This window comes from Camelus bactrianus, chromosome 16 (assembly GCF_048773025.1).
Source record: "Camelus bactrianus isolate YW-2024 breed Bactrian camel chromosome 16, ASM4877302v1, whole genome shotgun sequence".
Taxonomy (NCBI): domain Eukaryota; kingdom Metazoa; phylum Chordata; class Mammalia; order Artiodactyla; family Camelidae; genus Camelus; species Camelus bactrianus.
Genome location: NC_133554.1, coordinates 8,410,817 through 8,536,499, shown reverse-complemented (window position 1 = coordinate 8,536,499; position 125,683 = coordinate 8,410,817). Strand labels below are relative to the sequence as shown.

The window sequence follows — 125,683 nt, the reverse complement described above, 5'->3', positions numbered from 1 at the left end:
ACTTTACCTCCTAATGTTTCTCAAAGCCACTTCTCTCCATCCACGTGGCCACCATTCCTCGGCCAGCACGCCCGCTCCCCTCCACTGCTTCCCTGCAGCAGCCTCCCGGCTGCTTGCCCCACTTTCTCACTTCCCTCCCTCTCCCACCCGAGAGGGGTCTTTCAGAAATGCAAATTTGCTCATATCCTTCCCCTGCCTGAAACTCACCAGTAGCTCTTACCTCAGAACTCGCAGGAGGAAGTCCAGGACCCCTAACATGGCTTACAGGGTCCTTTGTGATCTGACCCTGGCCCACCTGTCCAGCCCCATCTCTTAACCCTCCAACTTTCACTCCAGATTATTCTTTCTTGTGCCGGGACTCTTCTTCTCACCCCTTATCCCCTTCTGCCTAACTCTTATCTGGAAAGTTCTTCTTTCCAGAAAGTTCTTCCTCCGGAAAGCTTTTTAGGACTTCCTAAGACCAGGTTAGGTGCCTCTTCCAGAAAATCAACCACCGTGTCTGTTGGTCCACAGCCCCTTCCAATGATGAAAACGTCCTGTCAACTGTCCCCCAAAAGAGGCACCATGCTGCCACGTGAGCCTGCCTCTGTCTGCTCACTGGCGAATGGACAAAGGGTGGGCACTTAAGCTAGATACAGTTAATCCATAGACTGGCCATATATAATTTGCAGACTGCAAAAAGTATTTGAAAACACGGAGAAAATGAGGCCCTCAGCAGCAAGAAGTGAGGCAAAGAGTTGCATAGAGAGAGGCCATGATGAGGAATAAGGCCCCTAAAGCTGATGGGTTTTTGTTTGTTTGTTTTTTCCTCTTTGGCATCAGTTAGGGATTTTAACTGTAAGCAACAGAAAATGTTCTCCCTAATTTAGACTGAAGAGGAATTTATTAAATATACACTGGCTACTTCACAGTGAGGTTTAGAGAACCAGACATGGGAGACTGTGTAGCTAGGAGCAGTGCCCAGAACCAGGCTGCAGAACCAGTCTGGTGAGCAAAACTCTGCTCCTGCTGCAAGACCAGGTCACTGAAGCTTGCACCGCTCTCACTGCTGAGCCAGGAACTCAGTGGCTCCACAACCTCCCGGCTGCAGAGAGAGAATCCTGCATTGTCCCCACCCCTTTGTGATACAAGCTCCTGATTTAAAGTCTGGGTGTGAATGTGACTGGCTTTGTGCCCGTGACCCAGCTGCAAGGGAGTCTAGGAAATCAAGTATCTGGCATTTGCAGCTTCTGTAGTAGGAGGAAGGTTCCGCTTCTCCAAAGATTTCCAAGTGAAGAATTTTGCAGACACAGTAAAGAGATTCATATGCTTTGGCACCTACTGAAACGGTCCTAAAAACATGAAGGTTTTACTTTCTTCACAAGTCAGTGTCCTGAATTGTTTCTAATTTGTTTCGAATCTTTGAATGCTTGGAATTAACCCTACTTGGCCACTATGCATTATTCTTTTAATACAATTCTAGGTTGGTTTGTTCACATTTTATTTAGAACTTTTACATCTAAATTAGAAAATAGGAGTAGCCCATAGACTTCTTTTGAAGATCTTTGTCTTTTTCTGTTTGTTTGTTTTGTTTTATTGTCAGAATTATGCTGGCCTTGTAAAATAAGTTGGAGATTTTTATGTTCTCTGGAAAAGGTAGATATTGTAGGGTTTTTCCGTGCAGTTTTGGTGGAACTCACCTATAAAACCATCTGGACCTGATGCCGTTTGGGGGATAGCTCCTCGAATACCTTTCCAATAACTATTTGTCTGTTCAAGTTTCTACATCTTGAGTCAATTTTGGTAACTGATGTTTTTCTGATAAAATATCTATTTCATGTGACTCTTGAAATTTATTAGTGCAAGTTTGAATATTTTATACTTTTATCATTTGTTAAAATCTCCATATCTGTAGTTATGGCCCCTAATGTTGTTTATATACATTTTCTCTCTTCTCTCCCTGTCCCCCTTTCTTTCTTCACCAGACTTGCCAAAGGTTGGTCTATTTTATTGGACTAGTCAAAGAACCAGATTTATTATTTTTACTAGTCAATTGCTTTTTTTTTTTTTTTACCTATTTGATGAGGAGCATCTATTTTTATCTTTAATACTTCCTCATACTTTGAGCTTATTTTCATGTTCTCTCGCTACCTTCTTGAGTTGAAATCTTTTCATTTATTTTCAGTCTTCTTGCTTTTCAGGTAAATTCATTTAATTTATACTTTTCATTTAAGGACTGCTTTGTGCCATCTATGTTTTATCTTGTAATACTTAAGATGAATATTTGTCTTTTTTAAATCCATCATCTATTCCTGTAAATAAGAGGACCCTCATTTCCTTTTGGGAGATTACAGCTCCCCAGATGAGTGCAAACTTTTTGGGAGTAGGTACCCTGCCCTCTTGCTTTGGGACCCCAATTGTCTTTGGAAGTTTATTCCACTACATCCTTCCTATCAGCACTTGAGTTCAGCTCATGGATGTGACCTAATCTTGGACAACCATACTCCCTCTCCCAGGATTTCAAATGGTGAATGAGGTGACGAAAGAAGAGAAAATGGAACTGGACTTCATTCATTTCAACAAAGTGCTCAGGAAAAGCTGTAGAACAGTTCCTGATACTGAGCAGAGCCACCTGATTCCTTAGCAGTCCTGCATTTCCAGCGTTCACTTGTATCCACTGAGCTTCTGCATCTTTCCAAGAAGTCTGTGTTGGATTGAGTTACACAGTTGATTTCTGTTGCATGCATCTGAAGAAATCCAATTCAGTGTTATAGCTGTGGTTCATTCTTAAAGTGTTTGCAGAAGACATTCGCTGGAGGTCTATTCAAGACCCATTCAACTTTTCCTCCTTGTTTTCCTTTTGAGAAAATACCCCATCCTTACAATTTCTGGTGGGAATGATTCTATCCCAGCTGCATGAGTGGACCTAAGCCAATCACTAGACTTCCCCCTCTTTGACACAGTTTAGGGTCCAAACAAGTACCCTGGTACAAATGTGGTCAGGGTATCCATGGTCAGAGTGATTGGTCCAAGGACAAAAACAGGAGGTAAGTTGGTCCTTTTATAATGAAGCCCAAGACTTCTGTTGGATTTTAAGGTGTACATACTTTCTCTGGATGTGGACAAGGACAAATGTAATTCCAGGTGAGCTGTTGGCATCCATCTTGTGATCACAAGGGGATCTGGACATAGGATGAAGCTAATGTCAGAGGTGGTATAATGGGGAAAAAATGGAAAAAAATCAGGTTCTTGGCATCATTGAGATGCATCAAACCAATTCTGAAGTTCGGTAGGTTCAAAAATCATATGTTTAAAAAAAATAATTGGTATTGGAATGTTACTTGCAATATAACCAGCTTAAAGCTTGTATTTTCTATTTTTTCTTTCTTTAAAGTGCAATTATTTACGAAGATTTTTTTTTAATCTCAGGTGGATTTTTAAAAAATTAAACATAATTTTGAGATAGTAGTAGATTCATATACAGTTGTAAGAAATAAGACAGGGATCCCATGTGCCCTTCACCCAGTTTTCCCCAGTGGCAATGTCTTGCAAAACTGTAGTACATACAATATCACAACCATGATACTGACATTGTTCTGTCAGGATCCAGAACATTTCCATCCCCTTGAGGATCCTCCATGTTGCCCTTTTATAACCTCACCCTCCTCCTTCCTATCCTCACCCCTCCTTACCCAAGACAGCCACTAACCTGTTCAGTATTTCTATAATCTTGTCATTTCAAGAATGTTATATAAATGGGATCAAACAGTATGCAACCTTTTGGAACTGGCTTTTTTTCCTCAGTGTAATTCTCTGGAGATTCATACAGGTTGTCATGTGCATCCAGAGTTCACTTCTTTTAATTGATGAGTAGGATTCCCTAATATGTATGTTTCACAGTTTATCAGTTTACCAACAGAGGGACATATGGGCTGATTTCAGCTGTTGCCTTATTAAAAATAGATCCCTATAAACATTAGTGTTTATAATCTTTACAATTTTTGTGTGAACACAAGTCTTCATTTTCCTGGGGGAAAAAAATTGCCCAGAATGCAATTTCTGGGTCATAGGGTAGTTGCATATTTATTTTGGGGGGTTATCTTTGGGTTATTCTTTGAGTCTCTCCTGTTTGGAGTTTGCTCAGCTGCTTCTTCCATGTGTACGTTTATGTCTCTTGCCAAATTTGGGTAGTTTTTAGCCATTATTTCTTAGAGGCCTGTTTCAGTCTCACCCTCTTTCTGATGACACAATGGTAGATCTTTTGTTATTGTCCCACAGATCCCACAGGAGACCATTTTTTTTTAAGACTTTTTCTCTCTGTTGTTCAGAATGGGTGATTTCTATTGTTCAATCTTCCAGTTCACCGATTCTTTTCTCTGTCGCCTCCATTCTGTTGTTGAGCTCATTCCGGGAGCTTTCATTTCAGTTATTACATTTTTCAGCTTTAAACTTTCCATTTGGTCCTTCTTAGATCTTCTGTTTCTTTGCTGACGCTATTTCTTTGCTTGTTTCGAGCACCTCCGTAATTTCTTGTTAAAGCGTTTTTTACAATCATGGCTGCTTTAAGATATTTTTCAGATAATCTTAACATCAGTGTCCTTTGGGTGTTGGCAGCTGCGGATGATCTTTTTTTCATTCAGTTAGAGATCATCCCCGTTCTTGATACGATGACTGATTTTAATGAAACATGGACATTTAAAAATTATTTTTTGAGACTCTAAATCTTATTTAAACCTTCTGTTTTAGCTGGCGTTTTCTGCCACTGCTCTGGCAGGGAAAGGGGGACGCATTCCCTCATTACTCTCAGGTGGAGGTACAGGTCCAAGTTCCCCATTCAGCCTCTGTTGCCATGTACTGGGTGAGGGTGGGAGTTCCAGTTCCCCACCCTGGTCTCCACTGCCCCTGCAGTGAGGCTGGCCTCACTCCTGCTGAAATAGTGAAAGCTCTGACTCTGCAGGAGGCCTCCTCTGACACCACCACGGGGGTGGGGTGGGGGTGGGGGGGAGAGGAGGGGAGGGGGAGGGGTGCCTCATTACTGCCAACCTGGATGAAAATCTAGGCTCCCACGTGGTCTCCACTGACCCTGAGTGTGGGAGGCCTCATTACCAGCTGGCCAGGGTGAAGGTCTCCACTCCCTCCTTGGCCTTTGTGGAAACCAGCCTGGCAAGGATGTCCGGGTGCCTCATTACACGCCTGGGGAGGGTGGAAATCTGTGCTCACCACTTGGCCTTTGCTGGTGTGGGTGTGGGTGGGGCCGCAGTTTTTCTGTAATATTTGGCTGGAATCAAGTGGTTATTTTCTAAGTTTTCTGTCTTATTAGGCTGCTCCTTTGTTGGTCTTTGGGCTCAAGAGAGCAGATTTTTGTTGGGGCAGTGCCTGGGGTGTTTCCAGATTACTGACTTCTTTACCTCCAAGACTGGGACATTCAGAGCAAAAAGAAAACCCTGGGAACTCAGCATCGACGTGCTGTTTATTGGGTCCCAAGATCCCCAGCCTTTCTGCCTTCTCTCCATCTTCATCTTCTTTTACTTGCTTTATATAAAATATCCAGGGCTTTAGCTGTACTTAGCAGGTAGAATAGGAAAACTTACATCTACTTCATCTTCCCAATAACAGAAATCTCTCAGGTGGGTTTGGTTAGCTTTTTATTGCAAACTTCTAAATTTGTTGCACTTGACAATAAACATCCCACGTATGGTGTGATGGTTAATTTTATGTATCAAGTTGGCGTGGACTCACCATTTGTCAACCTTTTGTCTCATTTACTTTCTCTCTCTCTCTCAAGCGTTTTTCCCTGAACCATTGGAATGTAAGTTGGAGACATCATGTTTACCGCTACTATTTCCATGCGTTTCCTAAAACAAGGACATTTTCTTGCATAATGGCAGTGTAGTTATTAGTTTCAGGAATTTAACACCGATACAATACTGTTACCCAACCCACAGTTCATATTCCCACTTGGCCAATTGTCTGAAAAAAATGTCCTTTATAGCTTTTTTCCCCAGTCCAGGATCTAATCCAGGACCATATCTCTGTAGTTTCCTGTAGTTCATTAACCTGTCTTTATTTTCCATGACTTTGACATTTTTGAAAACTGTAGTCCAGTAATTACATAGACTATCCCTGCATTATGTAGAATTTTTCTCAGTTTATCTGATGCTTCTCATGCTTGGATTCTGGTTGTTTTTCTGCCAGCAATACTACATGAATAATGTGTCTTTCTCAGTGCATCATATCAGGAGACATGTTCTATCAATTTGACACATTACTGGTGATGCTAAAATTTTGAGAGCTTGGTTAACGGGAATGCACCCAGTTTCTCCATGACCAAGATTCTATTTTTCCTTTTGTGACTAAGAGGCACGTTTGTGGAGGAGATGCTTTGATAGCATGTAAATATCCTGTTCCCAATCAAACCAGAGCCACAAGTACCAGCATCCATTGATGATCCTTGCACGAATCAGTTATTGACATGAAGGCTGAGAAACTATTTCTTTAGGTGATTTAAGCTTATTCCTTTTTCCTTGTAACCAAAAGAACCCGACTAAAACAAAAGTTAGAAACAGAAGTGGGGTTTCATGAAACTGATCCTATGTGTCAGGAGGGGGAATGGGATGTTTCTATCCAGTGTTCGCATGGCAAAGCCACTAATTGGGTGGCTCCTGGGGTCCCTCGGACTCTAAGAATGGGGGCTCCATCAGTGGGGCTGCGATGATTTGGTGCCTCTAGCTCTGCATCATTTCTAGATGGGAAATTGTTCTTTGATCTCTCCAGACTAGGTTAGTTACTGTATTATAAGTTCCTTACAACCTTCCCAAAGCTATTATGATACTTTATTTTAATGTCTATCTACCCTTCTTGAAGGCAAGCTTTGAGACAGCAGGCACTCAGAAACATAGCCCAACCTCTAAGGGGTAGAAACTGGCGCACCGATTGAGGAAGGAATGACCACATCAGATAAGACACTTCCTTGGCTTGTCTCTCTCTGTCTCATGCCTCACTTTTATATGCTTTCTCTAGTATCTTTTTTTTATTATAGTCTTCACAATGATCCTGCCAAAATACCTGTACGTTTGCTGAGAAGATGTCATTTTTGGAGAATGTTCTTGCCCTGCTCTGTTGCTCAGCAGTGCCAGTCCAGCTACATTTCTTCAGTATTCACACTCACTGTCGCCTATTTTGTTCACTATTATAGCTCCAGTGCCTGGCATAGTGTTTAATAAATATTGAGTAAGTGAATGAATGGAAGCAGAGTAGGCAGGTAGAAATGGGTAGGATCTCTGATGCTCTTTGTTGAGCGGAAGTTCTTTAATTTTAATGTATCCAAATCCATCAATGTTTCCTTTTATGGTTTATGGTTTTGGTATCTTGTTTAAGAAAATTCCACCCCAAGGTCACAAAAATACTCTCCTACGTTTTCTCCTGTTAGCTTTTACAGTTTTAACATGTTTTAAATTCTTCAATCCATCTGGAGTTTACTTATGTATGTGGTGTGAGGGAGGCATACAGCTGTATGTCTTTTTTCTCCATAGCATGAGCTGGCTACGTACCGTATCTGCTGATCTAACCTGGCCTCATTGATGTCCTCTTGCCTTTATCCTGTCACAAGCTGCAGATGCACATGGGCTGTTTCTACGCTCTCTATTCAGTTTCCTGCTTTTATTTGTCAGTTACTAAATTGTATCAGTTGTGTTTTGTGCACACCCATGTGTTTGTTGTTTGTTTGCTATAGCTTTTGTGCTGTGTTTTAGCATCTGGCAGGGTGATTCCCGCCTCTTTTCTCTTCTTTCTCAAAACTGATGTGGCTATTCATGTATCTCTCTCCTGTCATATAAATTCTGGAATAAGTTTGTCAAATTCCCCAAAACTTAACTTACATATTATTTTAGAGAAAACTGACATCTTTATAATATTGAGTTAACCCACCCAAACAAATAGTTCATCTTTCCACTTACACTGAACTTTTATGTCCTTTAACAGTTTCAAGTTTTTTTCCATGAAGCTTTTATATAAATGTAAAGAACATTCTTAGTTAACTTAAGTTCTGAATACCTTATAGATCTTATTAGTATTGTGAGTAATATTTTGTCTTCTAGAGTTCCTAGCTGATTAAAGTTGTAAAGGAGAGCTATTAGTATTAATTTTTTCTTGTATCCAGCAAAGTCCCTGACTCTCCTATTGGTTCTAATAGTTTGCTTATTATTTCTGATAGCTTTTTCTACATTGGTAATCATATTACAGGTAACAACAGGTTTATATTTTCCTTTTCTGTGTTCATACTGCTTATTTCATTTTCTTATCTTAGTACGTTGGTCATGACGCCCAGTATTGCAGTAGTGGCAATCCCGTCTTATACCCATGTTTACAGGGAGGGCATCATTAAATATGTTAATGGAAGGGTTTTAACTTATGTTTTTCAAGTGAAATAAGTTGTTTCTATTCCTAGTTTTCTGAAGTTTTAAAAGCTAAAATTAGGCATTGCACTCCAAGTTTTTTCTATTTCTGATCATACAATCATGTGATCTTTCTCCTTTAGTCCATTAATGCAATTAATAACAGTAGTAGATTTTCTGATGATAAACCATTTGAATTGGTGGAAATGGCCTCAGCTGCATGTAACAGAATAACAGCAATAGTATCTTAAAACCTAAAGGCAGTCCTTTTTTTTTTTTTTTGATTTTTCAGTTTTATCAGGTAGAATTGTTACAGTCTGACTGCACATATACAATATATTGCATGTAAATACATGTACACAATATACTGCACATTTAAAAATTTTTACATATATGTATTGTTCATTGTTTCTAAGAACATTTAGAGCTTTAGCCTTTTAAACTTACATAGTTATCAAAGGAATAAAGCCAACCACAAAATAAGAATTAATTCAAAAAGATAGATACACCCCGCTATTAACAACTACATTATTTCTACTTGCCAAGATATGGAAGCATCCTAAATTCATATCAATAGATGAATGGATAAAGAAGATGCAGCATATATAAGTAAGGGCAGTCCCTTCTTAACAAGCAGTCTGGAGATGGGCCACATCAGGTGGTCCAGACGCTTGATAGTGTCATCCAGTAGAAGGAGCCTGTCTTTCTAGTCTGCCATCCTTGGCCCACTGGCTTTTTGTCCTCATGCTGGTCACCTCATGGTTGCAACTTGGCTGCCGCATTCAAAGGAAAAAATCTGTTGACAAAGGAAGGGAGCAGGAACAGAAACACAAAACTGCTTTACCTTAAGTGACTCTCCTTTCACCAGCAAAGGATAAACTTTCCCAGACGCTTCCTCCCCCACCAGACTTGTCCTAGTGTCATTAGTCAGAAATGGATCAGGGTGCTTCTAGCTGCAAGGGAGGTTCACATTCTGAGTGTCTGGCAGAGGAGCAGGGCATGACTGTGACTAATTGTGACTCACTCTTTAGGGCTGGGGACACGCTGCTCCCGACAAGATGGGGTTCCGTCAGGAAGGAGGACTGTGGGGTAGCCCATCAACCTTGCATTTCTAGGACAAACTTGACTTAATCCAATTGGACAATTTCTTTTTCAATAAACTTTTGGGTTTGGTTGACTAATATTTTTTTAGGATTGTCACAGTTTTGTTCCTAAGTGAATGAGGCCTGTATTTTGATTTTCTTGTCTGTCCTTAGCTGGAGTAAAAACTTCATAATACTAGTTGGCTTGTTTTATTTTTCTGTGTTCTGGAACAAATTATATAAAATAAAGACCTACTCCCTGAAATTTTGGTGGAACTCATCCATGAAGGTACCTGGTCGTGGGTTTGCTGAGAGGAGAGAACCTTCATTACCATTTCACTATCAGCTATTCTTTATCACTTCTTCTTTCTGCTTCAGTTTACTGATATTTCCCCCTTTTTATGGTAAATACAGTCAGCTCTCCGTATCCACGGGTTCTGCATCCTCGTCTATGGAATGCCAAGTGTATTTTAAATGGCCTTTAAGAATTATAATACTGAGGTATATGCTCTATAAGTAGTCCCCTATTGTGCATTTAAACAATATGTCTTATTTTAATTTTTTAAATGAATAATTTTTTGAATTGAGTAATAATTTATATACAGAGAAATACACAGATCTTAGATGTACAGTTTCGTGAGTTTTGACAAATGTGTCCATGGGTGTAATCACCACCCCATCAAGACAGACAACATTGTCATCAACTCCTCTGTGCCCCTTCCCGTCAGTTCTCCCAACCAAGCAACTGCTGTTCTGGTTCCTGTGCAGATCTTTTGCAGGCATAAGCTTCTTTTCTCTTGGATAAATTCCTGGGAATGGAATTCCTGGGTTGGGGGGAAATGCCTGCTTTTAACTTTATAAGAAACTCCCAATTTTCCAAAGTGGTTGTCTGTTTTACACGCCTGCTTTGAGAAAGTTGAGTTCCACTTTTTTTTTTAATTGAAGTATAGTTGATTTATGATGTGTTAGTTTCAAGTGCACAGCAAAGTGATTTGGATATCTATATCAATATAATTTTTTCTTTTTTTAGATTATTCTCCATTATAGGTTATTACCAGATATTGACTATAATTCCCTGTGCTATACAGTAAATCCTTGGTGAGTTCCACTCCCTTTTTTTCTTAATTGAAGTATAGTCAGTTTACAATGTGCCAATTTCTGGTGCACAACATAATGTTTCAGTCATATGTATACATGTGTATATTTCTTTTCATATTCTTTTTCATCACAGGTTACTGCAAGATATTGAATCTAGTTCCTTGTGCTATACAGTAGAAACTTGTTGTCACTTACTTTTGCTATTAATAGTGTAAATACTAACGGTATTAAAAGTCAGTAAGAGTTTAGGAGTATGAACCTCTGGACCTAGTACATATCATTTTAAAAAATCATTCTAGTCTATATTTGTATTTAATTACTTTATTTTTTGTTTTCATTGAAGCATATTTGATTTACAGTATTGTGTTAGTTTCTAGTGTACAGCATATTCAGTTATACGTATATATGTATTATTTTTCAGATTCTTTTCCATTATAGGTTATTACAAGATACTGAATGTAATTCCCTGTGCTCTACAGTAGGTCCTTGTTGTTTATCTATTTTGTGTATAGTAGTGTGTATCTGTTAATCCCAAACTTCTAATTTATCCCTCCCCAGCCTTTCCCCTTTGGTAACCATGTTTATTTTCTAACACACGTATCATTTTATAATTGCTTCCTGTATCCCACCTCATCAGACTGTTCAGGAGCTGGGAGTTCCTAGCAGTTTTTCTCTGACTCGGAATCCCTTTTCTCCCAAACTTTCAAAATCAACAGAAACCCGCGGCGCATCTCCACATCTCCAGTCGCCCCGCAGTCTCCACCGGGTCCCACTCCCTGAAGCCAGGCCCACGAGGTCGTAGAAACTTCCCGCCAAGGTCCTCTCCCTTCGTGGCCGATACTGAGACTTCCTTCTCGATTCATTTGCTTGTCATCTGTCCTGAAGCGAAAAGTCAATTAGACATCTCCTTTGACAAGATGACTGGTAAGGACTTCCCTGTCCCGGTAAGTCCCAAGGACTTTTGTTTACTTCTTTACCCAAGTCGGTGCAGAGAGCGCTGCCTGGGGAGGGCCTTGGGGCGCCCTGGGTGCGCTCAGCACCCCGGATCCCCGAGGGGTCCCCCGAGGGGTCCGCTGAGCTGCTCCCCCGTCCCTCTTTCCCTCCGTCCCTCTCTTCACTGCCCCCACCCCATTTCTGCCCTCTCTTTTGGAAGTTAGTTATTATGACTCTTTACCATCTTCATCTCTTTCTAGGGAGCCAGTCCCTCCGCCCAGGGCACTCATTTCCCTCTGACACCAGGACCCACCACCTTCTCTTCCCAGGGGTTCCTCACAGTTTCACAGAAGAGCTTACATGTGAGGAGGGGAAAACCAGCAGCCCAGGTGAGTTCACCACCTTGTCAGCTTTTTAGGGCTTTTACGAACACTTTATTAATAAAGGAGATAAGCCGCTGGCTGCAGGTATTTTCTCAGCGTTTGTCATTTGCTTGCCTTTGATTTTGTTTTTGACCTTATAGACGTTTATCTGCGTTTTTTTCTCTCTTTTTATGGCCTCTGATTTTGGGCTCCAGGGAAGGGAAGAAAGGCCTCTTCCCTCTTGAGGTGAGATGATGAGTACACCCATCCTTGTTTTACTCTAGGATTTTCTTGGCTTCATTTCACATTCGAGTATCTGATCCACCTGGTAGAGAGATGAGTGTCTGATGTCCGTTCTGATGACTGGTTTTCCAGTTGTCCCACAGGCATTTATTAAGGAACCTAATTTTCAACAGTAATGTAAAATTTTATCTTCATTGTATTGCATATTCTCATATATTTGAACAAACTGTTTTTTTGTTTTTGTTTTTGTTTTTGTTTTTTGGCAGGCGGGAGGTAATTAGGTCTATGTATTTATTTTAGAGGAGGTACTGGGGATTGAACCCAGGACCTCATGCATGCTAAGCATGTGCTCTACCACTTGAGCTGTGCCCTCCCAGCTATATATTACATATATATTCCCAGCTACATACTTATATTCATACATACACATGCTGGACTTTGGGCTAGAAGAACTGAACTTACAAGAAGCTGTTAATTATTGAGGAGAGGGACTGGGTGGAAAGAAGAAAGCATTCAGTTTTCACTATGTCTTTCTGTACTCTTCAGCTTTTCTCGTGATGGCATGTATTGCTTTGAAAAAAATTTATTGAAGTATAGTCAACTGACAATGTGTTAGTTTCAAGTGTGCAGCAAAGTGATTCAATTATATATATCTATTATTTTTCAGATTCTTTTCCATTATAGGTTTTTTTTTAAATTGAAGTATAGTCAGTTACAATGGGTCAGTTTCTGGTGTACAGCATACTGTCCCAGTCATGCTTTCCATTATAGGTTATTACAAGATATTGAATATAGTTCCCCATGCTCTACCACAGGACCTTGCTGTTTATCTATTTAGTTAGTTATCTATTAGAGTTCCCTGTGCTGTATAGTAGGTCCTTGTGCTTTTTTATTGTCAGAAGGGTTTTCCTGGGTGTTGTGTCATGGGACATTTCTGTTTTCTTTCTATTTGTTTATTTTTCTTAAATCCTAATATTTTAAAACGAAGATAAGGGGGATTTACTGGAAGATGCTGAGGTACCTCAATCAAAGGAGGTGTCAGGCAACCAGCCTGCAGGAGGAGACAAGCGCTGCTGGGTCTCAGGAATTTCTGGAATCAGGGCTGGGATCCGGGAGGTCCTTTCTTGTCTCTGCTTGTCTTGGTGCATCAGCTGCCTTCTCTCCCACCCCGCATAAAATGCGAGGAATGAACATGGGTGCCTCGTGCATCGTAATTTCATCTCTTGCGGCTCCTACAGAAGAGAGAGACCGACTTCCTGAGTTCCTATTTAACAGAATTCTCAGGAGGGACTTTCTTTGGCTTGGCTTGGGTCAGGATCCCCCCTCTCTGGCCCCCTGCCCCATGGGCTCTGGCCGGCTTAGGGGTGTCTCTAAGTTGCTGGCAGATCCTCTGGGGTCGCAGAGTTGGAGAACAGTCTCAGTAGAAGGGAGGGTGCTGGGAAGATAACACATTCATTTATCGTTACTCATCCATCCAGTCAACTTCTGTCAGGCACCTGTTACGCCCTAGGCTCTGTGCTCTGTGCACACAGTCACCCAGCAAGGTCCCAGCCATCAGACAGCTGAGGTCCCAGTGAGGGAGGCAGGCTGGAAATCAGAGTCCTGGATCCGCCAGACCCACTGTCCCTGTTCACAAGAGGAGTCCCTTCTGTTGTCTGTCGAGGGGCCTCGGCGGGCTGGCTTGGGGCCTTAGCTCTGTGAGGTGGTGATGGCTGAGAACCGGAGCCAGCAGGCCTGGCCGCCGGGGCGGCTGCAGCTGTTCCGAGTTGCCAGCCAAGAGCCAGTAGGTGAAGGGAGTGGCTTCCTGTTGAGCTGAGATTTCTGGCTCTGGCTTGGAAGTCAAGACGTCCCCAGAAACAAGCTGTCAGGCAGCCCGTGAGGTTTGGTGGAATTTTCATTATAAAAAGGCAAAAGCCGGGGGAAGGGTATAGTTCAGTTGGTAGAGTGCTTGCTTTGCATGCATGAGGTCCTGGGTTCAATCCCCAGTACTTCCATTAAAATAATAAGTAAATAAATAAGAACCTAATTACCCCCCCTGAAAAAGAAAAATAAGACAAAAGCCAGGCCTGGATCAGGTGCTTGACTCCACCACTTCCTTGGCAGGAAGTCTCAGTCCCTCAGGCAATGGTCCTGCCCAGGAAACTTGGAAAAAGACAGAGGGAGTTTCAACTCTGGTCCCATTACTAGCGGGAAGGGACTGCGGAGGGGGTGTGTGGGGGGCAAGAGCCCCTCCTGAAGACACCTCAGGGGAAGGTTTTCTGACGTGCTGACTCTGCAAGAGTTGCCCGTGGGCTGCCCACGAGTTACAGCCCCTCTGGAGACTGCCACAAAGTGCTCTCCTGTAAATGTGACAGATGCCTGGAGCCAGCGACCCACGCAGCGATGCATGGGCTTGGGCCTCAGGGGATGAGGATTTCTACTCACTGTCCCTCACCCCAAACTGCTCTCCTCCATGCTGGCTGTTGGTCCAAGTGTGGATTTGCCCCAGCGTGTCTTATGTGATGCAGGGGACATGTGTGTGTGATGTATTGTTTATATGTGATAATAGAAACGGTGGTTAAATTGAGGATTTAGCCAATAGTTTGGGGACTGGACAGAGATCACACCTGGAGGAGTTGTTCGTAAACCTGAGGACCCTGGACTCTGAGGCTGAGAACTTTTCCGAAGGGCCCCTGCCACCATTACTTTCGAAAGCAAGACATCAGGTTTCTGTCCTGCTGGGAAGGATAATAGTGCGTCTTCCATTGTAGCAGTGAGAACAAGACCAAAACAGGGTATTTGGGGAACTAAATGTGTTGGGAGCTGGCCGGGTTGGTGAGGGGGTGGAAGGCGCTGGTCGCGTGGCCACACCCACCACCCTTGGTAAACAGCGCACCAACTGCTACCCTTCCGCGCCTGCACCTGCTGCCTCCTGGCGTTAAGGCGGCAAAGGCCCAATTGGCTGCGTCTGCAGAGGGAAGCCAAGAGGTCGCTTTGGGGCCAAGACCATGGGGCAAATGGTGAGGAAGCCCTGAGAAAGCAGAGACCACACAGGAGAAAGAGGAGAGAGACAAAGTAGAGAGGAAAGGAAGGCATGAGAGGAGCCCAGAGTGGACAGAGCAGAGGCGGGAGTGGCTGGTCCCCTGGGCTGCCTTGGCTTCTGACACCAGTCCGGCTTGTCCTAGTCCACGTGTAAACCTCCAGGAAACCTGGCTTGTGGATCTGACTTTGTGATGCACAGAAGCTAAGCAACACCTCCCTACAGCTCCCATGGCTTCTGCTTTTCACCTGGTGACAGTTCTGGCGTCACTGTCTGTTAATAGGTCTCTCCCTCTTTCTTGAGGACACGGCTTATTCATCTCTTCAAGCAGAGCATCTGGCCCTGTGCGGGGAACCTTGGGGGTGCCTATTAATGTTTGAATAAAGACCTGCATCTTGGCCCAGCCCTCACCCAGAGGCTGTCAAACAAGCAGCAACCCCGACTTTAGATTCAATACACGTTATCAGCCACGTGCAGGAGGTGAGCTGGGCCAAGGAGGTTCTTTCTGGGCCTCTGAAGTGGAAAACCAGCAGTGAAAAGGCAGTTAGCTGCGGGAGCAGAGGCTTCAAGGGCGTGTGGGATGTGGGCAAGTTGCGTGGGTACTCTGGTGCTTGCCGTGGAGGGCCAGTTATGAAGGACCTCACGGGTAGGAGACCCACAATGGTGGACATCCTGAGGTTTTGTGACATGTAAAACACAGGTGTCCGTGATCAATAAAGCTGATTATAAGTCTTATGCAGTTGCCAATCTACTTGTATCACTGTAATAGGGAGGAACCTTCATATTCCATTACAAGTTAATCGCCGAAGGGATGTTGCCTATAAGCTTAAATTATACGTAATGGCCCATCTCTGGGAACCTTGTCTTCCAGAAAATGAGCATTAAGCTAAAACACCTATGTTGAGCTCACAGGAAACACCCAGACCATGCCCACCTGTGAATGGCAAGGGGGTGAAATTAACCCATCCCTCCGGAGTCTGGCCGGAACCAGGGCTTGACCCCCTCCCCTTTTAGTTTAAAAGACGCTGGAATTCCAACTTGGTGAAGATGGCTCTTTGGGGGTCCTAGTCCACCAGCTTTTTGGTCTGCTGGTTTTCCGAATAAAGTTGCTATTCCTCGCCACAACAATTTGTCACTAGACTTGTTGGCCTGTCGTGCGGCGAGCAGTGGGAACTTGGTCTTGGTAACAAATTTTGGCCAGCCAAGGGTCTTGCTGCTGTGGCCAGCCAGTCCCGGCTGGGGAATTTTCTGGGAAGGCCCTAGCGGCTGCAGGACCAACTGTCCTGAGGATCTTTCCTTCAAATTTCCCAAAGTGGCACCGGCTGCCCCAGCGCTTGGCAGTTGGAGCCAGGAATCAACTTCTGGGAGCCAATGGGCTCCATGCAGTAGGGTAAGTGGCTTCAGGGTGTACAGTTTGAAACATTATTTCCTCTCTGTTTAAGGCTTTTTTGCTCCAGAATGAACCAGTTTGTTTTGTATTTGAGTAGGGTACCCTGAGGAAATAGTTGCTGGATTTTTACTCAGTTTGTGAAATGTTCTCGTTTTTTTTTTTTTTTTTTTTTTTTTTTCCCAATGGATGCTAGCATTTGTGTGCATCGTTTGTTTGGTTTGCCTTGTACTTGTCTTTAAAAAATGGGACAGTTTCAACTATTTCTAAAGAAAGTCCTCTGAGGTGAATTTTGGATGTCTGATTACAGCTAGGAAACCATGACAAAGAGGAAGAGTGTATGACCACGGTACCTGTTTGGATCTCCACCAGGGGTTTAGGCAGGGTCATCTTGGGACCCTGTGTACCATGTACTGCCACCTTTGTGTTAATTACATTGTTTGTGTCCCCTGTGTTGGTATATGTAGAATCCCGTGGCCAAACTTGAGAGTTAATTTAGGGTTTTCTGTTTGTTCTTTGGGTTTCTTGTTTCATTTTGTTTTGGTACTGTTTCTTCATTTACAGCCAAATCAGTTTGATCTTTAAAACTTTTGCTGGTGTCAAATGGAGGAAAGGAACAGGAAAAGGGGGGGAAAAAACCTGTCCTCGTCCAGAAGTGGGACGTTCCCAGGGAGAAGAGAAGGGTTCCCCTTGGTTCCTAAAACTTCCAAAAGCCCCCAAATCACCAAAACCCCCTAAATCCTCTGTGTGGTATTACATTAGGGTGGGAAAAAGTCAAGTTTTCACCTTAGGTTAAATAAACCCAAGGGAAAATCTGTTCATACAGGAAGAAAGAAAAGAAAAGGAATGAGGGTGTGGTGCCTATCTCTGGCTGAGCTGTTATGCCAATATATCCACCCTTCCACCCCCTCCCAACACTGGGGGTCAGGAGGTGGCCAGACTAGCATCCCCTCCTTACAAGAATCAATTAGAAAATCCTGTGCTGGTTCCTGGAGTGCAGGGACCTGGTCTGATATTGCCATCTAGGACCCAGCTGGGGCCAGGAGTCACCCCCAGGGCAGGGTAGATTCCCTTGTGCACTTAGGGAGCCTGCGTGTCAGTGGCCAGCAGGCTGCGTATCTATGGATGCATAGCCCTTTCTTCACCCCAGACTTGTTTAGTTAGAAAGATCGCAGCCCTCCTTACAGGGAGGCTCCTCTGGGTGGAAGGAGGATGGTCATCGACAAGGCCGGGGAAGAAGCTGACCAGCTCCGCCTCAGACCCAGATGGTCCACCTGAAGCCTGCTTGACATCACCCCCAGCTGAACCAAATCGGGACTCCAGTGAGGGAGGAACACCCTTACTGGAGCACTTCACTGTAAGCGCATCTTGGCAGAGCCTTGAAAAGGGGAACCAAAGCAAAAGAGCTTGAACAAAATTCAAGAAATTCAGTAAAAACCAAATGAAGATTTATAAGGCCAACAGAGCATACTGATGTAGATCCCCGAGGCCCCTGAAAATACAAAGCGCCCCAGTAGAAGAAAATGACAAAAGTTAGATGGTATGTTTGGAATGAACCCCTCTCAGTTGGTAGATGTTGCTTTTAAAGAGTTCAGCAGCAGGGGACAAGGACAGGAGATGCAAAAAAAAAAAAAAAAAAAAAAACCATATTTCTGGCGGTGGCATTGGATTCCTGGAAGGTGAGTCACCCAAAGAGAGGCAACCACCTTTGGGGAAGGAAGGATGCTCTTACTGTTAGAAAGAAGGGCACTGGGGAAAAAGATTGCCTTAGGCTAAATAGGAAGGAGGGGAATAAAAGATGGGAGTCGCTCAGCTGGTAGAAGGAAAGGAACACTGATGAATGAAGAGGCCCAGGGGCTCCCTTGGCCTTAAGGTGCCCAGTTCCAACTTCCCCACAGGAGCCCCGGGTAAAACTGACAGTGGGGAATGAGCTGATTAACTTTCTGATGCAGGTGCAACATACTGTGGTGAACACCAGTGTGGCACAGAACACACCTCAATCCATCCTGGTCATGAGAGTCCCTGGAGGAGTACAAAATCCTTCATTCTTATACCCTCCAGGATGCCAACTAGGGGACCTCACTCTCAAACAGTTTCTTCTATATGCCAGAGTGTCCAGTCCCTCTCCTTTGTAGGAAAGGACAAAGCGAGGGCCATAGAGTAGGGTTTCAGACCTCCCCAGATGGGGTCTCAACACGGAGGAACCTGCCCCGCCGAGAGCTAGCCAATAGACTTGACTCAAATGCCTTGAGCTGTAGGACATTTCCCATAGCTGCTGGTGTTTGTGGACACTTTTTCAGGATGGGGGGAAACCATATCCCACCCAGACAGAAACAGCTTCCAAAGTGGGTAAAGCCCTCCTTGAGGAAATTGTCCTCTGATTTGTATTAAAGCATTGCAAATTATTTGGAAAATACATTCATCTTGGAGACTACAATCAACAGGAAAAACATGAGAAAATGAATGATGCATTAAAAAGGAGCATTGCTGAGTATGTCAGGAGACTAATTTAACTTGGGATAAGATCTTGCCAGTTGCCCTGCTATGGATCAGAGTGGTTCCCAGAAGCAGGCTTAAATTAAACTCCTTTGAAATACTGCGTGGTAGGCCATTCCAGTGTCTGCCCAGGCGGGAGAATCTATAAATGCTCTGAGGGACCTAGCGGTTGCCAATTATGTTAAAACTTTGGGCACTGTTGGTCTCTGTTCATGAGTGTGCCTCCAGCAGATCCACCTATCCAAGTGGAGTAGCTTTACATCCTTTCTGACCCTGAGACCGAGTCCTCCTTAAAACCTGAAGAGAACAAGGGCCTGAACTTCAGCTGCCTCCCTGGTGGACAGGACTGCACGTGACACACACTCGCCTGTCAAGCAAGCTACGGTAAAGCTGTGGATTCATCCCACTTGGGTTAAAGCAGCACCACTGTCCTTTAAAAAATGACCCAACTTCTGAGAGGCCTGGGGACCCTTAGAACCCTTTAGGTTGTGAACTGTTAGAATACTTAAGGTTGCTCTTCATAATCTCAATACTTATTTTTTTTAATTTCATTGTAGGTGGAGACAGGTTAACCTATTTAATTTTTAAAAGCATTTTATTTTATTATTTTTTAATGGAGGTACTGGGGACTGAACCCAGGACCTCATGCATGCTAAGCCTGTTCTCTACCACTGAGCTATAACCACCACCCTAATCTATTTAATTTTGTCCAGATAAATAGCACAGGAATTTAGTGTAATCACGGTACAAAGTTAAAATTAATAGATAATGTGTTGGGAGATGGAACCAAAATCCCAAGTTCAATTACAAATTAAGATGACAAAGTGCTGAGGGGTTTCATCAAGTTCAGATAGTTGTAGGTTAAAAAAGCAAAGAGGATTGTACTGCTGACTAAAATTTAAGGAGTATTCCCTGTCCAAGGCTGATCCATTCATTCCATAATCACCTTTGCTTTGTCCTCATTATGCAGGAAGTAGCCCGGGTGGTCTTTGCCCCTTTTCCCACAGGACTGTGGAATGGGTCATTGACAGTGGGGAATTGTAAAAGGGAAGAACCTTCATGTTCTATTACAAGTTAATCACTAAAGGGATGTTGCCTATAAGCTTGAATTATACATAATGGTCCATTTCTGGGAACCCTGCCTCCCAGGTGATGAGCGTTAAGCTAAAACACCTTTGAGCTCCCAGGCAACATCCTGACCAAGCCCGCCTGTGAATGGCTGGCTGCAGGCGGGATGAAACTAACACATCCCCTCCAGAGCCTGGCCGGAACCAGTTTCTTTTAGTATAAAAGAAGCCTGAATTTTAACTTGGGGAAGGTGGTTCTTTGGGGGCACTAGTCCACCATATTCTTGGTCTGCTGGCTTTCTGAATAAAGTTGCTACTACCTCGCCCCAATGACTCATCACTGGATTTGTTGGCCTGTCATGCGGTGAGCAGTACAAGCTTGGTCTCTGACCTTGGACATGACCTAGTCGTCTTTCATACATACTGCTCTGTTGGATTAGTGTGAGGAAGCCACGTGTAAGACATGAAAAGTGCTTTGTCCACTACTTTCTACCCCCATGAGGAAACATATGGGTAGCTTCTTAAATAAAACAGATTCCTGGCTTCCCATCTCTATCATCTTCCTAAATTGAGATTCTTTGGGAATGGAGCCTAGAAATCTGAATTTTAAATAAGCATATCCTGTGATTGATTAGGTTGGTCCAAGGAGACTTAGAAAAGACTGAAAGAATCGATTAAGGTGCGTGTGTGTTTGGGGTGGGGAAAACAGTACTTTGATCTGTGGCCACAAGGTGGCAGCAGAGAGAGGTAAGGAGAAACTAGCGCCTCAGGCACCCAGAGGGGCTGGGGGTGGGCAGACACTGGGATGGGTTCTGGGAGGAGGCAGGCCCTGTATTGCTTCCAGGTCTCCTTTGCCAGGTGGAGTCTGTTACTGCAGACGAATCCCCCATAACCGCCTGTCTCATTACCAGATCTTTAGGGACACTCTGCTTTTGCCAAACTCTGCCGGCAGAAACTGCATTAGTGTGACCTTGGCCAGGCTGTGGGTGGTGGTAATGTGTGTTCCATGTGGGTGATTATGGGAGGCAAGGGATGTCACCTGCACAAGGGAGCTTACTTAAAGGACACCTGTGCATTGTTGAAAGCAGGGCCTTCCACCTCCCCGCCCACCCTTTGCTGCCAGGCTTGTGGTTCCAGGTGTTCTTAAAGGACCTATCCACCTGCGCCAGGCCTACTCCACTCATGAGATTGGGTCTGTGGCTGGGGAGCTGGCCAAAGACCAGGCAAAGGCTACTGGGATGGGGTGGGGGCAGGGAATACAGGATGGGGCAGCTGCCTCTGGGAGCAGCCAAGATGTCCCTGGCTGCAGTAGGGGTGGTAAAAGGATTAGGTGACAGTCCCCTAACCCAGCCCGGAACTAACACCCTCCTCCCCCTCACTCACGCACCCTGGCCTGCCACCCTCCAAGCCTGCCAAAGCTCAGAATAACCCCAGGGCCAGACAGCAGGATGGCGGGGGCTCTGCTCAGTGCCTTGCTCCTCTTGCAGCTCCTTGGTATGGTCAGGGTCGGGGGAAGTGGTCGGGCACACACACAGGATACTGATGTAAAGGGACAGGACAAAGACAAGGACCGAGACATGATTTTTGGTTTCCAGGCACACTCTCACTGGTTCAGGAGACAGACATGAAAAAATACACAGCCTCAGAGACAGACACACAGAGAAACAGTCTTGCAGACCCAGGGGCGGAGAGGAGGCTCCTTAGCCTCTCCATCTCCAGTGAGCCCACTGCTTGGCCCCTTCCCCAGGCAGAGGTGAGGGGAAGAATGAGGAATTGCGTCTTTACCACCACCTCTTGGACAACTATGACCCAGGAAGCCGGCCAGTGCAGAAGCCTGAGGACACTGTCACCATCACCCTCAAAGTCACCCTGACCAACCTCATCTCACTGGTAAGATTCCCCACCTCCACCCCAGTGCCATCTCTGAGCCCAAAATCCCAACTGCTGAGCTCAGGCCTAAAGCTTGCATCAATCACCCTAATCTTCCATTTGCAGAATGAGAAAGAGGAGACCCTCACTACCAGCGTCTGGATTGGAATCGTGAGTCCCGTCTGGGGTACAGTGAGGTCTTGCCCAGGGGCTCCCTTTCTCCCAAACCTCTGGCGGGCCCCAGGGCACACGTCCTTGCGTCCCCTCCCTCTTAGGACTGGCATGATTACCGACTCAACTACAGCAAGGACGACTTTGGGGGTGTAGAAATTCTGCGGGTCCCTTCAGAGCTCGTCTGGCTGCCTGAGATTGTGCTGGAAAACAAGTGAGGACCCGGCCACAATGGAGGGAAGCCGAAGCCTTGGGGATGGGCTGGCCCTGGCTGGGGCAGGAGTGTTGCTTGGACGGGGAGGGGGCCGCGGACCTGCGCAAACGCTCGGTTTCCCGGAGCCCACAGTATCGACGGCCAGTTCGGCGTGGCCTATGCCGCCAACGTGCTGATTTCCGACGGTGGCTACGTAAGCTGGTTGCCCCCGGCCATCTACCGCAGCACCTGCGCGGTTGAGGTCACCTACTTCCCCTTCGACTGGCAGAACTGCTCGCTCATTTTCCGGTAGGAATGTTACTCCAAGGCCCAGATGATTCAGGGATTATGGGGACAGGGGGCGGGGCACCTAATCTAGGGCGGGGCTTTGTGCTGGAGGCGGAGCCAGACATGTGGATGGAGTGGGGCGGCTCGAGCCGGTTAGAAGTAGGGGTGAAAACCGAGGCGTGGAGGCGGGGCCTGGGTAAAGGGGTGGGGCGTAAACCCCGGCCCCCATGCCAGATCCCGGCATCCACAGCCGGGCCTGAGAATGGGGCCCTGGTCTGAGCCTCAGATTGCGGGTCCGAGCCTTTCAGGTGGGGGCCTCGACCCTGGCTCCGCAGCTCTCAGACGTACAATGCTGAAGAGGTGGAGTTTGTCTTTGCCAAGGACAACGGTGGTGAGGCCATCAGCAAGATCGATATCGACACTGAGGCCTATACCGGTGAGGCCTCCTGCTCCAAAAATCCCGCTTCTAGACCGGTCCAGAGAGGGAACTCGCTGAGTGGGGTTGCCCTAGGCCATCGATGCTGGAATCGACTTTGGCAACCGCGCTTCAACCTGCCCCTTTTATGAAATCACTTTTGATTGTCAGACTGGTCCCGCTTTCTCGCTTGTGGCGGTTCCATCCCCTCCCGGGAATGCCCCTTTTGCTTCAGTTGTCTGAAGCCGGCGGCCCATGGCTCAGGCAGTCCAGACCACCTGCCCCACCCACCCTGGTCCAGACGGTTTGCATCCTCTCCTCACTCGGAGTTACGGGCTCCCGCGGTCAAGTGTGGGGCGGGAGAGCAGAGCAGGGCGCCCCACCCCCAGACAGCGGGCTGACCGCGCCTCCTGTCCTGCAGAGAATGGCGAGTGGGCCATCGACTTCTGCCCCGGCGTGATCCGCCACCACAACGCTGGCTCCGCTGATGGCCCGGGGGACACTGACGTCCTCTACTCGCTCATCATTCGCCGGAAGCCGCTATTCTACGTCATTAACATCATCGTGCCCTGCGTGCTCATCTCGGGCCTAGTGCTGCTCGCCTACTTCCTGCCGGCCCAGGGTAAGGAGTGGCCCCGACCCCAAACCTGGTCTTGCTCCTGGGGGGCGGGGCCTGCTCTCACCAGGCACTCCCTCCAGCCGGTGGCCAGAAATGCACTGTCTCCATCAACGTCCTGCTTGCCCAGACCGTCTTCTTGTTCCTAATTGCCCAGAAAATCCCAGAGACGTCTCTGAGCGTGCCGCTACTGGGGAGGTGAGGGCAGAGTGTGTTGCGTGGCTGGTGTAAAGGGCGGAGCCAGACGAGCATGGGGCGGGGTCGGGGGCGCGGCTGGGGAGGGCGGGGCCAAAACCACTCTGGGAAAAGTCTTGGCTGTCTCCTCCCCACCTGGGCTTTATTTGGATGTGGGGTGGAGCTAGGACCGTGTTGGGTTCTCTGGTCCTCTGTCCTCTGCACTGCTGCTGGACGCCACCTTGAGGTCTCCTGAGTATCTCTGTTGGGGCGGGCTGGCTCAGTGCCTACCCAGCTCCGTCACCTCTGGCATCCAACTCTCCCCTAACCCCAAACTCACCAGTTCCCCGGGGGTTTCGAGGCCCAGCTGGCACCGCCACTGTTGCAGGAATGAGGTGGACCCATGCAGACCTCGTCCACACAGGCATAGCCACACCCCCTGGAGCAGAAGCTGGGCGGTAGCGCCCGCAGCAGCGCTAGCTTGCTGAGCCCCCTCCTGTACGATATGGGCTACCCGGGCCAAGGCTCCACCCGGATCCCCAGAGCCTGGATCTGGGCCCTGGCTGCCATCGCCACCGTCTAGTCGTCGCACCTCCTGCTGAACCCACAGGGCTGAGATCTGCAGTGGGGGTACAGGAGTTGGTGGGAATGCAGGGGTCCCAGCTCCCGCTGCTCGATCCCCTTTCCTCGCCCCTCCTCAGCCCCCCAGTGCTCCACCTCAAACAAGGTGGCCCCGAAGTTCACAAGGCTGGCCGTGGCTTCTCTTAACAGCAGCCCCAGGGTGGGTTTTGGGGCGGGTGGCTTCTCTGGCTCCCCTGGCTCAAGGGACTTAAGCTCTCTGAACCTCTGCTCCAGATATTCATGGGCTGCGGCCACAGCAAGTTCCAAGGAAGGAAGAAGTGGGGGCTGGAGGGCCACCTAGAAAGGCAAAGGGGCAGTGGAGTCATGGGGCAGAGGTCATAGAGGAAAACGCTGGAGATCTCAGAGGGTATCGAGGTGCCAAACTTGGCGGGGGGGGGGGGGCTTGGCATAGCCTCACCTCCGTGGAGCTGTGGAAGTGGTAGACCCACAGCAGGGTTTCCAGGGAGCTGGGAGTCTCCTTCATGGTTGCCACTGGCCATAAGAGGGACAGAAAGGGCGGGGGACGCGTCTGGCCCCACAGAGGAGGAGCAGCTGGAGGGTGTAACTCCACCCCTTGATGAGAAGCGCGTTTGTGAGGTCAGAAGATGAGTAGCCCCCACTGTGGGTCAGGGTAAGTGGGGAGACTGTGACGGCAGCCAAGTCGGAAGATGCTGTGACCTCACTCACTCCGGGCTTGTCAGGTACCTCATTTTCGTCATGGTGGTTGCCACACTCATTGTCATGAACTGCGTCATCGTACTCAACGTGTCTTTGCGGACGCCCACCACTCACGCCATGTCCCCGCGGCTGCGCCACGTAAGTGCCAAAGTGCCTGGTGGGTGGCTCCGGGTGCGAGGTGGGGCTTCGCTCTAACCCCGCCCCCATCCCGCCCCGCCCCCGCCCCGCCCCGCCCCCAGGTCTTACTGGAGCTGCTGCCGCGTCTCCTGGGCTGGGGCCTGCCCCCTGAGGTTCCCCCGGCTGCCTCGCCCCCAAGGCGGGCATCGTCCCTGGGCCTACTGCTCCGCGCGGAGGAGCTGATACTGAAAAAGCCGCGGAGCGAGCTTGTGTTTGAAGGGCAGAGGCACCGTCACGGGACCTGGACCGGTGAGAAGAGTGGCCCGGGGTAGGGGGTGGGCAACCGGGGTGCCTGCAGCGGGGGCGGCTCCTAATCACCCACCCTCGGTGTCGCCCCTACCAGCTGTCCTCTGCCAGAGCCTCGGCGCCGCCGCCCCCGAGATCCGCTGCTGTGTGGATGCTGTGAACTTTGTGGCCGAGAGCACCCGAGACCAGGAGACCACTGGCGAGGTGGGGCGCTGCGGGGGCCTCCGCTATTCTTGCTATCCCTGGCTCTCGTGCAGCAGGCTCCTGCAGCCTTTAGGGACTCAGCTTGTGCCTGCTCCTTCCCCAGGAAGTGTCCGACTGGGTGCAGATGGGGAAGGTCCTTGACAACGTCTGCTTCTGGGCTGCTCTGGTGCTCTTCCTTCTCGGCTCCAGCCTCATCTTCCTCGGGGCCTACTTCAACCGAGTGCCCGAACTGCCCTACCCGCCGTGTATGTAGAGCTGAGCCCGCAGCCGCATTCCCACCATCTCCAGGAGGAAAGAGATCTTGAGGAATAAGTTGCTGCCACTGCTTTTGTGAGCCTTTCCCCCTGCTGATAAATCTGTCTTCTGTAAACTTCCCAAGGGGAGTCGTGTGTAAATGTGTGTAGATTCCTGGCCACTGTGCAGGAATCAAGAGTGGGCAGATGGCTCAGGCAGGCTCTTGGAGCCAATCCTCCAGAAAGCAAGGTCCACCCTCAGTTGAGTCTTGCTGACCTTCCAGTTTTTCTCGGGCCCCAGCCCCATGTGATCCTCTAGCCCTGTGAGCTTCTAAGAGATATCTGTCCCCAGATAAGAGGAGACCCCTTTGCAGGAGTTGTACAGAGGGAGGCTGGAGCCAGGAAGCCAGGTCCCTGTATGGCCTTGCCAGGCTCAAGTAGGCAGGTACCAAATGGCCTCAGGTTTAAGGCTGAAGATGTCCCAGCTCTCCCTCAGTCATTTCCTCTAGGTTTTCTTGGCCCAGCACTGCCCACCAAGAGTCACCGATTGCAGATTCCATCCCACCCTGCCCCATTCATCCCAGCTCTGCTGGTTTGCCCTGGCTAGTACCCAGGATTGTGAGAGAAAATAGAACAAAGGGGGGCCTGAAGTGGTGGGAGCTGGTTGAATTGTCTTTATTAACAAACGGGATATCCAAGGCCACTACATTGAAAAGGAGTGGGGGCAAGGAGAGGACGGGGCTACTTGCTGCTCACACTATATACAGATGCAAGCAAGGGGGTGTGGAGGGGAAGAGCTCCCTGCTCCCTCCCTCCACCAGGGCAGAGGCTAGAAGAGATAGGGGTTGGAAAGGGAAATGTTTTGGCTGGCGGGGGGTCCCCCCTCCATTCCCTGGGGTTTGGGGGGAGGGGAATCATTAAAGTGCTTTCAGAAAATGAGGAAATGGTCCCTGCCCCTGGAGTGGCTGGTGACCTCCCTAAATCCTAGGGCCCAGTGACTCCCCCCAGGGTCTGGTACATTCAAGGGGGGAGCCGGCTCCCCTGACGTGCAAATAAAGGGACCCAGGGCCCTGCCGAGTCAGCAGCAGTGGGGTACGGGGGTCCAAGCCCCAAGCACTCTCCTCTTAAGTGGAGAAAGGGGGGTAGGGCTAGGCCCACTCAATTCCTGGTTAGGGGGAGCTGTGCCTCTCCCCAGAAGCTGGGACAGGCACAGTTTTGGGGAGAGAACATGTTGGGGGAGAGGATGGTCACGTGATCACAAAAGCATCAGGGGTTAGAGGTCACGTTCCCAGCAGGCTCCAGTGAATCAAACCAGTAAAAGCAAAAGCCCAGGGAGGGAAGAGAAGGGCGGCCCAGGAGGTCTGGCTGTTGGGGGAGAGCTGGTCCGCGTGGGACAATCCAGCCCAGGGCCCCGTCACCAGTTCATGATGCAGTTACGGTTCAGGGTCATGAAGTAAACTTGGCTGCTGCCCCCAGAGCGGACTGAGGCAAAAAACACCTGGGTGGGGGAGGAGACACAGTCACCAAGGGATGGGGGGTGGGGGTGGGGGTGTCTCAATTAACTGGGAGAAGGAAAGAGGAAGAAAGAGAGAAGCTGTAGAAGTTAGTCCCTCAGAGTGCCCCCAGCCCCAGGGAAAGGCAGGGACACCTAGGGAAGAGGGGAGACTGGCAGACCTCTGGGATGAAGGAATCTGGAGAGTTCTCAGAAACTGAAGGCAAGGGAAGGGCAGGCTGTGACTGCATAGTGCGCTCCCCAAGCAGAGGGGCCCTTTGGAGAAGACCCATAACCACCCCTCCCCCAACTCTGCCCAGGGGCCCGGGGCGAGGGCTGCCCATTGCAGGGGAAGGGGCTCCCACCTTGTCGTTCCGCTCGCACAGGAACTTGAGTCTCTGGGCTCGCTTGTGCATGAAGACCCCGTCCAGGTGGCCCGTCTCCACAGAGCGGATCTCAATGGCTTTCTCACCCCAGCCCATGATCTGGTTGGAGCAGATGTAGGCTGGGGAGAAGGGAGCAGAGGGGCCATGAGAGGCTGCAGCTCCGCTTGGGTACACGGCTTTTGGGGGCGGGCACCACACTCACCCACAGAGGTGGGCATCTCTCCCCACTGCAGCACCACGTCCTTAATGATCCGCCCGTACGTGTTGACGTAGACGCCCTCATCCTCGTAGCACAGCAGCATCTCCATGCCGTCGGTGTTGGGGAGGAAGATTATGGCGTGGGGCGTGATCTGGCTCTGGATCTGGAGAGGAGAAGGCAGGCTGAAGGCACCGAGCCTGGGGCCGAGACTGGTGGCCCCACTCTGCGTGCGGCCCCGCCAGGCTTACGTGCACGGGGATATAGATGTCATAGCTGTTCCCCGAGTCGACGTCCACTGCGTGGAAGCCGGCACTGGAGCCATAGATGACCTTGAGCCGCTGTCCCTCCTCTACTGTAAGGTCGACCAGCAGAGGGCGGTGCGGGAGGTCAGCAAAGGACTGTGGAGGAGACAAGGGCTCAGGGGATATGGGTGGAGGAGCCAGGCCTTGGGACAGTGTTGGGGCCTGAGGCTGGGGTTACCTTGAAAGCCATGAATTTGTGGTAAGGTTTGGGGGCCCAAGCATACACCTCCACGGAGTTCTTCAGGGCGATGACCAGGAACTTGATACGTTCGTATTTCACTGGGGGCAGGAAAGAAGACAGATTCAGGGACTTCCCTTCTTGGGCTGCGGCCTTTCCCACAGGTCTCTCTATACCCCTAACCCCAGGCCTGGCTTCAAGGCTCTCTCAGCCCTTAAGCCCAGGCCCCCGTTTCTCTCTTCTCATAAAAATGTGTCGTGACCTCCTCACCAACACGGTAGTGCCCGCAGCCCTCCATGTCCCCCACAGTGGTCCATCCCTGCTTCTTCTCCACTTCCGGGTCATTGTGCAGAATCTTGTTCCGGAGCCAGGACAGGTAATACACCCGCAGTTTGTTCCTTTTCCCTGAGGGGCGGACACACACACACTCCCTCATCAGAGGTCCAGCTTCTGCCTCCCCGCCATCCTTTGTGTGCGTACCACGAAGGGTGAGAAAGTGTAGCCCCACCTTCCGGCTCCTGGACCAAGGCTGCCCTCCTCCCAGGCTGAAGATGGAGACAGAGCCAAGGAGCTGAGCCCCCTCCTCCCAGCCCCTCCCGCCCCCACCCTCCACACACACCTGAGATGGTGATGAGCAGATTGAGTCCCTCTAGCACATCCATCTGCTGGAAGCGTCGCCGCCCGATGAGCCCGTACACTTTGCCCTGCCCACTCCGGTCCAGCAGCATCAGCCCGTTCTCTGTGCCCACCAGCAGGTTGACCCCTGCAATAGGAGCCCTTGGGCAGATCAGAGGCAGAGACAGGCCCTCACCTGACCAGGAGCATGGGGGTACACCAGACCCCTCTTTCCCCTCCCGGCCCTGGCTTACCCCAGAGGGCTGCACAGAGGATCTCAGAGTTGAACCGCTTCTTGTACTTGCGGATCTCGGGGGTTTCGCTGTGGGCCCGGGTGTTGGTGGGGTTCACGTTGACCACAGAGCCTTTCCTCACGTCGTACTGTAGCTGATCAAGCCGGCTGCCCTCTCCGCCCACCAGGGCTGCCAGGAGGAGGAGCAGGGAGGGGAGTGGGCTGTGGCCCTCTGACCCTGTGTCTCTTTACCCCACACCCCACGTTTGGTCTTGGCTTGTCAGAATACTCAGAATGGAAGGGAAAGACTGGAGAATGGAGGAGGAGCCTGGAGGAACTGGAACAGAGCCAGGAGGCCTGGCAAAGTCCCTGTTCTGTCATGCAGGTCCCTGGGCCACCACTGAACATTTTTCCTCTTGGGTCAAGGGGGGCTCCAGAAGTCCTTGCTGCTGAGGTGCCAGGGTGGGTGCTCAGGCCACAGAGGAGGCCATGATCGCTTTGTGAAGCCGTGCCGAGGCCCCCCCGTGCCCCTCTCCAGGCCTCCTGTCCTCACCTGTGATGGGAATGGTGTCCCCACTGCCTCCGGGCTGGTAGATCCCCAGGTCCACAAACATCGTGAACGAGCTCTTGCCAGGGGCCTTTACCAATCCCCGAGACTGGTACTGCAGGGTGGGGGCAGCAGTCAGGCAAACATACCAGACCCCCACCCACACCCTCCTCCTGCTATTGTCCCCTGGCCAACCAGGACCCCTGGGTCTCCTGCCCACGCCAGTGATCTCTTCCTTCCCCATGGAGTTGCCTTCACCCACTTACGTCACTGCCTCCATCCTTCAAGGGCGGGCTTTGACCTTTGCTGCTCTCGGTGGGCGAGTGGCTGGGCTGGACCACATCTGGCAGGTTTGTGTAACCGTTGCTGTCGGAATGCAGCAGGCTTCGCTCCTCTTCGGGGGTCTAGAGGAACAGAGGGAGGGGTCAGTGCTGGGGCCAAGGCGGGTGCACGGCAGGCACGGGGACGAGGGCGGGCCCACTCACGCGCTGGACCACCATGGTGCCCCCCCCGTAGGGGGTCTGGGTCCCGGCTATCTCCTCCACATCGTGGACCACCATGGTGCTGACGCTGTCGGTGTCTCCATCACTGCTACGAGAGAGAGGAAGGTCAGGAGGTCCTCCAGGCCCTGCCTGCCACCCAGGTGCCACACAGGTGCCCCAGGAGCAGATGAGTGCAGGAGGACGGGCACCTGCAGCGTCCATTCAGAACACGCTGCCCTGGGCTCTCCCCTGTGGCCTCAGCACTGGCTGGCCGGGCCAGCATCTGGGGAAGGCTGGCCGAGAGGCACCCGGAGAGGCCCGCCCCCAGCCCTGTACCCCTTTCCCCAGAGAAGGGGAGGAAGGACTAGTCAGCAATGACAGCTGGGTCTCTCATGCCGGGAAAAGGGAACCACTTGCCCTCAGACTTGCCCCCGACGCTGCCCCCACCCCGCCCCCAGGACACCCCCATACCGGGCCCCAGGGGTGTCTCTGCTCCCCTCCGATGGGTCGCCGTTGCTCTCCTCCTCCTCGTCCTCGCTGCTCTCCACCTCCTCGCTGGACGACGAGTAGTCCATGGCCTTCTTGGGAGGCCGGGGGGCCTCGTCCAGGGCCCGTTCTTTCAGCAACACAAAATCCTACAGAGGAGAAGCTGCGTGAGGGGTGGGAGGAGGCCGTGGCGCAAAGGGGGCCAGAGAAGGGGCAGGGTAACAGGAGGGGCTCCCGTGAGCAGACCCCTTCTCACTAACCTCACCAATGGCTCGCTTATAGCTCTGGGAGGGGCCGCGGGGGAAGGGCAGCCGGGAAGAGGCAGGAGAGAGGTCGAGAAGTTAGTAACTGAGAAGTGCCACCCTGTTAGCCCGAAGATCCTCCTGTCACGCAGATTAACGAAGGCCCCGCCCCTGGCAACCGGCCCCCTGGGGCTCAAGAAGTCCCACATCCAGCCCCCCAGCCCCAAACCAGGAAGTGGCAGCGGGGCACAGCTGCCCCCCCGATGACTTACTGCGGGCCGGCCTGGCCGTGAGCGGTGGTCATCGGGCTTGGCTTTGTTCCCAGGGGAGAGCACGGGGGAGCTGTCCAGCTTGGAGGAGGCTACACATGGCAGGGTGGGCGAAGGGAGGTCACTGACACCTGCACAGGGTGGCCTCAAGCCCTCACCCCACCTCGGGCCTGAGTCGCTGAGCTCGGCGCCAGGTTCCATGCTCAGCCTGGTCCCCACCCTGCCCCGACTCAGTCCAAACCTGCCAAAGGCAGGGACAACCCTGATGGAGACATGAGTGAGGCCTGCCTCGCGTACCTCCCACACGGTTCCGCTCCAGCGAGCCGGCCTGCGGGAGGTGCCCGTGAGAGGCAGGGAGGACGCTGTCTGAGCGCTCCCAGCCAGGGTCGCTCCTCCTGAGGTCGGGGTTACTGTGGGAGGGGCAGAGGCAGGGTCAGGGAGGTGGGCTGTCCCCTCCCTGGGATGCTGAGCTGTACCGCAGAGGCCATCACCAGGGGAAGCAGGTGGCATAAGTGAGGACAGAGTGAGTCGTTGGGGGACAACTCCATTACCTACAGGCGTTGGGCGGGCCAGGGGGCTGAGCAGGGGGCCCTGGAGGCTTGGGGGTGCCCCGCTCTGCCCGCCTTTGCAGGTAGATTTGCCAGGCGGAGTTGCTGCGAGGTCTGTGGAGGGAGCACAGGGGTGCCGGGGGCGGGGCAGGGAGGGGGCTGAGGTGACTGGGTTGGGGCTTGCCCACCCCTAAGCGGGTAACCTGGCCAACTCCCCTCTGCCCCCACCCTACCCTGCTCCCTAGGCTGCCGCACGCCCCCACCCAGGTGTTACCTGGCACGGACAGCCTGGGCTGGCCGGGACCCTCCGGCCCCACTGGTGTTAAGGGCAGTGGCAATAGATGAGGTCCTCTGAGGCACCTGAGGAGAGAAGAAAGGACCCAGTGCCCTGTGCTGGGCGCCCCATGGTCGCTTCGTCCTCATCAGGACCCTGGAAGGTGCCCGCCATGCCTTTATGGAGAAGCAGACTGAGGTCAGGGAAGCTAACGAATCCGTCAAAGGTCACGAAGCTGGCAAGCAGCAGAGCTGGGATCTAACCCATTAAGCCTATCCCCTGGTGATCCCCAGACACCGTGGGCAGTCTCACACTCGGCACTGGAGTCACTAAGTTACGCTCACATGCAGCCCTGCCCACCAGACATTAGGGATGGGGCTGGGGCAGGCGCCTCAACCTTCCTTCCTTTTCCAACCCTGAACCCATGTCCACCTCGCCTGCTGCCCACTCACCCTCCTTCCCCTCCGTAAGACTTCTCTGCCCTTTTCTGACTCTGCAGGGCTGTCCTTACCTTGGGAGGGGCCTCATTATCAGGCCGGACCCAAGCTGGGGGGTTCGGGCTGGGGCCAGGCCCTTCGGAAGTGGGGTCGGAGTTCTGGCGGATGACGGCTCCTCGGGCACTAGGCGTGGCAGTGGGCGTGGGGACAGCGGGGTCGGGGTCGTGGGAGGCTGGGAAGGCAGCCAGGTTTCGTGTGGGCTGGTCCTGCAGGGACTGGGATCGGGGTACAGGCGCTGCATATGGCTTCAGTGGGACCCGGTGTGCCACCAGGCTCTGCGGGGAGAGACCAGGGAGGGTGGGCTGCCTGCTCTGTGGCACGCTCCAACCTGGGAGCTGGGGCCTGGGCTGGGAGGAAGGGGCAAGTAAAGCCTCTGGCTTCCAACTGTCCATCAAAAGGGGCTCCTAGAGCCCAAGAACCGGTAAGACGTAGAAACAGACGCGTGCAGCTGGGAGCAGGTGCCAAGCCTGCCCACGTGTCCAGAGGTCTGTGATCCCTGGCCAAGGGTGTGCATGTGTGTGGGGGCAGGGTGTGCACACGCACGCCGTGATGTACCTGTGCTGTGTGAGGCCCCCTGTGTCTGTGTGTTAAGGCAGGAACGGGGAGAGACTCACCTTGTGCGGTCCCTCCTGGGGCTCCACTGGCCTCTGCATAGGAGGAGTTTGGGAAAGGGGTCCTGGGGGCCCAGGGGAGGCCTGGGGGACGGGGGGCTCAGGCCCTGTGCTGCCTGGCTTGGTCTTGGCCAAGGGAGAGTTCTGCTGCTTGTTCATCCTTGTTCTCTCTTCTACCTGTGATGCGAGAGGACGCCAAGCAGCACAACTTGTGTCTGCTTCTCAAACTGAGGTCCCGACCTCTCCAGCCCTCCGGTCTGCGCCGTGTGCCCCTTTCCCCTTCCCAGGGCCCGCCCCTGCGGCATGATCCTGCTTGATGCTGTCAGGCCCCGGGCAGCGGGACCAGGAGGAAGGAGTCTCAGGCAGCAAAGATGGCAGTGGGTACCTCGCGGGCCCAGGCTGGTTTGTCGGCAGGGTTAATGCCTCGACCATAATGATACAGGGGCTTCCTGTCCCCGGGGAGGATCTGCTGCTGCTGCTTCTGGAGCTGCTGCTGCTGCTGCTGCTGCTGCTGCTGCTGCAGGGACTTGAGGTAGGCGTGCTCCTGCTGCAGCTGCCTCTGCAGGCGCTCCGACTGCCGCTGCTCCTCCAGCTGCTTCCGCTTGTATTCCTGGGCCCAAGGGTAGGGAGAGAGAGCTCAGCAGGGTGTGCCCCGGAAGTCAGAGCAGGCATGCCCTTTCTTTTCTCCAACTGCCTAGAGAGGAAGTGTCCTCCCTTGATGCTTGGGTGCATCCCTTCCCCTGAAGTGCTCCCATCCCATTCCAGCTGAGACGCTCTGAATACGCGTCTTCCCAGAGGAAGCTGGGGACCCCGTTACCAGCAGCAGGGCCTGTTCCTGGAGCAGCTGTTGCTGAAGGATCTCGAGCTGTCGCTGCTCCTCCTCTAGCCTGTGACGGATATATTCCTGGGGGGCGGGGGTGGGGGGCAAAGGCAGGGAGAGAAGGAGGGGCAGAGGAGGGGCGGCAGCAGCGGCGAAGGAGTTTGGAGGACGGATCAGATTGGCGGGGTGAGGATGAGGAGGAGAGCAGGAAGAGTAATAGAGCGGGATGAGCCCGCAGAAGGCGGGAGTGAGGACAAAGCCAGGCGGAGGCCCCATGAGGGAAGGTGCCGGGGAGAGGAGTAGGGGATGGGGTCAGGGGGTGCAGAGAGATGGGGAATGAAGGCACAGAGACAGGAGGAGGGCAGGGAGCCAGGGTTGGGGGTTGAAGGGTGGGAGAAAACAGAGAGAAAGAGTGAAGCTGGAAAAGATAGGGGGAATCTGGGGGGGAACGAGGGGGAAAGGGGGCTGGGGAGCAGGGGAGGCAGGCAGCAGGAGCAGGAGGTGGGGCCAGGGGAGGGGAGGGAGGGGTGTGGCTGGTGGGCGCTGGGGGCGCTGTACCTGCTCCCGCTCTGCCTGCCGCCTCTCCTCCTCCCGCCGCAGGGCCTGCATGTCCTCCAGACGCCGCTGCTGCTCCTTCTCTTGCAGCTTCCGCTGCTCCCGCTCCCGCCGCTGTTGCTGGGGGTGACGAGATGCGTTGCCTTAAGGACCGCGCCAGACCCTCAGACAGCACAGCCCTGGAACAGCGGGGCCGACCCCAGCCCACTGCTGGAAGGGGGATCCCTACTGGACGGTGCGGACTGGTCTGCGTCTCACTGGCGATGGTGGTGAGAGAATAGCTTCAACTTGTTTCTACGCAAGAGCTCACAGGAGCTTGGCTAGGAAGAAACCGCGGTCTAAGACGGCTGTGGGCTTGGGAAGAGTGCGAATGAGAGGCTGACAGCTGCCCTTGGAGTGGGCCAAAGTGGATAACACCTTCTCCTACCCTCTTCTCCACTACATGAACAAAACCAAAAATTAACAAACCCAACAAACACTCCTGGCCCCTCTAATGAACCTCGGCCTGTAGTGACAGCCTTTAGCCACAAGAGGGCATCAGGTGCCCGTGCACAGAAAAGCAACTTAGAAAAGGACCCTGCCCGCGACCTGGCAAACAAACATCAGTAAATCAGGTCGTGTTCACTCAGTAACGTTCACAATCTTTCTTCTAAAAAAAAAAAAGTAAAGAAAAGAGAAAGAGCACAAGCCTGCTCCAGGAGACACCTTGGCAGATACAATTTTTGGTTACTGCTACCTGAAAGCACTATTTATCAAGAGGAATCTGCACTAGGCGCTCTTGTAACAGGCTTTCTTACAAATTACTTTTTGTTCAGCAAAGACAGCGGCCCGCTTTGGGAGCAGTACACGGGCAGTGTGGAAGCTTCCGTCTATCTCCTGTTGCTTACTTTTTTTCTGTTAAGCTCAGCGCTCTATGAATTTTGGTTTCAGGTAATTGTTTCAACAAAACCCCCATCACGTAAGGCAATTTTTTAACCAACCTCTACACTTCTGTCCCCTGTGCAAAATAAGTACATTAAAATATATATATGCATTCAGATACAGAGTATTTTTCAATCTGGCGATTAAAAAAACTGCAGCTATTTAAAAATAAGATTCTCTATTAGTTAATATAAAATTCTCCCACCCACCTCCAGTTCGTGCAACTGGCAAGACTGTGCAAAGCAAATCCAAGTTCAAATAACTGAAAATAAAAGGAAGAATCTTCTTCATGTTCAGGTGGGATAGTCGCTGGAGAGTCGGATGCCCAGGACACTGAAAGGTTTGTACACAGAGCCCCCAGCTTCCCAGCACCGAAGGTAAACAGAGCAGACAACCCTGGAGTTGGGGGTCATATGCAGAAACAAGGGCGGGACAGGCTTGTCTGTGGGGAGCCAGTATGGCTTTTCAGAAACGTCCCTGCTCTGAAGGGATGATGGCACAACAGCCACACAGGGCTGGCGGGGGACAGACTGCCTGGGGACCGACCCCTGACAGAGGACAGAGCCCGTCCATACAAGATGGCTCCCTGTTCTCCCTGGTGTCCGAAGGGAACCAGAGGTGGGACCAGAGACCCCACCAGGCCCTTCCAGGACACCCCCCATGCCCCTCACCTCCTCCACGCGCCGCCGTTCCTCCTTCTGCTCCTCGATGCGACGCTGCCGCTGGTGCAGGAGGTGCTGGATGTGTGCCTCAGGGTCTCGCTGCTGCTGCTGCTGCAGCTGCTGCTGCTTTAAAGCCTCTGAGTTGCTCTTGTTCTCCTGCTGGAGCCGGAGGAATTCCCGGCGGAGGGTGGACTCCCCGGGCACATTCATGATGGAGCTGGGTCAGGAAGGCACATGGAGCACTGAGGTCAGAGGCCACCGTCACCCCTGGGAGCCGAGGGGGCGCATCACCTGGACCAAACAGCCTGCCTCTGGCCACCCCTGGGTGACTGGAGACCTGCCCTCCTTCTGTCCTGCCTGGGGCCCTGCCCCTTTTAACGTCCCAGCCTGCAGCCCTGAATCCTCCTTGCCCCTCCTTGCTCATTCATCTGTTGTTTCTTCTCAGCACGCAGGGATTCCATTTTATGGGGTCTCTACCTCTCTGTGCCCACTATCCCCAGACTGAGAGTCCCCAGGCTAAGGACCCCTGTTGTCCCCTCAGATGGTAAGTGACGGTCCCCAACCTCTGCCTGCCATGCCCACCTCGGCTCTCCTTCTTCTCCGTGGCTGTCGTCTTCCTCTTCGCTGCCACTGTATTCATACTCTGTCTCCTCTGCAGGAGGGAGATCGCTGCTGTTTCTTCTCCCACTGCCCCAGACCCCACCCTGGGCTAGGGAAACCTTAGACGGGGATAACCAGTAAGGTCCGTCTGGATGGCCACGCACCTGGGTCCCCGCCCGCCTCCTTGGAGCAATAGGGCGACGGTGGGTCTCAGGTTTGGGCCTGGACAGAGATGGGGATTAGCCCCCACGGTGGGTGGGAGGTGTACGTGCACTTACACATGCACATGCTCAGTGTGAGGCTCTTATAAAGGTGTAAGAGGGTGACCCTCACTGGCAAGGCTGACTTGGATCAGGAGGTGACAGAGGAAAAACTCCTCTGGGGTTGGAAGTTTGGGAAAGGAGATCTCCTTGGTTGGGGAGAGCTGGGCCTGGAAGGAGGGCCGGAAGGGGAGCCAGGGGGAGCCAGGGCTGGTGAAGAGGTGCAGGGCTGACGTGTGTCCCGAGACCCACCACCTCCCTCCTCGCCCACAGACCTTTCTCGCCGCGCTTCTTCCGGGACCGGTCGATGTGGTCCTTGAGCTGGATGCGGACCTGCCGCTCAGTGGGCTGGTCACGGATGAAGGGGAACTTCAGGAGCTGCTCCGTTGGTGGGCGGCTCAGGTAAGTCTTGATGAGACAGGTGTCAATGAAGTCGATGAACTTCTTAGACCTGGAAACGATGGTGGCTCATACCCGGAGGGCCCCCTCGGGAGTGGGGTGGTCCCAGGAGGGAGAGGGGGGATCATTCATCCAAAAGCCACCCTGCCTTCCCTCCTGTCTCCATGTATCCCAGCACTAGGTTCCTGGCTACAGTGCCACCCCCTCTGGACCCCTCTTTTCAGGTGCAGACCCAAGTGTGGGTGCAGGGGGTACGGCGGGGTGCCTTGTCTAGGGGCCTCCTTCCGAGATGCCAGACTCCCAGAGACCTACCATTTCTTGGACTTGAGCCTGGGTGGCGGGTTCCGGGGGATGAGGAAGAGGGCTCGCATGGGGTGCATGTCACACAGAGCTGGCGCAAAGAAGAGACATGGTCAGTCCCTCTTCTCATGCTGAGAGCCTAAAGGAGCCCTTCTCACCAGACGTCCCATAACCCACCTCCTCCCAACAGCTGCTTTCTGGGCCCTCCCCTCTCTCTCAGACTCCGCACTTACGGGGCGCTCCCTCTGCCATCTCGATGGCTGTGATTCCTAGAGACCAGATGTCACTCTGCAGAGACGAGAGGAGAGGGACAGGTGAATGTTCCTGACCACTCTCTTCACCCTCCACACCCAGCCTCTTAGAGACTGGTTCCCAAGGCTCCTCTGCTCCTACCCGCACTACCCTCGCCCTCCCCAAACTTCGACCTTCGCATACACCCTCTCCTTGCTGCAGAATGTTCCCCGTCCTCACTGCTAACATGCCTGTAGGCCTGCATTTTGTTCCCCGACCTGCTCAGACTGATATCTTGTCTACCCATCGCCCACCTCACTTCCTGCCCTTGGCTGCCTCCATGCGCCCAACTCCATACCCTGTAATCATAGGTGGCGTCGGGGTTCTCATCACAGGCAATGACCTCGGGGGCCATCCAGTAGGGGGTCCCAATGAAAGTGTTCCGCCTGCCCACGGTGCGGTCCAGCTGAGCGCTCACCCCGAAATCCACTGAGAGGACACAGAGGGAGGGGCCGTAGCAGAGCGCCACGTCTGCTCCCGGGTCTCAGACTCAGCCCGTGTGTGCATGCCCTGCGGGGACGCCCCCTGCCACCTCTGCCGTGCCATGGACATCCCAAAGACCCTGACCTAAGCTCCTGCATCACGTCTGGGGAAAAACTACGGTGAAAGTTCCAAGGGACAGCCTCCCAGGCAGAAGAGTCCAAACTATCCCATCTCCCCAGAGGGGCCTGCACAGCACCTGAGACACAACAGGCATCTCTGGGGAGGAGGAGCGAACCTCCCAGCCCACAGGTAGTTGGACCGGAGCCACCATAGGGAGTGAATACAGGGAACTCTTGATCCGTGCTGGACGTCAGAAGGGGTCGGCGTACCTAGCTTGACCTCAGCGTTCTCAGTCAGCAGCACGTTCTGCCCCTTGATGTCTCGGTGGATCACCTTGTGGGCGTGGAGATGGGCCAGACCCTGGGGCGGGAGGTGGGGGGAGTGGCCTTGGTGTTGAGCGGAGGGGAGGGGCAAGCATCAGTCCCGCCCCACGCCCCACCCAGAAGCACAAGTCCAGGCTGAGCTTTTGTGGGGACTTTCCTCTGAGGGTTCTCCAAGGTAGGGACTCCGCCTCCACCCCCACCCGCATCCGGCAATCTGCTCCTTCAAAAGGGCACAGTTCCATCTCCCTCCACATGCGGGAGGGTCCCTGTTCAGGGAGCCGCTGCAGCGGGGCGGGCCCAGGAGGCGGCGGGAGGGGCCTGGCGCTCACCCGGAGAATCTCCCTGCAGATGTAGGCGATACAGTCCTCCTTCAGGGCGTTCCCTTTCGTGTTCTTCACCAGGTCTGTCACGGAACCAGCACCGCAGAACTCCATCACCAGCTACGGTCCCAGGGAGGCACGGGAAGGAAAAGCATCTGTCAGCCAAGGCCCCTGCCAGTCAGCCCCCTGCAGGAGGGCCGGCGCCCCTGGTGCCAGGATTGGTACAAGCTGGAGAGCAGGGGCCGCAGACCTTGCTGAGAGTAGGAGGGAAGCTGGGAGAGGTTTACTGTTGGGAGAGACAGGGAAGGTGGGGTAAGGGAGGGGGTCTGGGTCCAGAGTAGGTGCCCAGCAAATCCCTGAAACTGTAGACAAACGACGTGGGCTTGTGCATTTCCCTGGGCTTTCCTCAGGCGCTCCCTAGGACCCGTGAAGCCCCGATGGTTAAAAGCCCCTGCTCTGGAGCAGGCACCGGCCGCCTATGGCCTGTGAGCTACGCATGCTTTTTATATTTTTAAATGGTTGGAAGAAAATCAAAGGAGGAATCATATGGAATTCAAATCTTGGTGTCCTAAACAGAGACCTTTGGGAATCCAGCGACATTCCCATTCATCTCCACATTGTCTGTGGCTGAGCTGAGTCGCTGCTGGAAACTTTATGACCCACAGAGCTGCAGATACTATCAGGCCAACCCCTGACAGAGAGGCAAGAAAGGGGCCAAGAATCAGCAATTCCCAGGTCCACTGGAGACAACGGGGGCTACCAGAGAGCTGCAGGAGGGAGCCTGTGATCAGGCAGGGCTGAGCAGGGAAGTGAGAAGAGATGGGCTGGCATCTCTAGGGACCCAGAGGCAGAGGCCAAATGAGACTGGGGGGTCAGTATGCCTGTCCAAATGTTTTCACTGTATGTTTTCTAAAAGCCACATCCAACCCCCGAAAAAGGCTGGCTGGGATGTGTATATTTGCATGTGCGATAGAGGTAATTTGCATACACCTCGCATCTGGGCCTCCCCCTCCCACAGCAGAGCCCAGTGGGAGGAGCACACGAGTGTCCCTCGGGGTCCAGAAGGGGGCGCCCAGTCACTAGCGCCTAACCTTTAGTCCTCAGTGATTGCCCACTTCACTGTTGGCAGGTAAACCTACCTGATGTGTTACTCAGTTGTGTGTGTGTGTGTGTGTCCCCAAAAGACGTGCAGACAGGGACCATGACTCAGGAGTATCTGTGCAGGGTACACAGAAGGTGCTCAATAAGCACTTGTCTGGCAACTGCCGGGAGGGGGGATGTGGCATGAGCTCCCCCCTACCCTGGCCCACCCTCCCAGCCATCACTGTGTTCCCTGCTGCTCGCCGCCCCTCTGGGGCTGGGCTGAGCACCAGAAAGGGCGAGGCTGGGGACGGCCGGCACCAGTGCCCAGGCTAGGGAGGGCGATGACTCTTAGGAATGTTCTGAGCCAGGAGGGAATCTGGGAGAGGCCCAAAAGAGCTACAGCGAGCTGCAGCTACTAACCATCCAGCAAGGCTTGCGCACTGCCCTGAGGGGGCCAAGTCTTGCCACCACCCATAGATATTCTGACCTGCTGCTTTCCCAGGAGCTGTGCACAAAGGCAGGAGAATGGATGGACTAACCGGGGAAGGGCAGGCGGACAGGCCAGAGGGGGCTTCTCACCCAGAGCTGGTCGTCGTTCCCAGGGGGGCTCTTCTTGATGAAGGCCCCGTAGTAGGTGGCGATGTTGCGGTGGTGAGAGTATTTTTTCAACATGTTGATCTCCTGTTTGATCTCTTCCTCCTCATCCTAGGTGAATGGGAGGAGGTGAGCCCTCAGAGGCTCCCCTGCCTTGCCCTCTTCTCAACACTTCGACCCTCCCTCTGCCCCGCGCCACTCCCTACCTCCGTGACATCCATGACCTTGATGGCAGCCAGCTGCCCAGTCTTGACATGCCGACCCTGCAGGACAGAGAGCCAGGCACGGAGGGACTGGGGTCTGCACTCAGGAAGGGCGTGGTTCTGGGAAGGGCCACACCTTTTGGCTGTTTTCTGTCTTAGAAAGTGACCCTCATGGAGGCTAGACACCTCAGTTTGGGTTGGTCATAGGGGTCATAGACAGAGGACTACAGAAAAACCACTGAGCCTGGATTCCACGTGCCAAGCTGGATGAGGATGAAGGGTCTCCTCCTCTAAAACACTTAAGAGGGATGAGCTAGAGATACTTAAGCTCTGCTCCAGCATCTCTGGCTTAGATGTCCTACAGTTTGAAAGAGCAGGGAGTGACAGATACCTCTCCATCCTCAGACAGAGCTGGAGGGAGCTAGGGGATAAGGCGGGGGAGGGAGGGCTTCGCCTCTTCGGCATCTTCTGTGCAAGACAAACAGCCTGGTGCTTTCCTGATTCACCGCTCCGGACAGGAGGCCTCTCCCAGAATCACCCCTGCCCCAAGGCTTTTTATTATTGTTGGCAGGAAAGAAAAAAGCGCTGAGATTTGAGGGAATTCAGAAACACAGCAGGGCAGACTGACGTGTGTATGCCTCATCGCTAGCGCTAATGGGAAGAAGCTCCTGGAGTGCGTCCCTGCCATTCCCCTTCCTCCCCCTTCACACTCCTGGAACTCCTAGCAGGAGCCGTCTCGGGCTCGGACAGGAAAGTCCAAGGCTTCCTGGGGAAGAGCAGGGAGGGGGCACTGCCAGCCTGTGGATTATTTTTATCCTCACCAGTCTTTCAAGACCCCAAGCCCAGAGAAGCAGCAGAACACAGAGCTACCATTTCCATGGCAACGGTTAGGCAAGAGATGGGGGGGGGGGGATGGAGGGACATCTGCTTCCCAAAGCTTACAGGGAAGAAGGGTAAGAGACAGGCAGGTGGTGCCAGTGATCCAGGAGACCTGGGCCCCTGCGATGCAGATGAGACTTGTGAAAAGGCCGAGCATCATGTCTGGTGACAAGAAGCCAGGTGTGTGCTCGGGGGCCGCCAGCTCCAGGGCAGCAGCCACCCTGAACACCTCTCTGCTGTAACCACTTCCCCCACCCAGAGTGACCTGTGGTCAGACCACGTGAGAGGCCTGGGCCGTCTAGGCTAAAAGCCACAATCAGTGGTCAAGGAAATGCCACCTCTGTGGGGGAGAGAGGCAGCCTCAAAGCAGAAGGCCTGAGTGCAGGTCAGTGTCTCGGGTCTCACTGTGGTCTCAGAAGCCAACCCTGCACCTCCGGCCTGGGCTCTGACACACACGTCCTCGTACTCTTCCTGCCACCCTCACGTGTCCTGGTCCCACACCCCACCCAGCTGCAGACTGCTCCTGCCACACCCAGGACCAGTTCTAAACCCAGAGGCAGAGGCCAGCAAAAACACCCCGCTTCGTGCTGCTTCCTTTCCTCACGACGTTTATTCTCTCTCCTCTCCCCACAAGGCTTCCCCCAACTTTCTCCCTGCCCCTGTAATCTCCCAGAGCTCCCCTCAAACCTCCGGACCTGGGGCCTACTCATGAGAGGCCTCTGGAAGAGGATGTTGCCGCTGCACACCAGAGCCTCACCTTGTATACCTGTCCATAGGTTCCGTTGCCGACCACTTCCACCAGCTCAAAGATTCCAGCAGGGTCCTGGGGAGGGCAGAGGAGGGAGAGAGAAAAAATAAGTTGTTAGGACTTCAGAACAGGATCCTGGAGCTAGAGGTCTTCACTTAGATAAGAGTGAATACTGGTATATTAGATGGGGCTTCAGGGACCCTGACGGCCAGCTGCCCTTTTCCTGGACTGGTTTAGAATTCGTGTTCTCTGGGAAAAGTCAGAAGGAGGAGAGAGAAAACAGAAGTCAGACAGAGCCCAGCTGGCTATTCAGACATGCTTCTGTTTTCAAATTCAGTGACAAAGCCTGAAAGTCTGTGGCCTCATCTGCACCACGGGGACACCTGAGTACCCACCTCTGGTGTTGGTGTCAACTTCAAATGAGGCAATGCCCATAAAAGGCTTAAGACGGTGCCTGGCACAAGCATGTGTGTAATAAAAGTTAATTATCATCATTTATTGTTTTATTCCTTAAAAGCAGGGATGAGGAAAGGTAGGAGGGGCCGGAACTCAAGAGCCACATTCCTTGTGTCCTCTCTCTCCCCAGTCGCCCCAGTCCTCCCGAGACCCAGAGCTTCCAGTATTGGGGGGCAGGAAGGACCTGGGGGATGGAGAACGGAGAGGGACAGTGATAAGGGAGAACTTGCAGTTCCCGCTTGATTTCCCGGGTCAAGCGGTACCAGGAGAGGAAGGGAGAGGGCCGAAAGGCTGGGACAAAGCCTCCAAGGAGGCGCATCGCCTGCTGGGCCAAGCAGCACAGCTGCCTGGGGGCCACCCACACCCTCCTGGCAGGACTTCTTTTTGAGTGAGTGAGTGAGGGAGAGAGGGAGAGAGGGCGAGGTTGGGAGGTGCAGGCCGGTGCTCCTTCATCTCCCACCTCCTGCAGGACAGGCCCAGTCACAGCACAGGCCCTTCTCCCACCTGCACGACTGAGTGAGGATGTCACTTAGCAAACAAACACTCCAGGCAACGCTTGGGCCTCTGTGCTGTCAACCCTAGAAGTATGTAATCTAAAACTCCCTTCTGATTCTGAAAACCAATACAGGATTTCTGAAAAAACACCCCCCTCCACCTCAAAACCAAATAAACCAAAGGAATGCTTCATCCACTGCGGGAAGCACGTGGAGCAGAGCTGGGTGTGCTGGAGACCCAGGAGATCCCAGCTTTTTCAGACAGTCTTCGTCCGTTTTCTCCGGGAGGGGAACAGGAGGACTGGAGACGTGGACTGGAGACGTAGCCTGCGCCCCCCATGTGGCCCCCATCAGAGCACGTGCCACCAGGGGCTGGAACTGTACATTGAGTCGTCTGTACACTCCCCAGAAGAAGGGGCTGAATCTTCCTTGCTCACAGCCTGTCTAGCACCAATCCCAGGGCCTGGCAGGCAGCAGCCTGAAAAAAACATCCCAGAACTGCCCCGGAGGGAAGAGTGACAGAAGTTGCAGAGGGGACCCCCCACCCTCGACCTGCTCTGAAGGGGCCTGGGCTGACCAAAGAAGTCCATGGTATAGAAGTTGAATTATTTAGGTCCAGCTGAAAAACCTCTTGAACAGGTGTGCAAAACCATCAGGCCCCACAGGAAAGGGAGGAAATGTCACTGCAGCATGGGGGGCCAAGGAGAGGTTAATGTGAACCTGAGAGCTGCAGGGAACCTGGAGGAAGTTATCCTGTCCACCTGCAAGCTCACAAGTAGAGGCTTGGAGTGAACAGAGTTCCCTAAAAACCTCCCCCAAGAAGGCCTCATCCATTCTGGGGCTGCTTTTCTTTTTTAAAATTGTTTTTCCAACTTTTTTATTTTTTTTAATTTTTCTTTATTATTTTTTCATCTTTTTCGAGGGGGAGGTAATTAGGTTATTCTTTCTTTCTTTTTTTAATGGATGGACTAGGGTTGAACCTAAGACCTCGGGCACGCTGGGCATGCATTCTACCACTGAGCTATACCCTCGCCCTCCATTCTGGAGCCTCTTATTAACTGCTGAGAAGTCCTTTATTGCATCTTAGTTCTTTCTGAGGTGAGTGGAGGCAGGAGAAAGGACCTGGTCTTGATTTTCTGGATGCTCCTAATCTGAGAGGGAAACGTGAACAGCCTGTTAATACGCTGCCGTCACCTCACATCAGCACAGACAGGTTGAATTTGGTAACCTCAGCGCCCAGGCTGGCTCCTTCCAGCAAGTTTGGGAGGCACTGAGGGATGAAAGGATAATCTCTGAGGTCAGACACTCAGATTCAGATACCGATTTAATGGTTTCAAGCCCATTTCCTGACCCACAGCCAGGACGACCACACCTCTGAGGGGGTTATTCTGAGGACTAAGCTGAGACCACGCGCAGAACACAGCAGCCGTGGTACCAAACTCCCTCCACAGAACGCGCTCCACAGAGGCCGGCCCGCCTCACTTCTGCACAGCAGCACGGTCTTCACAGCAAATCCCACCTCTGCATCGTCCTCTTCCATCCTTCCCACCCCCAGCCCCCTACCCCCGTTTCCTCATCCACATCACACTCATCCGGTCCTTTCTCCCTTCAAAGTGCCCATTTGGCTCCTCCTCCCCATCCCTGAAGCTGCCACCCCAGACCCACCCCTTCCCTCCTCCCTCCTGCAGCCCCCGCCTCGCCACCCATCTTGCCACCCATCCTGCCGCTGCTGCAGCTCAAAAACAGCCCTTTCCTGATTCAGCTCTTCTGCCCACAAGTGGCGTGGCTCCTCGCTGCTTACAGAAGGGAATCCAAACACCTTGGCTGGATACTTCAAGTTGCCCCACCATTAACCAATTGATAAATATTTTCTGAGTGCGTGTCAACATCCACCCTGCACTGGGCTGGGCCCTAATCGGGGGACATCTGTCAGGCGACTTTATCTTCTTTCACTTACTCATTAAATATTTATTGCGCACTGACTGTGTGACAGACAAGTCCTCAGTTAGGCACAACAGGGAACTCAGTGACAGATGAGAAGCATGGACGGCCCCTCAAGGACCTTATGATTTTACAGACAGGCCAAGTTCCCCGATACCAACATGCGGCAGTTTATGATCACAGCCGTGAGAGCAATGGAAAGCACTCGAGCCCTGGAGCAGTGGAGACAGCGCTGGAGAGTGACTTTCTAGAGAGGATGTAGCTTTGTGTCCATGAGCAAGTATTTAACTTTTTGGGGCCTCATCTTCTTCAAACTAACTAAGAGAAAGCTGGACTAGGTAAAAAGTCCGCTCTACAGTTTCAGAGGGCAGATTGCAATTCAGGGTGGGAATCTCAGGCAGGCTCCCCGGAGGAGGTGGGCTTTGGAGGGTGGGTTAAATTTTCAGTTAGTGACAAGAACTGAAGAGTAGGGGAGGGTATGGCTCAAGTGGTAGAGAGCATGCTTAGTATGCATGAGGTCCTGGGTTCAATCCCCAGCACCTCCTCTAAAAATAAATATATCTAATGACCTCCCACCCCCTCATGAGTGTGAGATGGTGTCCAGGGTGAGGGAGCCGCTGAGCACCTCAGTGGGAAGTACAGTTGCGAGAGCAGAGGGGGGACAGTGGGGACAGGAGTTGTCAGGGTGATGAGGAAGTGAAGGCTAAGGGTGCAGCACCCGCTCTGGAGAAGCCTGACTTTGGGAGGAAGGGGAAACAGGTGATGGCTAGCAGCAGCAGGGTCAGACAAAAAGGTTTTCAAAATAGGGAAGATCTCTCCTGCTTACAGAAGAGACGACAAAAAGAGGGGAGGCTGATGAGGCCTGATGAGCTGAATGTTTAAATGACACATATGTGCGTATGAGTATGTATCTGTGCATGTATGTGTGTGTATGTATGAGTATGTAAGCTGGAGCTGCCACTGGACTACAGTAATGACCAAGTACAACAGTGCCTACTTCTCCGATATACTTACCCCAGGATTCAGAACACCCAGAAACGCGCACCACAGTTCACAATTTTTTAATTGATCTGGCTACAAATGTGAGCCCTTCAAATATGTGCCTGTCTGTGTGCTCAGTCACCCTCTTTGATGCTGATCTAGAACCATCCCCAGAGGGAGGTGCTCTGCTCCTGGGAAGCCCCGTCAGTCCTGGCCTGCCCTTGCACCAGGGCACAGCTCTGGGGCGATGCTCTGCAGGCCTTCTCCGGCTCCTTCTCTGGTGATCAAACTGCTCTCAGCAGCCTGGTTCTTGTCCAACCAGCTGCTGGGAGATGGGAAGGGATGGGGACAATTAACGAGAGGAGGGAGAGAGGAGGACAGAAGAGACCCACGCTGAAGTAAAGAGGAAGGAAGGTAGGGGAGCTCCATGAAGACCCAATGGTCTATGATGTCGGAGGGAAGACTGTCTACTACGTAGAAGTGAATGAGGTGGGAAAGCTTGGGAAGAGATGCTACACAGTTCTCAGACTTCAGGACATGTAAGCATCCTAGGATCCCGCTCCAGATTTAGCACTGTAGGTCTGGGGTGAGGAGCAGGAATCTGTATATTTAACAGATCCTCTGGGTGAGTCCAATGCAGAGGGTCAATGGCACAGAGAAATGGTGCTTTAGGGGGTTTCTAACAGGTTAATGGAGGTGCAGGACTACCCGGGGAGCCGGAGCGGTCTGAGTGGAGTCACAGTGGCGCAGTGACTCCCTGCTGCTCTCTCCTACACCAGCTCTCCAACCTCACTGACTCAACTCATGCCCACTTCCCCCTGTGTTCTTGTGGCCAACTCTGCCTAAAATGACCTCTCTCGTCAGCCAAGCCATATTCCAAGTTCCCCCCGCCCCGACCCCAGGGAAGTCTTCCCTAGCCACTCTAGTCCACCATATGCTATCCAACCCAAGGATTTCAACCTCAATTTCACATATTAATCTCATCTATTAAACTGATCGAGTTCACCACGGTTGCAGGATACAAGATCGATATACAAAAACCAACTCTATTTCTACATATTACAATGAATGATCCAAATATGAAATTAAGAAAACAATTCCATTTATAATATTGTCAAAAAGAATATATTTAACCAAAGATGTGTTAGACATGTACACTGAAAGCTATAAAACATTGCTGAAAGAAATTAAAGGTCTAAATGGGAAGATATCCCGTATTTCTGGATCAGAAGACTTCATATTGCTAAGACCTATACATTCAGTACACTTCTATCAAAATTCTAGCTGGTTTTTTTTTTTGTTTTTTTTTTTTTGCAGAAATTGACAAGCTTGTCCTAAAAGATCATACAGAAATGCAAAGGATCCAAAAGAGACAAACAATCTTGAAAAGGAAGAACAAAGAGGACTTGCACGTCTCAACTAAAAAACTTACACTGCAAAGCTACACTAATCAAGACAGCATGATACTGCCATAATGACAGACATGCAGATCAATGCACTGGAACTGGGAATCCAAAAATAAACTTACATTCGGGGTCAACTGATTTCCAACAGGAGCGCCAAGGCCATTCAATAGTCTTTTCAACAAATGGTGCCAGGACAACTGAATATCCACATTCAAAAGAATGGAGTTGGACCCCTACACCTCATACTATACACAAAAAATTAGCTCAAAATGGTTCACAGACCCGAAAAGTTTAAGAGCTAACATGGTAACAATCTCAAAAGAAAATGTAAGGAGTAGATCTTCATGCCCTTGGATCAAGGAATGGTTTTAGATGACACCAAAGGCACAAGCGACAAAGAAAAAAAATAAATTGGACTTCATCAAAATTTAAAACTCACGTGCTTAAAGGACACCATCAAAAAAGTGAAAGGACAACCCATAGAACAGGAGAAAACATTTGCAAATTATGTATCTGATCAGGGACTTGTATCTAGATAAAGACTTGTATCTGATAAAGGACTTGTATCCAGAATAGTAAAAAGAACTCCTTAAGGATAAAATAACTCAACAATAAAAAGACAAATAACCCAATTAAAAATTGGACAAAGGATCTGAATAGACATTTTTCTCAAAGAAGATATATGGTGGCCAATAAGCACATGAAAAGATGTTCAACGTGAGTCACTAGGGAAATGGAAACCACAACCACAGGACACCATTTCACACTAAGACAGCCATAATCAAAAGGATGGACAGTAATGAGCACGTGGAGAATCTGGAACCCTCATACACTGCTGGTGGGAACGTAAAATGGTGCAGTCACTTTGGAAAACAATTTAGCAGTTCCTCAGGGTGTAAAACAGTTATCACATGATCCAGGAATTCTGCTCCTAGGTAGATACCCAAGATAACTGAAAACACACGTACACACAAAAATCTGCAGATGAAATGTTCACAGCAGCATTTCTGATAAAAGAGCCCCAAAACAGAAACAACCTAATGTCCATCTACCAACGAATAGATGTGTTATAACCATTTATGGATAGTCCAATAATATGATACTCCAATAATGGAATATTATTTGGCAATAAAAAGATATGAAGTAATGATACATGCTACAACTTGGATGAACCTTGAAAACATTACACTAAATGAAAGAAGACAGTAAAAAAAAAAAAAACACATATTGTAGGGCTCCATTTATGTGTAATGTCTGTAACAGGCAAATCCGTAGAGACAGAAAATAGAGTAGTGGTTTCCAGGGGCTGGGAGGAGAGAGGAATGGTAGTGACTGCTGTTGGGTATTCGGTTTTGCTTGGGGCTGATGAAAATGTTCTGAAATTGGACAGTGGTGACAGTAAGTCTGTGAATACACTTAAAACCACTCTAAAATACTTTAAAAGGCTGAACTTTGTGCTATGTGAGTTATATATCAATAGAGCTATTATTAAAAATAGTAATCCTAAGAGCATCTCCCATAAGGCTCAATACATTATTGTTGATTAGGGACAGCTTCCACTCTAAGAAAGCTACCCCACTAACACGGAAGGAGCCCTCGAAGTGCTTCCAGTCTAGTAACACCTATGAAAAAAGTCCTGAGAAAATGATAAAATACAACCATTTATATGACACAGAGTTAGGCAACCTGGTTTCTATTCTGGTTCTGCTGCTTTAACAGGCTATGTGTTTGAGGGAAAGTCACTTAACCTCTCTGGGTTCCCTTTCGACAAGAAAACTTGCACTTCTAACTCTCTGATTCTAAATGTGCAAGTGCACGCTTCCACGAAGCTGCCAACCTGATGACTAGGTATTGCTTCCTCCCCGCGTGCCAGGAGTTGTGTCAGACTCTGGAATACAGTAGTGAGTAAAACGGGGCAGTCCCTGCCGAAAGCCACCTGGCCCAGAATGAAACGTGTTTACGTTTTGATGGGAGAGGCAGACCCTAAACAACGCTACAGTTCTTTCTCTGTAACTGTGGTACCTCTTATGTGCTATGGAGAACCACAGGGTGCTAAGAGACAAACTTGACCAAGTGTGGGGAATTGGAAAGATTCTACCAAGGGTGACGTACTTAAGCTGGGGTCTAGAAGCCTTCCCAGGACTTTTCTGAGCAAAGAATGCTCTGCCCATCTCTGTGGCCCTTATTTTGACTGCCTTATGAGATCTCCCACATTTTCTGTCTCAGGGATCTCTCTCATTTGCCCACCATCCTCATATCCTCTTAATAATTAACTAGCTAGCAGTTGAGTATTTTCTTTGGTCTTGGTACTGCTAAGCACTTGAGAAGTATGATCTCATAACAAATTCTAAGGTAGGTGCTGTTGGCATATTTATTCCACAGGGAAGGAAGTTTAGAGCAATTAAATAACATGCTCGGGGTTACGCACAGCCAGGAAGTGGTGGAGCCAAATTCTGACCTCAAAATTTGACTCCCAGGCCTCCTTTGCCCTGCTCGGAGGTCCTGTTACTTGAAGAACTATATTTTCAACCATTTGGTCCCTTTCTTGCCCTAGTCCTACCTCGTAAGTCCAGGAGATGGGCTCCTGACCCAGGGGTAGCCAATCCAAGGTAGAAGAGAAAAGGTGAGCAAGGGCGTTTCTTGCTCAGCCATTCCAACTAAAACCCAAGAGGAAGATTTCAGATAGGTACCTGGACGGTCAGGGCTGCAGGGCCATTCTCATCTCAGGTAAAGGAAAGAGAGACTGTTCGTGAGTAGAGAGGCCAGCTGAGAACGAAGCAGAGCAGAGAGGGAAGTGGGGGACAGACCCCACTGACCGACTCCCACCGTGCCCGGGAGGTACCACGACCCAGAAGCCCCTAGAGCTCCAGTTCCAGGGAGCGGGCGATGCTGCAGCTTGTGTGCTCAGTCTACAGTGAGATTCTGGATCTCAAAAGCTGATAAAAATGAACAGTGATAGCCAGCACTGTTCTAGGATCTTTACACACCTATTAATTCAGTCCCCGCAAAACTCCAGGACGTTAATACTATTATTATCGCCATTTTGCAGACGAGGGAACTGAGGCTCAGGAAGGTAAGTAACTTGCTCAAGGTCAAACAGCTAATTAAGTGGCGGGGCCAGGATTTGAATGCACAAAGCTTGGCTCCAGAGTCAGGACAGACTGAGATAAGGTTAAAAATAAAGGCTGTGACTATTTCCCAAGAGAAAATAGGAAAGAGTTTATGGGTCAATTGTTTTGAGGACTGGCTGGGATGGGGTGGTGGCAGGGGCAACAGTTGAAGCTCAAGGCCAAGGGTGCCCTGAGCCACACCTGCAGGACATGGGAGGGAGAGGAGAGGAGAGAACCCCAGGACTCCCCTGCAATCGGCGTGCGGGTACCCAGAAACGTACAGGCGAGGTCTGGAGTCATGGTGGAACCCAGGAGGAAGGGGTGGGGACAGAGTGGCCACAAAGAGGCCAGCCTCTCAGGTTTGGGGTCCCATTTCTTGGAGGTGGCCCAGAGGTGGCAGATAAGCCCCCGCCACAGCCTCAGTGCTGTTCCACCGACAACACCTCCCGTCAGCACAGGCCACTCCCTGGGCTGCTTCAGACTGTCCCCATCGCAATGGGGAGGGTCCTTTCCGCTGTGCCCGCTCTGCACATAGATGAAATTCCCTGAGGGGTTCGGGTGTTTTGAAGTACTTTAACAAATGCAAACTGTTATCAATATTTGCGGCATCCTTTTTAACTGCCTGCCAAAGAGTGCTTTCTTACACCCTGGCTCTACCTTCCAGGAGCTTATAAACCAGACGCCGACACAGAGAAGAGAATTAACATGTCGAGAAGAGTTACATGTGCTGAAACATCAGGGGTGAGACTGCTTTTGAGGCAACTGCAGAAGCCAGCAGGATAGGAAAATCTATCCCCCACTTTTGCTGACCCATGAGTCTTAGAGAATTTCAGAGCTGGAAGGGCCATCCATTAAGAATTCCAGGAGATTCTAGGAGTTTCCGCTGGAACGGTAGAAAGAACTAGAACTGCAAAGCTTGGGAAGGGCTGAGTCCTTGGGAAAGAGACAAGGGAAGGTCTGGTCTCTCCCGCGCTTCAGGCCTGGCAGTGATCATTCACGCGGATGTGCCCTGGCAGGTCCTGCTGCTGTAACCAGTGAGGTGTCCTAACCCAGGCGAGCTGCCGTCCTACCCCCAACGGGGGAATAGCGCCAGGAGGCGGGGCTGCCCCAGGGTTGGGGGAGGAGGAGGACAAGCGATGGGGGAGGGGGCCAGAGCCCACCTCCTTCTGTTGCCAAGCACGCACAGGACCAGGGGATCAAGAGAAACCTGAGATACAGATGGGGGATGGTGGGGAGAAGTGTGGAGCCGCTCGGGAAAGAGAATGGGAACTTGTGGTCCACAGAAGGAACCACAGAGAGCTGCCTAATGAAGCCCAGAGCCAACAGCTCTGGTCTGGAAGAACAGGGCTGCCAGGGCCTGTGGGGCCTCTCTCTATCTGGTGCTGAGACTAGGCTGGGCTGAGAGGCCCTCCTGCCCTCCCTCCCAGAGGAAAACAATAGGCCTGTTTTCCTGAGCTCTTCCTGTGACCCAGAAGGCCCACACAGAGAGGAAGAGGGAGGCAGAGGCAGGGCTGGTACCAAGACACAGCCTGGGGGAGGGGGCCTTCAACCTCCCAGAAGCTCATCAGTGGCCTCAAAGCCACCCCCAAAACACCAACAGCCCAAGCGCTAAAACACCGACTGCAGGGCAACCCCATCCCCTGTCCCACTACTATCCAGATCAGTAACCCCAAGCCCCTTCCTCGGACCCAGCATCAGGGAGGGCCTGAGGGGCTGACAAGTCTCCCCAGCAGGGAGTCCCCCAGGGATGCAGGCACACTCAGAACTGGCAGGGACATGGAGTGGGGGATATTCTGGTGGAGGCTGGAGACTCAGACGTCCCTCAATTAGCTGTGAGCACCTAGAGGATGTGTGTGCGTGTATGCACCTGGGAAACACTACAGGAGGGTGTGTGTTTGTGAGAAAGGAGGGTGTGTGAGAGGACGAGGCTGTGAGTGGATGTGTGGGCTGCGGGCAGGGCAGCAGCAGGAAAAGTTCCGTCAGGTCACCTCTCTCTTTGTACCCAGGGAGAGAAAGCAGACAGCCCCAAGGACCCAACGGGTCCAGACATCTGCCTTCATCAACAGGAGTGGCCCTCTGAGGCCGGGGTCAGTCTCTGTTTCCCCATAGCACAAGGGGGAGTGTGTTATGTTACCCCCGTTCCTACCCCAAGGGCTCAGAGTGGAAAGCAGGCCTGAGGCCAAAGCAGGAGATGGACTTGTGAGAAAAGAAGTCAGCAGAGGTGGTCAGGGCACCTCCTTCCGAGCCACCAAACTGGACAGAAGAGAGGGGGAAAGGAAGGTGAAAACCCTTCTCAATTCCCATTGTCCGCAACGTCCAGCAATAAACTGGACTCTACGGAAGCTTTCCCAAAACTCTGCTTCCCAGCTCCCACTGCTGCTCCACTCTGCTCTGGGGTAAGCCTGCCTCTCACACTGTGGAACTGAGCTGCACCCTTTCTGGCTCCACACTGCGAAGTACTAGTCCTCTGTTTATGGGCTGCTTTGAAGTGTTTTTATGGGAAAAGAGTGCAGGAGGGGAGGAACTCAAGTACGCCCCCGGAGCAGAGGGGCGGGAAAGAAACCAGGAAAGATATTTATGTGCTGGCAGAAGGGTAGCTTTTAAGTCACTCCTATTGGTTCTCTAAGATCCAAGAAAAACACACACATGAACAGGAACACATACACACATGCAGATACATGCGGAGGCAGAGGCAAGTCCAGACATGACACACACGTGAACACAAATCCCATTCTGATCAGAAACCAGTCAGAGCAGATGGGGGCCCTGCCTGAGCCAGGCGGGGAGCAGTTCCCCCCACACCTCAGTGCCCAGGTTCCCCACAGCACTGGGGACCCTGGGCTGGGGGCTTCATCCAGACCAGAGGTCTCCAAGGATGGAGAGGCCCACAGGAGGTGGGTAGCTGACACTTGGACGTAGCAAGATGAGAGAGGTCTTTGGAAGAGCGCAGAGGAGAGAAAGTCAGGCAGCGGGGGAGGAAGAGAAGGAGAAGAGGGGACCAGAATTCAACAGCCTTGTGCTGGTTCTAAAATGGCCGCAAGCAAGGCAGGGGACAGATGGTCTCTTTCTGATGCTGAGCCGGAGAAGTGGGGAAAGGGAAAAGGAAAAAATAAATACCATCACACTCAGAAATTTAAAAATAAACCAAGAAACCTAAAAGATAAACAGCTTGCTTCTGAGATTCCGCCTGTCTCCAGAGTCTCTGAAGGGAACACAGAACTGCAGGCCCCGGGGGACAACCCTCAGCCTTGGGTCTGAAGACTGCGGGAGGTCATGCTAGCCATCCCCCTGCCCAGAGCCGCAAGATCGTGCCAGGTCTTACAGGCAGCTGAGGGGTTATCTTCCCTTTACCTCTCCAGTATTCACTTCCCAAGTCTCAACTTTTTCAGGCCTTTGCTTTTAAAACATTACAAGCCACCAAAGTCTGATCTTGGCCCCAACACAAGAATCAGTCTCTGTCTGTGGCCAGCAGACTCAATTTCATCATCTCACGGCCACTGCCGTGGCCGCCTTCACCCAACCACCCGGCTCCTCATGGTCTACAAGGTGCTTCCACAGCCATTGGCTCGTGTGTGCCTCCGACCTGCAAGCAGGCCAGGCAGGAATTACTACCCCATTTCACAGGTGAGAAAAACCAAGGTTCCAAGAAGTCAAGCTTCTCAAAGTGGGGCTGGAACTCAAGCCTGGTTAGTCTTCCGATGGCAAATCCAAGGAGGCCTCCCATGGTACACACCACCCCCAGAGCTTTGTCCACTGGATTCCATGTGCTGTCTGTGGGCCAGAGAGGTTCTTCCTTAGGCTCAAATTGGACTGCCTTGCAGCTGATGATCCCAGGCACGGTTCATCTGGAGCCCTGTCCATCCCCATCCTGGGATCATTTGTTTCTTGCTGGTGTGGGGACGAGGCAGGAGGCAGTAACCCTCACTCTACTGGATTTCTCTCAGTTCTTCGTGTGGGTCTTTGCATACGCTGTCCATTCTTCCAAGAGCATCTCACCCCTCCCCTCTACTTGGATGCCCCATGCCCATCCTTCCAGACTTCAACATAGTCATCACCTCCTCCAGGAGGCTTCCCTGACTATCTTCTTGCTCCCACAGCACTCTGCACTGCCCCTTTCCTGGCACCAATTACATTTTTGAGATTGATTCTTTAATTGTCTGTATCCTTTGCAAGAGGTCTTAGAGGTCAAGGCCACATTCAATATCTTTCTGTTGAATGAATAAATATAGAAATAAAAGAAAGTTGGTATTATTTAGGAAAAAACCAACCCTTTCCAACAGTTTCTAACACTAGTTTTGGGTTTATCTCAAATCTCCCAAAACAATCCATAAATATTCACTTAAAAGCAAAGGACTAGGACAGCTACCAAAAGTGAATCCTCTTTTGTCAGCTTTCCATAATTTATATGCTTGGTAAATATGTATTTCTAGAAAGTGGACTTTCTTAAAGCAGGGAACACCTATATAGTTGGCTAAAACCAACTGGGAACTTTAACAAGAACTCAAAAACCATAGGAAACAAGAAGAGAAAAAGAGAAGGTTCCTGAAGGAGGAAAGAGTTAAGCATTTTGGAAAAGAGAAAGGAGTGGAAAGAGGCTGCGTTAGGCAGAAGACGGTCCCATCTCAGAGGACAACTTAGGTTCAAAAGTATACGCGGATAACTCAGGGACGGATTTTCATAGCTGAAGCACCAAGGCAGCCGGGAGTCTGGTGAGATGGAATGACACGGAACAGTTAGTGTCTGTACTTCACTGAGGAAGTAAAGTGATCTGGGCGCTGGTTCTGATTCTTCATGTGATGGAGGCAAACTGGCAAATTGCTTCACCTCTCAGAGCCCCTTTTCCTTATCTACCCAACCCCATCGCACAAGAACTCCTGGATGTAAAGACATTTTGATATCCACAAAGAGCTACGAATTTGCACAGTCATTGTGAAGGGACTCGCCTCCCACAGAGCAAGGAAAAAACCACCCAAAGGTGATTTACCCAGACTGCTGGTGTCACTGGGATTTAGAGTGAAGAGTGGCAGCTCAGGACAAAAGAAACAAGATACAAAAGTAGAATTGCGAGGAGGGCAGTTGAAAGAGAAGAGAGAAGAGTGATCTATGGCCCTGGAGGTGGGGCTGCAGGGCAGGGAGGAAGGGTGGTCCCCAGCAGACGCTGGAGAGAGAAAGGGCAGAGTATGGGAGCAGGAGGAGGCAGGCGGGTGGGGGGAGACATCAGGCCCATCGAGGCTGGCAGACACCGGGCTCACAGAGGAGGACAACGATAATCAGGGGCTGGCTAATAATAAGGCTTCTCACTGCTGGTTTCCCATCGTAGCACAAACAAACCATTATACCTCATGGCCAACCGCCTCCTGTGGGAGTCAGGTGCCCACAAATCCACAGCAAGAGGCTGGGGAGGCTTCATGACCAAGAGAGCCTGTGACCTGTCCTACCCCTGTGTGGCTTCTCATTCTGGAAAGCAGACCAACCAGATGCCATGAGAGAGAACTTTGGAAGGAATGCTATGACAGGCGAGGGGACTGTGGAAAGACACCCTGGGAGGAAGGGTAGAGGGCGCAGAGCTGAGTCAGTTGGAAGAAGAGCAGGTGGAGGGTGGGGCCCGCAGGGAGTGGGAGGAAAGACTGTCTGAATCACAGGCTTAGAAAGGGTTATTCTCCAAAGGGTGGAGACCAGATATTCTCTGGCCCCACCAAGGACCAACTCAGAATAAATGACAATTACAGCCCAGGGGGTATAGGTGAGACAGAAGGAGGAAGGCGGAGCAAACATGCTCACCCAACTTTTAACCAGGCCCACCCAGCTCTCTTCTTTTTTCTAAGAAACCTTCCCTGGGTGCATTCATGCCAACTCCAGGGCCCGGTGATCATACATTCATTCAACAAACATCGAGTGTCTGGTAGAGACTAGAATGTAGCAATGAACAAAACAGAAATAGTCCCTTCCTCCATGGAGCTTACAGGAAGCCAGCATTAAAGACACAATTACACAACAACAGGAACCAACTGGGATAGGCTGTGTAATAGAAGAAGTACTGAGCACTATCAGAAAAATTAATGGGAGGCTCACAGGAGTCGGGGGCGTGGGGAGGAAAGGCCTGCTGGGGAAGTAACATTTATGCTGAGACCAAAAGGACAAGTAAGAGTTAACCAAGCAAAGGTCAGGGGTAGGGAGGGCACAAGGCTCTGAGGCAGAAAGAGCCTGGAGTCTCCAGGCGATTGTTCAGCCACTAGCTGCCCAGCCCAAATCTGTGCCTTTCCATAAGGCACTCTACACATTTCTGTGCGAAAGTCCTGTCTCTCACATCTGAATAAAATCATGTATTCCCATCAGAATGTCCCCGAGGGCGAGGTGCAGGTTTTCCCCCCTCTGGCTGAGTGCTTCCTCTGGGTGGGCCCGAGCTTTTACACAGAAGGACTGGCCTGCTGGAATTCCTGACTCAGGGGGCAGGACAAACAGGAGTTTCAAGTTCAGATATTAGATTTTGAAGTTGCTTTTTTTCCCAATGAAGCTGGAAGACTTTCAGGCGATGGTAGAAGGCTCTAGGGCAGGGAAGGTGAACCCAGGCTCACAGAATTCCAGGACCACACCTGGGGGCTCAATGAGTCACCCACCCACAGCCATTAAAACTGAACTCAATATACTGGGTGATTTTCTCTTCCCCAAACAAAACACGAAAGAGGAGAGGAATGTTAACAGAACCCCAGGAGACACCCTTTCTGGGCACTTTCATAAGAGAAACCATGCAGCTACCACCTGTCTAATGAGCAGTTACCAAGCCAAGCACTTTACTTACACTTTTATTTAACCCTCAGAACAGTCCTGTTAGGTGGGTCTCGTTATCCTCATTTAAGAAATGAGGGAAATGAGGCACTGGGATAGTAATGACCTCGCTAAAGGTCACAGAGTAAGTGACAGAACTGGGATTTGAATTCAAATCTGTCCCCAGCGCCTCTGCTTTTGGGGGTGAGTGATGATGGGGGGAGGCCCCACTAAACTAGGTCCCTGTCTTCAAAGAGCAAGTAGAAGTTCCCTGCCTTCCCAGGTCAGCCCTCATCTGGGCTGCCCGCTCCTCCCCTCGCACTAACAGGCTCAGGAGGGTCTCTGGAGTGCACACATACTGAAGTTCTACTACAGCCAGTCCTGCACTCCTTCTCCCGAACCTCCCCTTTATTTTGTGTTAAAGATGCCTAGGCACATTCATTCAACAAACCCACATGCCCACACCCCTACTTTGTTCTACCCTGAGCGCTGTTTCCTAGACCAGCTCAGAGACACCATGCTCAGTTACCCACCCTGGCCAAACCCCTCCTCCCAGACTGTTTCTCTCAACTCCTCCTTTGCCCGGCTTCATCCACCTAAGCGCACCTTTCCTTATAACACTACATTGCAAAGCACACATCTGATCCATTCATGGATGTAAGTCACTGCTGAGAACCAACAGAGCACCCCACTTAGCCGGCACTCGAGTTTTAGGAAGGGAGGAGGGGGCTCTTGAGTCTTAAGGGACCTTAAGGATTATTTGGTCCAGTAGTTTTCAAAGGAAGTCTGCATCAGATCACCTGGGAAAACACGTATACCAGGGCCCCACCCTGGATGGACTGAATCACCTCCAGGGGCAGGGCCTGGGCATATGTAGGTTAAAAAAAAAAAAGCTACCCAGGCAATTGTGATTGAGCCTCTGATTAAGAGCCACTGTTCTCATCCTGTCGATCTTCAAGTAAGGAAACCAGGTCCCAGAGAGATGGCACCCATCCTGTAAACTAGAGATGGAACTGAAACAGGAACCAGGTCTCCCAGCTCCTAATGCCACGCTCACTCCATGTATCATGTTGCCTCAACTCCAACACCACTGTGTCTGCAGGCCTCTGACTGGAAGCTCTCTGGAGATGTCAGCATTGCCTTATCGGAGCAGCTTATGAGGCCAGGGCAGGGGATCTGGGCAGTAGCGGGAGCATTAATCATTGACTTGTGAAACACACCTCATCTACACAGAACGCACCTTGGACCCCAGGCTGACCAAACACACGTGAGCCCTTTGTTTCTGGTGGGGACTGGGCACCGCAGCAGAGTGCTTGAGCGCAGGCGTGTCGGAAGTCAGCTCTGACCAGCTCTGGGACCCTGACTCACTGCTGGCACCCTTAAAAATGTAAGATGGCCCTGGATGCTCTGCTTTAAACACAGGCAGTTAAGCCACTTTTCACTTTTATTAGTGATAGTGGTGGTGATGATAACCGTATCCAGGCAGGCATAATGCTAGACTGCAGGACAGCACCTAAGGAAGGCTGTGTTTCCCCGAGTGAGTGAGGGGAACGTTCCTTCATTCATGCTTCAAACACCAGGGGTAGGTGAGCCAGGCTCAGTCCAAGAAAAAAGATCAACCCCAATTCATACCTGGCTCAATTTAAGAAAGAAATAGGCTTTAGGTTGTAGTGAGAGGGGCTGGGGTGAGAAAGGTCACTGGGCAGACCCTGGAAGACGACGGTAAAATACATGTAGCATCCTCTAAGGTTGCAGGCAGAAGACAGAGAAAAATCATTTTCTTCTCTTCCCGGGTGACTTCAGTGCCAAGCCTGCCTCTCCTTCCTTTTTCCTTCTTTCCCCATGAAGGTCAGTGAAGAAACTGTAAATGGTGTGGACAAAGGAAAGTGAGGAGGCTGGGCGGGCCACTGAATCGGTCACCTCTATTCTAAGAAATCCAACTCAATTCTAGGTCATGCTTTGGGTCTGTCCAGGGGTGTGGACACCACAGAAGGAAATAGCCTAACCTGGCTCCAAACTGTGCAGGCTTGGAGGCCCAGGAGGGTGACACTGAAGGGCCTCAAAGGCTGCCCACGGTTTCCCCACAACACCTTTAGTAGCTAATCACTTCTTCCTTCTATACTGATACATGAACACATGTGTGTGGAATACAGCCTCCGGCCAGAGATGCACCACTGGCCACCCCAAGGTGGAACACAGGAAGGACAAGGACACTCTGCTGGGTCCAAGGTCCTCATCTCAGCGTGGTTTTCTCCTCCTTCCAGGGAGGCTCCCAGGGAACACACGTACCCCTCACACACAAATGCAGAAACGCTGTTATGTTTCATTATCTTCAAACCCTACATGACCTCCTTTCCAACTTCCTCTGGCACCTACCCACCAGACCCCCAGGATGAGGAGGAAGAGCTGAGAACAAGCAAGATGATGAACATAAGCACAACAGAACCACGAAGCAAGTCGCGGCTGGGAGAGGGCGCAAGGAGCTGAATACGGAAGAGGAACCCTCCACTTCTCTTTCTTTTGTGATTCCATGCAGACATTTCACTTCAAACCCCGGTCGCCTTGCACAGGAGCCAGGAGGGAGGGGGTTGTTCAGGGCTGGCTGATGACACAAGGACTTCTGAAACAGGTCACCTCACCTGACTCGACAAACACTAGGCATCTGCAATGTCAGCCCTCTGCTCAACTTTGCACACACAAGAGGGAGGAGCCCTGGCACAGCGGTGGCCAGGGGGTGGGGGAGGGGAATGAGGAGTTCGTGTCTAATGGGGACAGAGTTTCAGTTGGGGAAGGGGAGAAAGTTCTGGAGAGGGACGGTGGTGATGGTCGCACAACAATGTGAAGGTACTTAATGCCACCGAACGGTACACTTTAAAATGGCTAAAGTGGTGTATTTTATGTTATACATATTTAACTATAATAAAAACAAATTTTTAAAAGGGGGTGCGGTGGGGGAGTGAGATCACTTTCCTTTCCTCCCTTTGAAGAACAGGCTTTCTTTGGAATCATTCACTCTCTCCTCCAGACTAAATCTGAATTCTTTTGCATGCTCCCCCTCCATCATCAGAGTGCTCTGCCCGGCAGCCTGACATCCAGAAATCTCTACCAGTTCTGGGCACAGGCCCCATGGAGTTCTGTATTCCCAGCGTGTGCCCACCAACGCCCACCCACCAGCAGTTCCCAAAGGCTCAGGCTAAAGTCACTCACTCCCTTGTCTCAAACAAATGCCCCAGGAATGTGATGAAAACCTGTCCTCTATCAAGACAGATCTACACCATGTGCTCTTGGAGGCAGGGACCATTTCTCATACGGGCTCCTTCCAGTCCGGGAAGGAGACCATGTTCCAAAAGTCTCCTAATCCTTTACCACAGAAACTCTCTGGACAGTGTTATATTATCCAGAATGAGCTCGGGAAGCCTCTTGACCACACGCCCCACATTTACAATGAAAGCAATACTGCCCCAGACACATGGTCCAGACCGCCAGCGGCACTGCGCCCTCCCCTCAGTGCGCATGCACCCGGGGAGCCCCCCCCCACCCCGCGCACGGGGGCGCACAGGCTCCAGCGCTGGGTCAGAACCTGCGTCTGCGTCTGGGATCTGCCACTTTCCGGCCGTCTAACCACAGACAAGTTATTTAACTTCCAAGTTCTGTAAGCCCTTGGTTTTTTCATCTTAAAAATGAGGAAAACATCCCACTTCAAAGGGTTATTGTGAGGGATAATGAGATTATATAAGGAGAGAACGTACTGCATGGGAAGTATTCATTATTATTCCTGTTCCACCCTAAAAACCCCTTCTGAAATGAATCCACATTAAAATATAAATGACTTATATCAGAGCAATCCTTGTTCCGAACTGAACAAAGAGGGAAAAAAGAGGGCTTCCTAGAGGCCTGAAGGGATAAAGCGCCCAGCTAACTTCTGAACCACATGCTCCCCGTCCATTCCCACCAGCTCCCCCCGAACGCCAAACTTGTTTTGTTTGTCAGGTCGAAGGGAGTTTCCACGGTGATGGAAGACCTTGTGAAGGTTAGAGGGACGTTCTCCAGGTCTCCAAACCTTAGCTAGACAAGACCAGAGCCCATCCAGTCCTCCCTCCTAAGCTGGATTTGGAGAGTGAGATGTGATGGCTGCACAGACGCGTCTACTCCTGGCCGCTCACCCACCCCACAGCTCTGGTCTTCTCCAAAGGATACCAGGCAAGGGATCTCTTCTGGTCACCCCCCTGCAATTTGAGCAGTGACATCACTCAGCACACCTCTGTCTTCAAGGGGCAACCCCAGGATGAGAAGACCCAAGAGAAGACACAGATGTGCCAGCCTCCTCTCTCAAGCACTGCGTGCACACGCTGAACTCCACCTCCTGCTGCTCAGGCTTTGGGGAACCCTGTCCAATTGGGTTTTTTTAATTGATGTGTGGTCAATTTACAATCTTGTGTCCATTGCAAGAGTGATGCAATTATAGACACATATATTTTCAGATTATTTTCCATCATAGTTTATCACAGGTATGGAGTCTTGTTTTTTGGAAGACTCTTTCCTGAGCCACTCAGAACTGGAGATCAAGTACGACAGGCTTCAGCCATTTTCTTACAAATGTGCCTTGAAAGAAAGAGTGGGTGGTTGGTGAAGAGAGAACACAAAAATCCTCTTCCTTACAGCCTGGCTTGTCGCCTGCCCATTTTACCTGCAGAGGTGTGCTGGCAGACAAATAAAAGCTGCCAGGAGACAGCCGGGCACACGAGTAATTTAGAGCCTGCATTCCTCTCTCCACCCGGAAAGAAGGCAAAGAGGAGATTTAGGAGCTACATCCAACTTCATGGGAGAAGCACGTCGAGTCCTTCACCTGACCTTTCCCACGTCCATAACAAGTTCACAAGAGGCACTGCTGGCAATTTGGGTGAGAAAACAATCCTTCAATGTGCTGCCCCGTCATCACAGGGTGGTAAACATCCCTGATCCCTACACGTTAATGCTGTTAGTGCTTCCCAGACAAAGTGACAATGAAACCATCCTCCCCAACATTTCCAAACACCCACTAGGAGGGCAGTGCCACCCCCACAGGAGAACCACTGAGTAAATACCTGTACTTTTTGGTGTCACATGGTGCCCAGCATACACGGGGCACTCTAGGCGGAGAGTCACAAGAATGCTTAGGCCTGTGTCTCTTACCAAGCGAGTAATTACTGAACCTCCAGCATGTGCTCAGCATCTCTGCAGGCACGGGAGGATCAACAGGAAATTTGGACCGTGGGCCGTACGTGTAAGGAAGTGGTAGGAAAAACAAGACCATGAAATATTATTCAATATGGGCCACATAGATGCAAACACTAAATTACAGGGTCTGTGAGAAGGTGGAGGTCACCAGTGAGGGCTGGCACGGTCGGCAGAGGAGGGACTGTTGGGGGGACAAGCAGAAGTTGAGGTGGCTGGAAGGAGGTGGAATTTTCTTCACTCGGCCCTCCTGACCCTCATCTGTCCCTGTAAGCACCGCTGTTCACAGAAAACTCGGCAAAGCCTGTGGTTCCAGGAGCACTTCAGCCATCCAAGCTCTTCAGATCCTGTTCTCAGGTGGTTTCTGGTGGAAGAGGGTGCAAGGAATTTCCCATTCTCCCTCAGAAGACCCGCTGCCATCAGGCCTGCTTTAAGGAGGCCCCTCTCATCCTAAAGGCAGAGCAGAGGTGGCATTCACCGCTGTGTGCACGGACTTAGTCACGGACTCTGAGCGGCGGGGTTCCTGGATATGACAACAGAAACTCCCCGCTTCACGTGTCACCCTTGGCTGGGTCAGACTCTCCTGCTGTGGGGACATGCACTTCCTTCCTCTGTCAAAGGTCTCCTCGCCTGCTCCCTGACCAACCAGCAGTGCTTCTCTCAGAGAGAGACTCCTAGGCCTCCATTCATCTCTCTCCCCAGCCACCAAGGCTCCTCCCGCAGGGGGTGCCACCAAATACTTCTCACAGCCCATCCTGCCAGCTTCGATGCCGCCACGCTCCTGACACTTGCTGCTCCTGGAGTCTGGCTCCTCCAAGAAGCCCAAGACTGTGGCTTCCCCAGCCCCGTTTCATTTCAAATATGCAAGATCAGTAACACTCCCCCTACACACCCCTACTTGTACACAATGTAAACTGAGAGTTGCACCTATTTCTATAGTTTCTATCTAATGGTAGGAAGAAGCCCACATCCCACAGACCACAAGAGCTGAGCCCAAGGCTGGGCCTACCTGTGCTTATTTCTGTGAGACTTACCTCTCTTCCAACCTTCCAACCCTAGCCACCACTCAGGCCAGTTAACATTTAGTCTCACATACACGGCCCACACCTGCCACATGGGTGTGAGATGACAATGTCAATTAGCTTGACTGTAGTTACCATTTCCTCGTGTCTATGTATATCAAAACATGTTGAAGAACATGAAAACGAATATATTATGTATGTCGATGCATGACTGGGACATTGTGCTGTACACCACAAACTGATGCATTGTAACTGACTGTACTTCAATTAAAAATTTAAAAAAAAACATGTTATACACCTTAAATGTATACAATTTTTATTAAAAATATAAGACGTCTAGCGGCATACCCTTCTCCCTCAGGCCCCACTTCAGACAGCAAGCACACCCACCCCTCCTCTGTGGAGTGACGCAGGAGTCCACACGGACCCCAGCACTCAGAGACCCAACCCAAATGCCCTTTCCATATCCTTTTGAAATAGACAAACTTAATTTTCCTCCTACAGGAAGGTTCAGAAGAAATCCTTTTGGAAATTGAGCCTGGAATTTCCACCCCATCCTCAGGCCCCTGGCCTTTGGCTGTTGACCAAATGCTCCACCCTAAGAAAGCCCGTTCCAGGGCCACCACCAAATTCTACCTGCTGGTTCACGTCTATCTGCTCTTTCGGTGACAATGCCAGCTCGGTTTTCTGACATGTGATTTGTTTCTCTCTCAATCAACCAACCAAATATTTCTGTCTTGTAAAATGTGAAGACAATCCTTGTTCTGTGCTCTCGTGGCATGCTGAAGTTTTCTGCTGCCTCATGGCTTACAATTTTATGTATTTGTAACTACACATACATGATCACTTTATTAGTGTCTCCCCACTACCAGACTGTAGGAAAACCACATCTGTCTTGTTGGCCATTGCATCCTCTGCGCTGAGTTCTAGCTCTTTACTGAAGCAGAACAGGGAATCCTACCCACAGTTAGCAAGTACCTGGGCTGTCTGGCCACTGGACACAATCTCCAGGGGCTCCTTGGATCACCACAATTCCATCCCTTCCTTCTCTCCTCCCTCTACCAATTCTGACCCTTATAAAGAACAAAAAGCCTCAAGTACCTTTTCAACCACCCTCTGGAGGAGATTCCCTTAGACAGAAGAATCCCAGACTCCAGTCAAGGACTGGCTGGTTAGGCAGAGAAGGGCAGGAAGAAAGAGAGAGAGGAGAAAATGAACTTGGGCTTGGACAGGATCCAGGTCTTCTACCAATTCATGTTTTTGTATCTCCCTATATTCTGTGGGCATTCAAGAAATGCTTTAGGAGTTGACATATTAACCTAATTTTTTGTTCTTGTTGTTATTGTTCAATTTCTTCAACCTAGGAAAACAAAGACTGAGGGAGCTGGGGGTTTAAAGTGAGTGCTGGGGGAGGGGAAGAGACTGGATATCAGCTTTCAAGATGACTGACCACGAGATGACAGAAAATTAGTATAACTGACAGCCATCAGATTTAACAAAAAACTTTCTGACCCTGAGGGTTCTAAGATAGTGAGGAAGGCTGTAACAGTTTTAAAAAAAGGGGAGCCTCAGCTTGCAAAAGCATTTCTTAGGTGGATGGTCCCAGAGTTCTGATTAAATAGTACTTAGAATATTATCAAGCACAAAATTACACCCTTCCTGTGGTACCTAGAACCTGATTCTCAATACAGTAGACCAACGCTGCTTGGTGACTGATGGATGCTGGAAAGGGTATTATCAATAACTTTCTCTGGTACAACTCTGGCAACAGAAGGATTAGTTAGATGCACTCTCAGATGGCTTCTGGAGATGCCCTGCAGTCCCAGAATTGTTTTATGTTCCTGGGTTGAGAGGTTGCTGTATTCCTCATTTATAGACCAATGCCAGAGCGCAAGCTTGTAAAGAGCACACTCCTGCTATCCTGTCCCCAGGACAACAAGCAAGGACACTCCACATACCCAAGCTGTGGGAGTTACCCTGTTTTAGGCACATCACTCAAGGTCGAAAGGAATGGAGGCCAGATTTGAAATCGGGGTCTACACACCATAGTGTTAACTGAGCTCCTGGGGGAAGTGAGGGGGTAGCCAGGGGGCTCTCTGGCTGACCCTCTAACTGTTTTCTTATCTGGGAAGACCTGACTTCTCCAGAGACCTTCCCCTCCGAGTAGTAGGTAGCTCGAAGGGCTCCGGCAATCTGCCCTTCCCACAGCATGATGGGGGGTGTGATCTCTTCCCTCCTTTGGGGAACGGCTGAACATCTGGTTCCAGCAAAGTTCTCTGCAACCTTCCTTCCATCACGGTGTCAAAGCAGCTTTTCACTTTACTCCAAATGCCATTAGCTCTCCAAACAGCCCTCCCCTTCCCTTTGCAGGTCTCCAGGGAAAAGTCCTCACACTGCCACCACTTCAGCTGCAGGGTCGGCCTTCCCCTTTCCTGCCTGAGTCTACACTTCTGTCGTCTGCATTTGGATGCGAGTGCATCAGAACGCAGTAGCAGCTCCATGTTGCTCAGCAGCCTAGAAATACATGCCCAGGGCTGCCAGCTTTCCGAGCCGTGCTGGCTCCACAGTCTCGTGAAGAGAAAAGGAAGGGGAAGAGGCTTCTCCAAAGAACAGACACAACAACACAGAGTCATTTGAGAAAGGCCATCTCTGTCAGCACTACTACCCAGCAACAAGTCCCTCTTGACGGCGCTGCACGATGGCACCGCAGCACAGCAACGCTGAGCACAGCTCCACAGCCCGAAGGACACTGCAGACTCAGACTTCCAGCTGGTTGGACAGTAAAGGGAAGCTGCTCGACTTATGAAGTGGGTCAGCCAAAACGAGCAATGCAAGAGGAAAGAGGTCTGCCTGGGGTCTGCTCCCTCCTCGTCCTGTTCCACCTCCACTGATACTTCCCCTTTGCGAGAAGCCAAGAGTTCCAAGTCAGAAGATTCTTCTGGAATATAACCAAGCTTGGGCAAAGAGGAGGTTTGAAACAAGGATCTTTCTCTTGGAAGATCCTAAATTGACTTCAAGGGCATCGCTCTGGTGGAGGCTTCCAGAACTGTTTACCACCAGACAAGGTTTGATTCCAGGAACAACTCAGAAAAAACATATTCTTAATTGTGTATGATAAAAGAGGGGCAAGAGTAGGGAAGGGTATAGCTTAATTGGTAGAGTGCCTGCTTAGCATGCACAAGGTCCTGGGTTCAATCCCCAGTACCTCCATTAAGTAAATAAATAAAGCTAATCACCTCCCCCTCAAAAAAAAAAAAAAATAAAAAATAAAAGGTGCAAGAGGAAACCTAACAATGTTTTCTCCAAGCAAGCACTGTGCCAAGAGCTTCTACTTGTTACATACGCATTTATTCAACAAACAGTTGAGCCCCCACTGTGTGCAAAACAATGTTACAAGCACTGGGGATGCAAAAATGAACAAAACAGTCAAAAGCCTACCTTTCACTGAACTTATATTTTAGCCAGGGTTGATAAATATATATGTCAGCTGATCATAATTACTATGAAATAAAGCAGACTAAGGGATGCTATATAAAATGTATACAAATTAAAGCCAGAGAGGGAGTGTTATTTTAGATACACTTGTGCTGGAAGCCTTCTCTGGTCATCATTTAACAACAATTCAATAAGGGCTATCATCTGGTCACCATGTGCCAAGAACTGGACTAAGTACTTAACATGCAGTATTTCATTTAGTCCTCAGCAACTCTGAGCTCAGTACTATCACCACAATAGCCGTAGAAAGGTAAGGCTCACTGCAGAATCTGCAGCAAATCAGGGAAGAATGGGGAGAAAGGCCAAGGTTATACAGTAAGTGAGAAAGCCGGGACTTGAATTTAGGAATACAACCCCATGCTGCTGGGCTGGTGGAGAAATGAGCCAAAAAGAGGTCACATGTGCTGGTGGTCACAAAGTAGCAGGTCCACCTGCCTCCCCGCATGCCGCTAAGAGATAGTGCAATTCAATCTTCTCTAATATCTGGACTATTACTCTCATCACCAGCTGAAAGCCAAGCCTTGAAACAAAAGGAGAGAGACAACCTGGGCTCTTCGGGGCCGGCTAATAAATGCTGAATGTGTTCCTCCCTCATCCTCTTCCCAGGCCCCCAACACAAGATGATACAGCACAGGGTAACATGCTTTCCTGCTAATTCTCCAGGTTGCCATTTCTCACGGGAAAACAGGCAGGATCAGAACAAGAGATGAGTGAGCTGCTCCACAGTGCCACAGGGGCTCTCCGAGGTGGAGTGGAAGGGACAGGTCCCGAGAAAAGGTCAGCAGCATGGAGAAAGCAGGCCCTCTGCAGCCCTATTTCAAAGAAAACCCTCCCTCAAGCCCGGGATTACTGGGGTGGCAGTGGGGGAGGGGAATGCTTTCTTAAAAAGAATGAGGCAGGAGAGACAAGCACTGGGAGCAGGTCACTGGGCTCTCCTGAGGAAGGGAAAGGAGAATAAGGCAGGAGGCAATTGAGGAAAGAGGCTAACACTGCTTCAAGCAGAGGAGTCTAGAAGGGAAATACCATATCCAAGGTCAGAGGGTATTTGCAGAATTGCTGGAAATCCCAGGTTGAGGATCCAGGCCAAATTATGAGAAGAGGCTAAAGGAAAAGAGAAGTCCAAGCAGAGTCCCACAAGGTTGAAACCAAAGGTCACAGTCTGGACCCACCCATTTTTTATTATATTTAAGTCACCGCAGCCAAGGGAGCCTGTAGCCGAGGTTAATCAACAACCAAGGTGGGAAGGGAAGGTGTGGTTCATCCTAAAGATGAGCACATTCGGGGGAGCCTGGATTTCCATCTTACACCTCAACTGGCTCAACCTGAGAATCGAAGTTTAACCTGCTCTTCAGAATCTCCCTCTAAAGCCTTCAGACCCTCTCCCCAGCAACACACACACACACACACACACACACACACACACTCACTCACTCACTCACTCAATCCTCAGCCTTCCTCCTCAGCAACTTATCACCTCATCTCCAGCAAGTCAGGTCTCCTAGCCCAGCACTGCACCAGACAGATTATGACCTGAATGGCAGGAAAAACTGTGTCACCTAGAGAAACCCAATTAACGACGTGACTCTGCTCTCTTCAATATGCCTCTCCCCTCCAGTCATATCCGGGGCACCTGTGTGGCTGACCGCCTTTCCCGGCTACTGGCCGTGTTCCCTGGCTAACTCAAAAGCCAGGAGACAATTTCAACAGGGGCCTCCTGAGCAGCTAACCCGGAGATGGGAGGTCCTGCTCTCCCCAACACCCTGGCCGGTTGAGAAAGCCCAAAGGACAAGGTCAAAAACACCCCCTGGGTGACAGGCTGGAGTGTTCACCTTGAAATCACTCAGTTGCCCCTTAAACCAGGGCCCCCTGCTGAAGAAAAACCCATAAATGCAGCTGAAAACTCTCAAATGAGGGCCTGCAAGAGCCCCAGGAGGGACAACAAACAGGTATTTCGAAGAAATTCCCGCTGCAGCTGTTTCCTCTTATTCCTTTTCTAATGAGCCCCTCCCTGGAGAGATCGCCACTGCCTCCCCCTCCCTCCAGCAAAGCCACAAATACCCAGGCTTTTCCCAACCTGATGGACCACATGCTGCATGTGTTTGTGTGTGTGCAGACATATAAACATCCTCTTCCCAGCCCGGGCCGAAGTTTCCGAAGACAAGAAATGCGTCCCCTCCTCCCCCAGTGCACTTGTCTTTCCTCCCAGCCCCACACGGCTGCAGAGTTGGTAATCTAAGATGCGGGGACCCTGAGACCGGAAATGCCTGGTTCTGGACTGCTGCACTTGAAACCCGAGCGAAGGCACGAGGAGAGCCGAGCGGGGGGATGAGGGCGACGGTAAGAGGTGTGCAGCGGAGACGGGAGGCTGAAGCGCCGACCGGGGAAGCGATGCAATTCGGGGCTGGGCGAGGAGAAGAAAGAGTGATGAGGGGGAGGCTGTCAAGCAGTGGCAAAGTCAGAATTCGGGAAGCCGAGGAAGAGGAGGGGGAGGAAGAAAATATAAGTAAGAGCCAAGGGGAAGAGGCCCCAGAGGCGGTAGGGGACCAGGGAGGGGCACCACAGTAAAGATTCAGCAGGTGAGGCGGAGACCTACGTCCACGAGAACCAGAGGGTGACCCTCAACACCTGGGAGGAAGGGAGTCCGGAACCTGAGTAAAGGTAGAGATGGAGGGAAGTGTGGGGGCGGGGCACCCCAGGGCGGGGACCGAACAGGCTCCCAGAATCTGCAGCGCGTGGAAGGCGGAGGGGATCGGAGGGAGGGCGGGGGTCGCCGAGGGGAGGGAGCCCGGAGAGCGCCGCGTGAGGCTTGCGGCCACCCTCTCCCCTGCGGCGGGGACCGGAACCAGGGCGAGGCTGGGGGGCGGCGCGCTCACCCGCAGGGCGGACAGGTCGATGTCGTCCAGGCTGCGGGCGGGGGCTGGGTCGCCCATGGCCTCCGCCGGGAAAGGGGCCCCGGGGCCGCTCACGCTCCGGCTCGGTTATTCCGCTGCCGCCGTCGCCGCTTCTCCCCCATCGGGGGATCCTGGGGGCGGACTCCACCGCGCCTCCCCCGGAGAACGGGGAGGGGGAGGGCCGGCAGGAGGACCGACCCACCGACTGACAGGAGCTATCGCCCAGGAGCCTGCAACCCGAGCCTCCCGACTCCGCTGCGCAGGCGCAGAGTGGCCGTGCACCGGGAGGCTGGAAGAGTGAACGTGACGCGAGCGCGCTGGGTTCCCCCTCCCCCTCGGCGCCGACACCTGCGCGCAGGCGCAGGAGAGAGAGCGAAAGGCGCAAGCGAGGACTGAGCGACCGCGCAAGCCTGGCATGAAAGAAGTGGGCGGCGGCCGAGGCGGCCGCGGAGCTCGCCCACCAGCTGGCGCGCGTGCGCACATGCGTTTCCTTCCCTTCCCCTTTTTTTGTCTTTTCTCTTTCCCATTTCCTTCTTAGCCCTCCTTTGACGCCTCTCCTTCTCTTTCCCTCTTTCGTGTGCCCAGCAGCCAATCAAGCCACCCACCTCTCTGTTTGCGGGGGAAGGGAGGAGGGACCCAACCCCCTCTATTACTAGGGGCGTTGTTATGGTAACTCCCCACGCGAGGGCTGAGTGGCCTCTAGATAGGATGGGCTGTCCACCCACCTAATTGCTATGGCAACAGTGGAGCCACTGAGGGAGGGGCCTCTTCGTGAGAACCACCTGGGAGCTGGGGAGTGGAGTGGGGCTAGCTGGCTCATGAATGCCCTTTACCCTCTTCCCTGGCAGGAGTCGGGAGTGTTGAGTAGGGGACCTCAGATCTCAGGGTAGGGAATCCTACTGCAGATCTTTGTCTCTGCACCTCTTGTTCTGCACAAAGGAGCTGTTTCAACAATTATTCATTGAGCACTGGAGCTGTGCGTGGGGGAAGGGGTGGGAAAGAGGTGGAGGGGAGAAGGAGGAGGAATCTATGTCCAACCCCTGCGCATCTTGCTTCGGTCACCTTAGGTCTAGTCATATTGGCATAGCACTCTCAGCCATTAGCCTCACTGGAGGCTGGGTAATGCTATATAAAGAACAAGGAGTCATGTTCTGCCACTGACATGCTGTGTGACCTTGAGCAAGTTGCGTTGCTTCTCTGGGCCTTTTGTTCATTGTGAAGTCGAAGGAGAAAGCTGTTTGAGCTCCAAGATCATTTCCAGCAACAATACTATCTCTGAAAGACCCCACCACCAGCCTTAATGTAAACATCACTCAGGAGAGTTTGAATGAAAAGTCCTTGGAGAAGGGCAAACACCCTCCTTTCTGGATCCTTCTCCTTCGCACATTTGGATGCACATCCAGTCTTGCTCCCCTTCCCCCTCCCCACCCATTTAGCTTGCTGTTGTCCTATTCCGAGCCACAATCCTTACTTACCTCCTATACTCTTATCCCCTTACATCAATTCTCCACACTCAGAGTGATTTTTCTAAAACTCAAACCTGATGCCACTCTACTGTTTAAGATCTTTCACTGGCTCCCCCCCACCCCATGTCTTCTGAGTAGAGTCTAAAGTGTGGCAACCAAGATCTTTCCAGTTTCTGCCTGCTTCTCGTGACCTGTTTTCTCAACACTCCACCATTCAACCTCACTTGTTCTAGCCATATGGAAATCCTCTACTCACAGTTCCCAGAACTCAGCGGACCCTCCTCCAGCCTTTGCACTTGCTGTTCCTTTTCCCTGGAATTCTCTGACCCTGCCCATTCTCACTGCCGTTTGCTTTGTCTTTCATAGCTTAATTGCCTCCTCCATGAAGCCTTCCTTGACCCACTGAGACTAAGTTTGGCTTTTCTGTTGTAGATACCTGGCTTAAACCCATGGTAACATTTAAGAATTTGAATTGTAAATGTCTGATTCTCCTTAAAAGCAGGAATTATGTCAGTCTTATTCAGCACAGGGTCTGGCACTGACTCGAGGTTCAGTAACATGTAATTGAATGAAGGCCTCTGTGTCTGGGTAGGCATTGTGAAATACAGTAATTCAAGGACTAGACCATGGCAGGGAGGGGACAGCAACCAGTGGTAGAGCACATGCTTAGCATGCACGAGGTCCTGGCTTCAATCCCCAGTACCTCCTCTAAAAATAAATAAACCTAATTACCTCCCCCCACTGGAAAACTAAGTAAATAAATAAACCTATTTTTTTTTTTTTAAAAAAGGACCATGGGATAGTAGAGGAAAACATAGAATTTGAAGTTTGTGCTTTAAGTCATTAAGCTCTCCGAGGCTCAATCCTATCATCTGTAAAACAGAGATAGTAACAGGGAGGTTAGGATAAAATAAAGCACTTGGTTCATAGTAGGTCCTCAGTAAATGCCCGACTCATGGGCAATGTTTAATAAAGAGATACTGAATCAGTGAATGAGCAAGTTAACATCACAGGGATAGGGTAAGGGGCCCCCCCAAACCTCAAGACACAATGTGATCTGGGGAGGGTGGAGGGAGACAATGTGAAGGAAGAGCTGGGCTGGTCTAACAAGATAACTCACAGGTCTAGGAATGTGAAGGAGAGGCTGGGCTGGACTAACAAGATAACTCACAAATCTAAGTATTGGAATACTGATTGATCTGAGTTCTGCTGGACTAACTTGTAAATCTAGGTTAATTAGTGTTGGTTTGCTGTTCATGTTTTTTTGCTAGCCAGCTGGGTTTTCAAAGATACATATCTGGCTTTGGAATGTTGGTTTGCTGCCTCCCCACCTCCACTTTTGTGATGATAATGCTGCTAAAGCTGTTCCATGCCTATTGGCCAAATACCCCAAGCTTGTACTTTACCCTATAAAACCTCATATGCACGTCTTGGAGGTGAGGTGCTCAGAGCTTCGGAGCAGAAGCCCCTCTGAGCCCTCCAGCGTAATACATCTGAGTACTCCAACCCTCCGAGTGGTGCGTGTTTCTTGACTGGCCTGTCGTTTCTGTAAAATGAGCAAGTTAATATCACAGGGATAGGGTAAAAGGCCCTCCCAAACCTCAAGACACAATGTGATCTGGGGAGTGGGAAGGGTGGGGAGACAAGATCGGCCTGTGCTGACAATTCCTGAAGTTGGAGTATTGACGTGTGGGTATGTGAGGATTCACCATTCTAGCCTCTACTTTTAGATATATGAAATTGTCATAATAACTTAAAAAGAGACAACGTGGTGGAGGAAGCCCTGAATCAGGCAGCAAGAAAAGTTAAAATGTTAGAAATAAGACAAATCTTGGGTCCCTGGGGGATAGGCATTTTGCAGACTCAGTCACCCTTAGGGCGTCCCATCCACCCTGGGAGGCTGGATTCATTCTCTTCATCCTGGGTCTAGGGCCAACCTTTCTGATTGCAAGTCCACTGCTTTTTTCCCTGCACTATGGGGGCCTCCATTCAAGAATCTCCAGGACTAGGGGAGGCAGGGTAGAGCTCGTGGTAGAGCGCATGCTTAACAGCCACGAGGTCCTGTGTTCAATCCCCAATACCTCCATTAAAAAAAAAATAAGGCTAATTACCCCACACCCATCCCACCCCCCGGCAAAATTTCCAGGACAAACTAAGGGGGAGCAGAGAGACAGGCAGTGTGAAGCAGAAGCCCACCTACCCCTGGCCCAGCCCTGGGACAGCTGCTGCCTCCACCCCACTCACAGTTAATGAGATAATGTCCCCGAGGGAAAGAGGCACTTAGCGCTGACAATGAGGCTAATTAGCAGAATGCCAATTAGTACCTGGGGACTGCTATATATGGGAGGGGGGATTTCTTGTGTGGAAGTGGCTTCTTCAGGGGAATGGAGTGCTGGACTCAAAGGAGAGGGTGGGAGCGAGGCCACAGCATCCCCTCTTTCCATGTCATTGTCCACAAGGACCTCCTCTTCCATGAAGGCCTCCTAAACTCCTCACTTTATTCCCTTCTGTCTCTTCCTGCTCCTGTGGTCAATTCTGAGACCAAGGAATGAAGGGCAAGAGCCAAGATCATGCTAAACTTTTTTTGAATTGCAAAATATTTCAGATACACAGAGATATGAGGAAAAAAAAATACATATATCAAGTTCACATACCAACCACTCAGCTTAAGAAATAAGTCACAAATTTACTCAAAGAGTTCTCTCTGTATACCTGTTGTCTTATTCCTTTCTCTCCACCCACCCTGGGAGGTAACCCTATTCCATCCAGTGCTACGCCATCTCATAAACAGTACCATCTGTTTTCTCTTTCGTCTGGACCAGCATCATAGAAGTTTGTGCGATGACAGAAATGGTCTATACCTGCCCTCTCCGATATGTCAGCCACTAGCCCCAAGTGGCTTCTGAGCACTTAAAACATGGCCAGTGTGAGTGAGGAACTAAATATTTACCTATTCCTAATGGTCATTAACTTAAATATCAATAGTCTAATGTGGCTGGTGGCTACTGTGTTGGACAGTGTCCCATGGCGGTGGGGACTTTGTTGTACTCACTTCTGTGAGGGTAGAATGGTGTCTGACAGCGAGCAAGGGCTCAAAAACATTAAAGTCAACAGCTGAATCTTTACAGCAAGACCATTATGGAAGTAGTATTCCATTTCCCAGTTGGGACCACCGAGGCCCAGAGAAGTGGTGTAACTTGAAAAGGTTACCAAAGTAATGAGTGACAAATCCAGGATTTGGGCCCAGTTCTTCCTGACCTCAAGCCCACTTCCTTACCCACTCCCCATGGGGCTTCCCTGAGCCTCTCCCTGTGCTGTCACTTGAAGAACAAGAGGCAGCCCCTCCCTCACCTGCAGCTGTGCAGTCAGCGCCACTGTCCCCCAGGTGTCCTAGTGCGGTCCCGCCCTTCCTTCTACCCAGACAGCAGTGTGCAAAGACCTTCTCCCAGCACCGGGTCACAGAGCTTTGGAAACTACAGACAAGTTGAGCAGAGATGAAGCAGCGGAAGAAAGGAGTGGGCTGGAGAGAAGGTGAAGGGGCTCAGTGCTGCTATGTGCAGGCCTTGGGGGTGGCGGAGACAAGCATTCAGTTCAGCCAAGGAAGAGGCAAGGACCTTTTCTAGGCTTTTATTTATGAAATGCTTATGAACTGATACAAAGTTAGTGTCTGTCAGCAGCTGGTGGAGGGGGTTAGTGTGCGTCCCTCCCACCCCTCCCCACCTCGGGGGCTGAAGCCAGGAGTGCCTCCATCCTTCTCTCCATTTTGCCAATAATGAGCTGGGAGAGGCTGTGGGGCAGGGAGGGGCTTCAAGGCATGAGAACGAAGGTGGGGACAGGAAGGCCCAGGGCAGAGTCTGGTCTCCATGAAGTAGGAGGCTGGCCCCAGGCGTCCTGGCAGGAGTTTTGCTTCTCCTTTGTAGCAGTGGTTTGAAATGGGCAGTGGGGAGGATGAACTTCTCTAGGACCCTCTTCTGTCTCCCCAGCCCGGGGTTGGGAGTGTCTTGTTTGGTAGCTTCTCAAGAAAGGGTCCTCTGTGACTTCTCTAGTCCCCTTCAGGGGTTCTTGCCTCCGGCAGGTCTCAAAGACACTGCCCTCAGTCCTCAGGGTTAGGGGGCAGGCAGCCAGACTCGGTGGAGCCCAGCACTGGTGACCTCTTCCAGGCCGAAGCCGGAGCTATGTCCACACTTCTAGGGGCATCACGCCCTCCTTGCTACCCAGGGGAGGCAGCAAAGACTCATCCTCCAGGAACTTGAGGGGGAAGTGGACTAGATGGCCCTGGACCTGGGTGAGTTCAGACTGGGCCAAGGGAGGGCTGACCGTGGCTAGGGGCTCCACGGCCACATACTCCCGGAGTGCCCTCAGGGAGCGTATGGCGTTGGATGGCAGGCAACGGAAGATCTGTGGGCAGAGGGCATGGAGGCCAATAAGAATTGGGAGAATCTGCCGAGAGTCCAAGTCCAACTGGACGGGACGCCCCCACTCCCCATACCACATCCCCCTACACTGACCCTGAGCCACTGTATCCCATGATGGGCCCTCAGATCCTCATCCCCCTTCTGAGAATGGCTGTGTGGGGCGGCTCCTCTCCATCCCACCCTGGACAGGATAATCCATGAACTGCCCCCTGGCCAGCCCCCTCCGCGCCCACCTGCTCATAGATATTGGCATTGCTCTCAGCTGTGTCTTGCCACAACTGGAAGAAATCATCACAGATCGGGTCTTGGAGATCTAGGTTCGGCCGGGCATCTGCCCCAAGAATCACGCTGTGGGAGAAAGGGGTCCCGGCAGGGCCAGGTTAAGATCCTTTGAGAACCTGAATACCAGAAAAGTTATGTTGTGCCTACACAGGTAATTCAAAATAGATGCAGTGTTAAGTAGTAAAGTCAGTGTAAACGAGCCCAACAGAGCTTTCATTTGCCTCTACTTTGGTGACTGTTAACGCTTTAAAAATAAATACCTGTAACTACTATATATAAATAAACAGCAAGGTCCTACTGTATAGCATAGGGAACTATATTCAATACCTTGTAACAGTCTATAATGAAAAAGAATATGAAAAGGACTTCATATATGTATAACTGAATCCCTATGCTGTACACCAGAAATTAACACAACATTGTAAACCAACTACACTTTAATTAAAAAAAAAAGAAAACAATAAAACATATACATATTCCAAATTATTTTTGAACTATTGGTTTCTCATTTTTTTGGTACCCCTACTTTGCCAGTACCCTAAACTGGATTAGGCTGCCTCTTGGGAAATTCAGTATTACCTCTAAGTGATTCACACCTGCTCAAAAGGCAGATAGTCCCCTCTTTCCACCTCTCCCTCCCACCCTGTAGCACCCAACCCCGGCTCTACCTGAAGCAGTGCTTCCTCAAACTCAAGGCAAACCTGCCCGCTTGATACTCCACACCGCCCATGAGGGATGGCTCCGTCTCCGTGTCCTCGATCAGCACGGCCAGCTCACTGTCCCGCTTCCCCAGCAGGCTTCGATCATTAATGTTGGCAGAGCCTGGGGTGGATGAGGGACACACTGTGTTCTCCTCAGCCCAGGGGGACTCCCCACCCCATCCCCTCTACCCGAGCACCAGCCTGTGGGCAACATGCCTTCTTTGGCCTCCATCCCCAATTGGGCCTCATCTGCAGCCTCCATCACCTCCCCCATCCCGTGGACCCTGGCTAGGCCCTGCTTCACCTCTCCACCACCCTTCTCTTTCTTCAGGGGGCCCAGCTTCCCACTGGGATCAGCACTGACCAATGATGACTGTCCGGTCATCTGCAATGAGCATCTTGCTGTGGATATAGATGAGCTCTGAGACCGGGTGCCCGCCCAGCTCTCCATGTGTGCGAAGCCCACAGATGGACATATAGTTCCGCCACGCTGTCCCCACTGTGAGTAAGAGATCAGGCGAAGAAAGGGTGGGGTGAGAGATGCCCTACAAGTGCAGAGGAAGTCGTGTCCCATCTACCTCCTCACTTCAGAAGCCCTATGGAGCCTGGTCTATATACCTCTCCAGGCAGTGAAAGATGACCTGTGGGCTCGGGTAGTTGTTCTCAGGAGCATGCAGGAATGACAGCCTCTTTCCCTCCACCCCTGGAGCTCCAGCTCCCTCAAGCTCCCCCTCCCCAGGGGTCCAGGGCTGGAACCCCCAGCCCCCAGCACTCACTGGCTGCTTTGAGGCGATGCAGGATTGAATATTCCCCACGACAGAGGGTCCTGAGGGAAAAGAATGGGTGAGGGAGGTGGAGAATGGGGGAGGGGATGGGGGATGTCAGGAGAGAGCTGGACCTCAAAAGTCCAGCAGGAAGGGGTCAGGGCAGAGTCAGGATTGGGGCACAGGTGGGACTGGGCCATGCAGGGGCACAGTCTGGCCAGAGGCGGGGGTGTCACCTGTAAGTGAAGTGCAGAATGGCCTGGATGGCATTCCCACCACCTGTGGAGATGTCACCCTCAAATCCAGGGAGCAAGGGCAAAAGCACGTAGACTCGGAAGCACTGCCCCTGTCTGGGGAGGGGTGGAGTCAGAGGTCTGACCTGTCCCCCAAGCCCCACCCCTCTTTTTGGGCTTAAACTATGCCCACAACCCCCTGCTCTGGCTGGTCCATCTTACTTGTGGGCTTTCAGGATTCTGTCCACAATCTCATCGCCCACCTTGTTCAGAACTGTCCGCCCATCTGAGCAGCTAATGAAGAACTGATTCTGGGGCAGGGACCAAAGACAGACATCAGCAGTCTGGCCCCAGCCCCTGCCCTCAGCTCTCTGCAGCCATACCTACCCCCCCACCCCCACCCAGGCTCCAGCCCTGGCTCCAGACTTCCGCATTTCTCCAGGCCCAGCTACACCAGCCCACGACGCTCCGTTCCCACCCTCACCCAGTCAGACCTCAATGTAGAGGAAGTGCTGGCTCTCTCTGATGGTGTGCAGGTAGGCATTGAGGATGGAGTTCTCTGAAGTCCCCGCAGACCAGCGGTCCACTGACCGTAAGACCTGGGGGAACAGTGAATATGAAATGGTTCCTGACCTCAGAAGAGGAGGGGTCTGGGGGGCTCTCAGGGAGAATGGACTGGGGCATTGGGCTGAAGGCAGGGCAGGCTGAAGTCAGAGCCTCACCTGCACGGTGGCGCACTGCCCTCCTGGGAGCACAAAGGGGAGCTGGTTTGCAGTGCTGTTGGACTTGGGCAGCAGGTAGGGGTACAAGGGTATCTTGTACTTGGCCTTGGTAGTCTGAGGCAGGGGATGGAAGAGTAAGTGGGAGGTGGCACGCTGCCCCTGGCTCCCTCCCAGCCTCTAAGAGGGAGCGAAGGGAGCAAGCACCTTGGTGAAGTTCCAGCGCTGGATGAAATGCCGGGCAAGGTCCCGGGCGGGCAGGCCGTGGATGACCACGCCGATGTCCCGCCATGGCATCCGGGGTGTGGTCTCCCTATCAATGAAATCTGGGGGTCCCGGAAGAGTCAGGGATGGTCTCTTGGGGACACTCGGGAAAGGAAGGAGGAGGAGCTGAGCAGAGGGGAGGCTGTATTCCCCTTGACCCAGCTCATCCTGTCCTCAGTCCCAGCCCTGACTTCTTCCCCTGTTCCCAGGTCTCCGGAACCCCTTACCCTCAAAAGGCCGATCCAGATGCACCCAGTCCTTAGTGATGAGATTGCTGTAGTCCTTGCCCAGCCAGAAGAGCTGGTTGTGAGAGAGGTCTGGGGTGTCCAAGGAGTCTGAGCACAGGGTGGGAGGCTGTAGGGGGAACACACCCAAGCCAGGGGCAAGGAGAAGTCATGGGGGGCATACAGAGCTGGGCCCAAGAGAAGAGAGGAGCACTGGAAGACTGGGAGACACAGAGACACAGAAAGTAAGAAGGAAGTAGACAGAGTCTGATTCCCTGGCTGCCCCTTCAGCTGCATGTGGAATCCCTAGAGGGATGGGGGTGGGGGTGGGAGGAGGAGTGGACATGGGGAGGGGACTGGGTCATTGTATCTTCAAAGCAGGTTCTTGAGGTCCCAGAGAGGCCGAGGAACTGCTGAGTGTGGGCAGCACTTGGAATGACTTGAGGGTACAGACTGGAGCCAGGAAGGGGCGTGGCTTTAGGTTAGCTGAGTTTGGGGGCACTCAGGAAGGCCTTGGTAGATTACCTGGGGGGTAGCTGACTCAGAGGAGTTCCCAAGGTCAGTCAGTCGGTAGTGCAGGTCATCCCAGCGGCCATAGGCGAGGTCCAGCCCCCCAAGGAAGGCCACTACTTGGTCTACCACCAGGAGCTTCTCATGATGGGCCCACAGTGTCACCTGATCTGGGTGGCGCATCACCTGGAGCAGGTAGGGGGTAGTTCATGAGGGTGGGCTTAGGTGGGAGAAGACAGAGGGTATTGGGAGGGGGAATGGAAAGACAGAAGGAGGCGACGTCAAGGCAAGGGAGGGTTGAGGGGATGGGGACGTGTGGTGAGGAGGGCGGTAGGGGAGGGGTCTCTAGGGGCTAAGAGTCACCTTTATGTTGGGGTGCAGCAGCATCAGAGCCCTCTTGCTGTAGCCACTGTTGATGCCCAAGGCCAACTCCACTTCCTTAAACAGCAGGATGGACACCCGGACACCCTCCTCCTGGTGGTCAGTGGAGAATCAGATTGTAATGCCTCTCTCAGAATGACCCCTTTCCACCCTCCCAAACCCTTCCCTCTGCTCAGTGTCCTTGTATGTTCCTCCACCCTGCCTGGAGCTCCACAGTGCTCTTCCACTTACACCCTACTTTGATGCTCACACCAAACTTAGACCGGATATCATCTATCTGCTCATCCACTCATCCATCCACACATCCACCCACCTACCTAGCATTATCTCTCCATCCATCTTCCCAACAACTTACTCATCTCCTTATCTACCATCTGTCATTCATCCCTCTACCCACCCACTCTCCTACTGATTCACCTTCCCAACCTCACAACCTTCCATCTATCTCCCTTTCCATCATCTATCCAACCGCTCACCCACCATCATCCACGTATCTTTTCTCCCATCCATCATCATCTATGGATGTCCCCAACACAGTAGACACTGCCTTGTATTGAAACTAGTAATAAGGAATTAGCGCAATGAGAAAGCTAGCGGTGTAACACAGTAGAGGGAAGTCAGGTAACACAGTAGAGGGAAGGTAACACAGTAGAGGGAAGTCTATACCAGGTAAAGGGGGGGCAAGAACTAGGAAGTGTCAATTTTCCTTATGGAAAAGGAAGAGGTAACGTTTGTCAGATACAGAGCCAGGATGGGCACATTTCCTCCTCCTCCTCAAGTTTCAGATTCTCTACCTCCCCCATGCTGCAGTCCTTCCTGACCAATCTCCACCCACGGGCACCCCCACCACACCTCCCCTCCAGCCTGACCACTCTCCTCACCGCCTTCCTCTTGAGCATAATGTCCAGTCTCCAGTCATCTGAATGGGCTGGACGCTTCAGGTAAACCTCAGGACTCAACCTGGGATTCAGGGCAGGGGATGAGGGGAAACTAAGCCCCAGACAACGGTCACGCCTCCCCTTCCACCCCTTCTTCTGACCCTTAAGCTATCTGTTGCCCTATCCTACCCCTTCCAGCTTGGGCTTTTCCCCACTTACCACCAATCTGTGATGAAAATCTCTTCCTGAGCTTGCAGGATGGCATCTGCCACAGCAGCAAAGTAACCTGCCCCATTCACAAACCTGGGGGGAGGCCAAGCCAAGGAGGTCAGAGGAGTCAGAAGCCAGAAAGCTCTGGAGAGTGAAGACCGGAGGATAGTCGTGGGTCAGAGATGACAGCAGGGGCAAAGATCAAGAGTGATCTGAGAGGTCAGACAGTATCAGATATATCAAAGTCAGATAAATTTGCCAGTATGAGCTAAATGAAATTAAAAATTAAAAAGACACAGTAAACTAAAGAAAATGACTAAGATTTGGAGGATTAATACGTCATATATAAAGAGTTCCAACAAATCAATGACAAAAAGACATACAAGCCAACCAAAGAAAGAATAAGTACTGACAGTTCACAGGGGATATGAAAATGGCCAATCATAGGAAAAGATGTTCAATTTTACCATAGAGCAAGGAAATTGATATTAAAATGAAATAACACTTAAAATTCACTAGATTAATAAGAATTAAAGTCACTGGTAACATTCAATATCAGCATATGGGGAAGTGAGTATTCTCATAGGATGTGGGAATATACATTGGTTATAGCCTTTTTAGAGGACAATTTGGCAGTTTCTATCAGAAACTGCACACACCCCTTACTACCATTAAATGCACTTAGTAATTCTATATCTAGGAAGACATACTATCAATGCTGAGGCAAAGATTGTTTATAAGAGTAAAAGTAGGGAAATAGCTTACATGCCTAATCTCTAACACATGTATTAAGAAAAAAATAAAACAATGAAGAGAGTGCATGACCTCATTTACGTTAAATCAAAAAGTAACAAACATGCATAAGCACATGAAAATACGCAGGAAACGATCTAGGAGGATAAATACCAAATTATTGCCAAGATTACTTCTGGGGATTAAAAATGGGAGGGGTGCAGGGAAGAAGTAAGGGCTGGGCGGGCGTTAAGACTTGTGCAATGAACTTTAATTTTTTACTTAATATGTTTTCATATTGTCTGACTCTGAATAACTAACAGTCCCATATGATGGTTAAAAGCAGGGTCTTGACCAAGACTGCCTGGATTTGAATCCTGGTTCCACTGGTTTACAAGGTGTGACCTTGGGCAACTTACTTCTCTTTATCTCAGTTTCCTCACCTGTAAAATGAAGGTAACAACTGTACCTGCCTCCGGGGGTGGTTGTGAGCATTAACAAACGTAAAACACTCAGAAGAGTTCCTGGCATGTACTAAGGGCTATTTAAGTATTAGGTAAGGAACTATTATTAGTTTTTATGTTAGAAAAGAAATCTCAACACCACCTCTAAGAAAAAAATTCTTTCCATGACTCCCCTCTGCCCCTGATAAAGGTTAACCTCCTCAGCTTAGCAGGAGCCCTGCTGACTTCCAGACTCTTCTTTGGCCACTGCTCCTCAAGCTGCAAAAATAGTCAGTCTCTGTGGTTCCCAAATACTCCGGACTATTTCTAGCTTCTCTGCATGGACTGCCCTTCTTCATTTTCTTTATCCTGTTAAGGTGAACCGCAGGGTTACTGCCTTCTGGAAGCCAGTCCTGACATACTACGCTGGAGCAAATGCCCTCCTCTGCGTGGTACCTTGTATCTACCTCCAGCATGGCAAATGCCCATTGTTTCATGTCACTCCCTACTGTGTCTTATCTCTGCCACTGGACCTGGCACATAGTAGGTGCTTAGAAAATGTTTACTAAATGGGCAAGAAAATCAGAGAGATTTGAGATCATTGAGAACAAGAGGGTCAGTGTGGTAAAAGGGAGTTAAAAAGGCCACAGGAGGTCAGAAAAGTTGAGGGTCTGAGATGACCAAATTTAGGGGTCAGAAAAATCAGGGGCGGAATCAAAGAGAGCAGCAAGATTAAAGAGGTCAGGAGGTCAGGGAGATTTGTGAAGTCAAAGAGGTAGGTTATTGAGGTCAGAAGAGGTCAGAGAGATAAAGAGGAGCAAGGACTCAGAGAACACCAAGGGGGTCAGAAAGGCCCCTGACGATTTCAGAAAGGACTTCAGTGTCTCACCACCGGGCCAAGGTCCCAGGCCGGGGCGGGGCGTAGCTGTCATGCCGGTGCAGCTGTATGAAGTCCTTGCCGGGGCCCTGGGCCAGCTCGGTGATCTCCTGAGCCCACCACCGCGCCTGCCGGTAGCTGCTACACTTGAGAATCAGGGACCTGGACAGGAACAGTGGGATGGACCACAATCCTCACCCTCCAGACCTCTGGCCTGGCCCAGAAACCTCCCTCCTTTAGCCATCACCTCTTTCCCACCTCCTCCCTGAGTCCCCACTTGAGACGACTCCATGGGACAGGGCAGAGATCTGCCTTGTTCACAGCTGTGCTGGCATTATGCCAGGAACTCAGGTTTGTTGAATAAATAAATGAACAAACAGAGTGCCTTTTCTTTTACACCAAGTGTCCCTCCCCCAAGCTTACACTCAACCCCTTCTCTCTGGACCCAGCCTCGAAGAGCAGTCCCAAGCATCTGGCTAGAAAAGTTCTCTGGTTCCAAATCACAGCCAGCTCCGGGGGGTGGGAGAACCTTCCTTTCCTCCATGGTGTCTTCCACTCAGCTCCCCTTAGGGCCCTGGGCTGGCTCTCCTTCACTCACCAGGTGTCAGTGCACGCAGGGAGGCCTTACCTGTGGGAGGTGTCGATCCGGACCCCGTACCGTGCCTCTGTGCTCCTTTTCCCCACCTGCACCTCGAAGCCAGGGTCAAAGAGCTGAACAAATGAGATGGCGCCGGTCTCCAGGCACATGTACATCAGGAAGGAGTCCTTCACCACCAGCCACCTGGAGCGGAAGGGCTCCGACCATTCCTCCAGGCCCTGGGGCTCTCCTTCCCCACCCCAACCCGTGACCCAGCTGCTCCGCTCAGGCCTCACCTCTTGGACCAGCGATAACAAACTTGGTCTCGGCCACAGCAGGTGAGGCCAGGAACGCGGTGGCCACCTGAGCGCTTCCGGATCACCCCCTCCCTGTGGGGAAACCCAGGAAGAGATGCTGGATGAGGGACCCAGACCCCAGCCCACCCTGCACTGTTTTCCCTATGCATTCGCAGGCAGGGAGAGAACCAGATGTTGGCAGATGGCTGAGTGAGGGGGACCAGACACTCACAGCCCTTTGCATCCAAGGTCTGGGATAAAGGATAGTTGACTGACTTCCAGGAACTCCGTCTGCAGAGGAAGAAAAAGGCTCAGAGGAGAGACTAGTTTTCAGCCTCTCAAATCCTACAGACCCTGGTCCTCTGCCCCTTGGTAGTCTGATTACCCTGCTCATCTCAAAAGCCCCAGGCATCCAGCCCCCAGATCTTACCATGGCGTGGTAGTTGCGGTAGAAAGACATGGTCAGGAGACGGTTGAGGTAATTTTCCAGATATTTCTGAAGTAGGGGTGAAGTAGACAGAAGAGAGACAGATGGGACCAAAACCATTAGCACCCCAAATGCCTTCCCAGGGGACCTGGTGTCTGATCCCACCTGTTTGCTGGATGCATGTCTGGCGGAGCCCTCAGGACCTGCTCGGGGTAGAGAGGGCATCTCCCTGTTGGCTGCCTCTTGGGCTGGAGCGTAGGCAACGGCAAAACTGTGGAAGGGATGGGGGAGGGGGGGAGGGTCAGTAAGAGCAGGGAGGCTGGGTGCCTGGGTTCCTGAAGCCCTGGAGATGGGGTCTTGGAGAAGGGGACAGGGCCTAGAGGCTGGCAAAAGGAATGCCCTCTACCCTGAGAATGGAGACAGAAAAAGGTGGGAGGCTGCCAAGGGTATTTTGGGCATCCAGCCCGGCTGAGATATTGGCCCAGAACCATGGACAGGGAGAATGGAATAGGGAAGGTTTCCTGGTAACCGGGGTCAGAGGAGGGGGCCCAGTGGCCAGAGTTGGAGGAGGAAAGTGGCTGGGGGAGGAAAAGTTGTGGCCTGGGGATGAGGCAGGCAGAAAGCAGTGATGGAGTCTAGGGGAGTGACAGCCCATGAGGCCACATGGTGAGGGGCACCTGCCCTTCCCAGGAGACAGACTGGCCCCCCTCACCGAGCCAGAGGGAGCAGACTCATCAAGACTTTGTGTCTCAGGAGGTCTCGATGCAGCTCCTGGAAATGACGGAACTTCTTCTTGGTTGTCCAGGTAAAGTCGCCGTGAGTCAAGCGGACAGAATACAGAGTGCACGTGCCCACCTGGGGGAGTGAGGAACACAATGGATGTTCCCTGGTTGGGTGGCCCCACTCACTCTGGCCAGCCCTCCCCTCACCCTCCTCCCTGATGCCAGCCCAGCCACCTTGGATCCACTGGTGTATCTTTCAGTGCCCACCACCTGGGCTATGACGGGGACCCCAGGGGCAAACACCAAGGGGTGCATTTTCAGGGGCTGAAGGTTGTAGATGGCCAGAAAGGGGTGCATCCGGTCAGCTGGAAGGAAAGACAGTGTTAAGAGTGTGGACCAAAGGAGGTATCAGCCCCTCCTCCTCCTCTCCCTGAGCTGCGCCCTCTGGTGTACCTGGGTCCTCTCCCTCCTTTAGAGTGTCCACCTCATCGGGCTCCATATGTAACTGGCTGGAGTCCAGATCACCCCCAGTGGGGAAAAGGCTCTCAGGGGTTGCCGCCATCCTAGGAATAAGGGGTGGCCTCAGTAAGGTGATGTGATTTTTAGAACCCTGCCCCTTAGATCCCACCCCTACGGTCCTCCATCTCCCACAGGTACCGGGGGCCACCTACTTGGCTCCCGCTGACTCTCAGTCTCTCGCTGATTATGGCCCACCGGTCTGCAACGCCCTGCCAGCCCGCCTCTAATCTCCATCCCCTATCTCGGTCCTTCATCCAGAATCCCTGAGCCCCGTAACCAAGGTAGAGAGGAACACCCAGCCAGGCCCAGATGGCCCCGAAGTGGGGCAGAGTAGAAGCCAGGGGAGGGGCCCCGGGGAGTTGCAAGGGACCCGGAGCCGCCGGGACTCCAGCCAGACCAGACCAGCTGGGAGAAGGGGTCCAGGCGGGAATGAGGAAGTTATGCGTTCCCCGCCCGGGAGGGAAATCCCGAAATCTGAGCAGCCGGCTGAGTCAGGAGGCCCCGCAGCCCGGGCCCATTCCCGTGCCCTCCCGATTTCCTGGGCCCGGGACCTCTGTGGAGCCCCGTCCCCGGTCCCCTCACCCGGGCAGCCCGAGCAGACGGCAGCGCGGGTTCGCTAGCAGAGGGAGCGGAGCAGGGCGGGAGCGGGAGCCCACACCCTAGCGGGCCAGGGCGGGGCGGGCGCTGAGGGCCTGCCCTCGGGGGCGGGACGGCCCCCGGCCTCACCTCCGCGGGATTCTCGTGCGTACTGTCCCGCCCCCGCCGCCCTCTGCCCGCCCCGCCGTTCTGCGCGCCGCCGGGGCGCGGGGGCAGCCCGCCCTCTGCCCCGCGGGGCCGCGCCTCCCGCTCCGAGCATCTACGCGGCGCTGTCTGCCGGGCTGTCCGTCAGTCCCGCGCCGTCGGTCTGCGCGTGCCCGCCCGCCGCCCGACAGGCGCTCAGCGCTCGCATCCTCCTCCCCTCGGGTGTGGGTACCTCGGATCCTCTCCTGCCACCTGCCCTGCCTGGGTCCCTGGCGGAACGCGCCTTGGCGGCGGGGACCTGCGGGTGCTCGCTTCCCGGGCTGGCTGTGACCACATTGGGCCCGGCCTAGCCAGCGTTTGCAGATGGAAGGAATGATAAAAGGCCCTAGGGCTAGTGGCCACAAATTCATGAACTTGCATTCTTTTATTCATTCGCTATATATTGTGCACTTGCTCCAGCGCCAGACACTCAGCATGCAGTAGTGAAAGCTCACGGGACCTGCTCTTCTAAAACTTACGATCTCGGGAGAAACAGGAAAATTTTCAGATTCTAAAAGACAAAATACTTACTTTTTTTTTTAAAAGCAGATTTCTTTCTCTCTTCTAGATGGAAGAGTGAGTTGATGGACATTTCTTGATGGACATTTGGTTTGTTTCTAGTTTTTCTCTCTTGTGAATAGAGCTCCTATAAACATTCCTGGTTAAGTCTTTGGGTAGAAATATGTTTGCATTTTTCTTGGGTAAATAGCTAGGATTGTAACTGGGTCATAGGATTGTATTTTAACTTTTTAAGAAACTGCCAGAATGATTTGGTCTCTAATTGTACATATTTAAAATATAGAGACAGGGTAAAGAAATGGACAAGTAAAGGATATTTGTAAATGGTCATTAAAAAGCAGTTTTCTAATAAATGAAATATTTTAAAATGTTGGAGGAAAAAAGGAATTGCCAAACCATTTCCCAAAATGTTTCACATTTCCAAAATCTATGCATAGTAATTCCAGTTGTTCTGCAGCATGACCAGTATTTGATATTGTCGACTTTTTTAGTATTAGCCATACTAATAAGTATAAAATAGTGTATCATTGTAGTCTTATTTGCATTTCTCTGGTGATTAATGATGTTGACCATGTCTCATGTGCTTATTGACAATTTTATATCTTCTTTTAAGTGTTTAATTCTTTCACTGATTTTTTTTGAAAACCATGTTATTTGTCTTATTGAATTGCAAGAGTTCTTTATATATTTTGGAAACAAATACTTTATCAGATATAAGTATTGCAAATATTTTCTCTCAGAATGTGGCTTGTCTTTTTAAAATAATGGTGCCTTTTGAAGAGCAGAAGTTTTTGATTTTGAACTTGTGGTATATAGACTATTACTCAGCAATAAAAATGAAGAAAGTGTAAAATGGTGCAGCCATCTTGGAAAACAGTTCCTCAAAATGTTAAGCGTAGAGTTACCTACCATATGGTCCAGCAATTCCACTCCTAGGTATATACCCTAAAGAACTGGAAACGTATGTCTACACAAAAAATTGCACATGACTGTCCACAGTAGTATTCATATAGCCCAAAAGTAGAAACAAACCAAATGTCCATCTATAAATGAATGGACAAACACAGTGTGATATATCCCTACCATGGAATATTATTCAGCCATAAAAAGCAATGATGTACTGATGCAGGCTACAACACAGGTGAACCCTGAAATATTATGCTAAGTGAAAGAAGCCAGACATAAAGGACCACATATTATATAATCCCATTTATATGAAATGTCCAGAATAAATAAACCCATAGGGACTGTTGCTTGACCAGTAGCTGGGGAGAAGGCTAGGGGAGTGACAGGGTTTCTTTTGAGGGTGACGAAAGGGTTATAAAATTAGTTGTGATGGTTACACACCTCTGTGATTACAGTAAAAACCACTGGAATTACAGACTTTAAAAGGGAGAATTTTATGGCATATGAATTATTTCTCAATAAAGTTATTATAAAAGCACAAACTGTTAACACATACCCCGTGGGTGAATTTCAAAACCATTTCAGCAAAATGAAGCTAGACACAGAAGGGTAGTACTATATGATTCCATTAACATAAAGTTCTGGAAACACAAAACCAATCTATAGTGATGGAAATCAGAGCAGTAGTTGCCTGTGGCAGGGAGTGGGGGAAAAAGGGACAGTGAAGGGAACACAGGGAACTTGGTGATGGAGATGCCCTATATATTGATTAGAATGGTGATTACATGGGTGTATGCGCTTGTCAAAACTCACAGAACTGTCCACTAAGATGTGTGCATTAAATTGAGTGTAAATTTTTACTTTGACAATGTTAATTTAAAAACCAGATTTCTGTCCAAGTCAGGCAGCATTGTCAGCAGTGCTCCCCAACCTTCTCAACTCACATCATGACCCCTTTAGGGAATGATAGTATAGCATCTGCACAGCTCTACTAGGGGGCATTTAGAGCCCTTGGTTAGCATACTCTGGACCTGAGGCTTCCAGCCTGGCCTCTGGCTGCCCTACACCTGGATGAGAGCATCAGTGTCTGCCAGGAACATTACTTGGGAAGCTCAGGGTGGTGATGAGTGAACTCTGGGGTCAGACTGATGTAGATAAGGGAAAGTTTCTGTTCTTCTGATTACTGCCTGTGTAACCTTGAGCCAGTCACTTAGTCTGTCAGTGACTGATTCCTCATCTGTGAAATCTTACTTCAAAAGATCATGGACATGATTAAATGAGATAACATGTAAAAGTCCCTAGAATCTACCTGGCACAGCATAATTGACCAATTACAACTATTTTTATACAAGAAGACAAGAGCTACTGGACCATTTAATAAGAACATAACACTATCCTGAGTAGTAAATTTTGTTCTAAAAAAGTAGGCTATTTAAAGAAATTTTACATCTTGGGCATTCTAAATACCAGTGAATCTCATTCTAAAATACAAATAAATCCCTAGCAGGGTCCAGCCTAGCACCAAGTTGTCTGGCATTGCTGCAATGACTTTTCCCTGCATCTGTCTGTCCCAGCACCTCTGTGTCTGTCTGTACCATGCTACCCCTCCCAGTCTCCTCCTGCTTCTCCATGGGGATCAGAGACAACCCCCAAAATTAAGGGGGCACAGAAGGGTAGGTGTTTGAGTGGGTTATCCCCCACCCCTTCCCTCCTCCCTCTTCTCCCCCTTCCATCTCCTGGCGCCTGTAATCACCAGGCGGTCTGAGGCTAAGTGGTAGTTTTGCCCACAGTGGAGGGGCTTGGAAACCACACCCCTCCTGGGGCCCTCCTGGCCATTCTCAGCATCCTGGTCTCCTCCATTGCTGAGATGGGTCTGAAGGGGGCATGGTGCTTCCCATGGTGTGGGTGCCGAAGACAGCGGAGGACTGAAAGAGGAGCAGGTATGGGGGAGACAGAGGAAAAGGGGGGCTTCCAGGCAGACAGACAACTTGCACTGGGGAGAAAGGTAAATGCTCAAGCCAGTGACGGGGAAAGGATAATCTGTCTCCCTGACTGGGAGGTGGACCTATTGCTTCGCCACAGGACTGGCTAAACACTTCGCAGGACCCAGGGCAAAAAGAAGTAGTACCTCCTAATTAAAAAATTATTAAGAATTTCAAGATGATGATAGAGCATTACACCAAGCATGGCCCCTTGTATAAGTGCCCAGCTAGCGGGCCAGGGAAGCCAGCCCTACTGTCAACATCCCCTCTTCCTCTGATGCTAACAACAGTCACCCACTAGACCTCCAGGAGTCTTCCCTGGCCTCTTTCTTCCTCCAATCTCCCTTTTAGGCCTGGATCCAGCTGCCCCTCCAGATCCAGATCCCAGCCCAGCTGTAGCCCCCAACGTGGCTGAGGGAGGGATTCCGTCCCTAGGGTCTGGCGCCTACTTCAGCAGGAAAGCCCGACTCTCCTTCCGCCACCAGCTGCATGACGTAGCATCGGCCAACGACTCCACCATTTGAAGGGGAAAACCAGGGGCTGAACTTCTGGGAGGCCTTGGCAATCTTCCTTCCCCTGACCTCTCAGTGATCCCAGTGTCTGGCTCCCCCAAGTCCCTCATGACCTTCCTATTAAATACACTAAGAGTTGCCAAGTGTTGTATGTGCGTGTGCCTTGGAGAATGGGGAGTAGACAGGGACCACAAGAGCAGGGCTGTGTTATGAGGCTGAGATGGGAGGTGTATGAGGTGGGAGTGGGGATGCAGGAGTGGTGACTAAGAGATAGCTGATCTCAGGCAGAGCCCAGGTAAGCCTAGCAGAAGCAGGTTTGCTGAAATCAAGCCTGAGTTGAGTGTGGCGAGAGCAGTTTGGAGAGGGTGGTGTATAGGCAGGACAGCAGATGGGGCTAGAGAGCATGATCATTCAACAAATATCAAGTGTCCACTCCCTGCCAGGCACTGAGAATTTATCAGTGACTTAAGCACAAAGAATTCTCTCTTCTCCCTGAATTTACTAGTAGGGGAAGTAGACAATAAATAATCCCAGTAATATGAGCTAGTGATAAGTACTGATATGAAGAAAATTAAACAGGTCATGTGAGAGCAGGATGGATTAAAATTCAAATGGTCAGGAAAGGCCTTTCCGTTGAGAGATGAAGAGTTCTCAGGATTTACTGCTAGACTGAATGTGGAGAACAAGGGAAAGAGAGGAATCAAAGATGCCTTGAGATAAGGAGGACCAGGAGAACAGGTTTTGCAGAAAATCAAAAGTTTTCCATTGGTTATTTTAAGTTTGAGGTATGCATGTTTGGAGTCTGAGATCCTTCTTCACTTAATCCAGGACCTCACTGGCTCCTTAGGAAGCCTCCCTTGAACCCTCCAAAATCTTCCAGGGCAGGATTATATTCTAGAACCAGGTTTTCAATTGTGGCTCCTACAGTTCCCTTATCCACCGACTGAGTAAAGTAGATTAGGGCCAGGCTGTGGGTCACTGTCAATGAGCACCACTGAGGTCCTTTAGGTCCCTGGCTGGAGTGGGGACAGCCTTGGAGAGGCCAGAGTCCACTCTCAGCCTCCCATCCAAGCGGCTGAAGGCTGACTTCCCACCACACTCCGGTGGGAATGGTGGCTTCTGGAGCTGACCCACAGCACTCCCACTGGCTGCCCTCTCCGACCCCACATCCGTCCCAAACTCCATTTGCAACAAGGTCCACCTTTCTCCCCAAAGCCAAAGCAGTCACACTGCTGCTCCTGCAAGATGAAATGACAGGTGGGTGTGGACCATGAGCCTGAGCTGGAGATATGGAGTCCATCTGGCCTTAGGGCCAGAAGCCTCCCATGATGACCGGCAGGAGGCAGGCGAGGGGAAGTGACTCCAGTTTCTGCCAGAATTCTGAGTTCTTGGGCTTGAACAGGGAGGGGGGCGGGTCACTCACTGGGAGCCCCCACATCAACCACACTGAGTTCACAAGGACCTGGATATGGTAGAGGAAAGTGTGGAAGAAGGTGGCCTGGAGAAAGAGGATTAAAAACCACCCTTGTAGTAAAGTCTCCTCTCTAGCTTCTTCAGAGCTCAGAGTAATGGTTTCTATAAACAGGAGGGGGCCGGACAAGTTTAGGCTTGAGGTCAAGAAGAGAACCCCAAAGCAAACAGATTCTCATTGACAAACTGTTTATTGAGTTTTGCATCAGTCCGGGGTATCTCTTATTGCATCCTGGGATCCCAGGGCTCAGGAAGGTGGTAAGGTGGCAATGGTGAATTTGGGAATCTGGTCTCCCAAAAGTACCTGCCGCTCTACCCCTGATTCCTCAATGGCTGCCAGGCGGATCACCCCTCCACTGGAGCCGTCCCGCTCCATGGCCAAAGCAAGAGCTGTGGAGAAAAGAAGAAAGTTGGGGGATGGGGTCAGATGCTGGGCTCAAGAGGCCAGGGTTCAGGGATTGATGCTCACAGACCCAGAAGCCCAAATTCTCACCATTGGCAGTGAATTGCAGACACTCTTCCTTGGTCATGCCTTCCCGGTAGGTAGCGTCAACATAACCATAAATATAGGAGCTCCCAGAGCCCCCAATGGCAAAGGACTGTCTTACCATCATACCCCCCATGGGTACTGAGTACACCTGCCAGACCAATGGGGGAGAAGAGCGTCACCATCTGTACCCTCTACGCAACACACATACATTACCCTGTCCACTGTGGGACTGGTCTGTGAAGAGTTAACGGTAAGAATAACTGATGTTGAGACTGAAAAGATGGCTGGCATGGGGAGAGAATTAAAGGCAAGGCTTCAGTGCTGTGATGGGGTGGGGTGGGGTGGTGTCTGACCTGCCCCCCTTCTTGGGGGTCCCAGCCTGCAATGATGATTCCTGCCATCAGGTCTTCCCGGTATCGGTAACACATCTCCTTAAAGAGGCTGGCTGCCGTGTGTACCAGTGGAGGCTCATTCAGCTCAATGCTAGAGGGTGAAGGGAGGCATAGGGAAGGCAGTGTCAGGACCTGGAAGACAGACCATTCAGCTCCTCACGTCCCAACTCCCTTCAGGTACTTGCTTCTCCCCCGCCCACAAATACCTGTGGAAACCAAGCTGATAAGTGACTGCATCAGCTACTGCCTGGGTATCAGCTGCTGAGCCAGAGCGGCAGCAGAAAATACGGTCATGAATAGGGGTGAGCTTGTCAGTCACTCGATTGGCGATGTAGGACCTGCAGGGTGGCAGAAGAGTGAGGAAAGGTCCCCACCTGTCTCCCACCTCCACCCTTGACTATCCACTCCCTCAGGGCTCAGGAATAGCAATTTCAGTTTTGGTTTTTTTTATTATTATTATTATTAGTTCTCATCTAAAAGGAAGCAGGCTGGAAAACAGACTTTTGCAAGAATTTCACCAAAGGGTAGACGAACTAGAAAGTAGTAGACGATAGAACAAATCCTTATCTCCAGAGAAAGGAGAAAATTCCCTTCTCATAGCGGTCTATGGAGGGTAAAGCTGGCCTGGCAGGCAGGGAAGTAACAGAAAGACAGGAAGATCTTTCACATCTGTCCTGAGCTCACCCAGTAGTTGTTCTGGAGTCGGCTCCTAGAACCACGCCCCCATCAAACTGCACCGCCATGATAGTGGTCTGGGAAAAAGGAGAAAGGGGGGAGTCTGGGCCGCTCCACATTCTCTAGCATACACAAGCCTCAATGATCCCTCTATCCAGTCCCTAGAGTACGAGAAAGCCGTGTGCCACCGACCCGTTATCAAATCTCTGGGGGCCTCATCACCTCGCAGAATACAAGAATTCTAATCCTCAAATTCCCAAAGGCCCACTCTGGCCTTAAACTTTCGTCCGGCAAGATTCTATAATTCCACACTTCACCCTTTTTTCTACCTCCCACCACACCACTCCAGCATCCTTAGTATCCCTCTCCCCCAGCCTCAGCACCTCATTAGACAGACCACCTCTTTACCCCAAACCCCAGTTCTCCTAACCCACTCTGGCCTTATCCTTCCATCGCATCAAGCCCTCACATCTCCTGAACCCCGAGTCCTTCCTTACGCCTGTGGAGACTTCCTGGTTTTCCCAGTCGGGGGCAATTGCCTCAGGCCCCCACGCTGGTGCTGGTCCCACTCCCCGAGCAGCTACTAACGTGGCCGCCATCTTCCTCCTCCGGTATAGCCACAAAGCAACTGTCGTAAAGCGCTCTGTCACTCTTCAGTCGTGCTCCGAGGCCTTATCGGGGCCAGGCTATACCACAGTTTACGGCAGAAGGGAAATGATGTGCAGGGAAGGTTCTTTTGCGACAGTGACGCTTGATGGCAGTGTGTCAGGCAAACAACAAACCAAACCAAATCAAAACAAAACAAGTAAGTTTGGAAAGACTGCTTTCTTATCGGTCCTCGGAGGAATTGCTGGGTCATGTAGTAACTTTTTATTTAATATTTTGAGGAACTGACAACTTTCTACAGCAGCTGCCCCATTTTGCATTCCCACCGGTCTTGAATAAGGAATCCAGCTTCTCCACTTTCTAATTGCTATTGTGCATTTTATATTTTAGTCATCTTAATGCGTGTGAAGTGGTATTTTGTGGTTTTTTGGGGGGGGGGCATTTTCCTAATGATTAATAATGTTGAACAAGTTTTCATGTGCTAAGTGATCGTTTGTATATCTTTTTTGGGAAAATATTTATTCAAGTTCTTTGCCCATTTTTAAATTGGCTTATCTTTTTATTGTTGAGTTGTAGGAGTCCCTCTTATATTCTGCATACTAGCCTTTTATTAGACATGCATTATTGAGCTGAGCGCCTGCTTGACATGAGGCAAGACGCAAAGGTTTTAGCCTTGGATAGCTTACATAAAGGGGGTCATTTATTCACAGAGATAGGAAACATAAGGAAAGGTGCAATTCTGGGAGGAGATGATTGGACACGTATTGGACGTGCTGCATTTGCGGTGTCTGTGGAGGTGTCCAGGAAAGAGTTAGCTTTATGGGGCCTGGAGTTCCTGGGAAAGGTCTGGGCTAGAGACTTGGCATATAGTTGGCGTAGGAATGGTTGAGATAGGCCAGGGGCGTGTGAATCTCTCGGCTGCCAGGAACAAGGATGACACATTTTTCCATATCCATTTTTTTCCTATTTCCCTTAAATGCCTGCCGTCATCACGCAAAACGTCCTAACTCGACGGCAACCAACGAATACTTTTTATTCCTCACAGCGCCTCCCTTTTCCCCAAGACTCCGGGAAGAGGGAGGGGCTAAAAAACCACACCTCCGCTGAGGCGGGCCTTCAAGGGCGGTGACGTCACAAAGGAGGCGGGTTATTAGGCCCCGCCCCGGCGCCTGGAGGCTTTGTCAAGGGTTCGACCGGGAGCTGCTCCCACCCCGCCCCAGGGCGCTTTTTCCAATGGCCTGCAGGCATCAGGCCAGCTCGAGCAGGCCTCGCTCGGCCAGCAAAGTCTGAGTACGGTTGTAGACATCCTCCAGTGTGCCCGCAGCCCGGGCAAGCGCGGCCCGCGCCTCCGCTTCTCTGGCTCCCGGACATGCCAGCTCGAGCAAGCGGCTGCGACCCGGGAAGGCGAGGAATGCGAGGTGGGCGGCCTGACGGACGAGCCAGGGGTGGTGCGGGGCCAGGGCCGTGCCATAGGCGTCGCTGCACTGCGCGCCGGCGTCTGGGCCTCCAAGAGTCCCGGTTGCCACACGATGGAGGCAGAGCTGCGACCAGCGTAGCGCACGGTGCAGCAAGAGCATCGTTAATGAGCCCGGGCACCTGGCCGAGTCTCGAGAGGCGATCCCCGGCTGCTCCCACGCCACCATGGTCGCCAGCGACGTGTAGTGCGCGGCCTCTGGGCCATGCACCAGAGCCTCGAGGGCAGTCACTTTGGCGAAGGCCTCACTGGTGGCGAAGGCGTAGATGGAGCCGAGGGGAATTAGGAACCTGTGTGTGTGAGATGGTGGGAAGGGTGGGAAGGTTTGAGAAAGAGCGACGGAGCCACAAAGAGGCGGGGACTGGATTGGGGGAGGGAGACCACTCACCTGACTAGCTCCCTCCATCCTGCCAGATACTGCGACAACTCCACATCCCCTTCGGGGTTCATACTGGCGTGGAACGGCCTCACCATGCGGCCCAGCATCCCCTGGGGGCCCAGACACTGAGACTCTTCCCTTTCCAGGCCCTCCAGGGGTCCCGGCTGTTTCCGGACCTGGGGGTTAGATATGAGGGCAAGGGGGGAGCCGAATCCCTAGCCCGCTGGGCCTCTTTGGCCAAGCAGCCCAGTCGGACTGAAGAAATTGTTCCTAGGGTCTAGCTGGTGTCCCTCCTGCCGAACTCTCAGCAGGAGGCGGGAGAGTGGAGAGGAGGAGGAGGAGGAGGATCGGCCCTTCACCAGCTCCTCTGCCTAGCCTACTTGCCCCTGCTCCCACCTGGAGCTCCCAGTCCCAGTCCTGCCTGGAGCGTACCTGTAAAGGCGGCGGTCCCTCGGCAATGCAGGTCTGCGTCCCCGATCCACAGCCTGAGAGGGCGCCTGGGGAGAGACGAGACAAAGAATTGAGGGCTCTAGGAGGAGTCTTCGGTCCCCAGAGCCCGGATTCCTGGGTTCCTCCCGGAGCAGGTGAGGGAAGGGACCACTCACGAAGGCTCCGAGTCCAGAGATAAAGAAGCAGAAGCGCGAAGATAGCGAGAGGAATTGCATGACGCAAGCAGAGCCTCGGGACCTGCGGAGGGAGTGCGACCCCCATGACTGCTGAGGGGACCACCGCCCCCTCACCGGCCCCTAGCCAGTGCTTGTCCCTCTGCCTTTAGGAGGGGAGAGAAGCCCTGAGGGTGCAAAGGGTTAATAATTAACCTAGGAAGTCCCCTTCCCCTGTGCCCTTTGCCCCAGAGGGCAGCATCTGAGGGGTGAGGGACTGGATGAAGAGGATTTGGGAGATTCTGTAGCAATGACACGTCTTTACATTTCCCTTCCCGGTATGGCGAGGTTGTAGTAAGAGGCAGCCTGAGGACTGGGGAGAGACGCTGAGGTCAGAACCAGCTCCCCCTCTGAGCAGTGCTGGGGGCCTCAAGTTAACTCTGGGCTTGAGTTCCCTCCACTGTACACTGAGGATACTAATAGGTACGTTTGCAGTCATCATACAATGATATTGCATGTGCAACACAGTCAGTGGAAATGAATACCACAATTGCTCCATAAATCTTAACCTATTAAGTTCAAGCACGGGGCACCTGGATCCAGGGAACACTCATTTCTAAATTCCCTATCCTATCCCAGAATGTGAGCTCTGATGAAGACAAGGGACTTTTCTTTTTACAGGACTCTTCTATTTACAACACTTAGAATATTGACTGAGCCAAAACACATTATTGCTAAATAAATATATATTGAATAAACTAACGGATGTGTATGGTGGCAGGCAAATCAGGGGTGGAACGCCCCATGACAAATTTGAGCCCGTTTTTTTTATCTCCCCAAATTAGGAGTCCACCTGGTGGTCATGGGGGGAAAAACATTCAGGGAAAGGATACAGGAAGCAATGAAAGAAACAGCATCTCCTGTTCTCAGTCCCCTGTCCATAAACTTTTTAGAATCATTCCAGTCTCTGTGTATATTTTCTTTTGAGGGGGAAAGGTGTCCCAGATTCTGAATGAGTCGCGGCCCCAGTCGCTCACCACATGCTTCCCAGCTCCCACAGTTCATGGATTCTTGTCCTGTCTCTCACTCTGATGCTCCCTCACATCTTGGAGGTCCCTAGGGTTGCTCCTAACCCATTGTGTCCGGTGGGATTTGGGAGCCATCACTTCCATCCCTAGCCTTGGGTTCCCTGCTTCCCAATGTTTGGATGTTTCCCAGCTTGCTGACTGTGACCTTGGGCAAATCGCTTGCCACTACAGCTCCAGTTCCCTCATCTGCAGCGTAGGAAGGGTAATTCCCACCCCCGAAAATTGTTGAGGGTTAAACAAAACATGCCTGCAAGACACCACGATTCGTGCCCTATAGCTAGTAAGTGTTCTGTTAAGTTGTGGTTACTTCCAGTCGTCGGTTCTCACAGCCCCTCCTCCTCTGGCGCTGGGAGCCTCCGTCTCCCTGAGGTGAGAACAAGTCTGTAGGCTTCCGGAGCGGATTAGTTTTGGGCGTCACTTAATCCGGGTGGCCCTTCCGTAATCAGAGTCCCTTGCACACACCTGCACAAGAGGCCGGGGCTCACAGAGGCTGCGGGATGGAGCTGGGTGCGGGAGCCAAGCTGCTGCTGCTGCTGCTGTGGGCGACATGCCGCAGACATGCTAGCGCAGATGGTCTGGGCGGCTACACGTCGGTCATCAGGGTGACCAACGGGGGCCCCTGGGGCGACTGGGCCTGGCCCGAGATGTGTCCTGAGGGATTCTTCGCCAGAGGCTTCTCACTCAAGGTAGGGGCTCGGGCCTAGGTCTCGGAGGAGACCTCAGAGCCGAGGATGTGGTCTTCTGACTCGTCCTCACTCCTCTTCTTGCCGACGCCCAGGTGGAGCCCCCACAAGGCGCTCTTGGAGACGACACCGCTCTGAACGGGATCCGGCTGCACTGCGTGGGGCGGAATGCGGCGCTCGACACTCACGTGGTGGAATCGGAGTCTGGAAGGTGGGGGGCCGGGGCCGAGGATCCTCTAGGGTGGGGGTACGCCCCTTACCCTCCGCCACACACCCCCTCCTGGCAGGCAGGTTCCCCCAGAGCTGTGGGGCAGTTCAGACCTGGGAAGCGGGTGGAAGACCTCCCCTCCGCACCCCGGGGGAGGTCAGGTGACTGGAGCACCTGGTGGGAAGCCCCGAGGTCTGGGTCCAGCTGGAGGTGGGCAGGGGGCGCCCGCGGAGCCCGCTCGTCTTTGCTCCCCTCGCAGGTGGGGCGCGTGGAGGGAGCCCCTGTGGTGTCCCGGCGGCGGCTTCCTCGTGGCTTTCTCGCTCCGCGTGGAGGTCCCTGTGACCCCCGGGGACAACACGGCTGCGAACAACGTGCGCTTCCGCTGCTCCGACGGCACGGAGCTGCAGGGGCCCGGCCTGACCTGGGGCAAATTTGGAGGCTGGAGTGAGCCGTGCCCTAAAGGCTTGTGCGGCTTGCAGACCAAGATCCAGCGGCCCGAAGGCCTCCTTGATGACACCGCCCTAAACGACGCGCGCTTTTTCTGCTGCCGCAGTTGATACCATTGCCCCCCTCTCCCTCCCAAGCCTAGTCTTACCTCTGGTATTAAAGCTTCTCTGTCTTGGCTTTGGTCTGGCTTGTGCTAGGGGTGGGAAACTGCGTCTCTCCGTCTTCCTAACCTAGCACTGGGCCAGGCCCACATTCGGGTTTGGTCTCAGGAGTCCGTAGCAGCCTCCTGAAAGTTACCAACCCATAGTTCAGAAAATACACACTTAAGCACAATTTTGTGTACAAGTTCAAGAAGTCTCTGCAGACATGTCGTCTCCAATAAGAGTCCAGGCTCTTTCCTTTCTGAACCACCAGTGACCTTACATTAAGAAACTTCTACCAAATTAGGAAGTGACAATACTATAAAGTCGTAAGTCTTCATTTTCTAGAGCATAAGAGGCTAACATGTCTTTCCCATAGTTTTCCTTTTGCCCCCTACACAACTCAGTAGCTTTTCTATATACTGAGTCCCATTTAGGGCCTTTGTCCTTGCTGTTCTCTCTTCCTGACCCGGCTGTCCAGATAGCTAGCCCATCCACCAGAGTTCAGCTTCAATTTCACATTCTCGGACTTTATCTTATTTTAAAAAAGTGCACTCATCATTTAAAAAGTGCTTATCACCAACTGAAATACTCTATTGCTTCTTTTAAAAATTGCCCATCTTCCACACCTGGAATGTTAAATTCTTTTAAGAGCTCAGAACTTGCTTGTCTTGTTTACACTGTATTTCCAGCGCACCAATAGCGCAGTAACTATTTATTAAGAAAATAACAAGCGGGGTGTAAGGGCCCCAAACAAGAGAGCTCCAAGCCCCGATGTATCTGGAGGCCTTCCAGCATTCCTTGTATAGAGCACAGTCTGAGACCGGGAGGAGGGCTCTAAATAGTTTATTCCAGGGACGGGGGAGGGCCAGGCGGGCGTCCAGGAGCGACGGACCAGGTCGGTGGAGCCTCAGTGGGGGGCGCCCTGCGGAAAACAGAAAGTGAGGACGCAGCTAGGGAGCAAACAGGTTTCCTAGACAGCTCCATCCCACGCCGTCCCACCTCTTTCTTCCTGCAATCGCCACAGAAGACACCAATGGTCGCGTTCACCAGCTGCAGCCCACACAGCAAGATCTCCAGGCACGAGGCGGCCACCAGCAGCGAGAAGAGAGTCACGTTCCAGTAGACAATACCAGGCGGCTGCACGCACAAGCTCCACTGCGTGCGGTTGTACAGATAAGAGCCCCTGCGGGCGGGGCGGGGCCCCGTGAGAGGAGGTCAGGCGGAGTGCCCCCGCCCCCCGCCCCGCGCACGCGCTGAGGCAGATATGGAAAGGGCTGTTTTGGCCCACGTGGAGGAAGCTCTCTCGAAGCCGAGTCCTGCCTAGGTTTCCAGGCCCACGTGGGAAAGGCAAGTAGGCAGAGGTAGAGAATGGGAGGGACGGGGCTCGAATACAGGCCAAGCCTTACAAGGTCTCTTTGAAGTGGTAATCCCAGGTGTCATTCATTAAGCATTTGGGTCCAATTCGGAGCGCAGTTCCTGATACCGAGAGGCAGTAGATGCCACCAAGCAACCCGAACGCGGAGCAAAAGATCGAGCGCAGCATCTGGATGCAGAATACGAGGAGGAGTGAGTAGCCCCCTCTCCACTCGTGTCTAGACCGCACCTGGCTCCGTCCCTCTTATAACCGCGCTCGTCTCCAGTCACGATAAAAATACATTTCTCGTCAAACCCCGGGGCTTGGAGTTGTGCTCACCCTAGGAGCCAGCGGCCGCGGAGGTTCATGGGGATTGTAGTCCCCTCTGGGCAGGCCCGCTGAAGCCTAAGATTTGCAGGTGCGAGGGAGGAGTGAGGTAGAGCCTAGGAGTCTGCAGAGGAACTCGGGAAGCTAGGAATTCTGTAGACGGGCCGTGGCTTTACGTATAGATAGTCTGAACCTGGATCTTACCCTGCAGCGATTTCCACAGCAGCCTGCACCACAACAGCCTTTGCCCCCTGCGCGGACGGCAGCAATTCCCGGACACAGTATCTATGAGAGAAGAGTCAATGTGATAGCGAGCCCCCCACGTCCCCAACTTGTATCCGTTCTTACCGCCTCCAGGAAGCTGCCTGTGATGGCCTCAGCCCTTTGGACTGCAGGAAGGCCGTATCTCTGGGGCACTGTCGAGCTCTGCTTTAATTTTTCTTTATTTCTGTGCCTATTTATATCTGTCCAGATTGTAGCCTCTAGGAGGGTAGGGCCCAATATCATTATAGCCCCTATAAACGTTCAGTAGGTGCCAACGGAACGGGAGTCAGGAGGCCTGAGTTTAATGCCAACCTTGTGCTCACTGCATACTCCATGAATTGATTCACCTCTGGGGGCCTCAGTTTTGTCCTCTGTAAAATGGGTCTGCAAGACCTACCTCCCAGGGCTGTTCTCAAGATCTTAACGGAATAACAGGTTGACGATGTCAAGATGGGCTAAGGGTAAATGCTCAGTAACTATAAAGTCCCTCAACAGCAGGTAGGAATAGTGGTGTTGGAGTGTCTGGTGAGTTGGGGTTATGGGGGAGGGTGGAGGAGCATGATAGTGAAGACTGCTGGGAAGTGTAGGAATCCCCAAGGTACAGCCCTGATCCTCTTTGTCTTTCTTTCTCCTATAGCCCCGCCCCTCTTAGGACATCAGCTGTTCCCTGTAACAGAAGTTCCCTCATAAGTCGATGCCTCCAAATTCAAACCTGCCTGAAAGACATTCCTTTCCTTCAGTGGGTCTTGAATCTGTCAGTCCTTTCTTCTTCCCCACCGTCAATCCCTAATCGCCTCCCATGAGAATGATGTGCTCAACCTCCATACTAGGTTCCTGTAGCTCTTGCCCTGTGCTCCCCCGCCACTCCATCCTACATTACTACCATCAGATTAAACTTAGTTTTCAACTGATCTTTCCCAGATCCAATCCCTTAGGGTCTCCTCAAAGAGGAACCCATCAAGACTGAATTTGAGGCAGGAATTCAAGGCTCCTGACTACGGCTCCAGCCTTATCTTTGTTATCCCAGGGCAAGTTCTCTGAAATTCCACAGCTGTTTGGATCTTTGCTTCCTTGGGTGCCTTGTCTGAGTCTGAGCTGAGTGAGTTTAATTCCATAATAGCGTCCACAGCAGCATTACAGAAACACCTGCAGAACTGAATGAATTTTCCACCAGATGCTCCATGCTCTCACATGTCTGACGGCAGATCTAGGGTCAGTGCTGGCCTCCTTGCTGAGCCTCTCTGGCACTTACTCGGAAGTTCCTGGATCCAGAAATCCCTGGTATTTGGATTTACCTTTGGGATTCACCAATTTTGAATGACCTCCTCATTGGAGATGTTTACTTCTCTAGTCAAAGGGTTTGTCTCCTCTTGTTTACATTTCTGTCTCGCTTTCTGTGATCTCCTCTGATCGAAAAGAGAAGGATCATTGAAAACGCAAGAGGAAATGTGAAGGAAAAGCCGGGCTGGGCTAATAAGCTAACTCACAAATCCAAGTGCAACAAGTGTCGGATTACTGATCTAAGTTCTGCTGGGCGAACTCCTAAATCTAAGTTATTGGTGGCGGTTTGCTGCTTCCCTGTTCATGTTGTTTGTTTTTTTTTTTTTTTTGCTAGCCAGCTGGATTCTCAAAGAGACATATCTGGCCTTGAAATGTTGGTTTGCTTCCTCCCTGCCTCTACTTTTGTGATAATGATGCTGCTAAAGCTGTTCCACGCCTATTGGCCGAATACCCCAAGCTTGTAATTAATCCTATAAAACCTCACGCACACATCTTGGAGGTGCTGAGAGCTTCTGAGTACAAGCCCCTCTAAGCCTGCCGGCATAATAAGTCTGAGTACTCCAACTCTGAGTGGTGCTTGTTTCTTGCTGGCCTGTCATTTCCGTAACAGAAACACTGAGTTTATAGCTCAAATCTGTTTACTTTTCTCCATCTCCATGGCTGTTGGCCTAGTCCAAAGCCACTAACATCTCCCCTGGGCAACTGCAGTGACCTCATTCTGGGTCCACTGCTGACCTCCTGCTGTCCATTCTCCACCCAGTAGCCAGAGAGATCTTCTTAAGTCCAATAGAAAAGGGACTAACTAGAACTCAGACTTGGCTGATGGGAATGCAATTAATATAAGCACTTCAGACAACTGTTTGGCGATGTCTCTGAGCGCTGAACATTTGCATACCTTCAGAATCAACAGTTTTCCTCCTAGGTATATATTCAACAGAAATGCAATTGTGCATTCACCTAGAGACATTTACAGGAATGTTTCGAGAGCATTATTTGTAATAAACCCACACTGGGATCTCTCCAAGTGTCCCTCAACAGTAGAATGTTAAAGTAAATTGTGATCTATTCACACAATGGAACGCATAAGAAATCATAAACCACGACTATATGTAATAATGTGGATGAATCTTACAAACATAATATTGAGCTCAAGAAGCCAGACCCAGAAGTGTCCATGCTGCACGCTTCCGTTTATATAAAGTGCTTTACAGGTGAAACTAATCAACGATGTAGACGTCAGGATAGTGAAGTCGTTGTTGGTGGGGCGTTCAGGCCTGGTGGGAGGCATGTCTGGGATTCTGGTAATGACCCCTGTCTTGATCTGAGTGCCAAGTACATGGGTGTGTTCCCTTTGTAAAAATTGGCTGAGCAGTACATGAAGGAGCTAGGCATTTGTCTGTATGACGTAAATAAAAAGTTCCCCCCACAGTTTAAGAAGTTCAAAAAAAAAAAAAAGGTAAAAAGTCCATCAGTAGTTTTCTGGGTACTTATAATAAAATTCCAGTTCCTCACTGTGCCTTTCAGGGGTGCTGTGGCCTCTGCCCACCTGAGATCTCGTCTCATTAGACCTCAGCTGCCCTGGCCGCCTGTCTGGTTGTCGCTGCGAGAGCCTGTTTCTGCCTCAGGCTTTTGCACCAGTCCCCCTGTCTGCTACGCCGAGTCCTGCTTTTTGTCATTTGGATCTCAGTTCAGACATCATGTCATCTAGGCCTTTCTTGAAAATGCTATAAAAAGTGGCCCCCACCTTGCCCTCAAAGTTCTTTATGAGCACATCCTGCTTTGTCTTCTAGATGGGCCCTTGCTCGTGTCTTTGCACAGTGTTAACAGAGCGCAGGTTAAGGCACTAGCCTAGGCGCGCAGCAGCCAACACAACAAGCAGGGCTTACGGTCTCGCTTCCTGCTGTGTGTTTCCCTAGTGGGCTCACCGGCTTCAGGGAGAGCGGGGACCTCGCCTGTGTCCCTGTGGGGTAGCACAGACCATGTGACTACATTTGACACAGCATTCTCAAGGGTGGCAGCAAGAGGGTTGCTGGGAGTGAGCAAGTGGAGAGGGCATTGTTGGGAATCTCCCCAGAGGCAGGCTGATAAGATTGTGGCGCTTTAGACTGAGGCTGGAGAAGGGGTGTGATGTGACGGAGCGTGAGTGTGTCAGCCTGGGAGGAGTGTGACGTCTCATAGACAGTTGAAGTCAGAGCCATGGAGTGGAGTCCAACGGCCATAACGCCGTGCGGGAGGGGGAGTGGGAGAGAAGACCCGGACAGACGGACGGACGGACGGACGGGTGAGAGGGGACTGCTGAGTGACGGAGAAGAGGTCTCCCCATTTAGCTAAGGAAGGTGTGGCCAGCAAAAGAGACGCAGGTGAGGCATCCCCCGGAGAAGTTCATCAGCCAACCATCCTGAGGAGTAGGGAACTGTACTGGGTTGATTTTTTGTCTTCATGCCATGAAGATATTAAATTCTCTGGACCTTCCCAAAAGTTCCCCTAAATGGGGAGGGGGTGGCGAATGGGGGTTAGGAAGTCCAGGAAATCTGGGTGTCCCCGTCCCCCACTCCTGCTGACAGATTCTAGTCTCCAGGAAGCCGCCAGGACCCACCCTTCTCCACCATCTGGACCCAGGTTCTGAGTTTATCCATGGCGCCCAGTGCAGAGTGGGCATCGGGAACGTGTGCTGAGAACGAATGGACATGGGGGCGGGGGAGGTGACACCAAGCTGATCTGTGACATCGCTCCCTGGCTCCAGATACTGTCATGCACCTGCCCTCCGCCGCCAAGCCCATCATTATCTTGCCCCGACAACCTCCCACACAATCAGCTGCTCCTTCTGCCTCAACGCTGGTAGCCAGTGTTCCCAGCATCTGCCAGGCAGTGGGGATGGGGGACGGGGCTTGGGGTGGGGTGGGTGCAGGTAGGACATACTCCGTACCCTGGAGGTAACTGTTTAGAGCAGCGAGGCTCCTTCCCCTCAGACATTCAGCTCAGGACCCCGGGGCTCCTCCAGAACCTCCCTTACAGAGCGCTCAGTGTTTGGGGGCAGACTGGACAGGCTCCAGGTCCCCAGCAAGCCACTGCCATCTGGCAGCTATCCTTTTCCCTCTCTCCCTCTCCCTCCTGTTCAGAACCCTGGAGAACGGCACCCAGGCCCCTGGCCTGTGCTCTCAGGCCGGCCCTCTCACCATCAGGCCCCCGCCGATGAAGCCGGCCATGAGCCAGACTTGCAAGCTGATGTGATCCTTGGTCCAGGTGGTCCTCCCGTTGGGCACCAGCAGGAGAGCGTTGGCCGTGATGCAGATCAGGGAGAGGGAGACGAGGGAGAGCCCCACAAAGCGGGCACACTTCCCCGTGCACATGGCGGAGCGTCTGGTCAGGACAGGCCGTGAGTGAAAGTGAGCCCGAGCTCCCCGGGACCCAGAGGAAAACAAGCCTCGAGCAAAGGTCGGGGAGGAGGTGCGCGCAGCTGGCAGGAGCTGATGATAAGGGACAGAGGCACCAGACAACCCGGGGCTGCTGCAAAGACACAGGCAAAGGGGAGGAGGTGGGGGAGCGAGACACCCAGAGGAAGTTGCCTGGTGTTAGTGTGTTCTTCCTCTTTTTCTGCACACACGCCTCTCCACAGGCCCTCTGTCTGCTCCTTACCTGCTCTGAGACTTAGCCAAGTCTCTCAGACTCCGTTGCCTCATCTGATGCCCCTTGGCTCTCGGTTGGTGGTGAGGATTAAACGGGACATGGAGAGAAGCATTTTGTAAACAAGGATGCCCTAAGCAGATGTACTGTGGCCTCATCATCTCTGTTAGTCCCATAGGGAAGGTTCCTCCTGGAAAATGACTAAAAAAATAGTGGTGGACTTTTGTCGTCCTTCCGTTTCTCCTTGGTCTTATTGCACCCTCCTCCTTTTGAGGCCACCCTCTGTCTCTCAGGCAGGCTCTCGACTGAGGTCTGATTGATTAAAGCATCCATCTCCCTGGCTTCCATATTTGATTCAGTGATGGCCACGTGATCCAAGCCAATCCCGTGAGAACCAATTTCTGGTTTTTGTTGTTGGCAATGTGAGGTTGAAGTCCTGTGTTTTGTCGTGGTGCTGCCGTTGCTGGTGGCATAGTGTTGCCTGCCTGCTGGAGAGTGAAGTCCATCCAGAGGAAAGAACGATCGAAACTTGGGAGAGGGACTAAGTCTTGATGACGTCATCGAACTTGTAGATCCAGCTGTGCCTGAAGCCTGATTGTTCCTTGGAAAGTTTTGATGATGGGACTCACTTTGTGTTTCCGTCAACTGCAATATAAAAAGTCTTTTCTGATACAGAGATGAGGTCATTAAGCCCTTGCTGTGGACAGGGCCTCGTGCTGGAGAGTATAGGGATTCACAGTTGCATGCATGGGACTCATATATGGGGTTCGGGAGCAAAAAAGAGAGGGAAGGCCCAAGTAGGATGTAGGATAGTGGTGCCCTTGGAGAGATGAGGGTGGCAGGAAGTTCTGGGGGGCTTCAGAGAGCACGTGATGAGGGTATCACGCAGGAAGTGATGTCCAGGTAGTGGCCTCTGAGGTAGCTTGTCCCAGCAGCCCTCTCAAATGGCTACAGAGACATGGAAAACGGTGAGTGCTTACAGCTCAAATTGAGTGCCAAAATCTGGGAGGGACTCCTCCTGTTGATAAGACAGAGGAGCCGGACAGAAAAATCTACGAGGAAGTTATTCCTTGAATCAGAGGATATCTGAAAAAAGGAAATGCTTGGCATCTCCCTGATCCTCCCTGTTGTATCGTTTAGTGTTTTATATTTTCTTCCATGTTGTTTCTGATGTCTCTTTCCATTAAATTTTCTCTCTCTTTTTATGAAAGTTTTTACATCCTCCTGTGTTTTATTTATTTTATTTTTTTTATTGGAGTACAGTCAGTTTATAATGTTGTATCAGTTTCTGGTGTACAGCGTCATGCCTCAGTCATACATAGACATGTATTCATTTTCATACTCTTTTTCATTACAGATTACTACAAGACATTGAATACAGTTCCCTGTGCTATACAGAAGACACTTCTTGTGTATCTATTTTATATATAGTAGTTAGTATGTGCAAATCTTGAACTCCCAATTTATCCCTTCCTATCCCTTCTGTGTTTTAGATGGCATGGTTTAAATCCTGGTAGTGGTTGCTTGTAAGTGTCGCAAAAATATTCTTTAACTTGTCACCTTGCCTCTTTCTGAGAAACCTCAGACTGCCTGTCATCCCAGAAGCCTTCTTTGAGGGGTTTTGTACAGATGGTTTATGATGCTTAGCTTTATGGCTTATGGCAACCTGACCATCTGATCCTGTGATAAAGATTGAACTATTTGCTCCAATTCATAAATCCCTCCTGCCCTTTGCTATATCATTTTGTAGCCTCTCCCACTAGAGGTATATTCTACCTCCCACCCTATGGGCACAGTGGAAGGTGGGCAGAATTGGCAATATTCCTGTTCTGGGCCTCAGTCTCAAGAGGCTTTGTGTGTTGCTACTTGACATCTTGTGCCCCATCGTTGCAATGGAGAAACATGCCCGAGTTAGCCCACTGGTAAAAGGAAGGCATAAAGTACAAGGAAAAGCCCCTGATCAGATCCCAGCCCACATCAAGTGACTTTCAACAAATCCATATACGTTTGGGTGAAGTAAATGCTTGTCTTTGTAAGTCACTAAGACTTTGTGGGGTTTTGTTTTCCGCAGAAGTACAACTGTAGGGAGCAGTAAGGGTTATGAAGAAAAAGAAAACAAGATAAGGAGATAGATGGACAAGTATGGAGAGCTATTTAAATATTGATTTTATTTATTTTATTTTAAAAAAATTTTTATTGAAGTGTAGTTGGTTTACACTGTTAGTTTCAGGCTTACAACAAAGTGCTTCAGTTATATATATACACATATATATTTTCTTTTCAGATTCTTTTCCATTATATTTTGTTGCAAGAAATTGAATATGGTTCCCTGTGCAATACAGTGCGTCCTTGTTGTTTGTCTGTTTTATATATAGTAGTGTGTATCTGTTAATACTCAACCCCTAATCCCCTAAACACCTCCTCACCCTTTCCCCCTTGGTAACCACAGGTCTTTTTTTCTATGTCTATGAGTCTGTTTTTGGTTTGTAAATAGAATTTGTATCTTTTTTTTTCAGATTACACATATAAGTGATATTATATGATATTTGTCTTTCTCTGTCAGACTTACTTCACTCAATGTGATAATCTCTGGGTCCATCCATGTTGCTGCAAGTGGCATTATTTCATTCTTTTAATGACTGAGTATATTCCATTTTCTATACACACACATGTTCTTTATCCAGTCATCTGTTGATGGACATTGAGGTTGTTTCCATGTCTTGGCTATTCTTGGCTATTGTAAATAGTGCTACTATGAACAGTGAGGTGCATGTGTTTTTTTGCCCAGGAGTGGGACTGCTGGATCAGATGGTAAGTTTATTTTTAGTTTTTTAAGGAACATTCATACTGTCTGGAGGGCTAGTGTAGTTAGGGAGGTCAGGGAAGGTCTCTCCGAGGCAGTGACCTTCAACAAGGAAGTGAGATTTGGGAGGAAGAGTGATCCAGTGATGGCAATGGCAAGTGCAAAGGCCCTAAGGAAGAAAACTTAATATACTATAGGCTCAGCAAAGAACACCAGAGTCGTTGGAGCTCGGGAAGTGGGGAAGAGCTGTAGAGGGGAGGCGGGGCTCTAGCCCACTTGGTCACTGTTAAGAGTTTGAGGGCTGTCGTAGGTGTGATGGGGCAGCCCCCCGGAGAGTCTGGAGCAGGGATTGATGTGATCTGGTTCAGGTTTTACTGTTACCCTTTGTTACAGGAGAATGGATTGAAGGAAGGCAAGATAGGAAGTCAGGAGATGAGTGAAGAGCTTACTGTAGTAGCCCAGGTGAAGGATAGTGATGGCTTGAACTGTGGGGTAAAGGCAGAGGTGGGGAAGAGTGATCAGATTTGGGGTAGAGTTTGAACGTAAAGCCATTGGGATCTGCTGAGGGGTTGCGTGCATGGAGGAACTCTAAGATTTGGACCCAGTGATGGAAGAAGTGGGGCCATTTATAAACACAAGGAAGCATGGGGAAGACAGATGTTGGGGGGCAGGGGTGGGAGAGGGAGTGTACTCAGAGAAAAGAGAGTAAAGCAGGGAGAGACATGCAAGAGGAGCAGGAGACAGCAAAAGACCCCCAAGCAAGCTGGGAGGAAAACGAGGAGAGTGTGATGACCTGGAAGCCAACACAGTGCTTCAAGGAGGGGGTGCATCTAACAACTCTGTTAAATGCCACTAAGAGGGTGAGTACTGACCATTTGGTTGTGCTTTATCTCCATAAGTATCCTTTCATCAGAATGGTTGGGATGTGAATAAGAGGAAAGTATAACCAGACATTTGAGGAATGCATTTAACAAGAAAGACCAAGAAACAAACAGAAAGAGGAAATTGTGGGTAATAGACATTGTAAGAAGCACTGGTGGAAAGATGAGGAAGTTCTTTTCTGATTGCTTCTCTTTTCTCTGTAAAATAAGAATTAAGATCACGAGCTAAGGATGGGGGTTGCAGTGTTGCCATCTGAGGCAAGAGAGGGTATTTCAGAGGGCAGAAGAGCGTATTGAGCAGGGAAACCATAGGACTGTTGGGGATACCAAGAGCCTACTTGTGATCTATCATTACACATTCAAGGGGAGATTTATCAGCACAGTTGTTTATCCCCAGCCATGCTCAGTAGCTCAGGGAAAGTCTCACTGTTGGTGGAGTTTGGTTTGACTCTTCTTGCAGTTTTGCAAGTAAGATGGCAGGAGAAGGACAAGAGAATTGAGAGTGTATGCAAAGGAATCATTATAGCCATGGACAATTGGATCTAAACTGGATGATGTGGGAATGTGAAGACATGAAAAGTGTGATGGACAGTGAAAATGTGGAGAGGTCAAAGGGCTAAAGAACCCAAAAGTTTGAAGGATTGATGCTGGGGAATCAGAAGATTGGAAGTGGTACAGTTACTGACAATGACAGGGCTCGAGGGTTTGGCGTTTGGAGGGTGTGGCTGAGGTGGGATGGAAGAGAAGAGTACAAGGAACCAAGAGGTGGGGGTGTTGGGTGGATTGTCTGGGTGGATGTCTGAGTTACACAGACGAAGACAATGCTTAATGATGGAGACATAAACATAAGCCAAATACTTAAGCCCTTGATGATGCCGGTAGATGCTGGAAGATGACTGCAACAAGGACGGGCATGGTCTGTTGGCACGTACTTCAAAGGGGCTGGCGTTTTGAAGGGAGGAGAAATTTTTTGGAAGCAAAAACAGTGGGTAAGAAAGACAACTGCCTCACCTCAGCGTCTGTGGAATGTGGGAAAACAAACAAACAAGTACCCCTTCAAAGGGTTGCCAGAGAAGAGTGGCTTCGGAGGAGAGCTATGTTAATAAGCCCAAAAAGGCAAAGGGAAAACTAAGAGAAGAGGTTGATTATTTGGGGGATCTTGTTGATCTTAAGTCCCAGAGGGTCCAACAAAAGGATCTGGGGCAAGAAAGGGAAGAGGTAGGAGACTGAACCCAAGAAGGGATGAACAGAGTCATCTGGGGATAAGTCAAGGTGACAATGGGTGCCCTGATAAGTGTGGACTTCCGACGTGCCTACAGTCAAAGGAGATTTATGGCACAATGTCTCTTTGTGAAATGTAGTTAGTTGTTTGTAGTCTCTGTCTCGGGGTTGAACTTTTAGGCAGTTTGCAATAATGGTAACAACATACAGCATCTACTGAATACTTAACTATGCTGAGGAGTCTTCTGAGCACGTGCATTTATTTCCTTCATCCTCATGAGAACCCTATTACTATCCCCATTTTAAAGGGAAACAGACACGTTGAGGTTGGTCAATTGCTCAAGGTCATGAAGGTCGTAAGTGGGGGGCCTGGATTTAAACTCAGGCTGTCTGAATGCGGAATAGTGATCTTACCAGGAAATCGTGGATCTGTCTTTGTGGTCCCCTTAAATTCCTCCATGTATCTTAAAGAAAATTTGGGTGTGTCTGATTCTTTGCATGGTCAATCATCAAGGGAAAAAGAGCTTTCATAATGAGCCTTTCTATCTGTCCTAGGAAATGATGTCGTTTGCCAAGAAGCCGTAGGGTATAGAGGTTGGAACTGCATATTCTGGAGCCAGATTGCCTAGGTTTGTTTCCAGGCCACCCTACTTGACCTTGGTTAAGGTGCTTAGTCTCCCTGGGCCTCAATTTCCTCATCTGTGAAATGGGGGATAATGATAATAAGAATGTGCAGTTTTGTTGGGAGAATTAAATTGATACAAAGTTCTTAGAATACTGCCTGGCACAGAGTAAACACTATATCAGTATTTGCTGCTGCGTTTTTCATGCTAGGCCAATATAGCGTCGATCTCAGAAGGGCTTCTCCAGGGTTCTGGATCTGAATCTGCCTGGGTTCGAACCAGCTTTGTCCAAATTGGTCACCCATGGTCTATCTCTCCGCAACTGATTGAGCAGCTAGAGAGAAAATTAGCAAGGATATAGAAGAATTCAACACACCATCAACCGACAGGATGTAGCTGATACTGACTGGTCAATTACTCCACCCAACAACAGCAGAATACATATTCTTTTCAAGAACTCATGTAACATATGTCAAGATAGACCCTGTCCTAGGCTACAAAATGAACCCTAATAATTTTAAAAGAATTGAAACCATAGTGTGTTTTCTGACCACGATGGACTCAAACTAGAAATCACTGACAGAAGGATAACAGGAAAGTCTCCAAACACTTGGAAAGTAAACAAACCCATGGGCTCACTAGCTGGTCGGTACCAACGAGGGCCGTTGTGGGCAACAACCTGTAGCTTACTGGTCCTTGTCTCACCTGTGTGATGCTCCCAGTGTGAAACTGACAGCTTCTAAACCTGCCAGTCATCCATGTGCCAGTGCCATTTTTGGGGTTCTTTGGGGTTCTCAATGCCCCCCAAAGCCACATTGTGTTCCCAGAGAAGTGAGAGGAGCCCCTTCCATGTGTGACTTTGCTTCCTGGGCTCTAGGTGCTGTGAGGTTCGTGCCCCATGGTTTTCCAGCGGCTCCTTTGGCCTCTTCCTGTGGTCCCTCTCTTCTAGGCCTCAGATCTGAGTTCGTCACGCTGGGATGGGACTACCATTCCACACAGACCCATGTTGCCTCCCTCGTCCTACGCTTCTACCCAAGTCCCGACAATCTGCCTTCCCTCTTCCTTGGCTGGAACCTCCATGCGAAGTATCTCAGGCATGTCAACTCCCCACCAACAGGCAGGCCCAGGAAGTCTTGGGTCCCAAACTTGGATACCTTCTACTTCCTCCTTCATTTATAATAGAGAAAAATTAGGAACTGCCTAAATGTCCCACGGGGACATGTCACATTCACAGAGTAGACTAATACACAGCCATCCATGAAAAGAGACTGTCTAATGACATGTAAAGCTGTTCCTGACATATTTTTTATCTTTTTATTTAAAAAAATTTTTTTATGTAACTGTTTTATTAAAAAAGCGAGCTTTACAAACTACTATATATAAAATATATAAACAAGGTCCTATCATAGAGGACAGGAAACTATGTTCAATATCTTGTAATAACCTATAATGAAAAAGAATATATGTATGCATAATGGAACCACTATGCTGTACACCAGAAACTAACACAACACTGCAAATGAACTATACTTCAATTAAAAAAAAAAGCATATAAAGGAAAAAAGCAAAGTAGGGGGAGAGTAGAATTCAGTGCTAGAGTGTGTGCTTAGCATGCACAAAGTCCTGGGTTCAATCCCCAGTACCTCTCTTAAAAATAATAAACCAACAAATCTAATTACCCACCCCCCAAAAAAGAAAAAATGCAAACTAGTTAGCATGATGTACAGTATGATTAAAGTTTGTAAAACTATGTACATTCTAATGAAAGAGACAGTAAACACACCAAAATGGCAACGGTGGTTATCGCTGGGTGTTGGGATTGAGCGTCATTTGAACTTTCGTTTTAGTATTTTCTGTATTTTGTAAGTTGCCCAATTGTTGCGTCCAGTTTGCCTCTCTCTCACTTATCTATCCTCTCAAGTTGGCCACCCCCATGCAATTGAATACTCTCATGTCTTTTTCGTGAAGTACTGGGTACCCTTCTTCACCCTGATCTTGCTGCAGAAAGACGTGTTACAGCTCAGTTGTGACAGGATCCTAGATCCAGGCGAGAGACCAAGCAGCACTCACAGAGGTGGAGAACTCAGGTTTACTACACCAGCAGACACAAAGGAATTAACACCCCAAGCTCTGGACAGTATCTGTGGGTTTACACAGGCTTTATAGGCTGCCGGTTTACACTTTGCAGGATTATATGCAAATAAGGTATAACAAAAGTTGACTAATTAGGAACAAGCTTTGTAGAAATGGACCAGTCAGGAGGGAGAGAAATAACCAATCAAGAATGAGGGAAATGTACCAATCAGGAGTGAGGGAATTGTACCAATCAGGAGTGAGAGAAACAACCAATTAGGAGTGAGCCCCATGCAAATGAAGTACTACGAATGGACCAATCAGGACTGAGGGAAATGGACGAATAGAATTCTAGGGGTAAGTTCCACTTTCCTAGAAGTAAGCCTTTTCAGAGGCAAAAAGTGAGAGAGCTGCTGGGCCAGGGAACCTGATGGTGCTGGCAGGAGAGTAGTGGCCCTGCTTGGGGGTCCTGCTGGTCTTTTCTATGGGGCTTCCCAACTGAATCTGACCACCCTTTCTTGTTTCTGCTACCCAGTTTTCTTGCTTCCCTCAGCACTTCTCCCTCTCCTGGCTGGCTCCCCTTTCTCTGATCATCTTTATGTTCACCAGGATTCTGTTTTTAAGGTCTCTCCTCTCTAGGCCCCTCATTCACTCTCCTAGTTCTATGAGTCCCCTGTCCACTGCCTACCAGAATCTCCACCAGGAGATCCCACAAGCATTTCAAACTTAACAAGTCCCACCCTGAATTCAATACCTTCCACTCCCACCCCTTCCGACCACTCTAACTCTACCCCCTCCTCTTCCAGGGTCCCCACTTCCTTCTCTCCAGTTGCCCTGGCCAGGAACCAACGAGCCATCCTTTATTCCGTCACCTCCACTTGGCCTTCCCTTTGCCTCCAATTCATTGATCATCACCTGTTATTTCTGCTTCATCATTAGCCCTAGGACTTACCTGTTTCTCTCCAATATCAAGGCAGCATCAGCTCCTGCCTGTATTATAACTAAAAACTCCTGGCTGATCTGTCTCAAGTCTTACCCTCTCTTAGTCCATTTTCCCTCCAGCATAGTAGGAATATCTTTCTAAAATTTCTGTAGTAAATACTGAGTGGCTGTTACATCCTAGCACTGTGCTAGGACACAGTTATAACCAGACAGACAAGGTCTCCCCTTTCATGGGATTTACTTGTGAGCGTGTGTTGGAGGAGGAGGGGTAATAAACATACATAAATGAATGACATAATAAAATAACTGTGATAAGTGCTCAAAGAAAATGAAAGAATAATGTGATGGAAAGTGATGGGAATAGCAAGTCCCATCTCATTCGAAGCTCCAACCATATTGAACATCATGTAGTTTCTCCCAAGTGCCTTGCTTACCTTTGCCTCAGGGGCTTTGCACAGGCTATTACTATTTTTATCTCTTCTTTACCTAGCTAACTCTACTTGTCCTTCAGGGCTGAGATATAATTTCTTCCAGGAAGCCTTCCCTGATATCCTAGGGCTGTCTTATCTGCCTCCTCTGTGTCTCCAAGAGTCTTTCATCATCACCCAGTCATACTGTAGTGTAATTTTCCTGTTACTTCTCTGTTTCTTCTAGGCCTCCCTCCAAGCCAGTGACTTTCAGATGTTTTGACCATGGTATGTAGGAAATATATCTTATATCGTGATGCAACACATACACACATAGAAGCATGTATTGTGTGTATAAGTGGAACAAATGTTTCACAAAACAATATTTGCTCTTACTACATGTGACACACCTAATCTTTTTAATTTTATTTCAATAAAAAGAGAATGTTGTTTGAGGCCCACTAAGTTGATTTTATGTCCCCCACAAAAATCTCATAAACCTGCATTTTGAAAATCTTGTCTTGAACCAGGAGTCAGCAAAACTTTTTCTTTTTTTTCTTTTTCTTTTCTTTTCTTTTTTTTTACAGCTTGACTAATTTTTATGAAGTTTTGTTGGTTTTTTTTTTGAAATATACTCAGTTTACAATTTTGTGTCGATTTCTGGTGTACAGCACAGTGCTTCAGTCATATATATATTTATTTTCATATTGTTGGGATTTTTAAATGTGTTTCTTGTTGCTAATTTTCTGTTGTTTGGTTTTTGTTTTGTTTTGTTTTGTTTTAGCAAACCTATGATGAGCCTATTAGTCAATATTTTAGGCTTTGTTGGCCAAATAGTTTCTGTCACAAGTACAGCACTCAGACCCTGCTGTTTGAGTAGCCACATGAAAGGAGCCATAGACCATTCATAAAGAAATGGCTGTAGGTCTATTTCAATATAAATTTATGGATACTGCTATTTGAATTTCCTCTTTTGATTTCTTGGCTTGAGGCCACACAAAAACAGGTGGTGGGCTGGATTTGGCCAGAGGCTATAGTTTACTGACCCCTGCAGTAGATGGTAAACTTCATGTTGGCAGGGACCACTCTCTTGTCTCTTCCCCATTGCAAGTCTAACTCAAAGCCATGTGTGCATTCAATCAATATTTAGTAAGTGAATTAGTAAAGAATACAATTTGTGAATTAAACATTTGTATTACTAAAGTGCTGTGTGTTCCTGGAAGAAAAATGAGCAGGACAGCTAAATAAAACAAATAAACAAACCCTGAGTAATCCCACCACTCAGAGATCACAATGTGCTTTCATAGTTTTATGAAGGAGAGGGCAGGAAATGAGGGAGGTTATTTTCGGGCCAAGAGAGTGGTGAAAAGTTCTATTTCCCCTCAATCCATCAGGGACCTAGGCTGCCCTTTTGTGACTGTACTGGGCATGCAGGGCACTAGGAAGGCTTAGCAGGGGTGTGTACCCTCATCTGGGATCAAGGAAGTCCTCCCCAACAAAGGAAATGACCTTTAGGCTGATAAGGATTCAGTTGTGCAATCAAACAGGGAAGTTCCACACTGAGAGGGTATGGTGTCTTCATTCCCAGCTCTGGCTCCAGGATAGAGGGGGGGCAGGAAGTGGTGTGAGATCAGCCTGGGGAGGCTGGCAAGGGGCCACATGAAAAGGGCCTTGCCATCTAGCTCTAACTGCCAGTTGACAGGAACTAAATATGGATGAACATATTAAAAAAGAAAACACCCTGAGGAAAATAATCAGCCAGAATGAGGAACATTCTACAGGACAAATGATTTAGTTTCTCGTTGAATCAGTGGGTTGAAAATAAAAACAGAAAAGGGAAGGAGGTCTGTTATGGAAAAAAAGAGACTTAAGAGAAAGGTATGACAACCAAAAGCCATGTGTGGATCTTATTTATTTCTTAATTGGAAAAAGCCACCTGTAAAAAGCATCTTTGAGATAATTGAGAAGACATGAATATGAAGTGGGTATTATGAAATTAAAGAACAATTGTTCATTTTATTGGTTATGATATTACTGGCATGGTGGTTCGTTTTTTAAAGCCCTTATTACTTATAGATACATATGAGTGAGATAACTGATGTCTGGGGTGTGCTTGAAAATGCTCTGGGAAAAAGCTGGGGGGGGTTATATTGTGATATAATAAGAAATATATATTTGGTCTTTGTCCCAGGTTCCTGGCTAAAAAGCTTGTGAAGCCCTTGGAATTTCCTAAGTGGCAGGGGTGAGAGGAGTGTCTTTTGTTACTCATAAAAAGCTCCTTTCAACTACATCTGGGTTGATGCTAACGAGGTGACTCTTGGTGGGCCCCTGTGTAGCTTCAGGATTATTCCCCAGGAATAAACTGTGTGTCTGAATGATGGACATCCACCTGTGACTGTTTAATAGGGAACTGTGGACCCTGTATCAACCCAAATATGCTCTTCTGCCCCGCAGAATTTACAAACACAGATATTGCCCCTAAATTAGTCACTCTCAGAAGCCATTTTAGTAGAAGTTCTTCAACAAGCTGATGATACCAATCCACAAAATGAAGCAACTCCTTCACAACTCGATTCCTGGTTTCGTTAGTTTGTTGGTTTTGTCCTCCTCCCGTACTGACAACCTTGGTGACCACAGAGGCCTTAGAGATACTTTCTGTTCTAGCGTAATTTTTCACTCTTTGTGGATAGCTTTGAGGCTAGTGGCCAAAACTCAGACTGACCCAAATCTGACCTTAGTGTAGCATCAACGTCCAAACCAGAACTCTTTTAAAATTTCATTCGTACCATTACAGATAATAACTGAGCGAATCATGGGGTTGTATATTTCACTTTTTGCCCCGTTGGTTTGCATTGCCTTATGCATCTAGTGAAACTCCTTCCTGGGAGTTGAATCCAACTCTAACTATCCACTGAGGACCTTTATCCTTAGTAACGGCAGCACAGCTGCTTTCCATGCTGTGGATGACCACGTGGCCACTCAGGTATCAAAGTTTCCTCATCTCCCACTTTCTTATCCTTTCTCTTCCCCAACCACATATTTCTGTGAGCCAGGGCCAGTCTAGCAAATCTCAGTTCTGACACCAATTATTAGTTATTTTTACTATCAGCAAATAGATGGGGTTTCATTTCCCCCTTAACACTAACCAATTCTCCAAATATCCTGACACCAACTGAGTGTCCTACAATTCAATCAGTTCTGACAGTAAATACCCGGAGTGAGCAGAAGCCCTACAGGTTAAGGGCTTGATCCTACAAGACTGCCCCCACTTCAGATACTAATGGCAAGTCCTGAGCAACTCTGACCAACTGAGTATAAATTGAGCTATCGCATGACCTCCTTCTCAGGTTCCATAATTTACTAAAATGGCTCACAGAACTCAGGAAAACAGTTTACTTATTATTACTGGTTTATTATAAAGGACACAACTCCGGAGCTGCCACATGGAAGGGATGTACAGGGCAAGGTGTGCTGGGGGTGGCCTGGAGCGTTCACGCTCTCTCCAGGTATGCTACCCTGAGTACCTCAGTGTGTTCACCAACCCCGAAGCTCTCTGAATCTCATCATTTAGGAATTTTTATGGAGGTTGCTTGGTGATTAACTTAATCTCCAGCACACCCCTCTTCTTCTACCTGGAGGCCAAGGAGTGGGGCTGAATGTTTCAGCCCTCTAATCACATGGTTGGTTCCTCTAGTATCCAGCCTCCAGCCTGAAGTTAAGTAAGAGCCCACCTAGAGTCACCTTATTAAAATAACCTCAGGTAATGCTGAAAGGGGCTCATTATGAATAAGCTGTCCCTCTTCACGTCTATCTCTCAGTTTATAGAAGCTCTTGTGCCAGGAATGGGGGATGCAGACCAAATATATGTCTTATAAAATCACACTATCACAGGGAGTAATAATGAAATTGGGAAAATGTTGGTAACTGTTGAAGCTGACTGATGGGTACATAGAGATTCATTATGCTAAATCTTCTGGGCTTTTGTGTATATTTGGAAACTTAGATAATAAAATGTTTATAATAAAAGAGGATGACAGAAAGAGAGGCACCTTATATGCCATACTAAGGAGTCTGAACTTGATTTTTAACTTTTTACTTTGAAATAGTTTTAGATTTATAGGTGAGTTGCAAAGATAGTAGTGTTTCCAAATACTCTTCACCCATCTTCCTTTAGTGTTACATCTTATATAACATGGCACGTTTATCAAAAGTTAGAAATTAGCATTGATATAATACCATTACCTAAACTGCAAACTTTATCAAATTTGTCCAGTTTTTCCTTTTTCGTTGTTTTCCCTGTTCTGGGATCCAATCCATCACATTTAGTTGTCATGTACCCTGAATCTCTTCCAATCTGTTTCTGGCCTTTGCCTTCTGTGACTTTGATACTTTTGAAGAATAGCAGTTAGGTGTTTTGTAGACTGTCCCATAATTTGAATGTGTCTGATACATTCTCATGATTAGACTGAGACTATGGGCTTTGGGGACAAATACTACAGAGGTGATGTGGCCATCTCACTGCATCATGTCAGGGAGCATGAGGTCAACATGACTTCTTATTTCTTCGAAGCCTTAGTCACTTGGTCCACGTGGTACCTGCCAGGTTTCTCCACTGTTTCCCTTTCTATACCTTGTGACAAGAGTCATTAAGCCCGGTCTACAGTCAAGGGGATTTTAAAATCAGGGGAAAGTCACTGAAGGGTTTTAAGCAGGGAGTAATGTTTTGAACGTGTGTTTTAGAAGCACTATTCTTGTTGAAATGTGGTGACAAGACATGGTGGAGTTTGCAGTGGGACTGGACATAAAGTGGTGGATGTGAGCGACCAGCAGTCAGTTGGAGTTGGTTCTTTATTGGAAGGTGAAGGACGGAGAAGGTGAAGTCAAGGATGGCCACGAGATTTCTAACTTGGACACCTGAGTGGCTGAGCTCTTTCACTGAATCTAAGCCAAGGCTTCTGTGTGCTCCCAGGAAGCTGGATACCTCCCCTGCCCCCAAGGGAGAAGCCACTTTTTGTTTCTTGGTCTTGCCTTGCCTCCGGTCGGGTCCCTGACAAATCAATTTACAGGTTAGAAGAAGTGTGGGATTACCAAGGAGGGTCGGAATCCCAAGAAAGAGAGGGGGCAGCCGTCAAGGAGCTGAAAAAGAGCTGGAGGAAAATGTTATCCCTAAATCCTTTTCTCCTCTCCCCGTTGAAGGACCCAATTAAGACCGTTTGTCTCAGTGGTTTCAAACAAGTAATTTTATTTACCTTTTTGTGTTCCGCCAACCATCCTCCCCCTCGGCCTCGCCTGTTACGTGTTGGGAGAGGGGGCGGCCTGCTACCTCTCCGGACTCAGCTCCGCCTGCGGGACCCCCGCCCCGGTTTCTTTTCTCCTCGGCGCCTGCGGGCTGGGGCGGGAGGAGCCGCAGGAGTCGGGGCGGGGGGCGCGGGCCCGGGCGCCGGGCGGGCCGCGCCCCCTTGCGGAGGCTTGTAGACCAGGTGGAAGATGAAGGCGTTGCAGTACCTGAGGGGGGCGTGGCGCCGTCAGGGGCGGGGCCAAGAGGCCGCGATTTCCCAAGGGGCGGGGCTTGTGGGCTCTGAGTTCTAGGGGGTGGGGCTAGAGCTAGGGCTCGGCCAATCATAGGACAGCAGGAACTTTTGAGGGGTGGGCCAGGAGTCGGAGAAATTTTGTGAGCCGGCTCTTAAGAGGGGTGTTTGGACGACGTGGAGACCCTGTAGAGGGGTGGTGAGGAGTGCGGGGCTGGGGCCAGGACGGTCCCAGGACAGCAGAGACAAGCAGCAGAGACGACGGTAGAGGTGGTGGGCCTTTTAGGATGCACAGCCAGGGAGTAAGAAGGCCTTACCAGGGCATGCAGTTGTCGGCCGCTCTGAGGCGAAAGGGGGAGCGGAAAGGGTTGGGCTGTGGAGGGCTGGTCCCCCCTCCTGTGGCCACCGCCATGGTCTGGTCATCCATCACACAGCCGTACTCGCTGCTCTCAGTGAAGAAGGCCGGCACTCGGAGGGACTGGGGTGGGTGCGGGACGTCAGACACTCTCGGTATAGGCTCCCACCCCCACGGACATCCCGAGCAACAAGGATCGCCACCCCGGTTGAAAACTGAGGACCCAGGAGGGCCGGGAGCCGGGGAGGCACGAGGCAGCCACAGAGAGGGGCAGGAGGACCCGTGGGCTCAACCCAGGTCTGTGGAACAGATAATGGGGAAGAAGAGACTTTCAGAAAAGGAGGAGGGACTGGGCAGGGGGTGAGAGAAGATCCTCTTTGTCCCGTCCCCCACCTGTAACCGGGGCAGCAAGCTCAGCCAAGTGTCCTTTAGACCAAAGCCGGAGTTATATCCTGTGGGCAGAGGGAGAGCAGGGAGCAGCTGGATCCTGTGGCCTCTCTCCCACCCTCCCCACACTTCTGCCCCAGGCTCTTACCAATAACCAAGTCAGGCTTGGGCCCCTGGAGCAGGTGGTAGGGCCGTGCAGACACCTTGATGTGCAGGTCTCTGCGGCCCCCCTTCTCCTTAGTCCCAGAGTTGAGCCGTGCTGATACCCCAGAACCAGAGCGGACAGGTACTTCGGGGCCATCCTGGGGAGTTAAGTGGGGTGGGGAAGCCACTGGAAGTTAGGGTACTGGAGGATGCGACAGGTGAGACAGGGGAGGGGAGGCAGGGAGCTGAAGAGCAGGGCCCCCCTCAGCCCTTACCCTCTGCAGGGTAAAATGCTGCTGGTCACTCTCGGGGGGCAGGCCGTCACCCACAAACTGCAGCTCCAAGGCCACGTGAGGGAGCAAGACCAGGAGCTCCTGAAGGACAGACAGGACAGATCTGGGTCCCACCCTTCGTCCATCTCCACACCCAAAGGCCCAACCTTCAAGCCCGGAGAGACTTACCCAAAACACCATGACAAGGTCAAACTCCTTCCCGGCCTCCACTACATGGATTTTCAGTGACTGTTTGTTCTGGATGTTCAGCTCAGGGACTGGGTGACAAGCTAGCCATTTCAGAATATGGTCTCCTCCCCGCCACCTGCTGTTCCCTACCAGCTCCCCGTCCCCCCTGCTCCATGCACTCCTCCCCGGGCCTCGGCTCTGCTTACAGGACTGGGGCACCAGGTGGGTGATGACATAGTACACCGTCAGTGGGTAGGTGAGAAGCACGGCCATGGGGGAGTCGAAGCTGAGGCCCCGCCATGTGTAGTAGTCCTGCCATGAGCCTGGGAAGAGTGGGTTACTGGGGACCTGGCCCCAGGCCTGGACCCCAAGCCCTCCAGTCTAATAGCCCCCTTCTCAGCCACCCAGACTGCTGGCCCTGCAGTCCCTTTCCCTACCCCTAGCTCCCTCAGGGCCCTTCCAGCTCACCAAAGAGGCCCCTGGGTGGATCTGGGGGCACAGGAGGCATCAGGGCAGGCCCGTCCCCCTGGAGAAGCTGGTAGGGATCTCCTGAGAGGATGAAAGAAGACGAGCCTGGTGTCAGGGAGATCCACACCTGCCTCTTCTTCTTTTAAAGGAGTTCTGTTCCCTGTGAGAGGGCCTGGGGCAGCAGCAAGAGGACTAGGGGGCTGCCTCGCGATGGGGCTCCTGGATGGGGTGGGTAGGAGTGACTTCTCTGAGGGTTAGGGAAAGGCCCGAAACAGCCCTGGGGCTAGCGGTGGGATTTGGTGCCTACGTGGAGGGGTCATCTAGGACTGGACAACTTTTTGCTTTCCCATCCTTCCCTCTAGTCTGAGGGGCCCATGCCTGGAGAGAGGCCCCATGTACCACGGAGAAGAAGGCTGAGGGATGGCATGCTGCCCCGGGGGTGCCTGGGGGTGCCAGGGCCTGATATCAGCATGCTGAGCTGCATCCAGTAGCCACGAGTGAGGCCCCGCGAGGCCAGGAAGGCCTCCTTGTTAAAGGTTTCACTGGTCACCTCTGGAGAAGGATGAGGGGAGCGGTTGAGGGCCCGGTGGGCAGGATTCCAGACTTTGGCTCTCCTCAGCCTCTCCCCAGGACCCTGGGTCTGAGTCTGGTTTCAGTCGGGGAGAGAACTGACAGTTCCGAGTGTTTACAGTATAGCCCACAGAAGCCATGTAACAGTTCCATGGGTTTTAACATTTGTTAGTCTGCCCATTTTACAGATGAGGAAACTGAGTCTCTAAGAAGGAAAGTGATTTAAGGTCACCAGTTAGTGGTGGAATGGAGAAGCAAGTACTTGATACCTCCTCCCGAATCCTCTAAGCTCTCTCAGGGGCCTACACATTCAGTCCTCAGCTCCAGAGATGCTGTCTCCAGCCCCAGGGGTCTAGCCCCCAGCCCCAAATACCCAGCCATTATTCCAGGGATCTAGACTCCAGCCCCAGGACCCTGTTCCCAGGCACCTGGGGCCCCAGTTCCAAGGATCTGGCCCCACTTCCCCCCTCCCCATCCTGACTTCCTTATGGTACCTGCGGTGTAGGTAAAAGGCAGAGTCGCCAGTTCTCCGGCCCGCTCCATGAAGGCTGCAAGCCTTGGGCACCAAAATTGGTGACTCACATCATCTGGGCACCGCTTCCAGTCGGTCTGGAGACAAGCCTCTCCACAGTACAAGACAGCACCACACTGGGGGCTGGGGTCACAGTGGGTGGTGGACATCCAGGGTCCGTCTCTGTAGGTCCCCTGTCTGCTGTGCCACTGTCCCACAGCTGCCTGTACGTCACTTGGTCTGTTTGTTCTCTCTCTGCCTATAACAGCTTGGTTTGGTTTTCTTTTTTCATCTTTTTCCCCTGTCCTTCACCCTATCTGTCCACAAGGTCCCGCAGCGGCCTGCTGTCTCTCTGTTTGCCTGACTTGGGCTCTTCCTCCCACTGCATCTCTGCAGGCTACTCACCAGGGTGTCAGCTTCACTTCAAAGCTGTGTCTGTGACAAACGTGGCAGGTTCGAGCCCGAAGGGAGGCAAAAGTGAAGCCTGGCTGGGGACCCCATGTCCGCATTGGAGTCTTGGCTAATTTCACTCCCAGTCTGGGGACCAGATTCTCTAGCTCTCTGAGTGGGGGTGGAGACAGCATCAGGCTGGGGGGCTCAGGACTTCAGGCCCCAGGCCTCCCCACCCTTTACCAGGTTTCCATACTTATGCAGCTGGGCATCTCCCACCGTAAGCTGTCGGGGCTTTCGGGGGTCTCCAGAGCCCATGGGGCAGGCCATGCTGTGGCAGAGGAGAGCATAGGCCCGGGGAGCCAGGTTCTCTGTCCCTGAGCCCCTGCCTGCAGTCCCCTGGGCTCCATCCATTAGCAGATCAATGCCCAAGATGGTGCCATGTTTATCTGTCACCAGTAGGAGGCAGGAAAGGTGCAGGGGTGCAGCCTCTGGGGAAGAAGGGAAAAGTTGGGGGTGGGTGGCAGCAAAGATGGTCGGGGTCAGGGGCATCAAATCAAATGCCTGCAAGAGGCTAGGAAACTGAGTGAAGGGGACAAGCCTCATCTGAAGGGGACAGCTGCTAAGCAGGCCCAGCATCTGCTGCCAGGTAGAAATGCGGGCCTGCAGTCGGAACTTTACATCTTCTTGCGAAGGTAGAACTGCAGACTTCTGAAATTTTTGTTTCTTTGAATGTTTAAAGGTTGGCTCAAATTAAAAAACAGCCTTGTGGATCAATGAAAAAATCCTTTTCAGGCCAGACTGGCCTGAGGGCCACCCATTTGTGACTCCTAGCTGGATTCTGAGGGGTGCAGGAGGGTTGGGCAGGGCACAGGGCAGGGCCAGCCCTGGGTTCTTACCACTTGTCCGTCCCTTCCTCCTCTCAGGCCCCGGCTCCATCTCTGCCCTGTCCTCTCGGCAGCCATCTTCGCCACCTCCTGCCTCCTGCTCAGCCTCCTCTGGCTCCCCTCCAGGACTTGCTTCCTGGGGAGACTCCCTGCTGGTGGGGGCTGGCTCCCCATCCTCTGTTTCTGCCTTCTCCATGCCCACACCCTCCTCTCCATTCTCTCGCTCCTCCTCCCCTTCCTCTCCTTCCTCCAGGCTGACAAAGCTGACATAGGGGCTTAGATCTCGCAGGTGGAGTAGGAGCTCATCTCCCAGGAGCCGAGCAGCTCCCAGGCCAGGTCCAGGGCCTGGCTCTGCCCCTCGTCCCAGGCTGATGCCCACACTACGGTTGGGCAAGACGTGGAGCACCCAGAGGGCAGGGTCCTGGGGCAGCCTTCTGATCTGAGCCTCCAGCTGTCGCCAGCGACCCTCGAGGCTGGTCCGCCCAGCCCCACGCTCTGCCACAAACTTGCGGTACCAGCCAAAGAGGAGGGCGGTGAAATCAAGGAACTCATCCCGGTATCCAGACACAAATTCCATGTCCTCAGGGGCACAGCGCCTGGGCCCAC

The 125,683-nt window shown here is 50.8% G+C and overlaps 9 protein-coding genes and 1 non-coding gene across 38 annotated transcripts in view; 3 read left to right on the top strand and 7 right to left on the bottom strand.

Annotated features, from left to right (window-relative positions):
• The first annotated feature begins 4,999 nt into the window (after nt 1–4,999).
• On the top strand, nt 5,000–26,085 carry CHRNE (cholinergic receptor nicotinic epsilon subunit). Of its 5 annotated transcripts, none has more exons than XM_074342401.1 (15): nt 5,000–10,552; nt 10,991–11,030; nt 11,269–11,476; nt 11,746–11,874; nt 21,807–21,949; nt 22,055–22,099; nt 22,204–22,313; nt 22,446–22,601; nt 22,889–23,016; nt 23,417–23,617; nt 23,695–23,809; nt 25,108–25,222; nt 25,324–25,510; nt 25,605–25,711; nt 25,815–26,085. In XM_074342401.1, exons 3-15 carry the CDS (start codon nt 11,470–11,472, stop codon nt 25,962–25,964), a joined length of 1,593 nt encoding a protein of 530 aa, XP_074198502.1. In that variant the 5' UTR covers nt 5,000–10,552; nt 10,991–11,030; nt 11,269–11,469; the 3' UTR covers nt 25,965–26,085. The 5 variants fall into 5 exon arrangements, with proteins under 5 accessions (XP_074198502.1, XP_074198501.1, XP_074198503.1 ...); XM_074342400.1 differs by having other exon boundaries at nt 10,974–11,030; XM_074342402.1 differs by having other exon boundaries at nt 5,000–11,476; nt 22,916–23,016.
• Nucleotides 14,010–14,084, top strand: TRNAA-UGC (transfer RNA alanine (anticodon UGC)). The gene has a single exon. It is a non-coding gene; the product is annotated as a tRNA-Ala (tRNA).
• Nucleotides 24,066–25,124, bottom strand: C16H17orf107 (chromosome 16 C17orf107 homolog). Its single transcript, XM_010958896.3, has 3 exons — nt 24,825–25,124; nt 24,503–24,703; nt 24,066–24,404 (listed from the first exon to the last, which is right to left on the bottom strand). Exons 1-3 carry the CDS (start codon nt 24,888–24,890, stop codon nt 24,066–24,068), a joined length of 606 nt encoding a protein of 201 aa, XP_010957198.1. The 5' UTR covers nt 24,891–25,124.
• Nucleotides 26,086–26,595: 510 nt separating the features above from the next.
• On the bottom strand, nt 26,596–70,927 carry MINK1 (misshapen like kinase 1). 13 transcript variants are annotated; one of them, XM_074342390.1, is made up of 34 exons: nt 70,563–70,904; nt 42,815–42,880; nt 41,182–41,238; nt 40,961–41,086; nt 39,308–39,418; nt 38,925–39,015; nt 38,411–38,541; nt 38,055–38,109; nt 37,834–37,912; nt 37,398–37,573; nt 36,845–36,914; nt 36,272–36,479; nt 34,683–34,799; nt 34,122–34,208; nt 33,690–33,914; nt 33,308–33,481; nt 32,708–32,908; nt 32,197–32,282; nt 31,926–32,036; nt 31,672–31,784; nt 31,378–31,466; nt 31,124–31,147; nt 30,849–31,012; nt 30,381–30,486; nt 30,162–30,299; nt 29,902–30,010; nt 29,371–29,538; nt 29,121–29,264; nt 28,772–28,906; nt 28,502–28,602; nt 28,270–28,419; nt 28,025–28,184; nt 27,802–27,941; nt 26,596–27,442 (listed from the first exon to the last, which is right to left on the bottom strand). In XM_074342390.1, the coding sequence occupies exons 1-34, from the start codon at nt 70,617–70,619 to the stop codon at nt 27,359–27,361; spliced, it is 4,053 nt and encodes a 1,350-aa protein (XP_074198491.1). In that variant the 5' UTR covers nt 70,620–70,904; the 3' UTR covers nt 26,596–27,358. The 13 variants fall into 13 exon arrangements, 12 of the variants coding, with proteins under 12 accessions (XP_074198491.1, XP_074198488.1, XP_074198489.1 ...); XM_074342387.1 differs by having other exon boundaries at nt 32,708–32,968; nt 70,563–70,903; XM_074342388.1 differs by having other exon boundaries at nt 30,381–30,483; nt 32,708–32,968; nt 70,563–70,903.
• A 3,522-nt stretch (nt 70,928–74,449) lies between these two features.
• PLD2 (phospholipase D2) lies at nt 74,450–86,940 on the bottom strand. Of its 2 annotated transcripts, none has more exons than XM_074342398.1 (25): nt 86,803–86,940; nt 86,155–86,264; nt 85,936–86,066; nt 85,692–85,834; nt 85,145–85,250; nt 84,983–85,048; nt 84,785–84,843; nt 84,553–84,645; nt 84,308–84,460; nt 83,692–83,841; nt 81,637–81,720; nt 81,421–81,499; nt 80,522–80,632; nt 80,174–80,344; nt 79,652–79,778; nt 79,368–79,486; nt 79,164–79,277; nt 78,936–79,040; nt 78,664–78,752; nt 78,445–78,558; nt 78,221–78,270; nt 77,809–77,943; nt 77,412–77,565; nt 76,695–76,809; nt 74,450–76,444 (listed from the first exon to the last, which is right to left on the bottom strand). In XM_074342398.1, the coding sequence occupies exons 2-25, from the start codon at nt 86,261–86,263 to the stop codon at nt 76,220–76,222; spliced, it is 2,802 nt and encodes a 933-aa protein (XP_074198499.1). In that variant the 5' UTR covers nt 86,264; nt 86,803–86,940; the 3' UTR covers nt 74,450–76,219. The 2 variants fall into 2 exon arrangements, with proteins under 2 accessions (XP_074198499.1, XP_074198500.1); XM_074342399.1 differs by lacking the exon at nt 86,803–86,940 and adding an exon at nt 86,373–86,720.
• A 5,621-nt stretch (nt 86,941–92,561) lies between these two features.
• Nucleotides 92,562–94,604, bottom strand: PSMB6 (proteasome 20S subunit beta 6). Of its 3 annotated transcripts, none has more exons than XM_010958903.3 (6): nt 94,444–94,604; nt 93,956–94,023; nt 93,478–93,609; nt 93,233–93,362; nt 92,883–93,027; nt 92,562–92,799 (listed from the first exon to the last, which is right to left on the bottom strand). In XM_010958903.3, the coding sequence occupies exons 1-6, from the start codon at nt 94,543–94,545 to the stop codon at nt 92,735–92,737; spliced, it is 642 nt and encodes a 213-aa protein (XP_010957205.1). In that variant the 5' UTR covers nt 94,546–94,604; the 3' UTR covers nt 92,562–92,734. The 3 variants fall into 3 exon arrangements, with proteins under 3 accessions (XP_010957205.1, XP_010957204.1, XP_045375437.1); XM_010958902.2 differs by having other exon boundaries at nt 92,562–92,779; XM_045519481.2 differs by having other exon boundaries at nt 92,562–92,779; nt 93,956–94,107; nt 94,444–94,561.
• Nucleotides 94,605–94,984: 380 nt separating this feature from the next.
• On the bottom strand, nt 94,985–97,434 carry GLTPD2 (glycolipid transfer protein domain containing 2). Of its 2 annotated transcripts, none has more exons than XM_045519480.2 (4): nt 97,011–97,434; nt 96,838–96,902; nt 96,415–96,515; nt 94,985–96,316 (listed from the first exon to the last, which is right to left on the bottom strand). In XM_045519480.2, exons 1-4 carry the CDS (start codon nt 97,114–97,116, stop codon nt 95,800–95,802), a joined length of 789 nt encoding a protein of 262 aa, XP_045375436.1. In that variant the 5' UTR covers nt 97,117–97,434; the 3' UTR covers nt 94,985–95,799. The 2 variants fall into 2 exon arrangements, with proteins under 2 accessions (XP_045375436.1, XP_010957202.1); XM_010958900.3 differs by having other exon boundaries at nt 96,415–96,581; nt 97,011–97,430.
• Nucleotides 97,435–98,532: 1,098 nt separating this feature from the next.
• LOC105082513 (vitelline membrane outer layer protein 1 homolog) lies at nt 98,533–99,610 on the top strand. The gene is made up of 3 exons (XM_010972072.3): nt 98,533–98,781; nt 98,874–98,989; nt 99,246–99,610. The coding sequence occupies exons 1-3, from the start codon at nt 98,593–98,595 to the stop codon at nt 99,541–99,543; spliced, it is 603 nt and encodes a 200-aa protein (XP_010970374.1). The 5' UTR covers nt 98,533–98,592; the 3' UTR covers nt 99,544–99,610.
• Nucleotides 99,611–100,403: 793 nt separating this feature from the next.
• LOC105082514 (transmembrane 4 L6 family member 5) lies at nt 100,404–106,317 on the bottom strand. Its single transcript, XM_074342386.1, has 5 exons — nt 105,979–106,317; nt 101,462–101,542; nt 100,983–101,119; nt 100,576–100,759; nt 100,404–100,498 (listed from the first exon to the last, which is right to left on the bottom strand). Exons 1-5 carry the CDS (start codon nt 106,150–106,152, stop codon nt 100,484–100,486), a joined length of 591 nt encoding a protein of 196 aa, XP_074198487.1. The 5' UTR covers nt 106,153–106,317; the 3' UTR covers nt 100,404–100,483.
• A 14,284-nt stretch (nt 106,318–120,601) lies between these two features.
• The window catches only part of LOC141573567 (zinc finger MYND domain-containing protein 15), a 6,088-nt gene continuing 1,006 nt past the window's right edge, over nt 120,602–125,683 (bottom strand). For 3 of the 9 annotated variants that reach the window (XM_074342375.1, XM_074342376.1, XM_074342377.1), the window contains 11 exons: nt 125,090–125,683; nt 124,447–124,681; nt 124,206–124,361; nt 123,784–123,944; nt 123,119–123,271; nt 122,720–122,800; nt 122,066–122,574; nt 121,795–121,948; nt 121,653–121,711; nt 121,222–121,382; nt 120,602–120,881 (listed from right to left, as the gene is read on the bottom strand). The exon at nt 125,090–125,683 is cut by the window's right edge. In XM_074342375.1, coding sequence (XP_074198476.1) covers nt 120,710–120,881; nt 121,222–121,382; nt 121,653–121,711; nt 121,795–121,948; nt 122,066–122,574; nt 122,720–122,800; nt 123,119–123,271; nt 123,784–123,944; nt 124,206–124,361; nt 124,447–124,681; nt 125,090–125,654 — 2,406 coding nt within the window. In that variant the 5' untranslated portion in view covers nt 125,655–125,683 and the 3' untranslated portion in view covers nt 120,602–120,709. The remainder of the gene's footprint in view (nt 120,882–121,221; nt 121,383–121,652; nt 121,712–121,794; nt 121,949–122,065; nt 122,575–122,719; nt 122,801–123,118; nt 123,272–123,783; nt 123,945–124,205; nt 124,362–124,446; nt 124,682–125,089) is intronic. The other 6 variants (XM_074342382.1, XM_074342383.1, XM_074342381.1 and 3 more) reach the window with 5 other exon arrangements.

Excerpts from the sequence above, each read along its gene's own strand:
- CHRNE (XM_074342401.1), top strand. Across the intron at positions 23,618-23,694 it reads CTACTTCCTGCCGGCCCAGG|CCGGTGGCCAGAAATGCACT; the intron begins GTAAGGAGTGGC and ends CACTCCCTCCAG. Across the intron at positions 25,712-25,814 it reads ACCAGGAGACCACTGGCGAG|GAAGTGTCCGACTGGGTGCA; the intron begins GTGGGGCGCTGC and ends CTCCTTCCCCAG.
- C16H17orf107 (XM_010958896.3), bottom strand. The coding sequence starts at position 24,890 with ATGAAGGAGACTCCCAGCTCCCTGGAAACCCTGCTGTGGGTCTACCAC. Across the intron at positions 24,704-24,824 it reads ACTTCCACAGCTCCACGGAG|GTGGCCCTCCAGCCCCCACT; the intron begins GTGAGGCTATGC and ends TTGCCTTTCTAG. Across the intron at positions 24,405-24,502 it reads TCGGGGCCACCTTGTTTGAG|ATCTCAGCCCTGTGGGTTCA; the intron begins GTGGAGCACTGG and ends CCCCCACTGCAG.
- MINK1 (XM_074342387.1), bottom strand. The coding sequence starts at position 70,619 with ATGGGCGACCCAGCCCCCGCCCGCAGCCTGGACGACATCGACCTGTCC. Across the intron at positions 34,800-36,271 it reads AACGGCGGCGCGTGGAGGAG|CAACAGCGGCGGGAGCGGGA; the intron begins GTGAGGGGCATG and ends CGTCACCCCCAG. Across the intron at positions 28,420-28,501 it reads ACAAATTCATGGCTTTCAAG|TCCTTTGCTGACCTCCCGCA; the intron begins GTAACCCCAGCC and ends TCTCCTCCACAG.
- PLD2 (XM_074342398.1), bottom strand. The coding sequence starts at position 86,263 with ATGGCGGCAACCCCTGAGAGCCTTTTCCCCACTGGGGGTGATCTGGAC. Across the intron at positions 79,278-79,367 it reads AGCGCTGGAACTTCACCAAG|ACTACCAAGGCCAAGTACAA; the intron begins GTGCTTGCTCCC and ends CCCCTGCCTCAG. Across the intron at positions 76,445-76,694 it reads ATGCCAATATCTATGAGCAG|ATCTTCCGTTGCCTGCCATC; the intron begins GTGGGCGCGGAG and ends CTCTGCCCACAG.
- PSMB6 (XM_010958902.2), bottom strand. The coding sequence starts at position 94,545 with ATGGCGGCCACGTTAGTAGCTGCTCGGGGAGTGGGACCAGCACCAGCG. Across the intron at positions 93,610-93,955 it reads GACTCCAGAACAACTACTGG|GTCCTACATCGCCAATCGAG; the intron begins GTGAGCTCAGGA and ends GCCACCCTGCAG. Across the intron at positions 92,780-92,882 it reads TCTGCAATTCACTGCCAATG|CTCTTGCTTTGGCCATGGAG; the intron begins GTGAGAATTTGG and ends TTTTCTCCACAG.
- GLTPD2 (XM_010958900.3), bottom strand. The coding sequence starts at position 97,116 with ATGGGGGTCGCACTCCCTCCGCAGGTCCCGAGGCTCTGCTTGCGTCAT. Across the intron at positions 96,903-97,010 it reads TCTCTGGACTCGGAGCCTTC|GCGCCCTCTCAGGCTGTGGA; the intron begins GTGAGTGGTCCC and ends GTCTCTCCCCAG. Across the intron at positions 96,582-96,837 it reads AGGGACCGCCGCCTTTACAG|GTCCGGAAACAGCCGGGACC; the intron begins GTACGCTCCAGG and ends TCTAACCCCCAG.
- LOC105082513 (XM_010972072.3), top strand. The coding sequence starts at position 98,593 with ATGGAGCTGGGTGCGGGAGCCAAGCTGCTGCTGCTGCTGCTGTGGGCG. Across the intron at positions 98,782-98,873 it reads CCAGAGGCTTCTCACTCAAG|GTGGAGCCCCCACAAGGCGC; the intron begins GTAGGGGCTCGG and ends GCCGACGCCCAG. Across the intron at positions 98,990-99,245 it reads GTGGAATCGGAGTCTGGAAG|GTGGGGCGCGTGGAGGGAGC; the intron begins GTGGGGGGCCGG and ends CTCCCCTCGCAG.
- LOC105082514 (XM_074342386.1), bottom strand. The coding sequence starts at position 106,152 with ATGTGCACGGGGAAGTGTGCCCGCTTTGTGGGGCTCTCCCTCGTCTCC. Across the intron at positions 101,120-101,461 it reads GCTGTGGAAATCGCTGCAGG|ATGCTGCGCTCGATCTTTTG; the intron begins GTAAGATCCAGG and ends TTCTGCATCCAG. Across the intron at positions 100,760-100,982 it reads TACCACTTCAAAGAGACCTT|GGGCTCTTATCTGTACAACC; the intron begins GTAAGGCTTGGC and ends CCCCGCCCGCAG.